This window comes from Magallana gigas, chromosome 3, assembly GCF_963853765.1.
Source record: "Magallana gigas chromosome 3, xbMagGiga1.1, whole genome shotgun sequence".
NCBI classification, from domain to species: Eukaryota; Metazoa; Mollusca; class Bivalvia; order Ostreida; family Ostreidae; genus Magallana; species Magallana gigas.
Window position 1 is genome coordinate 37,104,947 of NC_088855.1, and position 138,265 is coordinate 37,243,211.

At 33.9% G+C, this 138,265-nt stretch overlaps 6 protein-coding genes and 1 long non-coding RNA gene across 14 annotated transcripts; 4 read left to right on the plus strand and 3 right to left on the minus strand.

Moving 5' to 3' along the window:
• Positions 1–22,415: 22,415 nt before the first annotated feature.
• On the plus strand, positions 22,416–61,766 carry LOC105318117 (speract receptor). Its single transcript, XM_066079538.1, has 3 exons — positions 22,416–22,826; positions 56,282–58,886; positions 59,114–61,766. The coding sequence occupies exons 1-3, from the start codon at positions 22,522–22,524 to the stop codon at positions 59,546–59,548; spliced, it is 3,345 nt and encodes a 1,114-aa protein (XP_065935610.1). The 5' UTR covers positions 22,416–22,521; the 3' UTR covers positions 59,549–61,766.
• A 9,667-nt stretch (positions 61,767–71,433) lies between these two features.
• LOC105318104 (EF-hand domain-containing protein D2) lies at positions 71,434–78,512 on the plus strand. The gene is made up of 4 exons (XM_011415037.4): positions 71,434–71,718; positions 73,324–73,471; positions 74,151–74,288; positions 76,804–78,512. The coding sequence occupies exons 1-4, from the start codon at positions 71,558–71,560 to the stop codon at positions 76,945–76,947; spliced, it is 591 nt and encodes a 196-aa protein (XP_011413339.2). The 5' UTR covers positions 71,434–71,557; the 3' UTR covers positions 76,948–78,512.
• Positions 78,513–80,154: 1,642 nt separating this feature from the next.
• Positions 80,155–84,099, minus strand: LOC105325966 (cdc42 homolog). Its single transcript, XM_034480077.2, has 4 exons — positions 83,939–84,099; positions 82,688–82,988; positions 82,276–82,473; positions 80,155–81,497 (listed from the first exon to the last, which is right to left on the minus strand). The coding sequence occupies exons 2-4, from the start codon at positions 82,973–82,975 to the stop codon at positions 81,408–81,410; spliced, it is 576 nt and encodes a 191-aa protein (XP_034335968.1). The 5' UTR covers positions 82,976–82,988; positions 83,939–84,099; the 3' UTR covers positions 80,155–81,407.
• Positions 84,100–88,015: 3,916 nt separating this feature from the next.
• LOC105318101 (serine-rich adhesin for platelets) lies at positions 88,016–111,484 on the minus strand. Its single transcript, XM_034480076.2, has 28 exons — positions 111,301–111,484; positions 111,133–111,209; positions 109,690–109,893; positions 109,224–109,444; positions 108,767–108,891; positions 107,101–107,248; positions 106,974–107,017; positions 106,822–106,862; positions 106,598–106,698; positions 106,164–106,248; positions 105,881–105,994; positions 105,578–105,779; positions 105,313–105,405; positions 105,013–105,105; positions 104,715–104,835; positions 104,362–104,509; positions 104,081–104,183; positions 103,923–103,986; positions 103,747–103,829; positions 98,063–98,249; positions 97,735–97,847; positions 94,172–94,322; positions 91,672–93,924; positions 90,934–91,076; positions 90,481–90,586; positions 89,848–90,167; positions 89,262–89,333; positions 88,016–88,764 (listed from the first exon to the last, which is right to left on the minus strand). Exons 1-28 carry the CDS (start codon positions 111,433–111,435, stop codon positions 88,642–88,644), a joined length of 5,670 nt encoding a protein of 1,889 aa, XP_034335967.2. The 5' UTR covers positions 111,436–111,484; the 3' UTR covers positions 88,016–88,641.
• Positions 111,485–114,675: 3,191 nt separating this feature from the next.
• LOC105337973 (thymidine kinase 2, mitochondrial) lies at positions 114,676–120,042 on the plus strand. The gene is made up of 10 exons (XM_034480078.2): positions 114,676–114,816; positions 114,931–114,989; positions 116,822–116,899; positions 117,168–117,221; positions 117,355–117,441; positions 117,662–117,741; positions 118,221–118,309; positions 118,534–118,613; positions 119,214–119,294; positions 119,508–120,042. Exons 1-10 carry the CDS (start codon positions 114,789–114,791, stop codon positions 119,595–119,597), a joined length of 726 nt encoding a protein of 241 aa, XP_034335969.2. The 5' UTR covers positions 114,676–114,788; the 3' UTR covers positions 119,598–120,042.
• A 1,714-nt stretch (positions 120,043–121,756) lies between these two features.
• Positions 121,757–131,869, plus strand: LOC105318098 (polyhomeotic-like protein 2). Of its 8 annotated transcripts, none has more exons than XM_034480079.2 (16): positions 121,757–121,843; positions 122,461–122,548; positions 122,745–123,287; positions 123,597–123,739; positions 123,930–124,131; positions 124,228–124,271; positions 124,348–124,450; positions 124,997–125,188; positions 126,530–126,766; positions 126,933–127,144; positions 127,260–127,454; positions 127,871–128,000; positions 129,215–129,364; positions 129,472–129,578; positions 129,894–130,076; positions 130,780–131,869. In XM_034480079.2, exons 2-16 carry the CDS (start codon positions 122,470–122,472, stop codon positions 130,975–130,977), a joined length of 2,718 nt encoding a protein of 905 aa, XP_034335970.2. In that variant the 5' UTR covers positions 121,757–121,843; positions 122,461–122,469; the 3' UTR covers positions 130,978–131,869. The 8 variants fall into 8 exon arrangements, with proteins under 8 accessions (XP_034335970.2, XP_034335973.2, XP_065935611.1 ...); XM_034480082.2 differs by having other exon boundaries at positions 122,745–123,269; XM_066079539.1 differs by having other exon boundaries at positions 121,793–121,816.
• A 2,163-nt stretch (positions 131,870–134,032) lies between these two features.
• LOC105335469 (uncharacterized) lies at positions 134,033–135,824 on the minus strand. Its single transcript, XR_901305.4, has 3 exons — positions 135,525–135,824; positions 134,751–134,931; positions 134,033–134,642 (listed from the first exon to the last, which is right to left on the minus strand). It is a non-coding gene; the product is annotated as an uncharacterized lncRNA (long non-coding RNA).
• Between the last annotated feature and the right edge of the window lie 2,441 nt (positions 135,825–138,265).

A 138,265-nucleotide genomic window follows, 5' to 3' on the forward strand; every position in this document is an offset into this window, starting at 1 on the left:
GATTTGTTACTTTCCTACAAGGACATTTTTGTGGGTCCGGACGGGAAATTTGGTAGAACCAAGATAGTTAAACATAAGATAGATACAGGAGATAATAAACCCATCAAAATTCCCCCTCGTAGATTACCTTATGCACAGAGGGAAATAGTTGAAAAAGAAATACAGAAAATGTTAGATAACAACATCATAGAGCCCAGTGAGAGTCCATGGTCTGCCCCTTTACTATTAGTGGAAAAGAAAGATAAAACTTGGAGATTCTGTGTAGATTACAGACAATTAAACAAGATCACTAAAAAGGATGCTTATCCTTTACCTAGAATAGACGAGTCTCTAGATGCTTTGGCAGGTGCTTCATGGTTCAGTACTTTAGACCTTGTCTCAGGTTATTGGCAGTGTGAAATGGAAGAGGAAGATAAACCTAAGACTGCATTCACTTCACATATGGGTCTATTTCAATTTCAAGTTTTACCCTTTGGAATTTCAAATGCCCCTAGTTGTTATGAAAGACTAATGGAATTAGTTTTACGAGGTCTTAGATGGGAGAAATGTCTTTGTTATCTTGATGACATCATTGTTTTTGGATCCAGTTTTGAACAAGCAGTTGAAAATCTGAAAATAGTTTTTGACAAATTGAGATCAGCAAATCTAACACTTAAACCATCTAAATGTGACTTGTTTCAGCGAAAGGTTTCTTTCTTAGGCCATGTTGTTTCGGCACAAGGGATTCAATGTGATCCCGATAAAATTAGCAGTATTGAATCTTGGCCAGTTCCTTGTAATGCTACAGAGGTTCGTAGTTTCTTAGGTCTTGCAGGCTACTATAGGCGGTTCATTCCAGATTTTTCAACTATTGCTAGTCCACTTACATATTTGACTAGAAAAAGAATAAAATTTTTGTGGACCCCTATACATCAAACAGCTTTTGACAAACTAAAAGAACTTCTCATTTCAGCTCCCATTTTGGCATATCCAGATAATCAGTCTGAATTCATTTTAGATACTGATGCCAGTAACACTGGTATAGGTGCCGTCTTGTCTCAAATACAAAATGGGGAAGAAAGAGTAGTAGCATATGCTAGTCGTACCTTAAATAAGCACCAAGTTAAGTACTGTACAACATACAAAGAACTTCTAGCTGTGATAACATTTATCAGACAGTACAGACATTTTCTGTGGGGTAGGCACTTTACTGTTAGGACTGACCATGCGTCCTTAGTCTGGTTGAAAAATTTTAAAAACCCTGAAGGAATGTTAGCACGATGGCTCTCCATATTAGAAACATATGATTTCAGTATAGTACACAGACCAGGGAGGTTACATTGCAATGCAGACAGTTTATCACGTAGACCTGCTAGCTACTGCAAGCGACATGATTGTCCTGACTGTCATGTAGAGAATCATACTTGTGAAGGGGCACTATCAACAAACAAGGATCCTCATGTTGAATCCGATACAGTGAGAGTGGCTCCTCTAAGGACTTCTAATGAGTCCGTCAGTTCAGATTCTGATCATGATGACACAGCAAATTGGTTGCATACTTGGTCCCATGACGAATTAGAAAAAATGCAGCAGTCTGAATCTGCGATTAAACAAATGGTTAGACTTAAACAAACATTCAATGCAAAACCACCCCGTCATATTGTACTAAATGCATCTCAAGAACTAAAGACATTATGGGGACTATGGGAGTCTTTGATACTAATAGACAACTTATTGTACTATAAGTGGAATACATCACATAATGAAGTCTTACTGTTAGTAGCTCCCAGAGAAGTCAGATCTGTAATATTTCAGCAATTACATGAAAATAGAACAGCAGGACATTTAGGTAGAGAACGTACCCTTAGATCTATCAAACGCAGAGTTTATTGGCCAGGCATGTCATCAGACGTCAGACGATGGTGTAAGGAGTGTGACATATGTGCTAGGGCTAAAACAGGTCCAGGGTTAGGTAGATCTTCTCTTTGCCAGTCTGTCACAGGTGCACCATTGGATAGAATAGGAATTGACATAGTAGGACCTCTCCCAGTAACAAATGATGGCAATGAGTATATCATAGTTTTGTGTGATTACTTTACAAAGTGGGTTGAGGCTTATGCAGTTCCTGATCACCAGGCATTAACAGTAGGTGACAAAGTTGTCAATGAATTCATTTGTACGTTTGGCGTACCTAAGCAAATTCATACCGACCAAGGTCGCGAGTTTGAATCAGAGCTGTTCTCTGTTTTATGTAAAAAGCTAGGAATAGAGAAAACAAGGACTACGCCTTACAGGCCACAGTCCGACGGACTAGTCGAAAGATTTAACAGAACTTTACAACAAATGTTGACCAGCTATGCCAATGACAATAGAAATAATTGGGATGAAAATTTACCATTTGTTCTTATGGCTTATAGGTCTTCAATTCAAGACAGTACTGGGTGTTCTCCCAATTTACTAATGTTTGGTAGAGAAAATAATAGTCCCATTGATCTTATCATAGGTAATCCTCCAGGTACCCCTAATCCCATCTGTCCTGTAGTGTATGTAGAATGGTTAAGGAATACGTTAGAAAATACACATGAGTTTGTCCAAGAAAATCTCAAACAGGCAGCGACAAAACAGAAAAAGTACTATGACAGGGGTTTAAAACCTAGAACTTTTAAAGAAGGTGACTTTGTGTGGAGGTGGTATCCCCCTACAGCAGGTATTAAATTAGGATTAGGGTGGATAGGTCCCTACAAAGTTATTACAAAAATCACAGATGTGACCTATAGAATTAAGAAAACACCTGAAAGTTCATGCATTACAGTACATGTAGATCATTTAAGACTATATGAAGGAGTTGTACCACCATTAGGTTGGGTACCAGAGGTTATCCCCCTTGAAGAATCAATGTCAGATAATGGTATTGCCCCAGTAGAAACTGAATCCAGTGAGGATGAAGAAGTTTTATCACATTTTAATGTAGAACCCAGCCCAGTTATAAAAAGGTCCAGAGCTGGAAGGACAATTAAGCCCAGGGATATCTATTCACCCTGAATCAATCTCTTTTATTTTTTTTATTTTATTATTTTATATACTTTGATATGTAGTAAACATGTGTGGATGTGAAATCTGATATGATTGATAACAATTAATGACTCAGTTTTCTAGATTTATGTGGAAGTAAAATACTTTATATTCAGTTAAAATTATCTTCTTTACTTCTTAAAATTTAATGCTTCTCTTGAGCTCCATTTTGTTTTAAGTTTCAAACCTTATAGCTGATTCTAACTTTTGAGGATATAGTCGATGAGAGTTGTTTTATTTTTTTTAAAACACCGTAGTTGACCATAGGAGAAATATCTATAAGTTAGAACAGTACATTCTGTCTTTTAATTTTATCTAACTTCAGATTTAGAGATAATTATTCATTGATAGAAACTACATGGTATTTGTGGTTCAGTAGATGAACATTTTATGAATTATCTTTTCTGAGTTAGATTTTCATATAATAAATTAGATATTTTGTTGATGTTTAATGAGAAAGAGATTAAATACTGGCCATATTTAAATCTCAGTATATAGAGACTATCAGTTTAGATTAACGGTAGTCATGGAGTTAAAATCACATATATCTAATTTATATACATAAATATCTTTAAGCAGCCTAATAAATTAATGACTTGTAGCATATGGAGTTACGGGAAATGCATAAAATATGAATATAAACAATTTATTTAATTTTTGTCTTTTAAATTATTTTGGTAGCTTTCAGCCATGGAGGACGTTTTGGATCTAGAGGTCTCAGAGAAAGAAATGCAATTTCTTGATGAGGAGGGAGATGAGTTCCCGGAAGAAGGGATGATTTGTCCCGTTCCGGCCTGTACCAATGGGAAACACCTCTTTAAGAAGTACAATAATTACATTGCTCACTTCGACAGGTTTCATAAGAAGAATATCTTCATCTATAGTTGTCCTATTTGTAAGGTTAAGGACGCAAGGAAATCAGAAATAACCAGACATTTCAAACGTATCCATCCTACTCATGAAACACCTGCATTAATCGGGAAACTGACGAACAACATTAAATTCATAGATCCAGGAACGTTTAAGAAGCCCAGGAAGAGGATCCACCGAGAAGAGCGGGAACGAGCTCAGCAACTAAGGAGACAAAACTTGCCATCGCAGCCTTTGTTTGAATTGTCGGACAATCATAACCCTAGGGACCAAAGATATCCAAAAGGCGGATTCCTTCATAAATGAACTGTGAAATTTATAATATGTCTCAAAATTGTCTTTTGTTATATTTTGTGTACAAAAATTATAATTTTTGTTTTTAAGGAGGGAGGAATGTAACAATTTTGATTTTCCTGAAGATATATTTGCTTTAATTTAACCCTAACTTCATTTCTATTACATACCGTTTAGTCTGTATTACCGTTTAAGTCCTGTAAGCTTTATAATTCGATGTTTGACCATGGTCCTGTAATATTCCCTATTTATTTTGATTTCACCGCCATGTTGTCATTCTTCCCGAACGTATTATATTACCTGCAATTTCATTGGTCGAGACCGATAATCTCAGCTTATAGGATTATAGAATTAATTATAGAGTTTTATTGGTCCGCTAGGTATATATATAGGGCCACCCGGCAGATTTGAGTTCACTCTGCTAGGGTCAAGAACTTAGGTTCGTTTCCTTTTCTCTCTTCTCAAGAACTTCGTGTTCGTTTCCTTTAGTATAGGCTAGGGCATTCTTTAACTATGTAATTATATTTGATAATGTAGCCTTAGTAGAGTCACTTGGTTGATTCAGGGTCGAATTAGATATCCCTTACATATAGATAATCTGATCCAATGTTGTCTGTCGTATAGTTCAGTACGTGTTACTATTTTTATACTTGGTAATCCCCGTGCTCATTATTGACCTTTGTCCTTCTCTAAAAAGTATGGCCACCCACTAGTGCAATAAATACATATTTTCATTCCTCCCTCATAAATTATCTCTATTATTAAATTTTTGCAATATAATTTATTTTCATATTTCTAGTAATTTATTTTGAGAATATTTACACTCCTCCTGTTATATTTGTGGAAAATATACTTGTTATTTGTTATCAATTATTTAAAGTCACATTTCTTTGGTGATAATAAATTATTGAAACTTTTCAATTCTTTTAATTTATATAACAAGGTGTTGAACATAATCTGGAAATCAATACAGAACCTGGGAAAACCTTTAAACAGTAGAATTTGGGGCGTTATTATTATTTCTTTATATAAGAATTATTGAGAACTGTATCAGTTGATAAAATTTGAACTTAGAAGAATATAGAGTTCTTTAACAGTCCCATAATCCTCTGTTTCCGGTTACACAATATTAAATGAAGTCAATGTTAGGCTATGCTGGCCTTTTTCTCTCCCAGTCTTATTTGTATTTTATTATTACTGCAAAATTCGAAAAATATATATATATAAAAAAGGCATTGTTTGGTCCGCCTCGCAAAAAGAAAATCGTTAATATCAAGCAAGATGTGTACCTTTCGTACCTTGTCATGGTTTAAGAGATGTTAGAAAACATTTCTCCTGGATTGCATAACTAACATCAGGTATTTTATCAGAACACAATTATTTACTTTGAAGTTTAACAACATGTACATGGCGGAATGCACACATTTATATAAATCTAACATGATAATAGAGTTTCAGAAGTTAATTTCGTCGTTAATTGAATTGTAGAAGATTACAGATGAGATCTCAAATTTTAACTAACGCTTAGTTAGGTGACACGAGATCTTGAAATGACAGTTTTTCGCGAATCTTTGTTCTTCGATAATTAATTTTACGGCTTGTCCTTTTGCTTTGTTATTGATTTCCATCAGCAAATCTGGCCGTACGCCCTGTTACTTAACTAATATATTTTAGCATTAATGATATAGATGTGTCAACGTGTAGAGGTCCGTGTTTTGTATCGAGTATGATTATAAAAATTAATAAGAACCTTGTAGTTCGGTTCAATAACCTCAGATACTAAACCAATCTTATTATATCGAACTTTCAGGTTTTCTTAATAATACCCTCGAAGGTATGAGAATTACAGTCATTTGGAGTATTCCGAATCACATTTTACAATTTGGTTGCAAAATACATGTCGGTAAAAATCATTTATTACTAGTTGTTTGGTATCAACAAAAGGTAATTGTGTCAGTTCTGCCACAAAATATTTCTATCTTTGAAGTACCGACTTTGAAAGGGTCTTTTCTGACACCATCACTTTTGTAGACAGCGTATATATTGCTAATAGTAATGAATGTTGGGTTGTTTCATTTGTTGATATTTTTGTTCATTGCATAGCAATACTTCAGACTTCCAAAAACACTTAACACGAAATGATTCGAAAACTTTAGATGACTGTATAGACACAAAGGAGTTTGATTTAGATACATATTAAAGATACATTAAACTATCAGTTTTGTCTTGCAAGATGCAGTATTAAAGAAAAGAACATAATGCAATAATGAATTAATGTAAAAAAACCAAAAATTACGAAGCAAGTTTCAAAACCACAGAGAAGCTTGCTATGGTTCGAAAATAGTAAATATAATTTCTGCAACATGTCTTTTTTAAATAGATTCTGGTTGGTTTCACTTTCCTTCCACGAATAACCGTGATAAAAGTAAAAGAGAGGGTATACTGAAGAAAGAGACCGCGTTGTGATGATGACAATCTCAAAGGGCCCCGGTTAAATGATGATCATAAGGAAAAGCATTCCAGAGATCACTGCTTTAACCTTAACTTATGACTTAATATTAGTTTTTCAGTTGGCTTGCATAGAACAATAGTTCAAGTTCTTTCCAAACCCCTTACCTACAGGCATTCTTTGTTTTGTCTGAGCAAGATTAAGCCAGTGGAAAAAAGTGGAAAAGGATTTAGAGCCAAAACCTTGAATTTAAGAGATCTGCTACGATCTTCACATTTGGCATAGAAACTAAGTTAAATGTCACTGCAAATTCTGTATCCAAAAGCTGTTTATGTGAAGTATGAGCCAGATAGAGCTACGTGGAGATAATATATGCTCTGGACAAAGTTTATTTTAACGTGGTCTGAATTGACCATTTACCTAAAAACTTTGTTCGAGGTCACTACACACCCTTTGACCAAATGCACTCTGTGGGTGAAGTATGAGCCAGATTGGCCCAAGAGGAGAAAATATATGACCCGGACAAGAATTTTATATTATAAGGTATATAAATGTTGTAAAATCAATCAAGCATTTGCACCGACTGAATAATAACCAAGATTTGGCCTCGTTTTAAAGATTTTTTTTCTCTCCCGTATCCTTCATTTTCTACATTATAGATTTGCTGAGAAACAATTTATATCTTGCAAAATAATCGATAGATATGAGTCTAATAAATTTTTACAATATCTTTTCTCCAATAAAAGTAACTGAAAGTTATTAAAATTTACCATGGCTCTTCCTGTTCTATTTTTATTGCATAACCATGTCTTAAATAAGCACCGGATGAAAACACTGCATGATATTATCATTTTACGACAACGCGATGTGATCAAGTGAGTGAGATGCTTTTTTTTAAAACCGGTACCTTAACAATATCTTTAATAAAATCCTAAATATCCTTTCAATCGATTCAGCTTGAGTTTGAATAAAATCAAACCAACTGTTTTATTCTCCGAACACATCATTATTTCACTCTTACTGCTACGCTTGAAAACGGCAGTGAAAGACTTCAAATACTCTCCCCCATGTAGAGGGCCATTTAGCAACAAGGTTCTTTATCGTGCTGGGGCCTACCATAATACGGAGAACAATTCAAGAGATTAAAAGTGACTAAATAGTATTAAACTGTCCAACCTGTATTTTTTGCGAGAATGCAGAGATCTTTCACTTTGTTCGTCTCTATAACTTCTGATTTATGGAGGGTAATCGTGTTCAAAAATCCAGAAATGTAAACTTGTAAATCTGAATATGCAATCGTGTTGGTGTGTGAGCCTGAGTATAAAAGTGTGTAATTCTGATCGTGTAACCTATAAAACTCGGGTATAAATACATGTAAGATTTGACTCAGTTCCTTCGTATGATGTACATTTTGCAGCTTTATTGTTTTCATTAGTTAATTAAATCTTCAACTTTGCACACTTTCAATCCGTAGTTTCTGAATATGTATCTTCAGAATCGGTAATAGCACATCTGACATGATACAAATTGAAAGTCTACAAGTTTGTCAAATTTTGACATGACCTTATATGGCAACTGCCTTGCTGCGGAAAAAGGCATGCCGTAATCGCCGGAATGGACGAAAATAAACATAATATTCAGCTAAACTGTTGCATTAAGCTTTTTTTAATAAACGACACTTTTTCTATCGAACATACCCGTGTTATTTTTAGAAAAATTGTTGAGGTATGATTGAAACTGAACCAAACAGGAAGAGGTTCATGCATATGTATTAAAAAATCGTTGCCAATGTGATGAATGCGCTAATTTCTGTAATATAATTCTCATGGTATTATACGATAAGGGTTTAAAAAAAGCCCTATATCTTATTTCTCTAAAATAATTTGACATGTAATTTTAACTGGAATATACGTTAATTTGTACTCTTTTCTAGAAATGAGACGGATCAAGAAATTTGAATTCCTGATGGGGGCCGGGTGAATATATTTTGAGTGGCATGGGGTTCGGAGACTGCCGTGAGGTCCCATATAGCACCATTGCTTCTGAGTTCAAGAATTTTGAGAGAAGTGTTAGCCGGGTTCTTGAAATGAAAAATCCGGTTATTGAAATGGTGAAAATGGCGGGCAGGCGCGCTGGCGGGTGGCGGGTGGTGAAATTGAGGCGCCGGCGGGGTTTGCTTATTTATATTTAAGTATTCAATCCTATCAAATTATTCCTCAAATCAGAGGTATATAATTTGCTAGGATTTTGATTTGTGATAATTTATGAAAAAACATCAGCTGTAAAACTAAGTCATTTTTGGCAAAAATATTGCATATAGAGAACCCCATTTCTCGCGATAAGTAGTGTTCATCAATTCCGGGTTGGCAAATGGATTATTGATACTGTTCACACAAAAGAAAACCCGGTTTGCTGTCACATTGACAGCTTTTCTCTTTGTTATTTTTCTGAATTAGTTAGAATTAAAGGACTTTCAAAGATTTGGTAATTTTTCGCGAAAAATGTATATAACAAAACATGTATGAAAACTTTTTTAAAATATCAAAATGATTTTGTTATGCAAGTGCAAGATAAATAATAAAACAATCTAAAACTGTTATAAAAGAAGTGTTATAATTATTAATTAAAACACAAAGTTTTTTAAAAAATTGAAATACTAGTATGTTTATGTTTTTGTAATTATATTTTTTTTTCAGAAATTTGATTTCTAAAATTAAGGAACGGAGTAAGTCAGAAGATTTTGATCGTTTATGAACTGGTAGAGTTTTAATTATAAAATATTTGAAAATATACTCTACTTTTGACGATAATTTTACAAAATTAAGTAGCTGCTTTATGGTAAACAGTTCATGTTCACAAGTGGCTATAAAGCTGTATTATAATAGCTCTCCGGAAAATTTCTATCAACCAACTTCATTAATTGAACCGACATTCAGGACGTCATACTCATATCCCGTAATCATTGCTTGAAATAAAAAAAAATGCCAAGTTTCACCTGCATGATAGGCTTTTTTCCTTTATATTGCTGACAATGTAAAATGAAACGTTTTTTTTAAAAATAATTTATACACATTTTAATTTCACGACAGTTAAACTTTAATCTTTAAATTTTTTTATTTATTTTTTTAAAAGGGGGGGGGGGTGTGCGTCGCTCCTTATGTATAACTTTGCAACTCGGTTATTTAATTGACCAGCTGGCCGCCCCCGTGTAATTTTTTTCGCCGGGGGATTGGGGAAGGGGCTTATCTCAACTTTGTGGTAGCGATAAGGATACGTTTGGAGATATTTTCTTTATTCAGCCAAGCTCTATACTTTAACAATTTGTTGCTTGTCCTCTAATAAAAATGCGTGTACATCTATATATGTACATGTATATTCAAACAAAGTCTTTAAATGGATTTTTTTTTCCAGTTCTAAGACGATACCTGAAGCCGATCGAATTTTTCACTCGCATCATTTATACTTTCCCAGTCTAAAATATACACAAAGCTTTCCGAAAAATCATACTTCCTAAGAAAGGTTGTTATCCAAAGATACGTGTAATATGATTATAGGCCTGCCTAATATTTTTTCTTTATTTATTCCGTCCCCATTCAGGCGAGTACGGCATGCCTTTACCTGCAGCTAGCCTTTTCTATCGGTGACGTCACTATGTCCATATATGGTCATGTCAAAATTCGACAAACTTGTAGACTTTACATGTGTCGATTTGTAACATGCCAGCCGTGCTATTTCAGAAAACGGAGATACAAATACAGAGACTACAGATGAAAAGTTTGTATTATAGTGGCAAGTTACCTGTAGATAACAAACAGCATTTCACACCTGCAATTGTGCACCTGTAACGTTAGGAAAAATTAAATTGAAGGTCTGCGGGGTCAACTCTAAAGTATTTATGCCTGAGTTTTATAGGTTATACGATCAAAATTACACTCATTCATACTCGGGCTCACACACCAACACGATTGCATATTGGGATGTACAAGTTTACAGGTCTGGATTTTTGAACACGATTACCCTCCATACTGATTGGCATTCAGAAGTTGGAGTTCTATTCGCTTTTTGCTATTCACTATTCGAAAAGCGAATAGAATTCTGTGGTCGGTTCGCTATTCAAATTACCGTAAACATGCTAATGAACGTAAATTCAAAATTTCATATAAACTTCCCTTTTTAATTGAAAAAAATAGTTTCATAGTAAAAATTATTACTTGCTCACCTAACCTGAACATTGACATAATGAACACGGCCAGTAAGAGGCTTAGCTAGCCTGGCAAAAATACGACATTTCGTATGATACAGTTATAATGGGATATCTTTCAAGGGGCTGGCTAACACCCTGTATCCCATATTTGGGCCTTCATATTTGGTGAGGATGGGGCCCCGGGGAAGCCCAGTCGACCCTCAAAAGGAATTGGGTTTACACGGCCATTAACAGGCCTAGCTAGCCTGGCGAAAATTGGAAATTTGGTATAATACAATTATAATGGGATATCTTTCGAGGGACTGGCTAACACCCTTTGTTTTCCCTTGGACTGAAATGTCACATTTTCATTGGTTTAAACATAGCACGTGATTGCCTCATATATCTCTATATTTGTTCTGTGAGAAATAATATTAGGCAATATGGCCGTCATTGGTCGACGCTTCGCTTACTCATTTCGACATTTCATAGTATTTAATACATAAACTGCATGTCGTAAGTTCTTAAAGTATTTGGAGTTGTTGCCCTTTGAAATTCTTTAAAATTAGAGTAGTTGCCCTTAGAATATTGACGTCACATTGTTTTGTCTGGAGCAGAACAAAATGACAGCGTCGAAATTTGCTCAAATCTCTGCAGAGGAAAGGGGGAAAACATTTGAAACTGAATAGCAACAAAACATTGTAAGTAAACATGGGTGAAGCAAAGATTTTGAAAGAGTATTTGAAAGGTGAGATTGAAAATTTTGAAGAGTTTAAATGAGTTAAATTGGACGAGATGTAAGGCATCTTGTACATGGCTTTGCGTAGAGATCATCGCTATTTGTGAATAAATATGTCGCTTGATAGTCCTCGAGAAAACAAAACACTTATTAGGTTAGTTACTGACTCACTACGGAAATATATTGGGTTGATCAATCTCATAGAAGGCTCGGCTTCGCCTCGCCATCTATGAGATTGATCAACCCAATATATTTCCGTAGTGAGCCAGTAACTAACCTAATAAGTAATAGTATCCCATATTTGGGCCTTCATATTTGGTGGGGATGGGGCCCCGGGGAAGCCCAGTCTCTTGTGTTTGTGGGGATTAATAATTAATCGAAAATAAATCATATACACCTTTTTTTACTCGATGCTTTGTATTTCATTTATATGTCTTTTTATTTCTTATTTGTTTGCTTAAATTCGAAATGTTCATTCATATTAAACTTTAGGTTGAAAAAGAAGAGTTATTTTTCTATGTGGAGGAAATGTTAAGCAGATACTGGTCGTATTTCTGTTTTATTTTTCAGCGGATTTTTATATTTGTTTAAACTGGTTTAAATGTAGGGGAGACAAGGTCTGAAGGTCAGGACTCATTTCAGATATTGCAGAATAAATAATGTACAACTTTTATAAAACATTTACTTAAATAGCCAGGGTCGATCTTAAAAGTTTTTGAAGATTTGTCCCTTATTCGCTGTTTTTTATATACGTATACTCTCCAATCCCCGGCAATTCCCATAAACTACGACAGGATTTGCAGCTATAGCCATGTAAATATTCAACAATTGATTTGAAATCATACACGTTCCCTCCGAGTGAGATTTCATGTTCTGACACCCCCCCCCCCCTCCCCTTTCCATTATGAAATCGAAAGTGAAAATTAAGGTCACAGTTTCCGCATCTAAAGTGTCGCATGTCAATAATATAGACATAAGCTCTTCTATCTACAGAATAAATAAAATAGATATTCTAGGAATTTATACCCCTCAAATACCAAACGAAACCTCACGTTTACCCTTTTGTCTTTCCTGCGAAACCGTCCCATGCCATCAATATGCTATCCTAATAAACAAAATATCCGTTTGTTGACATGACAGTCGAGCTCGGTTTCAATATTTATAAAAAAAACCACAAACGCACAAGACACAGAATTGCTTAATATTGTTTATTTCTTAATCTCACTATGCATCAGATCCAAAAAGTTTATAAGCAGCAATGGCCCCCATCCCCAACCCCACCCCACCCCAACACCTGAAATATGCCTTTCCTACGACCAGTTATTCACCGATTTACAACATTTTCTGTAAAGGAGGCGGTGTGTATACGACATTAAGTCAATTAACATTATATATGATTTTTTTATAGATACCAGAGAAAAACTAACTGTACCTAGAATGGGCAACTATATGCATTTATCTAGAGTGAGGGGGTCGGACACCCCCCCCCCCCCACCCTACCCGGCAAACAAAATAAAAAAAAATTCCAGCCCCCTTCTTTTGGGTTAAGTTTTCTTGATCTAGAAGGCATCTCTCTCTCTCTCTCTCTCTCTCTCTCTCTCTCTCTCTCTCTCTCTCTCTCTCTCTCTCTCTCTCTCTCTCTCTCTCTCTCTCTCTCTCCATGTCTCTCTCTCTCTCTCTAAATCCGCATCCATGTAGATGATAGAAATTTCGCGCTACGCCAGAACAAATGTTCCCACTCTTTATCGACATGCAAAATTGTGATAGTTTTAGAGAACTGAACCTGTGTTCCGGCAGCAAAATTAAAATTTCTTTGGTGATTCATTCGGGATATGAAGGTAGCGACATTGCACGAAAAATACACAACCCGCTTATGTAAATTTTTCCTGCAATGATCGCTACCTTCATAACCCGCATGAATCATCAAAGAAAGCATTTTATTGTTTATATTCACATCTTTCTTTAACTAATTATTAAACTGATTATGAATAGTTAGTCAAATTCACTAAATTACTGTTTATGTACAAAAGTACGTTAGCTAAAAGAAACAGCCAAATCGTCTCATGTGAGACTTTGAGTCTGGCATCGTCATGATTATTTCGTGCAGTCTGGGATTTTACTAAGGTCGCTGTAGGTTCAGACCAATCGATAAACAGGGCGTGTCAATTTCAGTCCTATCACCATCAGCCGCTGTAGATTTCGATCAATCGATAAATAGGGCGTGTAGATTTCATTCTGGCTGTTTCTGTAGAGCTATGAATTAACTATAAGTTTCCGTAAGAAATAGAGGAAATTATGCATGGTAGATGTAAATATATAGAAATGACGCGAATTCTACGGCGAACCGTACGCGCATAATATTCGTTGTGTTACGCGTTGCCAAGTGTGTTGTAAACGCTGAGGGTATTATAACGGATAACAAACTGCGTCCAATGACGTGAATTCCACGGCGAACCGCACGCGCATAATTTACGCGCATGTAACAATTTGTTGTGTTACCCGTTGCTAAGTGTGTTGCTAACGCTGAGGTTAATAGAACGGATTATCAACTGCGTCTAAACCAATCAGATTTCAGTATTTAACATGAAAGTATAATAAAGCAAATTGTTACATGCGCGTAAATTATGCGCGTACGGTTCGCCGTGGAATTCACGTCATTTCTATATAAAATCAGTAAAAAAAATCTCTAAAATTAAGACATTCAGTATAATAAAATAAATAGTGCCTGTTTGGGAGGATAACAGTTGAAATTGACACCCCTCGAAAACCATTGTCAACCTCCGCTTCGCGTCGGTTGACAATGGTTTCCTCAGGGTGTCAATTTCAACTGTTACCCTCCCAAACAGGCACTATTTATATATTACTACATTGTACGTGGCACCGTTTTTCGGTTATGCTATAAGACACGCCCATTTCGTGTCACTCATGTTTTGTGAGGTTACTGGGTTTTAGGGTTCAATATTGATTCGTTATGTTATCACAGACAGACAGTTGAAAATGTAAATATGTTAAAATACATACAAAATTGAAATAATTCATCAAGTGTTGAAAAATGTATCATTGTCTCTGAAATACAAACTGATCATGAGGCAATGTCCATCAAATACATTCTATGTGAAGGGAAAGCTTTCGTCTCGGCAACTACCAGGTTTAATTTCATACTCGTGCTTATACCTATTTGATTGGTAGATAGTAAGTTTCGATTTGGAAAGAAATTTATTAGTTACAGATTTATGATATTTAAAACAAAAGAAAGTTTCCCGCGATTCAGCGGTATAAGAGCACAAACGAAGCATTTCACATTCTGTAAAGAGGGGAACAAGCTTGTTGGAAGTATTTGAATTATTGATAGTATTTCCATTCTTTCTCCTACCAATGAGGGTGACCATCGTTATTTTAATCCTGGTTATCGTGGTGCTTATCGAATGAAAATCATAGACTCCCTTTGGAGGGGACAGCAGTCCATCGTAGATCAACTTCCAGACTGAACCGGGACCCAATTTTATCTTTGTGCACTTATACAGATGTAGATAAAGTGTCTTGTCCAAGGACACAACACACAGCAAGTGGCCACACCGGGGCTTGAACCGTCGACCTTTTTATATTTTCATATAATACTCACTTAATATATAATAAATCATATGGCACATGAATCGTTATGAAATAACCCACTGTGTGAACTCCAGTATATGTATTGAGAGATAAACCAAGTCGAACAAAGACCCGTATTGATTTAAATATTCGTTGAGCTTTGTTCACGGGATTAAAGAACATATTACATAAAATTTTGTTTCGTTATTGATTTTATACACTATAAAAATCAAAAACCTGCTACATGCGTGTAAATGTTATTACATGTTATACCCATAATTATTAACGTCTGATCCTTTAAGAGAGATAGCGCTGACTTTTACTATCTAATTTTAAAAAGTGTTAAGATGACTGTTGTAATAATTGTATGGTATGAATGTCCTTACACATGTATACATTCATAACAATAACTCTTTCTTAAATGTCCATTGATTTCACCAAGTACTACATGGTGACAAATGAAGATATGGATATGTAGGTCACTTCCTATAATAGTTTTCCCATATAGCTATTTACATGATATTCAAGTAGCTATCAACAAATATGTATGTAAGTCATGCAAACCAAATTCCAGTCGATGGTAGACTGGACAGCCGATATTCCAATTATAACTGTATCATACTTATATCTATTGTCGCCAAGATAGCTAGACCTGTTAATGGCCGTGTAAAACCAATTCCTTTTGAGGGTCGACTGGGCGGTCCCGGGGCCCCATTCTCATTAAATATGAAAGTCCAAATATGGGATACAGAGTGTTAGCCAGACCCCCTGAAAGAAATCGTATTTTAACTGTAATATACGAAATGTCGCATTTTCGCCAGGCTAGCTAAGCCTCTTACTGGCTGTGTAAACCCAATTTCTTTTGAGGGTCGACTGGACTGTCCCGGGGACCTATCCTCATAAAAAATGAAGGTCCAAATATGGGATACAGGGTGTTAGCCAGCCCCTTGAAAGAAATCCCATTATAACTGTATTATACGAAATGTCGCATTTTCGCCAGGCTAGCTTAACCGCTTACTGACCGTGTAAACCCAATTCCTTTTGAGGGTCGACTGGGCTGTCCCGGGGCACCATCCTCACCAAATATGAAGGCCAAAATATGGGATACAGGGTTTAGACCAGCCCCTTGAAAGAAATCGTATTTTAACTGTATTATACGAAATGTCGCATTTTCGCCAGGCTAGCTAAGCCTCTTACTGGCTGTGTAAACCCAATTCCTTTTGAGGGTCGACTGGGCTGTCCCGGGGACCCATCCTCACCAAATATGAAGGTCCAAATATGGGACACTATTACTTATTAGGTTAGTTACTGACTCACTACGGAAATATATTGGGTTGATCAATCTCATAGATGGCGAGGCGAAGCCGAGCCGTCTATGAGATTGATCAATCCACTATATTTCCGTAGTGAGTCAGTAACTAACCTAATAAGTGTTTTGTTTTCCCGAGGACTATCAAGCGACATATTTATTCACAAATAGCGATGATCTATGCAAAGTCATGTACAAGATGCCTAACATTTCGTCCAATTTAACTCATTTAAACTCTTTAAAATTTTCAATCTCACCTTTCAAATACTCTTTAAAAATCTTTGCTTCACCCATGTTTACTTACAATGTTTTGTTGCTATTCAATTTTAAATGTTTTCTCCCTTTCCTCAGCAGAGATTTGAGCAAATTTCGACGCTGCCATTTTGTTCTGCTCCAGACACAACAATGTGACGTCAATATTCTAAGGGCAACTACTCTAATTTTAAAGAATTTCAAAGGGCAACTACTCCAAATACTTTAAGAAGTTTATGTATTATTAAATACTATGAAATGTCGAAACGAGTAAGCGAAGCGTTGGCCATATTGCCTAATATTATTTCTCACTGAACAAATATAGAGATATATGAGGCAATCACGTGCTATGTTTAAACCAATGAAAAGGTGACCTTTCAGTCCAAGGGAAAACAAAGGGTGTTAGCGAGCCCCTTGAAAGAAAACCCGTTATAACTGTATCATACGAAATGTTGCATTTTCGCCAGGCTAGCTAAGTCTGTTTATGGCCGTGTAAACCCAATTCCTTTTGAGGGTCGACTGGGCTGTCCCGGGGTCCCATCCTCATAAAATATGAAGGTCTAAATATTGGATACACGGTGTTAGCCAGCCCCTTGAAAGAAATCATATTTTAACTGTATTATACGAAATGTTGTATTTCGCCAGGCTAGCTAAGCCTCTTACTGGCCGTGTAAACCCTATTCCTTTTGAGGGTCGACTGGGCTGTCCCGGGGCCCCATCCTCATAAAATATGAAGGTCTAAATATTGGATACACGGTGTTAGCCAGCCCCTTGAAAGAAATCCCATTATAACTGTATTATACGAAATGTCGCCTTTTCGCCAGGCTAGCTTAACCTCTTACTGACCATGTAAACCCAATTCCATTTGAGGGTCGACTGGGCTGTCCCCGGGCCCCATCCTCTTAAAATATGAAGGTCCAAATATGGGATACAGGGTGTAAGCCAGCCCCATTGAAAGAAATCCCATTATAACTGTATTATACAAAATGTCGCATTTTCGCCAGGCTAGCTAAGCCTCTTGCTGGCTGTGTAAACCAAATTCCTTTTGAGGGTCGACTGGGCTGTCCCAGAGACCCATCCTCATTAAAAATGAAGGTCCAAATATGGGGTACAGGGTGTTAGCCAGGCCCATTGAAAGAAATCGTATTTTAACTGTATTATACGAAATGTCGCATTTTCGCCAGGCTAGCTAGGCCTGTTAATGGCCGTGTAAACCCAATTCCTTTTGAGGGTCGACTGGGCTGTCCCCGGGCCCCATCCTCATTAAATATGATGGTCTAAATATGGGATACAGTGTGTTAGCCAGACCCTTGAAAGAAATCGTATTTTAACTGTATCATACAAAATGTCGCATTTTCGCCAGGCTAGCTAAGCCTCTTACTGGCTGTGTATACCCAATTCCTTTTGAGGGTCGACTGGGCTGTCCCGGGGACCCATCCTCATAAAATACGAAGATCTAAATATTGGAAACACGGTGTTAGCCAGCCCCTTGAAAGAAATCATATTTTAACTGTAATATACGAAATGTTGCATTTCGCCAGGCTAGCTAAGCCTCTTACTGGCCGTGTAAACCCAATTCCTTTTGAGGGTCGACTGGGCTGTCCCGGGACCCCATTCTCTCCTAACATGATGGTCAAAATATAGGATACAGGGTGTTAGCAAGCCCCTTGAAAGAAATCGTATTTTAACTGTATTATACGAAATGTCGCATTTTCCCCAGGCTAGCTTAGCCTCTTACTGGCTGTGTAAACCCAGTTCCTTTTGAGGGTCGACTGGGCTGTTACGGGGCCCCATTCCCACCAAATATGAAGGTCCAAATATTGGATACAGGTTGTTAGCTAGCCCCTTGAAAGAAATCCCATTATAACTGTATTATACGAAATGTCGCATTTTTGCCAGGCTAGCTAAGCCTGTTAATGGGAGTGTAAGCCAAATTCCTTTTGCGGGTCAACTGGGCTGTCCCAGGGCCCCATTCTCACTAAATATGAAGGTCCAAATATGGGATACAGGGTGTTAGCTAGCCCCTTGAAAGAAATCCCATTATAACTGTATTATACGAAATGTCGCATTTTCGCCAGGCTAGCTAAGCCTGTTAATGGGCGTGTAAACCAAAATTCTTTTGCGGGTCGACTGGGCTGTCCCGGGGCCCCATTCTCATGAAACATGAAAGTCCAAATATTGGAAACAGGGTGTAAGCCAGCCCCTTGAAATAAATCCCATTTTAACTGTATTATACGAAATGTCGCCTTTTTGCCAGACTAGCTTAACATTTTACTGACCGTGTAAACTCAATTCCTTTTGAGGGTCGACTGGTCTGTCCCCGGGCCCCATCATCACCAAATATGAAGGTCCAAATATGGGATACAGGGTGTTAGCCAGCCCCATTGAAAGAAATCGTATTTTAACTGTATTATACGAAATGTCGCATTTTCGCCAGGCTAGCATAACCTCTTACTGGCCGTGTAAACCCAATTCCTTTTGAGGGTCGACTGGGCTGTCCCGGGGACCCATCCTCACCAAATATGAAGGCCCAAATATGGGATACAGGGTGTTAGCCAGTCCCTCGAAAGATATCCCGATATAACTGTATCATACGAAATGCTGCATTTTTGCTAGGCTAGCTAAGCCTCTTACTGGCCGTGTAAACCCAATTCCTTTTGAGAGTCGACTGGGCTGTCCCGGGGCCCCATCCTCAACAAATATGAAGGCCCAAATATGGGATACAGGGTGTTAGACAGCCCCTTGAAAGAAATCCCGATATAAATGTATCATACGAAATGTCGCATTTTCGCCAGGCTAGCTAAGCCTCTTACTGGCCGTGTAAACCCAATTCCTTTTGAGGGTCGACTGGGCTGTCCCGGGGCCCCATCCTCACCAAATATGAAGGTCCAAATACGGGATACAGGGCGTTAGCTAGCCCCTTGAAAAAATCCCATTATAACTGTATTATACGAAATGTCGCATTTTCGCCAGGCTAGCTAAGCCTCTTACTGGCCGTGTTCATTATGTCAATGTTAAGGTTAGGTGAGCAAGTAATAATATTTACTATGAAACTATTTTTTTCAATTAAAAAGGGAAGTTTATATGAAATTTTTAATTTACGTTTATTAGCATGTTTACGGTAATTTGAATAGCGAACCGACCACAGAATTCTTTTCGCTATTCGAATAGTGAATAGCGAAAAGCGAATAGAACTCCAACTTCTGAATGCCCTTCTGATTAGTCATTTTTGTTTAAGTTGCCAAAGATTTATTGTATTTCCCTTTCTAAAAGACTCTGAAGTGTCACTTGTAACGTATAACATGCATTGACTAAGGAGTGTAGATAGTCTATACTCAAAGTCGAAATCTAATTAACAAAAATATGATTTTTTTAAATTTAGAAATAAATATGTTGTTTAATAAAAAATTGAATATTAAAGCTTTAAAATTAAAATTCACACGTCGACGGAATATTCTTTTTGTCATTGGTAGTCAATTGGACAATCAAATCCTTTTAAGACTTATTTGTAAAACAATGGTAGTTTCTCTGTCTTTAAGAGCAAATATTTCCTGATATTTGATATATCTATTTTTGATTTCCAACATATGCTTAAAACTGTGTGCAATGCATTTAGATAAAGTAAATATCACTAAATATCACTTACATTAATCTTTTACTGATTGTGAATTACTGTATGCAATGAATGATAATATGTTTACATAAAGGCACAATCGATGTTTGTTGTTGACATTATAATATACCATCCAAGCAAATACAAATATGAAAGACATAGCTTGAGGCAAAATTGAGATGAAGCAATGTAGAACAGTCCTGACATCACTACAAACGAGTCGACATCACGTGCATTCTGAGGCGAGTTCAGCAGAGCGGGTGCCCGCGAACGCTTGTCAAAATTTCCTATATCTGTAACACAAAATTTGGAGAGTGCTCGCGATCGAGCATTCGCTCTGCTGAACACCCCTCGAGCTCTGTTGTGATTTTAATATTCCCATAGACACAATTTAGAGAAAATAGATTGTTTACAATTGTGACTTATGATTTGAACATATTTTTATCGTACAAAAATACAATTGGGATTGGGCACAAGTTCCATAACTTAGACCGCCCTCTCCCAATACAAAGATATAATACAATCTGACTTATATGTTGTTGTTTAGAACAGAGTATCATAATTTAGAATTTATTCAAACTTCCTTGCGGTCCAAGAGACTTGCCAACCCTTAATTAAAATATGCTATTTGATGCTTGTCGCGGTTTTGTCAAAACATTTAATTTATTCCATAATGATTACAATTCATACCACATGCCGATCATTTCTTTAACAAGAATACTTTGTTTCTGTACTGTTTAAACCGACAACTTTACAATTACAGCGCTGTGATCCCGATTCAGATATTAAACGAGACATTAAGGTGACTCCATACTCGTAAAATTCTCTGATGAAAGTTGAGAAACAGAACTGATTTCAATTTAATAGACTTAAATTTCATCAATTATTAGAAAAAATATACACGTCATCACACTTTTTGAGATGTCAGATGAACATGAACTAGAGCATATTTTAGCATTAGAAAACCGTACTTTTTTGGTTAAAAGTAAAATCTTTGTAGGCAGAAACTTGTTTATCTTTTTTAATATTATCGTCAACTGTGTTAGAAAATAAAACTACAAAAATATTTTAAAATTAGTTGCTGGGATTAGAAAAATTATAGCATTTAGACATACAACTAAGAGAAAATTCAGAAAAAGAGTTATTTCCCCTTAGCATTGATAAAATGTATAAATAAAGGTAAATTTAGGATAAAATTAAGCTGAAAAATTGTCTTGAACTTAACAGTACTTCTAATTACATCTATGAAATTATATTCACATATAATAAATAAAACTATCTTGCACAGATTTTAAAGAATTCAAAGTTTTACAATAAAGTATGACATCACAGAACACTGGATCTACTTTAAGACTGACTGTATACAACTGTTAACTAAAGTCTGAATTTGCTTTATAATCCCGGAGCCAGGTCTGTAGCTCCCGGTATATTTACATTGAATAATCTTACCGAGAGATTGAATTTCGGTTTGGAGCGCAATTTTAGTTTTAAGCTTCAAACGCATAAAAATTACGGATTTTGTTGACAAACTGGTAGCCATGGAAAATTACTTTGCCACCGAGTTTTGCAAATAAAGAAAAACAGGTTCACAACATTTTTAAGCTAATCAGTTAAACTACTTTAATTATAAATTTATATTCCTTTTACAACTTGTTTGTAAATCATTGTTAATTGTGGTAATATGAATAGAACAAATGTCTACAGCGATAGATAAACTCTCTACTAGTTTTTGAAACATGAACTTAAAAGGCTTTTTTTTAAAATAAGGCCCTTAATTATGAATAAGTTTTCAACGACTTCAACCCTTTTTAATGAAAATAAATAAGGTATAAATGTAGACATACAAAAGAATGTATGGTCGTAATTTTCTGTGGTTCAGATATCAAAGATACTTATATTCTTTAGAGTAAAAGCATGAGATATTTATTGGCAGTGACTCCAATAAAGGGACCTTGTGAGTGATGGATTCTGAAATCAAAGCAGACTCTAATTATAACAATATTGAACCGTCTCATTGGAGCTGTATAGAATGTAATGATATAAAACTATCAAACCACACGTCTTCTGACTGCGTCAGTCGTCGCGCTTCTCAGGTTGAAACCAAAGTCGAGCACTCTTCGATACCAGTTTTGATCAAACGCATCCATGTAATGATTTAAAATGATTCAAAATGAAATTGAAATATCTGCAATGGATTTTAGTTAACATGGTTGCATTTGTGGTTTCCTATGTCAACATAAGAGGGAAAGGTGCGAGTTTTCCTAGTGAAGTTTACAAGATGTGGATGCCTTCATACAAAGCGTATAGACAACCCTACCAATCTATTTCAATGGATTACGATTCTATTGGAAGTGGAGGTGGACAAAAAGCAATCTCTTTAAATAAAGACATTGAATATGCTGGATCAGATTCTCTGCTATCTGAAGAGACTAAAAAATTGTATCCGGATATGATTGAATTTCCGACCATAGCAGGGTAAGTGTTTGCCTTGCAATCATGCGAAAACTTGTTGTATTACAGTAAGTGTTTGTTTTGTACAAGTGTTTCTAAATGTAGTTAGGCTAACCTTAAATGGATGGCTATGTGATTTGATTATATCTGTCATTTTATCTGAAAATGACAAATGTAATTCTTATAGTTGGCCCTGCAACTATTTCTATCATTAAGAACTAAAATCCGTTCCCCCATTTTTTTTCCGCCTACGCCTGCGCTGAACTGGAGGTATCTTTTTCTAGAAAGAAAGTTCAATATACGTTACTTGACACAATTTTCGAAACCTATATACTAAATTTACAACGGTATCAGAATATCGGTATCAAAAAATCTGTAACCACCGATTTGAATTGAATTCAGGAAATCTGCATCGAGAAATAAATGATTAGAATTCTGTGTATATAGTCAGTTCTTAATCGTGAATACTTCAAGAAAATGCAGTGCAACAAAGTGTAAACAGGCTGAAGTGGTATTAAAGAGATTTGAAATTTTAGATGTGTTCAATTAAATACTCAGAAATTATTAAAAAGTATACCGATATCTCACTTAATTGGGGGAAAATCAGCTATGATTTAAACTTTCTATATTTTGCATGCTTTTAGTGAAAGGAAAATCATATATTTCATTATACTTTCTTGTATGTATTGAAGCTACTGCACTATTAATACCTCTTTTCGGTAAAATCAAGGATATATAATTGTATGTACACGTATTTGAAATGCGTGTGGACAATTAATTGATTAGTAACACTCAGAGCAGTAGTTACGAGGGGACTTTCAATGGCCGTGTCAGCAAATAAGTAAATCAGAGCTGTAAAATCTATTAATGACCAATAAACCTTGTGAACTGGATTGCAGTTCAAACACAGTCTGTCTCTCATCCTCACTTCCCTTCCTCCGACTAAATCATCCTTTCGGTTAATAAAAGCTTCTCTGTTAAATACGACCATTTTCATTATAAATCGATAGACACATTTATATCGTATATTTATAGAAACTATGCTTTTTCGGCCTGTGCGATATTAACCGAAAAATTGCCTACCCGTGTGTAATAAACTCTAGGGGTGTCTTATAAATCACATCCCATATTAGCCCTCAGTCCCTGTAAATCATACATTGTGATATACAGCGACCTCGGGCTAATATATGATACGATATAAAATGTAATAATATATACATAAATAATTTTCATAAGCAGTTCTAAGCAGTTCGAAAATTATATATTTTTCTCAAAACTGTTTGCGCCCATTTTAAATATTTAATAAGATACCAAGAAAAAAAATGCACAACATTAAATTACGTTTTGAGTGAAATTGATTCAACTCATAACGTTAATTTAAGTTATTCGCAAACAATGTTTTTAAGTATTTGAAATTGATCCAACAAAGAAGGAAATGACTTTGCATTTTTTTATTGACATAAATAAATTAATTGATCTTTCCTAGGTTGCCAACCCTGCAAAATGTTCACTCATTAGTCTAGACAAAAGCGGTAACAAGTTCAAGTAAACCGTTTAAAGAAATTCTCACGACTTCTTGAATATTTTAGGCATGTAGTTTTTTTTTATGCAAGACTTTCCGGGGATATGTTGGGTTTATAGACATGGCCATGATGTAAATTATGTATCTAAAACATTTGGACATGAAAAAATCAGAAGCTTTTAACATTCTTTAAACTAAAAAGTTCTCATGCGCAGCTACTCATCTTTTGAAAACCTATTCTAAATGATGGTCTCCAAAAGGCATACATACGAATACATATTGAGGTTGATAAATCTTATTTCGGTTGACTCTGTAGATGCATTTTTTGTACAGGTTTTAATCAGATTCGTTTAAATACTCAATGAAAACGATGAAACCCGTTTACAGCAGTCTAGTGTAAAGAGCATAATAATCTGAATTAAATATTTATTACGGATGACATTCTATAATTAAAAAGGGACAGCTATAACTCAATTCTACCGATTATTATTGTATGTAAATTGTGCATTGATAATGATCGTGATTCTGATCGTAGAGTTTTCTTTCGACATTCATCGAAACAATTAAAACTAATTGCTTTCTCTTTTTGTAACGTATGTTATTGCAAACTTAGGTGAAAGTGCTCTTTAACGGCAAAATTGCTTGTGGACGAGATTAATAACTGCAAATCCATGGATGATTTCAAAAACAGTTGAAAGACATTGGAATTGAGTTTCCAATACAAGATTTGGCATATTGTTATCCATCTTATTTTCCGATCCCTTGCCAACATATGCTGACGTAAGAAATGTTTACTTACAGGTATACATATATGAGATGAATTTGGCTGATATGCAGGAGAGCAAACAAAAAATAAAAACCATTTATTTGTTCGAGTACTAAACATTAACTATTGTAGGATAATCAGGAAATACTTATTTCTGAAAGAGTTTTCCAGGTACCATACGAGGATTCATTTTTGTATTGTGAGACGATGACGTAATCGTCAAAGACTTATTCAACAAAGTGAATAATAGAGATTCTTTTAAATCGATCTCTTCAACAGCCTTGTAAAAAGTCGCTTAAAACCAATGGGATAGAACTCGCTTAGCAACTATAGTAACAGTCGGAGAGTCACAACAATCTTCTATAGATCCTACATTAAAAAAATGATAAGTACGATGGCGCAAATACCAGATTTATTATCGTTAAAATGCAATTTCAAAATTGAAAATTTTTATTATATTCATTAACTGCATTATAAAACCACGTAAACAAGCAGAATTTAAAGTTATAGTCAGGAGTATTTTTTACAAGCTGAAAGGCAATAGCTTCTTTGGTCAATTAAAATAAATCTTTATACTTTTACAGTAATTACAAAACCTTTGTTGGTCTGATTTGTTATGGGAGATACAGTGCAGGCAACGTGGATCCCGTATTTAACAGCGCTATCCCCGCGGTTAATTCTTTTCGCGTTAAACCATCGCGGTTAATTTATCGGTCCTCGTTGCAGCCGCGGCGGTGTGAACTACCTTTAAACAAGGTGATCGGAGATGTGTACCTGTACGCTATTAGACAATAAGACGGCCTTTGAACATCTTTACTAGCCATGTCTAATGATTTGTTTTCCCATTTCAATTAAGATGATTAAGCATTTAATGCAGGTTTTCAAAATTCCTTATAAATATTCTGGAGAAAATCATCTGCACCTGTAACAATTTTTGTGTAACTGTGGATATAGCAATTATTTCAAAGACAATTTTATCATTTTCACTTTTCCCTACTTAATGTAATCTACATGAAGGTGAGGGTAAGAAATGTAAAATAGTTTTTTTATCGATTTCAAATATGTTTTTATTCCATATGAATTTGTAGTATGTTTTACGGCACTGTCCCTCAATGCTCAAGACTAGTCCATGACAAGCACATGCTACACGGTGAATGTTTACTATACGATCAAAGTCATAATACGATACTATGAATGAGACATATATCGTATTTTAAACATTTCGCTTTACCTCCATCAGTTTATGTGTTGGCTCACTTGAGAGGGTCCAATTTTGTAGGATATGGGTACTGAAACAGTCTGTATTTGATTAACTAAATAATGATGCAGTTTTCTACTTATCATCATTCTCTCTTTTCAGGTTTAGCAATTTTTTTTTACCATATTCATGGCTTTAAAAACAAATATCCGCTAGCATTTTAATATTTGGCGCCACATGAAGTTCATGACATAAACAGATACTGCTGTTCGATAACATATGCATGTAGGTCATTTTGCGGATGGTATGAGGAAAAACACGATTCACAAATTATTTTTTCAAATCGGTTTAATTTTTTTTCAAGTTAATCGAGTGTAGTTATACTAAGCATTTAGCAAAAACTTTCCATTATACATGTAATTTAGTATCCATTACTCTTTGGTAAATTATTCATCGCTAATCAGTTTATATCAATTATACAACACAGAAAATAATTTTAGAATATTTGGCAATATACATGTACCGATCAGATACGATATGATTTTGGCATTAATTCTATTGTATTTCATATCAATTACTCTTTTGTTAGTCATGCAGCCATGCATTTGATTTCAATAATGCAAGACATAAAACAGTTTGACCACACTTGGTCTACTGATCATTTTGCCCTAAGTCTATTCACAAGTTCTAGCAACCATTGTTTTAAATATTGATGACAGAATTCAATTCTTATATCCACAGTCATTTATAAATCCTTTTTTTTTTTTAAATATTCCCCCAAATGGTATACATTTTTCATTTCATTTTATTTAATCTCATATTGTATAAAACAACATAGAGAAAATATACAATACATACAATATTAAACAAAAAGCAAGAGTGTATACTGTACACATATACAAGCGCGGGAGTTAACAGTTTTCACAATAAAATGATACAATTGTTACGGTCGCGGGTAAAATTTTCGGATAGACATTTTGTCGGTGATCATGTTGGGTAAAACAATGATACCGGTATTCTTCGGATTATCAGTAGCACGTGTGGTCACGTGTCCTGGGATGAAAGAAGTGTCACACTGATTAGAATCACAAGATATCTCAAATTGGTAAGTATTACTCAAGTCAGGGTTTAAAAGCTGATCGGGATTCATTGCAGGATAGTAATGTTTGACGTCACTATGTTCACTTGCCTGATACTCGAGATCGTCCTCGTGGTCGTAAATGGCGGGAAATGTTGCTAGGGTATCGTCAACTTCAAATACTCTTCATTCGCCGCGTTAGAGAGTAAATGGTCGTTGTATATTACGTAAATTTGAATTCTCCACCATGTTACGGTCGCAGGTTTTGGACATGAGAGTCATGAATATAAAGTCACAAGGACACACGGATTGTAAGTACAAACCCTGCCGTTTTATTAGCAACCGGAAACTGCAATTATTACAAACAGAAAAACCAAAAACGTAGACATATTAGTTCCGGATTTATGGCCTGACCTTACCGACCTGACACCTAATAAACAACACAATACTTAATATGTAGAACCAAATTTCTTGTTCAATTTTTAACATACTGTGTCCAAATATTTTCATAAATGCTTTCTTAACATACTTTTAAAATTGAAATAAAAACAGCATGGCTGGAATATCTAGAGAAGTGGGTAGGGATGAAAAATATAACCTTAAATGGATGATATATACATTTATGTGGCATTAATTCTTTTCGTTGCAGCTGACTGGAAAAAAATAGCAAACTCTTTTTATTTAATTTCAAACCAGTGAGTCGATATTTTGTGCGTCGTACTCTATATTTTGCTCTTTAGGTCAAATTTCACTATAATTTTGTGACTGTTAGAGATTTTATGAATGTTAGAATTTAGAATTTCAGATAAAAGACTGTTTTTAAGGAAAAAAAATGCCCCCCCCCCCCCCCCCATTCAACTGCCCCGTTTTATGCATATAGCATTTATTTATATAGACGTATAACACAATATGTCCATTGTTTGAAATTTACTACCAACCTGTCGTGTTGCATATTTACATGTATTCGCATATTTTAAACCAACGTTGTCAAATATAAAGTGTCTGCCCCATGGTTTAACGTGCCCTTCACTTTTCCGCCATGACACTATTAGTCTAAATAACGTGTCCAAATTGTCTGCAACAATTCTAAGTAAGGATGACTTGTTCAATGATTTGTTTAATTTATTCATTCAAACCAAATAAGGGTACAAGAGGATTCGAACATGAACACATGTCTAATTGCAACATTCATAAGAGGGTTATACAGAACAATGATTAGGTACAATTTAAATGTATAATATATACAAGGTGTTCAACAGACAGACAACAAATAGAACACAGACTATCCAACTAAATCATGTATACTGTTAATAAACAAACATTTCTTTTAAACTGTTAAGTTTGCATATGACAAAATTTCACGGATCTTTATAGCATTTACTAACGTACACGATCTAACATTAACTTATTTTCTCTTAAATTCAATAAATAAAATTAAAACCACTTCTTCACTAGCTCAGGGGTTATCTGAGCGCTACTCACTTACTTTTAATAAACAATATATGTGCACAACGCTGGAACCCTTATCAATGATTCGAGGTTTCAATCCGAGATACTCAACCGGCCATTAGACATTAAATCAATTGATTGCATGCTAATAAAGAATTTGTATATGATGCAGATATAAAATAGCCTGCACTGAAGCGGTCGAAGGATGTAGTTAAAACTTGATGGGGCTTTTGTGTCCTTTGCAAGTTTGTTTGAAAAATTTACGGTGTTGTATTAAAATTTCCAGATAATAAAAAGTATCCTTAAAAGCATCATAATAGATACCTTTAAATGTATTCCTTCCTCTTCCTGTTAATTTCATACAGTAAGATCCCTCTTTCCGGATTCTTATATTATCTAAAACTGATGACGTAATACGCAATTTGTAAGGAAAGAATGCTGTTTTGTTTTACATGATTATTTTCAGCCATCCATAGTGCAATATTTGATTAGCTGTCATAACCTGCGTTATTGCATATTGAGTGTAAAAAATTACAAACGTTGATGGTTTAACATTAGAATGGGTGCTTAGAACGGGCATGTTATATCAAAAGATAGCATTTACGTAAAAAAAAAAATTACGTGAAGTTTTGACCCTAACACAAGTTAACTAGATAAGCGTGAATCTTAAACAGATCTAGGTTGTTAAAAGTTTGAACTGAATCATGTCTTGAAGAAATAGGAACAATCGCTATTTTTCACTCCAGTGAGATTGAGAAATTCATTCATTTGCACACCGCAGTGAGAGTTCTAATTTACGGTATTGTTCCACTATCGTATAAACTGCACTGATTAGAATATGAGAAGATGGTTAATGTTGAAACACTTGACGATTCTTTAACATACCAGTTGAGAAATTATTGTTTGACCAGCTCGTTTTTTCTATATCACTGCATTTACTTGATTTACAACCGAGCATATTTCTTTTTCCGATCTTAAATGTTGCGAATAGTCATAGGGTTTGGAAGGAAAAATGAGGGGTAGGGAACCTTCTTCCTCTAATCAATTAAACGATGCACTGGTAATTGACTGCATATTTGGTTAAACCCCACCTCCATCCCCATCTCTGTTCTCAAATATGGTAAATTAGATTCTCTAGTTTTAACAAATCATCATACTATATATATATGAACAAATTAGAAATTCATTTCCAGAATTTGTGATTTATATACATATTTTTTCAAAGTGCGATAAGAGTGTCGATACTAAGAAATGTTGATGTACCTTCATAACGCACTTTGAAATTTTTTTTTCAAAATGGGTTAACTTGGTCCAAAATGGAAGGCACTATGAACATTTTTTTTCAAAGTACGTTGATTTGGTCCTAAATTTAACGCACTTTGAACAAAATTTTCAAAGTGCTTAATTTTTTCAAAGTGCGTTGCCACACTGCATGCATAGATTATTGAATATGATACGAGAATCTCATATTGTAAGTTTTTATATGCTGTTATATAAAATGAAAAAAATTGTTCCAAGTGTTGGTCCGTTGTACCATTAATTTCTTTTTTGTCATAATACATTCTATTGTTTTGCGTCGGTAGCGTGGTTTCTCTTTTCAATGTTTTATTAAACATCTTAATGTTCTTTTATTCTAATTCTACATTCGTGTCTCCTGTGATGAATAATGTTTCCAAAAATAAGGCACTCACTATTTGAATATTCTGGAATAGATTGTTATAAAATTAATGTGATAATTTAAGTAGATGTACATTTTATTTCTGAATAAAGACATGATCACCAAAGAGTTTAAAGTTGGCTCATGTAGAGGATTAAATCAATTTTTGGTTATACCATGGGACACTTTTACATATTTTAATATATTTACCTATTAGTTATTCATGAATCGTATGATGCATGTGAATATTAAGGCAAATAATATTATTTGCTTAGTTAAGCTAACATTGTTATTTTTTAGTATATATGTTGATAAAGTTGCATAAAAATTAAATACATTAATAGAAACTTCGTCCGCCTCTTGACATTTTGAACTTTTTCCACACTTGGAGATACTCGAAACTCTTCCTGTGTAAATTACAAATACACTTAAATTCAAATACACGCAGAAGGTAAATTGACATTTCACTTATCTATTTCAATAGTTGTCAAAAGTGCTATTTGTCTAACACTTTTCTTTCGAAATCGACAATATACAGTTCGAAAGCCAATCGAATATTTAAAAAGAGTGTTCCATTTTTTACATAAAAGCTAAAATGGCAACTTTTTTAAAACAATGTCGGTGCTTGAAGGTTGTTTACGCTATTCATTGGCACCCAGGTCAAACACTAGACCGGCACAGAATGCTTATTTGAACATTTTCTGTCAATACTTGATATGGTGAAACGGCAAGATTCAGAGTGTACACGTGGCCTGGGGCTTGTCTCTTTTTTTTAATTCATTCGTTTGTCAATTTTAAACCATTAGGCTAGATAATCGCTGGCGCATAACAATTATGTAGTTTTATTCGAAATTCATATTCACATACATACAGTGCGAACAATTCACTATAATGAAGTTCCATCTCCAGTTCGGGGTTTGAACTCTCGGTCTTTGATACTCATTCTCCATGCTTTGTGTAACCACTTGGCTATCTTGGTAAGCTAAAGAATTTGCTTTTGATGACGAACAAACTCCAGACGTTACACATAACGCGGTCTTTGAGATTGATATGCAATACACTAAAACGTTTATTTAAGAGGATTATAGTGAGTCACATTGCATTAAGATGCATGTGTGTATATATATATATATATATATATATATATATATATATATATATATATATATATATATATATATATATATATATATATATATATATATATATATATATATATATATATATAGACAAAATACATTGCAATAACTGATAGATTGACAAAAAGATTCCTGATGAGATATTATGGACATGTGTTGCGTCTAAATTTTCCTTCTATTTGTTTTTTCTTCTTTTTAGCATGTTTTCTCAATCTGGCATGTACATTTGTACATTGTATCCATTAATACTATTGTGCCTCACGCCGATTAGTTTGTCAATAAATTTCCAATTTCTCTATCGTGGTGAATTTAAAAAAAACCTCATTAACAATTTTCTATAATCCATGCATTTATCAAAATTCTAAAGAATTCTCAAGATTAAACCGTTTATCCACGTTTTTATAATCTCATATGATTCAGCTATATGTATATTTAAATAGCTTTGGTTTATCCAAAAAAAAAAAAATACGACGTACCAATATAGGTAAATGTGACTACAAAAATACATGTATCTTTGAAGCCCGATTCGAGGAAAGGACGTTGCATATGATTCATCTAAATTAATACCTAATTTACCTAACCAAATTAAATGAGTAAATATTGAAATAGGTCTTTTTTAAACAAACTATAGCGAATCGAACACTCTTTAATATCAATTTGCTGTGAATCCGTTTAGAGAAGTCAATTTTCTATCCATTTGCAATTAGTTGATTAGAATGATTTGCAATCTGCAGTGGATTTCAAGCCGGATAAGCCGTATAGGGAACAATTGTTATTTCGGTTGACATGGCAATGTTATTGACTGTTGATTGTCCGCCAGACATCATCGTGAAAGTCGTGCCGATTTATCACTTGACGGTAGTGTATTATCAGCTTTTGATATGGTTCCTCAGTATTATCACCTGTCATTTACTAAAATAAAACTAACTTTGTTTATTTTAGAAACAATTTCTACAGGTTATATTAATATTTCTCGTTGACACGGGGGGTCATTGAAGTGGGAGGAAGCCGGAGTACTCGGAGAGAACCCAAGTTGTCAAAGCGGGTGAAAGCGAAACCCTATCACAAACAAGCACTGTCAATCGCGGGATCGAACTCGGGTCGCAGCAGGGAGAAGCGAGTACATGGTTCACTACGTTACTTGTACACTTTTTATTATATTTACATCTACCAAGCATAATTTCCCCTATTTCTTACGGAAACTTATAGTTAATTCATAGCTCTATAGAAACAGCCAGACTGAAATCTACACGCCCTATTTATCGATTGGTCGAAATCTACAGGTGCTGAAAGTGACAGGACTGAAATTGACACGCCCTGTTTATCGATTGGTCTGAACCTACAGCGACCTTAGTAAAATCCCGGACTGCACGAAATAATCATGACGATGCCAGACTCAAAGTCTCACAGGAGACGATTTGGCTGTTTTGTTTAGCTAACGTACTTTTGTACATCAACAGTAATTTAGTGAATTTTACTAACTTTTTATGATCAGTTTATTAATTAGTTAAAGAAAGATGTTAATATAAACAATAAAATGCTTTCTTTGATGATTCATGCGGGTTATGAAGGTAGCGATCATTGCAGGAAAAATTTACGTAACCCGTTAACGCGTTAATGTATTTTCAATATGAGGAATGATTAGATACTGCAAAATTAAAATACCATTAAATCTGATAGTTATTTTAAAAATAATTAAAAACAATGTATATTTAACGTAACATCGGTCTGTAACCCTTAAATATTTTAAATACTTGAAATAGGTTGACTTAAACTGGCTAATGCGTGTCAAAACCTCCAAATAGTGTCATTTTTATAACTTTAATGCCTTTTCTTTAATAGAATGGGTCTGAGCTCCATATTTTTGTCATAGTCTTAATGCGGTTTAATGGAATTTAAACCGATTTTAATCAACAAAAAGGTGGAGAGATGACCCACTTCACTTCAAAAATGTCACTTTGTAGCCCAACAATTTAACGTTTTAGAAAATAATACAAGTCCGTAAATTCGTGACCAACGTCACATATAGCAATTAAACAACACAATTTGCTGTGAATAAAATGGCTCAGTGGTTAGAGCACCAGTCATTAGGTAACTTTATAGAACTTGGGTTTTTATATTGTGTGTTCGATACCACCAAAACTTTAGGATATATTTTTTTTTCTTATCGTTTTTTTTTTTAAATATTTCAAACTGAATATAGACAGAAATTACCTTTTTGTAAACTTGTATTATAACATATCAAATATATTTAATTGAAAAAAAAATGTTTAATTTGAAATTGTATTTTAAGACTAAACCAATGGGCAGCTGCGCCATCTTATTCGCCCATCTTCTTTTGAAATAATATTGCATCAAAATTAAATCTTCATAAAACATAATACAGATGATGTCCACCACATTTAGAACCAATTTAACAAGGCCTTGGACTTTCGGTCAGATGTAACCATCTATTTCTTGCGTCAAAACAAGCTAAAAAAGACGCTGGTTTCAAGTGAAATATACACCGATTGCGTAGTCTTAGTACGATTCTTACATATGTTTTGTGTTGATTTAAACAATTTCCCAATTGATTCACGCGGAATAAGAAGTTGTACAGTACCGATCAGACCCAACCTAACACCAGAGTAAACCCCAACTAAACCCCGGGTTTACTTTCTGGGTTTACTTTGGGTTTACTTTATGAAAATTTGGGTCCACTCGGGGTTTACTTTGGGTTTACTCGGGGTTTACTTTGGGTTCACTCAAGAACTGCTTTTGGAGTCAACTATACGCACTGAAATGTGAAGCAGACCTGTATTTTATTTTATCATCCTACTGCCTGTGATTTCTGTCCCTTGTATATTCCGAATACACATGTAGCGTCTGCTTTCAGGGTATACTTCTGATCGGGGTTTACTCTCTGTGTCCACTCTGGGTTTACTTGGGGTTTACTCTGGGTTTACTCTGGGTCCACTCTAGTAAACCCAGAGTAAACCCAGAAAGTAAACCCAGGGTTTAGTTGGTGTTTACTTTATGTTAGGTTGTGTCTGATAGGTACTGTATATTTCAGAAAAAAAATATATAGACCGCGTAATGTTGCTTTTTTTCTTCATTGATCGTTACCTTCATAACTTGCATGAATCATTAAAAAAGCATCTTGCTTATTGTTAATGTACATCAGTACATTAGATAAAAAATTAGGCAAGTCGTCTTATTTGGGAAAATGATCTGATATCATCATGATTATATCATGCAGTCCGTGATTTTTTCTAGTTTTTTATTTCCAACTGATATTCAAGAAATCTTAGTAAGTAATAATGTAGACTTTAAATATTGTTAACACGATCTGAACGTTATGAACTCAGATTGTGACCCTGTCCTTTAAGGAAGGGTGCGACTATTCAGTTGTTATTCAGCAGAAACGTCGTTTCATGCCGTCTTTCAAGCATATTAAAGACTTATTAAATGCCTTCGTTTGATCGATTCGTAATTGAAGCCCATTCTTCTCCGTGGAGTACAAACAAGCAATCTTTAATAGCTCTAATAGCTGGGCAATAAAATGAATGAACAGCAAATGATATTAGTTAGTTGTCATTTGCATGGCAATTATGTCTGGTTGATTCTTAGTTGTGATTTGCGTTTTATTTGTTTATCAATAACAAATAGCTAAGTATTACGGATTGTTTTGATGTTTACAACAATGTAAGATACAAGAATATAGACGGCATGGAAAAATAATTCAATAGCATACGCACATGAATTAACTGATATCCTGATATTTTTTCTCATCTTTAATTCGTGGGGTATAAAATCGTTGTGTGAATGAGTTGATTTAAAAAATAGGGTATCATTTTTTGGATGTATATCGGGATATAAATACGGGTTGGTCACATGATCAAATCCCATAAAGCCCGAAGGGCTTAATGGAAGATTTGATCACGTACCAACCCGTATTTATATCCTGATATACATCCAAAAATGATACCTTATTTCTTATATTTACATTTGTTGCAAATTATGACAATAACAATGCTCCATACTTTCTCTTTTGTGATGACCAAGAAAGCCGCTTCGATAAAGATGACGTAACAAAAAATAGTACAACAATGTTGCAAGCATTTGATTATCATGATAAATAAATATGACACTACTTTTGACAAGACATCACTATTTTTATTGTAATGAAGGCAAACAGAAAAGAAAATGCACTTGTACAATTGAAAAAAAAGATTGAGGCTTGGTGGAGTAGTACCACTTCTGTTAAAGTCGCAGAGCGGTTAAAATTTGAAAACAAAGCGATTGAAAGTTGAGTTAGAGTCTACTTAGGCATTTTCAGGGGAAACTGAATCGCAGAATCAGATTCAAGAGCATAATGATTTCCTCCTTGGGTTTGCAATTTTTATCGAGGCTTGTAAAAAAGTCAGAAATGAATTTTAACTGAATTAACTCCTTTGGCAAATTGCGATTGTAATTTTCAAGAACGCTTCGTTACGCGCTTCGTTACGATGTCGATCCATAAACATTATTCTGTTTACAAGACCTAACATTTTTTCCAATCCCTCGCAAATAATGTTATATTTTTTAAGAAAATGAATGATAAAACTTCGTATAACAAAATTCAGATACGTTTATTTTTTATGCCTAAATTATGTTTTCATTACGATATCTAGGCCTAATTGGTATGTTTCAGCACAAGTCGGTTAGTCTGAGCACAAAGAAAAAGTAGTGACCTAAATTATTCATGCGCTACTTTGACCTCTTGACCAATAATGATGTTATGCAGGAATAACAGCGGACTGTGCAAACAGTGTTATATAAGGGAAAACATTTGCAAGTGTAAATATAAAGTGTTATCTTTTTATTAATTATAGTCGAGTACGTTGGATGAAAACCAGCCGAACCGTTTGTCCAACATTTTTGTGAGCAAAATACAGACTAATGGTTTTAATTAAGCAATTCATTAATAAAGCTATCGGAACACTTTCAGCGGTAACCAGCACAATATACATAATTGAATAATGTTATAATATTCTAACTAATTAATACATTTAGTAAGATATTTGTTTCGCACAATAAAAAGATGTCTGCTGTCTCAAGAACTTTAAATCGCTATGAATTTATAATTTGTTGCAAAACTTCATGACTGGGTTTTTTTTTTAAATCTTGATATTTTCTTCTCACCTGTATTGAATGAAAGTGTATTTGAATTTTTTGTCTTTGTTTATTAGCTTGCAGGATATATTAACAGAATCTAGAAATAACCCAGCAGAATTGTTTAGTTCAAGCTAATGTTGATGTTGTCAGTGTAACCCAGACCGTCCCAAATTGAGATTCTTTTATTGTTTAACATCCATTTTGAGAAGACGAATTGAATTTCTTTGAGCAAAAGTACATTGTGCCCAAGCATCGATTGAAGAAACTAAAGATAAGAAGCCCATATAATATGATTATGCCATGTTTGTAAATATGTACAAGATCTTAACATGCATGGATTGTCTACACTCAACTTCCCACCACATTGGACGAGTCCCACAAACCCTGAATAATATTGATATTGACCAAAAAAAGAAATAACGGAAACAGTATGTGCTCAATCTGATTTTTAAAAATAGACAGTTAGTGGGGGTAAAGTGGTTCAATCGATGAGATTTTATATAGAAAGGGTAAAATCAAAGTGAAGTTTAGTGCTTTGTGAATTTTAAATTGTAAAGACAACTTGTAAAGTAAATAAAACTTTCTATCAGGTTGATATTTTTTTCTTGAAATATGAGTGTTCTCAATGCCTTTTTGAGAAAAATATAAATTTATTCAATGATTTGTTTAATTTTAGAATAGATGATTTCCTTACATAAGTACAAAATAAAAAAGGCATGAAATTTTGAGAAAAATGCTATCCTTTTTTTAAAATTTTTATTTTAACAGGGTTCGGGATCTTTGAATCTGTTTTATCCTCAAAGCTATGTAAAGTCCGAACCAAAAACTTCATGCAAACGCCTTAATTCAAATATACCCTGTCTTACTTTCTATATGCCAAGCTGGTCATTTTATAGTTTATATGGTATGCAGATGATGGAATACTGCATATGACCGTAAAAATATGATATTTAAGTATCTAGTGATTCTATTTTCAACTACGTTTCAATTTTCATATAAGTTGTCATATTTGGCTAGGTCGACATTTAACAAAGCATATTGATGATGTCTAAGAATAGATTGGGATTGCTTTGTTTGATGGATATGTTTATGAATAATCAATACAGTCGCACGCTTTATAAAAAAAGCTCAAATATAAATGCATCTATTGTATTAATTTTGGCTGATTTTAGTTACAAACTTGTATATCAATTATCGAGACAGAAACTGTGGTCATGTTGCGAATGATACGAACCGTGATATACAATGTATATGCATGTGGTTTTAAAAGGCACACGCATGTCCCTAAGCAATCTATTCAGCCACGAGCTTTGCATGCTTATGTAATAATCTGAATTGCATAACTGACTAACGGGTCCCGTATACAAAAAAAAATGGTAACAGAGCATCAGAATAATTTATGCCAACGGCGAAAAAAAAACATTACGCTAGTGTCAATTTTCGTGGGTATTTTTTTGGCTCGCTACACTTTGAATATCGATTTATTCCGGTACATTACTGTACATAGTTCAACAATATATCTTGTTCATAAGAGTGTACGAGTATGTTCCCACTCTTTATTATGGCATATGCAGAAAGCATCGCAAAAGTACATATTTGGGTTTTCTCCCTTTTAAAAAAAAAATTATACGGGTTCAACTGTAACGCTGTCACAAAAGTACATGTAAATATAAGATTCTTTATTGACAATGTTTTTATCTGTACTTGTATTACGGGGCGCTCTCTCCCGTACAGGACTCATACTGGGCCAACCCTCAAATTATTCCCTTGTTTGACCCAGCCTCATGAAACCTTTAACCAACCATTAAGCGTTAAGACTCTTATCTAGACTTTGTATGGAATATACTTTTACTTGAATTGGTATGCATCAGCATCCAAAGTTCAAACTGACGATAGATTACAAATTAATCATATACAGTTAACAGTGGAATAACACAATGAAGGATTAACACAACTCCTACATTTAAGTTAAAGATTCCACCTTGAAGGTTGGTTCTTCCAGCATTTAAGTTTGAAAACCCAAGATAAAAGTTGGTTTTCAACCTAAGCGTTGGAAATTCCAAGATTTCATTTGGAAATTCCAAATATAAATTTAGTGAATCCACCTTAAACTTTGAAATTAAAGTTAAAGATTCCAACTTTAAAATTGTGTTCTCCAAAATTAAAGTATAAAACTCCAACTTTAAAGTTGATCTTTCAATTTTAAAGTTCGGATTTTAAAAATCAAAGTTAAAAATTCCAACTTGAAATTTGGCTTGAAGTTGGAAATTTCAACTTTCAAGTTGGATAGTACATCCTATATTAAGGGTGAAATTTCCTAATTTATAGTTGGAAATTCATAGATTTAAGTCAAAAATTCTAAGTGTAAAGTTTGGAACCTATAAGAGTAAATGTCTTTAAAGTTGGAAGTTTAAATTTTAAATTCCAAGACTGAAGATGGGAATTCCCAATTTTAAATTTAAAAGTTTAAGATTTAAGATTTAAGTTTTAAAAAAACCCAGTAAATTACATTCTTGAATATGCAAGTAAAGATAAGTTAATACATTCTTACTGATCAATCAATCAATGCAGTGGACTGCCAGGTATCGATGAATCGAATAATTTAATAGGACCAATCATAGTAAAGGTCAATGGTTAAATCTATCAATTCGTCAATAAGTGTGCAACCCGATCAATTCATGGGTCACGTGTGTATTTGGTATACCCAAGATTATTTTGGCACACAATGCCCCAATGGAAAATAAATTGTCTAAAACATGTCAAATATTTTTTTCTAAAGAAGATGGGGGAATAAGATAAAATAAAATGCCTTGAAGTTCTATAAAATGACTGTATTTGCAGGTTTGATACGTACACGCCTGTTTGAGTCAACATATTCCAAGAAATGAAAATCTTATAGGTTAAAAATCAATGATATGTAAACTGTATATTGTTTTAGATAATTTTAAAAAAAATATCAGATTTATTGATATTTTAATTTTTCAGTAGCTTGTCCGACCGTGTAGGGGCATTTTACACGCCTTATCAACCCATCGACTTTTAAAACGAGTACAGTTTAATGATTAAGGTAGATTTTACTCAATTCTACAACGGATTGGGCTCACTAAAAAGAACAAAGAACTAGATCAAACAGTTTCTTTCCTCTCAATCTACAATACATTTACCCAGTAAAAATATTCAATAGTACAGAAAAGATACGTAACCATCAAACTTAAGATTGTTTAACCACGTGCTCTAATACCCCCACATGACTATTTACGTCAAAGTATTAATTATTTTTTAAACAATAATTGATTCATTTTGAAAATACAATATTTTGTTTCCACAATTGCTAAGTTTTGAGAAAAAACAAATATACTTTATCCATCTACTGCATATGACGTGGAACATCCGATAATCTAATATTTGTAAATTATAAGGCAATATTTACTTTCAAAAATTTTAATTTGCACTTTTTTCATTTTAAAATTTATTGAATTTAGAAAATAATTTAACAACTCTCACTACAAAACGCAATACAATATATGATTAAAGAAAACAAATGACTATGTATGTCCCCTTTAGCTATTTCATCATAAATAATAAAACGTCTTAGATATTCAATCCTCCTTTAATTTAACATGTCTTGCACAGAGCATCACCATTTGATCGCCATGGTAAGGCTGCCTGAAAGTGAAAATTGTAACAGTAAATATTTTACCTAAACAACGTATAATTAATAATTCTAACTGACTGCATCGTTCGCTGTTATCCCAATAACATTATGAAAAGAAATGCTTTCTTTCTGCTATGTAAAGAATATTATTAGTGTTAGTAATTATATAGATTACAGGGCCGATGTTTTAAAATTGTTTACTAAGTCTGCAAGGTGTTCTGTGAGCATTGATCTCTATTTGGGCCATTGATTGGTACTCAGATAACGGCTTCAACTTTACTTTTAATATTATTTGCTGGTAACAAACAAGGGTTCATTTTTATATGCAAGAACATTTGGACCCTAGCTCTATAGGAAGGAACCCTGAGGACAAACTATGAACCTAACGGTCAACGGTGGTAAACAAAGTAAAGTGAAACCGAGTTCAAATTTCATTATATGAGTTTACATTGACATGATAATACATGATATAATGATCCGGTATTTGGTTTTATCGATACAACTATGGTGCTCTATCAATGCAGTATTTATTCGAGGAAAAGGTGCTAGTTTTCCTTATGAAGTGTACAAGCGTTGGCAACCTGCTTATGTTCTTAATAGAAAGCAATATGTGGCTCTTGATATGAATTATGACGCTGTTGGAAGTAGTACGGGAAGAGCCGCTATTTTTGCTAACATTAATATAGAATATGCTGGATCGGATTCCACTATGTCGGATACGGAGAGAAACACATATACAGATCTTGTGGAATTCCCAACAATGGCGGGGTGAGTACCACCGGAACACAAACTCATACAAAAACGAGAGACGTACGGTCAATTCAGTTGGACATTAAAATTTTTCAATTTGTGTTTACATCTCCATATACCATTTTTTTTGGAAGTACCATTTTTTTGGAAGTAAGGTCTTTTTTCCCTAAAAAGTAAAAAAAAATACAATTGTAAATGATGATGATGATGATGATGATGATGATATTTTTATCGGCTCTTACTGATTTAACTTTCTTCATCCATATATATATTCAAAGGATAGTTTTCGTAAAAGTAGCTAGGGTATCATGGAACTGATAACTTTTCATTTAAAATAGTAATTAAAATAAGATAAATGTTTTCATAGCTCTAAATGCATATCATTTTTTAAATTTAATTTACAAAATGATTTTTACTTGAAATCTTGAATACTAAATCAATTAAAATACATAACATAGGGGTCTTGTTGAATGAAAAATGTCCTCAGTTCACATGATGTATTTTACTCTTGCTTAAAAGAAATGGACATTTAATCAGCAAAATGAATTATTTTTTTCTATAAATGCTTGTAATATTTGCTTTATAAAGAGGTGAGAAAGTGCATACTCTAACGTTAACAATCGCTTCTAATACTGGGGAAAGAACATTTGCGAAATTGAAACAATTTAAACAAACCGAGTCCCTTTGGAAGCTAAAGCACTACAAGATTAAATGGTATTCATTTGTCAACAGATAAGCCCATTAACAGTCATCAAAGATTCGGAAAAACCATGCTTGAATCAAGCTGTTAAAACATTTCGTATCTAGGAAAGCAAAGTAGTATCAATATTCCTACGCAACGTTTTTCTTAGTTACCAGGTTCCTTCGATAGAGAAGTCTCTTAGGGTTACTTTTCATAAAAAATGTCAAAGTTTAAGCTTTATAGCTGATATCATTAACAATTGTGTTCTAAAATTGTTGCTTTCCTTGGTCCCTTGCGGAAATTAATGGATAGAAGTTTGCTTCTAAGGAAATTAAAGTTAATGCTATTGTGCGTAGTAATGCTAAGCATATCTTTTAAAATCTATATTACTGAGTTTTAAATTATGAATATTTAGCCATGAAAACGTTCTCAGATATTTTATTTTGGATGGAATCTAGATACACTGCATAGTCATCGTTTATCATAAATCTTCGCATAAACGGACTCTTTAAAAGACTTAACACTAATCAAGCAAGAAATAGAATTTCAATGATAAACAATCAATAACTCTTCACAATGGTTGTGCAGTGTTAAAAGGAATTTTTCAACCAAAAAATGTAGGCCCTTACATGTATCATCAAAAATAATTATTAAAAGCTGTTATGATCTTGGGTAAGAATGAGTAATTCTTTATTTTTTTTTTTTAAGATAGATATTTGTATTTGAAATAAGGAAAATATGTTCACTTTCACAGATATAAAACGTTCTCTCAGAATCCCCAGACAATATTGTCTTTTTTTAGAGTTCTCTATTTCACAAAACATTAATGTATTTACCTCTATTGAACTGTTGTAATCCGTATAACTTTAGAGTTCTCTATTTCACAAAACATTAATGTATTTACCTTTATTGAACTGTTGTAATCCGTATACTTGCACAAATCACATTAAGGTGACTAGATGGTCAGCAAATTAACAACCAGATTTACCAACAAATTTTGGATATAGTACTTAAAGGACCTAGGAAAGGTTCGAGCTAATAATTTGGAGTTTTATTTTCCCATTTTTATCATTTAGAATGGTTATTATGGTTTTTTTAATACTTTAATTGCTAATGCTTTTTTCAAAAATTGAAAGTCAAATTTTGAGTTACAAGCAAGATATGGAGTTTGAAATTCTTTGTTTTGATTTTTCTGTATTTATGAACAAATTAAAATCAGTTTAGCCACGAATTATCTTGTCAAAAAATGGCAATTTCTTAGTTTACATTATTTGTAAACAAATATAAAATCGGGCTTTGTTTATATAACAATGAATTCTTAACTCTGAATCTCTCATATTTAACTTGACCTCAACCATTTAAATTTGGGTCAAACATTTAAAATGCACAAGTGAATTATTTCATACATAAAAATAATAATAATAAAATATTGATCTCAAATCGTGTCTTAATCTATTTAACACCATATAAACACCATAATTTTTAGTTTTGAAATTCAAAATTTCCTATACATTTATGCAAAGCTCTCCTTTTAAAGGAAATCGATATAGTCAAAAAATGGCCATGACCATCTAGTCCTCTTAATTCAATTTGTCACGTACAGAATGCTTATTGATTATTCTCTTGAATAATATTAACTTTTTTAACAAACTTTCTTTTATAAAAGGTATATACATGTATACTGTTTAAGCTAGCTCGCGGATTTGCTGACGTCTTATTGGGATATGACATAAGAATCACCGTGTTTTCAAAGTCAAAAATCAAATAACTTCAATGCATCTTTAGCAGTATGAAATGAAATATTAAAGCTCCAGGTGGTGTTACATGACACTTGTCGATATCTTTGTAGATAAAAGTACGATGCATTCAAAATACTTTCACTTGTTCAGAATTTTTTTTAATTTTACAATATTTGACTATAAAAATGTTTTAAAAATTAGGTACCAAAGGACTGTATAATTATGATATGGGCCTGAAATGGTCCCCTAAAATGAACATCATCATTTAACTGTAATTTGTTCAATTATACATGTGATGTTTTAACATAATGTTCATTTTGATTCAACTGCCCACAATTTAGAAATATAACCTTGTAAAGACAACCTTTTCCCGCCATTTTTATATTTTTTTTTAGCATAAAACAACTTGTTTTCAAGCATTTTTTCTTACAGAAAACATAAAGCGCATGCTTGAACAAACAAAATATTTTAATCAGAGATGTATTTAGCCAAGGCTAATAAGTGACAAAAAAATTTTCCTTGTTCAAGCATGCGATCTATATTTCTCATTCATAAAAAATAAGAAAATTGAAATTTTTTGACTGATTTTGATTGAATTATAGGAATAGCGTCACTTCTGATGTCATATACTGACAGTGAGTGCAAAGAAATCAAATAAATATTTGAAAAATATAACCAACATCAACTCTTCTAAAATATAAAATAACATTTTATTTACCAGAAACACTTTTAAAAATGGCGAATTATGGGGGCCAAATTTAACTCATATCATATTTAGTTCTTTATGGGGTAGGAGATTTATAAAATTATACTTAATTTTATTGTTTATTTCAACAGGAAGTATGTCGTGATATGGGGGTGTCCCATACCACCTTAAATGGGTCTGTACACATATTTATCATCAAAAGATTAAAAACCAAATACATGTTACAAACATCGTTTTATTAAACAGGTTTTCCAAAGAAAAAATCCGCTTATTGAAATGGATAGAATGGCGGGAGGGCGGCCGCTAATAAGGGTGCACCTATTGTACGGATAACTCCTCCTACAGTTTTCAAGATAGAAAAATGTTGTTTTGCAGATCAATTGAACATATATCAGAGATGTGCACATTACTTGAATTTTGATTTTTGATAATGTATGAAAAAAATGCTACCTGTTAAATAAGTTATTATCAATATTATTTTGCTGAATATTGCGTATATGGTACTTCATTTCTCTGCATAAGTAGTGTTTATCAATTTAGGCTTTACAGGCTTCGCATACGTTGCATCAGTTTTCGCATACGTTGCACGAGGTCTCGCATTCGTTGCATGGGTTTTAATGCTCGCATCAAGTCTCCTCAAAATAGTTGAAGCCCCTTTCACAATTGGCGCACGACCACTTTACACCACTTTGCAATCGAAATTTTTGAGCTTCGCGCGAGCTCTCGCATACGTTGCACGAGCCCTCGCTTACGCTGCACGAGCTCTCGCATTCGTTGCATACGTTTCACTGGTCGCATCAAGTCTCCTCTGAATAGTGGACATGCACACTATTCACACGCGACCGAACGCGATCCAAATTATCGCAGTGCAACGCACGAACAGTAGTATGAACGTTTTACAACGTTTTGTGTACTCGCAAGAGTGATGCACGATTTTTAAAGGTCGTAAGATGAATCGCAGTTGTTAATGCGCGTATTGTGCGACCATGAGACTGTTGCTCAACATGTCTCATGTTATCTTGCAACGTTTTACTATCATTGCACGACTTATCAGTGTAATATGCCTTGCTTTGCCATTTGAATATATACCATGTATAAGCATCTCTGTTTCAGACCACAATTCAACAATATACATTTATTGCATGATGGTAAGGGAAATATGAAGATTTATTTCTCTAATAAAACCTTTATTTCCCCAGGGCATCGCCCGAAGGAAATTTGTTTTTCTGGGGGGAATAAATCTTCATATTCCCTTAACATTAATGCAATAAACGAACAACATATGATTATACAAAATACGTTGATTTCTAAAAGTTGTTTGATTGTTTGATTTCCTCTGTTACTGTCTCACTTTTCTTTCATAATTTCGAATCATAGATAGTTAAGTTGATTTTGTGAAAATTAAAAGCTTTTTCATTCCTATGAAATCACCCTGCCACGTGACTTTCTAGATCAATCAAAGATAATAGAATAATCATATTGAGGTGTAATAATAAATGCTGCTGCATCTCTGTTTCTTCTTGCGCGGCATGTTCTCTCGCTTTCAACTATGTCTACTGAAAAGCGTCGGAAATGGGCGGTATATATACCCCCTCTGACTCGCACGAGCATTCGTACCATGGAACGCATGATCGCACGTCCAATCGCATTGGCGCACGTTCAATCGCGCGATCATCTGGTCTCTCGCGCGACCCTATCGCATTATCTTCCAACAGTCGCTTTCATTTTATAACAGTCGCATATACACGCAAGATATATCGCAAGATTTAATGCGTTTACGTCGCACAACGCTCGCTTAGATCCTGCGAATTTTGTACGAATACTTTTTTTCAAATGCGATTATTTCGGCAACAGTTTACGAATCATATCTAATTATTTCGGTCGCACGAATATTTTGTCGCTTCTGCTCGTGCGCCAATTGTGAAAGAGGCTTGACATGCACACTACTCAGACGCGACCAAATGCAATCCAAATTATCGCAGTTCAACGCACGAACATTAGTACGAACGTTTTACAACGTTTTGTGTACTCGTACGAGTGATGCACGAGTTTTAAAGGTCGTAAGATTAATCGCTGTTGTTTATGCGTGTGTTTGTGACCATGAGACTGTTGCTCTAAATGTCTCATGTAATCTTGTAACGTTGTACAATCACTGCACGACTTATCGGCCTCAATATGCAATGCTTTGCCACTAGTATATATACCCTGTATGAGCATCTCTGTTTTAGACCATAATTGACAATTGACAATATACATTTATACAATAATGTTCGGGAAATATGAACATTTATTCCCTCAAGAAATATCATTTTCCCGAGGGCTTCGCCCGAGGACAATTTGTTTTTTCTGGGGGAATAATTCTTCATATTTCCTGAACATTAAAGTAATAAACGTTTTATTATACCAAACAACATAATATTGTTTGACTTTTCAATAGCGATAACGTCGTGATTGTTTGATTTACTTTGTTACTGTCTCACTTTTCTTTCATAAATCATAGATAGTTGAGTTTGTTTTGTTAAGCCCCTTTCACAAATGGCGCACGACCCAATTATTCGTGCGACCGAAAAAATTAGATATGAATCGTTATTGTTACCGAAATAATCGCATATGAAAAAAGTATTCGTACGAATTTCGCACGATCTAAGTGAGCGTTGTGCGATGTAAACACATTGAATCTTTCGATGTATCTTGCGTCTGTATGCGACTGTTGTACAATAAAAGCAACTGTTGTGAGAGACTAGGTGATCGGACGATTGAACGTGCGCCATCGTGATTCGACGTACGATTATGCGTTCCATGGTACGAATGATCGTGTGAGTCAGAGGGGGTATATACACCGCCCATATTCAGTAGACATAGTTGTAAGCGAGAAAAGATGAAGATACAGATATGCAGCAGCATTTATTATTATACCTCAATATGATTGTTCTATTATATCTGATTGGTCTAGAAAGTCATGTGACAGGGCGATGTCATAGGAATGAAAAAGCTGATATGAGCATACGATGTAGACAAATATGATTTAATCAAAAATATTTAATCATGATAAATCTCTTTATATCTCAGAACCAACTTAACTATCTATGATTTATGAAAGAAAAGTAAGACAGTTACATGGGAAATCAAACAATCACGACGTTAATGTTGCGACTGTTGAAAAGTCAAACATTATTAGAAATTAACATATTTTATGTAATCATGTGTTGCTTGGTATAATAAAACATTTATTGCATTAATGGTCAAGGAATATGAAGATTTATTCCCCAGAAAAAAACAAATTTCTCTCGGGCGAAGCCCTCTGGAAATATGATTTTTCTCGAGGGAATAAATCTTCATACATGTATTTCCCTCACCATCATGCAATAAGTGTATATTGTAAATTTTGTTCTGAAACAGAGATACTTATACAGAGTATATATACTAGTAGCAAAGCATGGCACATTGAGGCTGATAAGTTGTGCAATGATAGTAAAACGTTGCAAGATTACACGAGACACGTTGAGCAACAGTCTCACGGTCGCAAAACAAACGTATAAACACCAGCGATTTATCTTACGATCTTTATAAATCGTGTATCACTCTTGCGAGTACACAAAACGTTGTAAAACGTTCGTACTAATAATCGTGCGTTGCACTGCGATAATCTGGATCGCGTCCGGTCGCGTCTGAATAGGACATGTCCACTATTCAGCAGAGACTTGATGCAACCAGTAAAACGTATGCTACGAATGCGAGAGCTCGTGCAACCTAAGCGAGGGTTCGTGCAACGTATGCGAGAGCTCGTGCAAAGCTAAAAAAATTCGATCGCAAAGTGGTATAAAGTGGTCGTGCGCCTATTGTGAAAGGGGCTTTATATAGAGATAATCTAAAGCCCCTTTAGAGCGTCGGAAATGGGTGGAATATACCCCTCTGACTCGCACGAGCATTCGTACCATGGAACGCATAATCGCACGTCCAATCGCTTTGGCGCACGTTCAATCGTCCGATCACCTGGTCTCTCGCGCGATCCTATCATATTATCAACAGTTGCTTTCACTGTACAACAGTCGCATACAGACGCAAGATTTAATGCGTTTACATCGCACAACGCTCGCTTAGATCGTGCGAAATTCGTACGAATATTTTTTCATATGCGGTTATTTCGGCAACAGTTTACGATTCATATCTATTTTTTCGGTCGCACGAATATTTTGTCGCTTCTGCTCGTGCACCAATTGCGAAAGGGGCTTAAAGTTGAATTCATATTTAGGCAACTGTATAAAATAAGATTTATGAACGTTTGTTGCTTTTGCAGTTCAAAATTTTACTCTTTTCCTCAAAGATAGATTTACTGAACTGGAAATCAAAATAATTAAAATCTTCCTGCAAGTAATCAAACGCAATTACCAATATGTTATTGAAACAGATTTGTTGCAATTGATTCCGCATTGCTTAAGATTAAGCTAGCACTATGTGTATAGGAAAATGCGTTTTCGTTGTGAGCCAGAAATTTTGGGTTTTGGGGGGGGGGTTTTTCTGTGAGTCATCATGATTTATTCCATACAATACTAAAGCTATATTAGTAGTCGTACGATAATCTATGAAATATCTTTGAAGTTTCTACGGGATACTGAATCTAAGCACATTTATAACCTCTGTTAAATCAGTTAAAACACAATAAATTTAAAATCAAAGACATTTAAATCAACTGTAACTAAGACAAAATAAATTCATGTACAATGATTTGAATATTGATTTTTATCAGACCCCTGCTGTATATTTTTATGGTAAAACAATATATGAATTCTTGTAAGTATATATTATCCTCTGCAAATGAAACTGTAGACATTATCATAACCCATAATTGTACATGGATTTGATATGACATTGGCATCACAATCCAGCCAGCCAAAATAAGCTTGATTACAACGTCACAACACAGCAAAACAAAGCTCTAAACTGCAAGTACATGTATATGTTTACCCATATGTGCCTACAATATAAAGAGTCTTGCACACCTTTGTTTATGCAATGTGTCCTTTCCTTTGATTATGCATGTGTTGTATTAAAGTTTTGTAATTTAAAGAATTCAAAACTATCTGTAACAATCTTGTTAAAGATAGTTTTGAATTCTTTGAATTACAAAACTTTAATATAACCACAAGTATTTAGTATTTTAATATGATGATAAACGGTGTTTATAACACACTTGGCATTTTACCTTAAAACATTACATCTTTCAAATTCATTTCGTCGTTTACAGAATGTTTCAACAAAATGTTACATTGATCCATTCCATGGACATCTAGGTTTTTATTTTTGCACTTTTTAATTATCGTCCTCATAAATCTGAATAAAATGAAATCAAAGCAAATGCATTCACTAAGTATATCAACACTTATTATTAAGGAAATGGTATTATGAATAATTCTATCGCCATTCACACTGCATCTAAAGGCTTTTATACCATTCAAGTGGTTCATGTAAATGAAGGATTATGATTGAAATATGTGTTGTTGAAATATGTTCAATATAGTGTGGAACAATAATCAATCAAGCAAGCGATTGAAGAATAATTGCCGACAGGACATGCCTAATGAAATATTGATGATACAATTTAGATTTTTTATAATCTCTACATAAAGCAGACAGGGATCGAAAGTTTTATAATAGTGTTCATTTGAGTGAAGGTAACATTGGCGCACCGTTAAATGCCAAATATACGTTTATTTTTATTACATTAGCTACGTTTGTGAATATGCAGATTACAGGTCTAATAACTAACAGCAGTTTAAAGCCTTTCAATTAATATTGCTAGAAACAAATAAACTAAAACTGGTGTTTATAACCTCAAACATTCGGTCAATGGACGTAAATATTCATTTTTAAACATTTTAAAAATAATTTCAATGGTAAAAAGAATTTTAAGATAAAAAAAAGTTTGGGGGACGATTTTCAAAAATTTTAATAATTGTTTTCAGTAAGAAAAAATAAAAGCTCCAGGTGGATTCGAACTCATGTGCTTCGGTTCGCAAGGCTGATATTTTAACCACTGAACTATAATTATGATATTTACCTAAAGAAGATGGGGGAATAAGATGGCGCAAATGCCCATTCGGTTTAGTAGTGAAATACAATTTTAAATTTATTTTTCCCCAATTTAATCTATTCAAATATATTACAATACAACTTTTCAAAGGCAAAATTTTTAACTATAGTCAGTTTTTAATATATTTAACATAAAATACGAAAAAAAAATATTGTCGGAAATTTTTGTGGTATCGAACCCGTAACATAAAAACCCTAGATATATAAGTTTAGCTTATGCCAGGTACTCTAACCACTGAGCCATTTCAGACACAACAAAGTGGGCTTTTTAAATATTATGTGTGACTAAGGCCACGAACCACCGGACTTTTCAAAACGTTCAATTGTTGAGATACAAAATGATATTTTTAATGTATAGTGGGTCATCTCTCCACGTTTTTGTTGATTGAAATCGGTTTGTTTCCCAATAGACCTTAATTAGATTATGAGTAAAATATGGAGCACAGACCCACTCTATAAAAGAAGATGCTTTAAAGTTCTAAAAAATGACAGTATTTGCAGCTTTTGATACGTATACGCCTGTTTGAATCAACATATTCCAAGTATTGAACATACCTACAGGTTAAAAATCAATGATTTGTTAAATATATATTGTTTTAAATAATTTTTAAAAAATCCATCGGATTTATTGATACTTTAATTTTTCAGTAGCCTGTCCGACCGCGTATGGGCATTTTACACGCCTTATCCACTCATCTTCTTTATCGATACAAACAATTTAAAAAACATTAAGGGTACCCTACGTAATCAATACTTATCCGTTTTATGATACTACGTCACAAGATGGCGATTTAAAGGGTTTACTAATTGTTTGTATTAAGCAATTTGGTTGAATATCATCATTAGCTACTGGGTTAACCATTTAGCTCAGTTGGTAGAGCGTTGGTGTTCCATATTCTATCATAATACTAAGTATAGTTGTACATTGTCCAAAAAGGTCCCAGGTTTACTCGTACGGTAAAGAGTTCATCCTGATTAATGGCTCCACAGATATCCAACTTGAACAAATTCTTTTCGTCAACATCCGATAAACTCTCAATATTAACCAAGAATCTAGACGGGACTTGTTATATTTTTTGTGCTTAATGTTTAACACCTATAAAAATATTTTTGCAATCTATGTATCATCTTTGCTAGACAAGGGACAAACTCGTTTATTCTTACGTCCCCCTGGATATGAGAATGACCGAATCTGGCCCTTGGCTCATATAGCTAAAACATTTACTGTGGATTATAATCCAAAAGAGTTTTTAGACATATTTAATTTTGTTAGTTCTTTTATCATTTTTCTTATTTACGTTATTTCATCATAAAAGAATAAACTTTAAAAAATGAGACTCGTATTCAAGCTCTCACAGTGAACGTAAATTACTTTTTCTTATTTCTTGGAATACAATAGATATAATAAAAAAAATACGTTTAAACTCAATTTGATTGGTAGATAAAAGATATTAATATTTTTTTGTTTAAGGAGGGGGGGGAGGTCTGTATGTCCTTTTCTGTATTGATTCTTTTACGCATTTTATTATAATGATTCATCTTTAATGATATTGGGGGATTAAACATAGAAATGGGGGGAGGGGGTAATGTTTAATCAATAGGAGGTAATGTGTTACAGATGGAATATTCTGATGTTACTTCATAAGACATATCTGTGTAACAGAATTAATTTGGTTATTTGAAAATAACGAACGCAACGAAAGTAAGCTTTGTGAAGTCCCCTTTTTTTAAAGCAAGTTTTATTATTTCGATTTTAATAAGCCTTAATGATGAATGATTCGAGTGTTTCTCATGTAATAACTGACATACCAACTTAGTGATAAAGAAGCTGATCGAATTTAATGGAGCGCGTTTTTTAAAGTATTTTAAGACATGTCATTATTGTGCGTTTACTTTTATGAAGAAGAAAGCTGGGTCATGGTTCACTCGCATACATCTTAAGAGATCGACGTGCACGCCCGTCTCTCTATTGATTTCTTTGAAGCTTTTTATTATAATAATTTATCTTCAATGATATTTGGTTTGAACAGAAATTTTGATATTAGTAAAAACAGCATGTGTACCTATTCAATATCTTATTGTCTGGAATTGATTGCAGACTGTTTACAAAAAACAAACACAGCCTCCGTTGTCTGTTTGACATTACGCAGACGCTAAATACAGTTCATTGGAACAACAAACACACTCTGCGTGTTACTTTTCAGTCCAGTTTAAGATATTTGAGATCACCTGATAGGAAGTTATAATAAAGAACTATTGATACTTCAGAGCTTGTAACCTGTATCCATTATATCAATTTCAACTAGCTTTCATGTCTACCAAAAAAAAATAAGAACATTATTAATATAATAAATTCTTGAATAATTTTTAATCATAATTTAAAACAACAAGAATTTAATTTACATTGCCAATAACGAAAGTGAGATTTGATATTACACATTAAAACAATAAATTAGGGTTGGAACTTTTGATACATAAAAGCTTGAATCATTTTGATATCCAGATGACACTATATCAAATACCGGCAATAAATGATATTTATGTAGATTTATATTTATATGATTTAATTTTCAAATAATTTAAAGGTTTTGACGTTGAAAGAAAAAAATCGATGCATGTAGAAATTGACGTTAACTTACAGACTTCAAAATATGGCTTGTAATTTCATCCTCGTTGATGTGGTAAAACATGTGTTAGAATACCATAGTAATCAGAAAATTATGTTGTCTTCATTGTAGGTACAACGTATATGGACTGACTTATGCATTTTATACACATGATAATAATATATATTACAAGATCATGTAGTGACAAAGATTATTTTAATTTTTTGTCACTATTGATATAAAGCTAAAGACTCATCAATTAAATCCTATTCTATTTAAATATATCGGTTAACATTTTAATTGGTTGATAAAATAGTGGTATCATAATGGTATTGGTAATCTTTAAGCGATTATTTAGATTTTTTGTCGACTTTTTGAAACCTAATACAAGTATTTGTATCATTAAGAGATACGTGATGTGAATTTGTGATGTGCATTTTGTTTTCTGTGTTTCTTCCTTGTCTGAAAAGAATTAAAAACATATCAATCCTTCTAAATTTTTTTTATCATTAAGAGTGTTTGTCAGAGATGGATAATACTTATGTTTAAGTTCATGGTCGCATAAATGAAAGAATTAAACCGAACTGACCCATATCTGAGTGTTCTTCCATGAACATTGAATACAAGAAAAAAATGAAGATTTTCGAAATCGATAAACTTTGCTTAAAAAGGGCGTATGAAGGATAGGTGCAAGGTACAGATATCAAAGACCGCTATTGCAAAATACAAAAACTTGAATTGAATGACTTTAAAGTAAATTTTATTTCATCTTAAAAAAAATAAGCTGTGTGCAATTCTCTTCAGTATTGAATTATGTTCAACATCAATACACGTTACACCCGAATTGGATATAAAAATTTGAATCTGAATGAACTCTTTTCCCATTCCATCAATGGTAATTGAACCAAAGTTTGTTGTCATTTTACAATAGAAACCAGTGGGCTTTCTCTCTACTTCAAAGTTCAATCGATTCTTGCGTGTTTTTAAAACTTTTTCTGATGATTGGTGTTTTTTTGCATAATCTTTTTAAACTGCAACTAAGTAAATTCATTTCTTTGTGAGAAAAGATAAGTTCATGAAAGATTGATTCACATGTATGAACTTCAAAAGAGACAAGACGGATATTATTGGACGGGGTTGATCACTATCAGCTTTTTTTTCTAATCTCGAGAACAAGTAAGAGATTTCATTATAGTACAATAGTTTGGAGAGTGTTTTCAAGAGACAAATCACATGTATTACCTAAAAGTACTCTCTATTCATTCGTATCTAGAAATGTAAATTAAAAATTTTTTTGATGCATACAAATTTTGAAAAATAAAGAGATAAATTACATGTATATGCATGGAATAACACATTTTTGTAAACTAATAACTTTGTTTGAAGTATAAAACAAATCTCTTACATGTTCTCGAGAATGACAATAGGGTAAGGAATTTGGTAATTTTAGGAGGAGGCTGGTTTTTTACACTTCTGATATTTCTTGATATCTTCTACGTATCGTTAATATGGCAACAAGTTACCATATCGTATCCATAATTGTTTTCTAATTAATGGGTATTATTCAGCGATGCATAACATATGCATATATATTTTACATTATCAAATCCTACCATTAACCATTGACTCACATTTTCAGTACATCACGTGAACGATCTTTCCCAGTAATACACCGGGGTAATGTGGCTTCGATTAAGCAAAGAATGCTTATATTGCGGTCGGCTTCGGCCGATCACAGTTGTGTCCATATGAGGCATGCGGCAAACTTCACTATTTGTGCCCACATTACGCCTCGCACTACTTTGTTTAAAATGCAGTGACAGCTCCAAGTAAATCTTTATTCAATATTTTTATAACTAAGGAACATTATTTTGGTGCATTTGTCTTTGGATTTAAACATGTATACAGTTATATTAAGGATTTAAATAAAGTTTTCCTAAGGTTCGCCAGCTTAACTTAAAGTTAATTCCTTGCTATCTCGGAAAGCAAAAAAAAAAAAAAAAACCACGATTCTTTCTTTTTAATTCGTGTAGTACTATTGGCTTTGTACAATAGTTCATGGTGACAACTAATATCCCATGCCAATCATTCCTTTAAAAGTAATATTTGTTTTTAGGTATCGTCGGTTCTATCACAACACTCCACTCTGCGAATACAAATGATGATAGGGAGTATTCAAGTTGACTGCACAGCCTTGTGTGTTAAAGAACCAAATATATTTATGAAGGGTTAAAGAGATTTTTAACGATACATTTCTTTTTAATGTTTAAGGGTTTGCTTACTAGTATTTGCAAGATGTTGTTTCGTAAACTTAGCTACGAGACCTACTGAGTTGCGACTGTGTGAATTTTAGGCGAAGGTCTTGTTAACGTAAATTAATTTTTTTATTATTTCGCTTTTCCGTCTGCCTTTCATGATGAGAAATTCCTTATTTATCATAGATATAATATCCCGTCTGCCTTAAACGATAAAAGAAACCCTTATTTCATTATAGATACCTCTATAAAATGCCATTTGTTTCAAACGTATTTCCTTTTATTTTTTCTCGTCTCGAATCTGTAGTCCTTTTTGTTGTGTATAAATAAAAATAAAATAACATGATCAATTTTAGGCAAAGCTATTCAAATCCTCTCCATTATTTCCGAGTCGGAAATAATTAATTTGAGACATGAAATCGTTGTCATGCTACTAAGTTAACACGAAAGTTTTTTTTCTTTAAATACTGTAAGCTACGAATTAATGGTAAGCATTTTCAAAGTTTGATTGTGAATCAATACGTTAGGACTTATATAACAATACCGTACCTTTCAAAGTTAATGACTCCAAGAGTTGCTTGCGTGGTAAAATTGTTATCATCATTTGGAGAATGTAATAGAAATGGTACAATGTTTATGCAATGGTGTACTTTGAACACTTTACTTTGAATAAATAATTGAATAATGGTGCATTATCTGTAGGAATACACAAAGGTAAAGGTGAATCTTAAACTTCTGAAATAGCATTCTAAATTTTAGATACCAGTTTCCCATTTTTGAATGTGGTTGTTTCAACATATTTAATCCTAGTGACTCCATTCCGCTTACTTCCACGACAGAATACTTTACAGAATACATTATTCACAAAAGATAATGTTCTAATTATAACTAAAACCTGTAAAGGAGGATATTCTGAATATTAAGGATTATTTCTAATGAAACTATTTTATCAGATGGTCATTAGTATTTGAGATACATTTCATCGGTACTACTAGTATTCCCGTGAACCTGCCTGAAGTACTGCATGTTGATAAACTACTCTGTTTTTCAGGGCCATAGTGATGGGATATAACATTCCGAACTTCGGGACCGGCAAACTAAATCTCTCCATGGAGCAGTTGGTTGGAATATATAACGGAACCATCAGCCGATGGGATGACACCACATTTGCAACTAACAATCCTGCAGGCAATTTCCCTGCGGAAAATATTGTTGTGATTGCGCGTGCTGATAAATCGGGCTCGACGGATCTCTTCACCTTGGCACTTTCTGCCGTGGACCAGAACTGGAACAGTACCTACGGGCATTTTTCACAGGGCGTTAATGACACTGGACATCCGATGTACTGGAATCCTTCCGCGATAACTTACTACGGTATGCAGACTCGCGGTGTCTCTGGTTTACTATTGTCGTTTCAGAACTCCATTGGCTATCTGTCTGTGGCCGACGTGCAGGACGGCATTGTTGAAACCGCTCTCCTTCGTAATGGAGCCGGAGAATATATGTCTCCTACATCAGCAGCTGTACAAAAGTCAATGGATTATTTCGCTTCTCAGAATCCATCAGCATTAACATTTGCTTTGGCAAACAGCGCTGCGTCAGGTTCATATCCAATAGCCGGGTTTACACATTTTATCTTATATAAAACTCTAATGACTGACTGTTCGTCATCAAAAGAACTCGTCCGATACATTGACTGGTTTCTGACGGAGGGCACTCCTAGAGCTGACTGTGAAGATTTAGGATTTGCTCCACTTAGCCCTGATATGACCAGTAGAGTACAAATCAACGTGGTGCAGCAAATAAGTTGTGGAGGTAATAACATGTGGGCCCAAGTAATGGCAGATAAAGAAAGTGAAGGGAAAGTTGTGGATGACTCCTGGATAACTCAGGTGGCGATCGGAGTTCCTATAGGCACAATCGTGGTAGGGGCACTGGGAGGTTATATACTTCTACAGAAATTCAAGTATTGGCGGTTACTTAATAGAGATGATTGGTTAATTCCTATTGAAGATATTGTATTTTATTACGATAATAAAACCAATTCTTCGAACCGAGCTTCATCCATCTTTGGACGATCGGCAAAATCTTTACAGTCGGCTCAATCCGATATGGATCGGAGACAGCTAGACGCTTTGGTGGATAAGGTGTTACAATGGCCAGGGAAGTGGAAAGGCTATGATATCGGTGTCCGGTTGCTAGAGATCCATCAAATGCAGAACTTAACCAAAGAAATGAAACAGGAGATGCTAATACTTCGTGATAAGATATCTCACCCTAATGTGGTTAAGTTCTATGGACTTACGGTCGTAGACAATGAAAAATACTTGATAGGTGAATATTGTCGGAAAGGGTCCTTAGCAGAAGTTTTACAAGATAATAAGATAACAATGACACCTGATTTTAAATTGGCACTGGCTCTAGATGTGTGCCAGGGGATGTGTTTCCTTCATCATCAACATCTTGTTCATGGAAATTTAAAAGGAGCGGTTTGTTTCGTAGATGCGAAGTGGACAGTCAAAGTAGGTGATTGGGAATTCTTGAGACTGTTATCTCTGAACAACGAAAACTACGCAATGACTTCAGGAGAAGTTTATACTGGAAGCTTAACAACTCAAACGACATCATCGAGGGAGTTTTGGGTAGCACCGGAAGTTCTGCGAGCACACTTCAAGTGCAAACTAACACCTGAGTCAGACGTGTTTAGCTTTTCTATTCTGTTGCAAGAAATATACACACAAGAAGAACCTTATAGTGAACACCTTGGAACATCATCAACTAAAGAAGTTGTGCATGCAATTTGCTCTAGTAACTTGCGTCCAAAGATTCAGTTGGATATACCTGTGTCAATTAGACAGATTATGGAGATTGCCTGGACAGACAATCCAAATAGTCGACCGTCGTTCGATCAAATTCTTAAGCTTATGAAGCGGAATAATCCATTGAGAAAGTCTGTGATGGACAGCGTTATCCAGTCAATGGAAGATTACACTCAACATTTAGAAGAATGTGTTGAAGAAAAAACTATAGAATTGGAGTCAACAAAAAAACAAATGGAAACTATGATGTCTAGTATCATGCCGGGAGAGGTAGCCGATGCTATATCGAACGGAAATGCTATTGACCATGACGAAGAGAAAACTATAGGGGTGATTTGTGTGGAAATTACGAAAGAAAACGATTTTAAAGATCTACCTTCGAAACAAAAGGTGCAAAAACTGACAAGCATGTGTAATTATTTGGACCGACTCGTGAGCAAATATTCTGCATTCCGGTACAGTTCGTACGGAACGTCTTTTATGATAATTGTAGGGATGGGGGATATTAACAATAACAACGAATTGAGCGTTGCAATGAAAACTGCTCACATGTGTTTAGATATCCTCACTCATGAAAACATAGAAGAATCAAACTGTAATTCAGATGATATCTGGATGATGTCACTAAGTATAGGGGCCCATATTGGCACTTCAACAACGGGCATTGTGGAAACGGACACACCCCAATTTGTTCTGTTCAGTGACTTACCCGAAGTTGTGCGAAGTTTGGCAAGATCTTCGGACTCTTCAAAAATTCACATTTCCATGGATCTGCGTAAAGCTCTCGTTACATCGAATAGTTTTTCATCTGAAAGATCGGGACTACTTATTGTTAGGGTTAGTATTTTGAATTTCAAATGTCTTTCAGGGAAGAAAATGTAGCTTTTTATGAAACTGATGTAATTCCATTTAAAAAATGTGAAGTTGAAGAGTACATTTGCTCAGTAGTTCATGCTTATATAAGAATATTAGGTTGTTCATTAAAAGAAGTTGAATTAGTGCGTAAATGTAAAGTCGTACAAGCATGTTTACTAATTTCGTTGACAATTTTTCTTTTGTTATAGGGGGCCGAGTATGAAACATTTTGGCTGACCGGAAGAACTAGGAAATTCTCTGACTCCTCGCTGAACAGTATGCTGACGGCTCGAAATACAAAAATCCCCAGTGACACTTCAGGAGAAGAGGAACCGCTTCTCAGTCCCTCGCCGAAAAACCTTGCAATGCCTGCCATGGAGAACGGATATGTGAACGAATCCCGTCCTCCCCCGAGTGACATTACCAAAAAGTCGTCTCTTGCCAACGACGCTCGCTCAAATAAAACTGACAAAAAGATTACTTTCGTGAATGAAAATCGGGCCAAAGAAAATGGCGGTCTTAAAATGGGGAATGGAAAGGCCAAAAATATGTACCAAAGGCGACGGACGAAACAAAGAGCGGATATGCTACCGGAAGTTATGGAAGTGACTGTAGATGTGGAGGATGATTTTGCGGAAGTTTAACGAAATTTTAAATTTTTATTTTTAGTAACATATTTTATCTTCATAGAAGTTCACGTTTATCGAATCGTTTCAAAAGGTGTATGAATTGTCCGTTTCCTCGAGAAAGATGCTGTTGTTGTCTTTTTTTTTTATCTATTTATTTTTTTATTTATCTTGAACATTTCGACGAAATCTAATGTATAAAAAATAACTTCCACCCAGGAGGAAAAAAAACCGTACACATGTATATTTTCTAACAAAAGAGCTTTTGTGAGATAAAGAAATTGTTCTTCAATTCTAGATTGATTAATCAAATCTTTCTAAGCAACGGACATCGTGAAAAATCTACATTAAGGAGCAGGCAATATTTATTACTTTTATAAGACCGGTACAAAACAAAATAAATAAAAGTATCACACATGCCTGTACATATGAATAAAAAACAGTTAATGTCTCATGTTAATGTTTATATAGTATGTTACTGCTGCTGTATCAAAACTATGAAGTACATTGTTCTAAGAATAATGGTCTTAAATTATAACAGTATATTGTACATGTTTAACAAGATGTAGTGAAATCATTTATTTCCATATTAAAGGGATTCCCCTCAATAGTGTAACGTTGTAAATGGACGTAGAGTATTTAAAATTATTCTATGTGAAGGCATGTGTATATTGCTTAAATTCTCGAGTTGATTTTTAATAATGACCAGTAGTTAGAGAGTTAAGTTAATTGCGAAATTTAAGATTAGAATGCTTACTTTTAAATTGTATTTGATCAAACCTGGCCAAATACCCTTTTTCCTTCTTAAATTATCTCTTTTATGATATGTGTAGGACATTTGGTCTTAAAATATAATCATCTGAAGAAATGAATTAAAACCGACTTCAGATAAAGGAATGAGAAACAACACATTTTCACTTTCATTTACATTGTATTTGTGCATCAGAAATGTCGAAAGACGTGTAAAATATAAGCATTTATGTCAAGGAATTTCAATTTTTTCCCAGACCCTTGTGTGGTTTTCTTTTTTTTTTTTACATTTTATCTTTATTGTACACAGCATCACACTGATATAGGTCCGATTGTTTTAGCATGTTTGAAATACATGATAGTAAAATCAAAAGTAGATGAAATATTCACTAAAAGTGATCGTTACCTTCATGCTTTGTCATGTTGTAAATTTTGAATTTACCGGGTGTCAGTAAAAACAAAATTTACAAGTTGTCATATAAATTTTGTATTTACTGCCAACCGGTAAATTCAAAATTTACAACATGACAACTTATTGGGAAAAAAATCATCTGCTGGACAGCAAGTGAAAATGTAATTAAAACAAAGTAAATTAGTAAAATTACCAAACAGGTCAATTCTTTGTATTTAAGATACATGTACATGTTTTGAAATATGTGTTAGAAAACTAAAAAAGATATGCAAACAGTTTCTTACAATGAGGTAAAATTATGACAGTTATAAGAAGAGGGGGAGAATTTTCAAGTTAATGTTTTTCTAAGAGTTGTGATGCTTTATAAGGTTTCTTATTAAATATTTCATATTAAAAGTAATTGAATAAAACACTTAAAAGATTAGCAAAAAATGAATAGCCTTAAAAAGGGACCTTGTAGATCTTTTAGTTTGTTATAGAGAATATGGAAATAGTGGGTTACCTTAAGTAAATGAGCATTTTTTCTCAAACCTCAATTGAAATGGCAATTTATTGTATCCTTTTCTCACATGTTACCAAGTTTATTGCTATATATGAAAGTTTATATAGTGTTTATCCTTTTATCGCACATTTTAACTTTACTTAAATATTGATTGATTTGTCGAAATTTTGAAATTAACATGTAAAATGTGAACACTTTGCATGTTTGTTCAGTATTTTATTTATGATGAAAAATTGCAAGTGTAGGTTCCATGGGTATTTAATGTTAAAATAATATGAGACCCATGCTTTTCTTATATAAAAAAAGTGATTGTTCGATGTTCATTTGTACCAGCCCAATTTTTGCCGTATATTTTGCCTGGTTCCTAATGATGTATTCTAAAATTCACTGAATTAGTTGTTTTGATGGTTGCATTAATATTTGCAATCAATTAGTATGTCTTTATGCCGTCTTTGATTGTATGCGGCCGGAATACTTTATTTTAATTAATAATTTGATTGAACTTTATTTTATGTATGAATTTAGGTTTAATGGTACGTTTTTAAAAAAAAGTTGACATACCATCAATTTTGTTGGAGCAATTAGAAAATATGAATTAAATTATAAATTTGTCATCATTCGTATGTTGTTGTGTTTTTTATGAAACTGTCTGTGTGAATGCGCCCTATTCAGCGATACGGATTTATTATGCTCTTTTTTCATACTGTATCTATTAACTGTGTTGGTGTACATTTTAGTTCTCTGGGATATTTACCGGTACATGCATACACATATGTTTATAGTCATTTCGGAAACTTGACATACACGATAAAATTGTCACTTGCTTCTGACTTCTACTTTCAGAAAAGCAGCAGATAATTATTGATATTGGAAGACATTTGTTATGTGAACGTACATAAACAATATTGTTAAAGCATTATTAGTAACTTCCTTAAAATATTTTTTCCCTAAAGAATACATAACATTTAGATAAAAGAAAAAAGCGTATAGTTTGCACAATTATAACTTATGACGTACCCCATGCATGGAAGTCTTCTCATACGCCAATATTTGAAATTCATGATGTTATAAAAAGAAGGCAATATTACTTAGTGCTTTAAGTTGAATCAAATTTGACCATCTTTTTTTGTAACAGGATTAAGGACTTTATATTTTCTCTCATCATACAGAGTTAAAATTCGATGCAGATCGATGGAAACCCATGGTGCTTTCCATTTAACCGGCATCGCCGGATTTGCCGGTGTTGCCTTTGTCGCCGAATGCTGGAACGCGCGTCGCCGGCGAGCGATTGTGGCAACGCCTTTTATCATTGCCGATTAGGAAACAATATGGCGCATAGGTTACCATATTTTACAAAACTGGATTTCTGCAACTTAAGTTTTTCCAACTATAAAACAAAAAACATCAAAAGTGCAAATAGCCAACTTGTCTGGACCAAAATTTAAGGTAAGTATCAGTTTTAAGCTGCAATCGTCCTCGTTGGAGCATTGATTGTGACGTTGCCAACCATTCCATTAACGTCACCGTTTACCGATAACGTCGCCGGTGTAATGAAGAATAATGACCCCCGTAGAATAATGACCGGGGGTCATTTTTCTACGTAGAATAATGACCCCCCCGGTCATTATTCTACGCAGAAAAATGACCCTCCGGTCATTATTCTACGTAGAAAAATGACCCCTGTGCCTGAAGAATAACTGTCATTTTCATAAAAATGAGCACACTCCACATGAAGAAAAGTGACCCCTGTAGAATAATGACCCCCTTGTAGATTAAAGTTTTTCAGTATATTTTTTTATTATTTGTGAAATAGTCTTTACACAATTTTAATTTTTACTGCTGCAGTTTACCGAAAGTAACAAAAATTATAATTCATATTCAAATAAACTTAAAATGAAAGAAGGGGTAAATCTTGGAAAATAACAATCCTTCCGTTATAACAAGATATTGAGGTATTGCATCGGGGTATGGTTATCATCTTAACAATTACATTTACATATATCTATGGTGTTCCGATAGGGCCACTTCGACCTAAGTTGCAAAGGCGATAGTGCGAAGGCGAAGGAGCAAATGTGCAAAGATGCGACGACGAAGCGCGAAGATGTGATGCCTAAAGTGCAAAGGTGCGAAGGCGAAGGAGCAATACTACTATCCCTCCTTCCCAACTTTGCACTCTGGCCTTCGCATCTTCGCCTTCGCCTTTTTTGATTGCATTCAGCAAGTCTCGGTCGATTACATAGAATTTAATATAGGCACCGTACTCGCCAAGGTTTTCCGATTAATTCATGCTATTATTGGTACGCATGCGCTAGGCCATCGCGCTTACCATGAATGTTTATAAATATTTTAATGTGAACATGTAACATATATGTTTACCAGTGCTGGCTATGCCTAATCATTATATACTCCACATAAAATGTCCGCCACAATGTATACATATGCACTTCCAGACCCCTGTCACTTACCAGCCGTCTGTTTACCGTGGACCAAACACAGTAACATTCTAATTTCATTATGCGACACTCCTCGCTCATGCATGGATCTAGAGGGGGAGAGGGGGTCCGCCCCCCGGAAAATTCAATATTAATCATTTTACGCAGTAAAACGGGAGAGGGAGTCCGGACTCTATCCCCCTGGATAATTTAATTTTATTAATTTTATAAAAAAAAAATTCCAAAATATGCCTCGGACCCTTTAAACGATGGAGAGCTCCGCAATTATAAAACCGAGACGAGGCATCACCTTTATGAGACCACCTTTATCATATTGTATGAAAACCATCCTTTATGATCTTGGATATTCATGGATTATGTTTTAACACAATATCGTATATCATTTGTTAAAAAATTGTATGATAAGCATAAGTTCATATGTTAATCAATACAATAATATAAATTAAATTAAAATTGCATCCTATCATACCTACAATATATATCATGTAAAACCATAAAATACCGTAAAAAATTGTGAGATATGATATTGTAACGTATGATATGACATTGTATTGTGTTATACATTATAATTGTATTTGATCAAATAATAGAATATCATAAAACATAATACAATATAGTATTATATGAATCAATATCATATTGCAATAATACATCATATCATTGAAACATATGATATTATATTGTATAATTAAGCATTGAATCATTATTTTTTGAAAGATGTGGTCTCATAACTGCAACGGTGTGTGCATACAAATAGTATAACGCGCGCTAGCACTCATCGTTGCAGTTATAAAAAAAATAATGAATCAATGCTTATATTTACGTTTTTTAAACATGTATTTCCTTCCCGCAAATATGATTTGTTTTTAAAAAGCTCTGTCTTATTCAACGAGTTATGCGAAATTAACGGAATTGCCTCTGGAACAGCCGAAATATGCTGACAAAAATAGTGCACAGCTTTTAAAATTCTAATAACACAATTTTATTTTTGTAATTTAATGAATTTGCTCTTGGTAAACTAAGAAATTAATCAATTGAATTCATTTAACTGTCAACATATATTTACATCAATGAAATATTTATCAGCGTAAGTATAATAAAAGGTCTTTATCCGGTTTGAAGTCGCGAGAAGAGTCAGTTCCTGTTCTTCGAGAAAAACTAAAGGAATACTAAATGTATTCATACGCACCAAATTTGGTGATTGGGTCTTCTGTGCTGTGCGTAAATATCACTCAAATTAACCAATGCAATTTAATTGAGGGAAAGAAAGTGAATATAAATATTATAGTATGATATTGTATTGTATGATACTGTATCATATTTGATACATAATATGATATTGTATTATATAATACAATATAATTTGATAGAACATTGTTTCATATCAAATGATACAATATCATGGGATAAAGTAAAATATTATATAATGCAATGATATTATACACATTGTATCATATGATACAATAAAATATATTAAAATATCATAAAATACAATTTCGTGTGATATGATAATATATCATATAAACCAATATCATATCATACAATATCGTATGATACGCTTTTTTATAATATTGTATCATAAAAATTAATACTATACATAACAATATCACGATACAATATCATATCATAAAATATAAAAAAAAAATTGATACAATATTTTATCGTATCATATAACGTTTTACAATATAACATGTGGTATTAATATTGCATCCTATTAAACAAAAGTGTTTCAAATCATACAATACTATATCATAGGAATCATGTTACATCATTTAACAACAACAACATCTATCTATCAAGCAGGTTTGAGTGAGGTAGGAGATTTCGCTAGCATCCTTTTTAGCGGAGATCAGGCTCTGCATCTAAAGAAACCTCTACGTTTCATTTATACTATAGTTAAATCAACTATGCAAGCTATCATCTATAAAACATGTGACCTGTTCCAAAAAATTAACCTCATCAAGAATCATAAACCTATGGCTCTGATTCAGCATTCAAGCCTGTCAGGTGCATCAGTATCATAAGACACACCATCCATGCAAGTTTGGTGAAGTACGGACCAGCAGTAACTTAGATATTGCTATTAAAGGGCACATACAACAAAAAAACTTTAACCTGCTCCCAAAACCTAAACCTCCTCCAGCATCTGAAAGTTATAGGAACCAGATTCAGTAGGTCCAGATGCATCATGCATGTAATTTTGGTGAAGAAAGGACAAGTAATAGCTTAGAAACAGGAGCTGCAACTAAAACTTTAACCAGCTCCGGACGCCGACGCCGGGGGTATAGCATATGCTCCCATTGACTTCGTCTCGGTGAGCTAAAAAGGCGAAAGCGCAAAGTTTCGAAGGCGAGAGTGCGAAGTTGCAAAGGCGAAGAAGCAATAGTAGTATCACTTCTTCGCCTTCGCAACTTAGCACTTTCGTCTTCGCATCTTCGCGCTTCGCCGTCGCATCTTCTATATTTTCATATTGTTCATGAATTATACTTGCATTGAGGATTTCCACAGTACAAACTGCTGGGTATACAAGTTCATCACCCAGAATTAATGATGAAACCAAAATTTTGAAAAGTTTACTCCACTGTTAGGCATTATAACCAAGCTGAAATTTGTAGGCACTGACAGCAGCCATTACGCCAGTAGAGGTTAACGGCCAATAAGGAAAATCGTCAAAGTACTGAGAGTACTCGTACAGAAAATATATTTTACTTTATCCTCGGCATACTTTAGTTTAGTTGATATCAAGATGATTAATGCTTCAATAGTTCGTATGAGCATTGGTAACTTTGGATACAATGAAGATCGTGTGATCAAAATCAAGCGGGATATAAACCCCTAACATGGGTCCTAACCTCTTATCAACGCTTTTAGAAACAATCTTTTCTTATTATAATCGATCAGTGTTTATTATCTATTTAGATTTACTATAGTCAGGTGCTCTTCACAAATTTGCTCCAAAAGAATAAAGTCTATTCACGATCACAAAACAACATTACAACAAATGTTTAGAATATTGATGTTCATGTATTACGTAGAAGAAAACAAAACTAACGCAGAATGATTTTTTAAAAAATCACTTTCCCCAAGAAATGTAAATAAGAAGTATTCATATTCCTACGTTACCTGCCCCTTAGTCTTTTTCCATAAAAATATATACATGTATCATTCTTCGATTGACAATTCATTCACCAATGAATATTGCTTCATTATTATCATTATTATATCATTACAACAATTATTCTTTAATGATTATTGTTCGTTACTTATCACACAATATCCTCATTGTGTATGAATTTTTCTTTATTTGCGTCATTTCCCGCCGTATGTCGACGAGAAAAGTAACGTAACTGTTAACAATAACGTTAGAGTGTTTTGCGTGTGCTTGCTTCGAATATGAAAAACTATATACAGCGATTTATTTACAAGTTCGGTGTTTATAACTTCAAAATCAGTTAAACAGAGTGAAAAATTAACTAATTTCAAAGTCATTTCTTGGATACGGGGTAACCAATTTCTATTCATGTTTACGGGGGGGGGGGGGTCATTTTTTTATGGGGGTCATTTTTCTTCATGTTTAACATGAAGAAAAATAACCCCTGGGTCTTTTTTCTTCAGAAAAATCCAATTATTCTTCAGCTAGGGGGGTCATTATTCTACGTAGAAAAATGACCCCCGGTCATTATTCTACGGGGGTCATTATTCTTCATTACACCGGCAAGGCAACGTTATAGGAAAGCGCCCTTAGTTTTGCATACATGTATGTTAACTGACTGTGGGCCAACTCGTTGAATTGTTCTCGTTCTAATGAATAATTCGTGCCTTATTTGTCTTGTCCCTTCACACTTTTGTGTGGCTCCTTGGCTTCACACTTTTTGAAAGAAAATTTTTGTACCTCAAATTTTTATTAGAAATGAGTTTTGCTCTCTTAATGATGGATTGAGAATAAATATTCATGAAAACGAGAAAAAAATCAGCAAGATGGCCAACGTACGGTCAGTGTAAACACACAAAACTGGTAGTGGGTTTCCGATTACACGATGTATATAGCATTTCATATGAAACCTACTTCAATTTCCTAATACGCTGTATATATTTTACATTTTAGCTCTCCTAAACCGAAAACTCGTGTGAGTTTAATGATCACAACTTGTCTATTGTCTGTCATTGGAGTCGTAGCTGTTTTAGTAAACTTAATTTTATCATCTTCTCCAAAACTGGACCAATTAAAGATAAATCGGATGGTCGACCTAAGTCGCAGCCATATTAACGTAGCGTTGTTTTTACAAAACATTGACGGATCCAGAAGGGGGGTTCCGGGAGTTGGAACACCCCCCCCCCCCCGTCTCTGGAACACGTTATTTTTTTTTAATCTTAAAGAGGCCGACTTTAGTTTTCATTGCGCGTGTTTTTGCGCATTCTAGTATAATACAGTGCATTTATACTTCTTATGATTTTTTTTTCGATATCATTTATAAAAATGAACACAGTAAACAAAATACATATAAATATATTTAGATTTTATAAGGACAATTTTATTTTTAAACGATTTTTGCGTTGTACGGTACGGGACTGTTGCCATTGTGTTTTTCTGACGTTATGATTAAATGAAGCTTTGTAGGAGTACATTATAAGAAATAACATAAAAGAAAAAGTAAAAATCGTACGCCGTTGAAATTTCATATATAGAACAAATGCTATCCTCGAGGGTATTTTTCTTATTCTTTTTTAATAAATCCATAATACCAATCTTCATTTATAATACTCCAAATGTATAGCAAAATTTGGTGCATTTTAACGTTATGAGATTATTTTATATTTGAGATATTAGATATTATTAGATATTTGAGAGCCATGCAGTCGTTAAGTTTTCAGAAAGATACAGAGTTTACTATTCTTTGTCATGTAAATAAAGCTCGTGTCCTGTTTTTGTTCACTGGGTCCAATATACATATACCAATAAAAAATCTTTTTCAAGCTGATTTGTCTATCTTCATATTCATTTTAAGCATAAATAAACAGTTTCTAGTGTTTTACACATTCATTTAAGGTTTTAAATTGGAATTTTTACTTCAACTTTCACAATGTAAACAAAAGCCGTGTTTACATAGCAAAAAATTGTAAGCCATGTAACTCGCTTGTAGTTCAACAAATGACACTCAAATTTTGGTTGCCTATAAAAAATGCATCATTGAAGCGTTGTATTAAGCAAATCTCTATTGATATTCTATTGAAGTAAAGTATACTTCTTCAGCATTCGGTGGGTTTTTTCTTTGAGAAAACATGTGGAAAGTTTTTTATTATTATCCACTATAGTTTTTTTTTCCATTATTTCTTAAGAAAATCGATTGTTCATCATACATTAATAGTTTTAAACTGACAAGCCAGAAATTTACGCGATCGAGTGAAACGACGTTCGCGTATAAGTACACTGTCCTTTCTGATATATTTCATTTTATCAAATAAAATATACAACATGACTTGTCAAATACAAATTTTGATTATCAATAATCTAAATTTTTGTAAAGGACAACACGCATTCGTTTTACATTTAACAAAATCTTTTAAGTGTATTGTTTGGCTTACTAAATGTAGGCTATAATTTAAGTGGCTATAATAGATAAGTATATTTTGTATAATATCTTCTTTGCATTTTTTGTGTTGCCTTTGCATGGATTATTTTTTGATCGATCAAACTAAAGCTACATTAAAAGCACGACTTTTGCTGACTGAAACGGACTGACCCCACGGACAGACCTAGCACCAAATGACTGCAGATACATGTACTATTTACCTTTATATATGCAGAAATTAGCTGGTCCTTCTGTGTTAAGTTATGATCGACAAAATTAATGATTTGCGTAATTCTGATAACTCTAAATGATTCAGAGGCAGATGTAAATATAAACAATAAAATGCTTTCTTTTGTTTTCCATACGGACTTTGAAGGTGCGTGGCAGCATTACGATTTTTTTTTAAATTCGGCAATGCCAACTATCTTCAAGAAGATTTTTTGAGATTTTCGCTAAATATTCCCATGTAAAACTTGGTCCCCTCCATTGTGGCCCCACCCAATCCCCCGGGGGGGGGGAGGGGCATAATTTAAACAAACTTGGATCTACACTACCTGAGGATGCTTCCACACAAATTTGAGCTTTTCTGGCCCAATAGTTTTGGAGAAACAACTCTGAATATGAAATTACATCTGCACTAGTGCCGAATGATGTAGGGCACCATTTAAAGGGGCATGGTCACGATTTTGGTCAAAAATTATTTTTCCAATTTTAATATTAACAAAGCTTTAGAAAGGCATTTTTAATTTTAGTGTCATTTAATGACTTTTAGGCAAGTTACAGAGCTTGAAATTCTTTGCTATGTAAACAAATCGTTTGTTTGCAATTTGAACATTTAAGTAAAAATTTCTAAAAATAAACCTAAAGCATATGTGTTAAACGTTAGGAACTGTTTATCTATGCTTAAAATAAAAAAAAAAGATAGACAAATAAGCTGGAAAAAGATTTTTACTGGTATATGTAACCTATGTAAACAAAAACAGGGCACAAGCCTTGTTTACATGGCAAAGAATTGTGAGCCCTGTATCTTGCTTATAACTCTACGAATGACTCTCAAATTTTATTTGACCATTAGAAATGCATTTCTAAAGCATTGTAAAAAAAATTAAAAATTAAAAAAAGAATTTGACCAAAGTCTTGACCATGCCCCTTTTGAGAGACCACATCAAGTTTCTGGGGACGGCAATTGCTTGTACAAGTTGTATTACACCTGTACCATCTATTTTGTAGATAAATTTTCCCAACTCTTTTTTTTTTATATCCTATCATTTAGATCTTCATTTAACATGTCAAAATTTTGATAAACTATCATTGAAACTTCAAAGGGATATAAAAAAAAATACCAAAAAATTTCATTACTATTACAGCTTCTCGGAATTTGTCTGAATATTTATTTTCTAATGTGATCTTTTGGCACAGTCGCGCATTTTTTTATAACTGGAAACTTGTTATATAATGCTAGAAATTATGCAAATCAGCTTTTAAAAGACTTGTTAATTAAGGCTAGAAATTATGCAAATCATCGTTAACAAACCCAAAATGCTCGATCAAAAATTGGTAAATTTTCATAATGTATGTGCACTCTGATGTTTAAAAAGATATTGACGAGATAATTGTTTGTTGAACTTTACCTACAGGAAGTGTTCTAAAAATCTCGTTTTTTGATGAATAAAAGGTTAAATTGGTATTGGACACCTCCATATTATGATGTACTTCCTATCGAAATAAACAATAAAATCAAGTTAAATTTTATAAAAAAAAACAAAACAAAACAAAACGATTTCTTTCCTATTTACACTGTTACCGAACCGGTAGTGCAATGGTTAGTGTGTTAACTTCAAATGTAAGTCATGAGTTCGAATCCCGTAATTGGGGCTTTTATAATTTTTCTTTTAAAAATATGTTTTGCCATTTAAATTAATTCTAAACCGGTGAAAGTATCCGTTTATAATTGTTCTCCCCTCTACTCATGTTTTCATCTGGACTCTCTCTCTCTCTCTCTCTCTCTCTCTCTCTCTCTCTCTCTCTCTCTCTCTCTCTCTCTCTCTCTCACACATATTTCCACACTTGCTTTAATTACACTGCAGTCATTGATATACCTGTGTAAAGATGCCCCCCCCCCCTTTTGTTTTCATCTGGAATGATAGACTTACGTTACATGTATATATGTGCTGACTTCGCAAAATACATGATCCGCCTACCACCACGTGACCCGGAAGCAGTGTGTTTTATTTTGAGGAAGTGAAACTCGTGTTCTGCTAGTGCTAGGGAAGATCGGGGGATATTTTCCTAAACTAATTTATTGCACCAATTTAACACTCTGTTCACTTCGCATCAACGATGGCAACTGACGAACTCTCCAAAAAATTAAACAGACGAAATGAAATCAACGAAGGGGGTGAAGCCTCTGAATTGCCGTCTATGAATGTGTGGAACCCCTACACAGAATTCAAAGAGTTTTCTCGTAAACAAATCCAGGATTTCCAGAAGACCTTTAACAAGTGAGTAATTGAAATGTAAAACATCTGTCATGTTTTTTTTTTGTTTTTCAATTTAATCTTTTTTGTGTTTTATGGGGTCTGAGGTCAAAGCCTGCTGGAGTTGATGACAGGATTTCCTGATCACACTACACATGCTACACTTCCATATAATCTGAAGTTAAACATGTGTACACTGACATAAAGTATGCCAATATACATTGTTTGACCAAAAGCCATATTAACAATTCTTCTATGATTTATTAAAAATATTCTCTCTCTTCTTTTTTTTAAAAGTTTAATCTCTTTATCAACATCATTCATCATCATAATTAAACTAAAAATAAAGAGGTTATTTTCATTTTTAATATAGATAGTGTCTGATTAGAAAATAGGAAGAGCTAGGAAATAGTATAAAAATATATTTCCGTTTTATGCAATGTTATTTTTTACAATTGCACTTTATTTTTTTGGCTCTTTAGTCATTGACAATGCTGAAATACATCTAATATTATAATTAAGTTTGTTTTCCCCAGAGAGATGCATAAACTTTCAGACAACATAATCAGTTTTTTCCCAATTGCAATATAATTGAAAAACTTGACATGCTTAAAACCTGATTTCTGGGAGAGCCTGCTCCAAGCCTTGTGATGAAAGAAAAACAATTTATTTTCATGAAAGAAACAGGTGTCTCCCTAATGGTTGACAATTTAATCCCCCCAAAGTCATAAATCAGTTTAATGCTTATTTTGACCCTATCTTAGCCCCCCTTTAGATGTGAAACCGTGACTTGCCTTGAGAGAGGGACTACAAAGCCTTTTATAACTTAAAAGTTGGCTATCTCTGTTGGGACAACATGTAAGATATTATTAGAAACAGCTCAACTATAGTCTGTCCCAAGTGATTGCTTCCATCACTTTTTGATGATTTTTTATAAAAATACACATACCTGTGAAAGAAGTACTGTTGAAATAGTTGGAAGGGAATATATCCAAGATATCTCCATTAACAAATTATCCCTTTTCTCTCATAAAAGTTTACAGAAACAAAAACAAAATTCTTACAGAGATTTATAATGGGAAATGTTTACATCTTTTCTCCTTTCGGAAGTACTTGGGACACCTCGTGTAATTTTTCAACGTTATCATCTATGATCTGGGCTTATTAATGGCTGGTGCGATGCAAAATCCCCGTAAACATTCTATTTTGGGATGTGTATTGAAACCTGAAGCGGTAGAGGGGGCATTTCAAAATAGATAATCTGGACATTTTTCATATTAGTGGATGAGCGTAGTTTGAGCACAAAGGTATTTATTATTATCAAAATATCAAGCGAAAAGTGGTGGAAGCAAAATCTCGGGACAGAGTATAACAATATTGGATTTTTTGGTAATGAAAATGAGTTTTTACCCAATGCCTGTCTTAAATAAAGTTTTTCAATGAATATAACCATAAGAAAACTTGAAATGTGTTTGTATGTTCAGGTATTGTAGTTTTATACAGTACCGGTAATAAATTGATATATAAGGAAACTATATTTTCTAAACTTGACCTCTTTTAAAATATTGAGTACCTGAAAAATGATTTCATTTCTTAGAACAATAAACAAATTGTGTTTTAAAATTGTAGGTATGATGTTACAAAGGATAAGTTCATTGACTTTAACGAGCTGAAGCTAATGATGGAGAAAATTGGAGCCCCACAGACACACCTGTCTCTAAAGGCTATGATCAAGGAAGTTGACGAAGACCATGACGATAAAATCAACTTCAGGGAAGTAAGTTACCAACCATGACCAATGTTTGCATTACCTGTGTAGAGAAAATGAATACATGTAGTATTACATCTTTACACGAATTTTCATTGTGTTATGCAAGTGGCAAGACATGTAAATATTTAGACTTTTTAAAATAATTTCAATAGTTCAACCCCCCATCTGATTTCACTTTATAAGGTTACAAATTCTTTCTTTTTTTTTTTTAAGAAAAGTCTGGCTTGGTTTATATCTTCATATAGTAAATCAGATTTACACGCTGCTATTTAATTATTAGCTGTTAATTAAATTACAATATTTGTTCAACAATTTGGTTAATGTTTCCAAGCTCCTTACATATAAATGTGTCACCAAGTCTTAAGTATCACTGAACCTGTCGCCTGCTGGAGTGGCTTTAAATCAAGTTGCACTTTATTCATTTGCACAAATTTTATGCTGCAATTATCCAAAGTGTAAATATGAGTGATCAAAATAGAACATTCTAGACGGTGATTCTGGTGATGTTCCATTATTACCGCAAAGAAATGATCAAAGTTTTTGTAATCTAAATATCCAATACAGGTTTTCTGATTATCCTATTATCTGTATGGCTGACTGACATGCTATATTGCCAATTCAAAAATAAATGTTTGAAACATATGATGTAACATAAATTAAATATCATTATTCTTTTTTTTTTCAGTTCCTGTTGATTTTCCGTAAAGCCAATGCCGGCGAATTAGAGGCAGGAAGTGGTCTGATGGACCTGTTTGAAAACATGACGGAAATCGATGTGGAGAAAGAGGGTGTCAAAGGAGCCAAGAACTTCTTTCAAGCTAAAGTGAGTTATAAAGACAATTAGAGTCACTTCCTGTTGTTCGCTTTGTATAGCATAAAGGGATTAAACTTTATCCACGTTTGTGTGCCAGACTTAACTTTATCGGTAATAGTCTTCATTATCATGCAGCACTGTTAAGGTTACAGAGCCGCATCTAAAAATATGTTCAATATGTGAATTATTTTCAGTGGTAAATTAAATAAGAGGGGCCTCTCATGTGGAGATCTATACCACTTCAACAAGGCTTTGTTGAGTTTTTTTAGGGGATTCATGTGCATTTTTACTTTTTTGGGTGGTTTTATTTTTTTTTTGGGGGGGGGGGGGGTCTTTTTAGGGAGAAGAGAATGTCTTGTTTTAAAGGTTCATATCTTTACTAAGGCCAATCAAAAATGATAATGACTTGCTAGAGATATAAAATATTATTTTACATTGAAAAAAAAAATACATGTAAACATCACAAATATCATTAAATATTCTTTACACTTGTCCTCAAGAGCTTATTTCAAAACTGTATAAGTATAAATTGGGTTGATTATGAAAATGTCATAATCAGATAAGTACAGCTGATACAGGGAGTTCAGTAAACAATAGGATTTAGAAAAGTTTACTTCCTTGATTCATATTTCCAGTGACACAGTACACAGGAAGGGTAGGGTCCAAAGGCTGTTCAACTCACGCTGTTGACCTCATCTTGACCTAAGATCTATCTTCCATGAAAAGAACAAAGATTTTGTGAACAAGTTTAATTTTCTGAAATTTTTGTTGAATTTAAGGCAGAAAAAGACCAGACTTTGATGCGACAGAGAAGTTAATTAGATCAAGGAGTTGATTTGATCAAATTACATGTATTATAATGTATTATCCAATGGGGGAAGTTTCTAACATTTGTGATTATAAATAAAAAAATTTATGTACAAACTTGACTTAACTAAATTACCAAATGTAATACGAAATATATCAAAAAAGGCAGTTTAGCATCTGCAATGGTGAAGTCTTATGCCTGTATTTAAAGTCACATTCAATTTCTTTCAATATGATTTGCAGTCAAGGGCATTTTGCTAAATCTATTACTAGTTTAACACTACCGTATACTGGGCATTTTCTGCGCCTCAAAATATTTGCGGTTTAGACCCTCAAAAGTATCAAAATATATTCTGTCTTTCCAATTTCTGCGATTATATTAGACCGCAAAAATAAAGATACAACGTATTAAAACATGAACATTGTATCAAACTTTAACTACCTCTATTATGCGTGTTTGGGACTCTGCTGGGGGTATTACCGCTAATACCATGTGTAATGAGGGTGTTGTTCTCGGTGATAATTTCCCATTACATAATTCACCACCTGTTGACACTTTAGATGCTGTAATTGTTGTGTGGTCAATGTTTATCTAACAAAGTTTGGTAAAGAAAAAATGAATTTCATATGTCAAGCAATTGAAATACATTATCTACATTATCCATATGTGCAGATCGAACACGTTTATTTATTTACCTGAATTTTTTTAATATATCATTTTTTGAGTGTGTATTTTTAAGATACATGATTGTATATATACTAGAAAAGACGTCCCTGGTAACATATATAGTAAGTGGGGATTTTAGGAACTGTTCCACCCAGAGATGATGTTACGAGTAAATTAGGGGTAATTAAAATACTTCATTCATTCATTCAGAATACGACCCTGCTGAGACCAGTAGATACAGTGATTATCGCAATTTGTGAATAATTTAGTAAATTCTTTAAGAATAGTTTAGGATTTTAATTTCTGCCGATTTTTCATACCCACAAAATACCGCAGAAAATAAACAACCGCAGAACTTACCCATTATATGGTATTCTTGACTGTCTTAGTCAATAAAGTAGAGAAAATTTCCTTCTGTTGGAATATCTTTGTGGTAAAGTCAGGTATATGACATTTCTACTAGCTCTGGGGGTAGAGTCGATCGGTAGAGGGATGGATGTGCACGCAAGAGGAACCAGGTTCAAATCCCAGTAGAGGCAATATATGAGCCTGACATTGGGGCCTGGGTATTCTCTGGAAGGTGAAAGAGATTGTCTCCAGTACTTTGCCTCACAGGTGTTGGCATTCTGGAAGAGTCAAGGACTACTCCTTCCTAGAAGGGGACAATGTGGTATATAGGGTCAGGTACATGTATATAGCATTCCTACTAGCTGTGGCTACTGAGTTATAATTCTTTAGTTCAGTAGAGTGCTGGATTTACATGTTAGAGGCCCTGGGTTCAAACTCATGCAGAGGCAATATGTCTGGATTACATCTATAACATAGTTAATAGTGAGAAAAATAATGATTTTTGAAGCTAGGAAAAATAGGTAAAGCTGAAATGTAAAATACAAATGCAAAATGTAAATTTTGTGTTGCTTTTGTATGCATTTGCAACAATATAAGAACATGTACTATGATTATATACTGAACTTTCATCTGGTTTTACGGTTGTTTTTCAAGAGTACATTTTTGTTGAAATTAAACTCTTTGACATTTTGACTTCCCTAGATTGAGCAGCAATCTGCCAGCAAAAAGTTTGAGGAGGAAATTAAGAATGAACAAGAAGAAAAGAGGAAAGAACTAGAGGAGAAGAAAGAGAGACAAAAGGCATTCAAGGAGAAGGCTAACTTTTTCAAACAGGCAGCTAGTTAAAGAGGAGGATTTTAAAGTGAGCATACATGTGCATAGGTTTAAGCAATGGATGCATGAAAGCAGTTTTTATGTAATGGTTAACGTGAAATGAAGCATTATACTATCAGATTGGAATTTTTAAGCACCATTTTTTTTTCATTAAATTTGTGAAACAAAAGTTTTGCTGTTTAACAAAATCAAGAACTGATTTTAGCATTTAAATTGAAATATGTACATTGTATTTTTGTTTGCCGGTATTGTTGGACTTTATTATTGTTAGGGGGATTTTGTGGTCTTTTAACATTGAAGTTGAAATTTTTTTCATTTGCACTTGTCTTCCGCTTGATATTGAAACTTTTCTATAATTTGAATGTAGAGAATGTAGATTAGTACCTTAAGTTTAAAATTGTCACCTCAGGAACCTGTTAGCAACAACATATTTTTTGTTTTGGGGTAAATTTGCAATAAATTGTTATTTTTTGTTAAAAGTTAATGTTTATAAATATTCTATGTGTAGTTGATAGTGCAAGATTGTTTTTTTTTCTTCCTTTTTTCTTTGTCTTTTCTTTTGTTTGGTATTGGAGTGCAATCTTGTTAATGATCTGAATTTGTTTTCTGATTTTGAGTTATTCCTAGTCCTTGAAATAATTTTTTTTATTATATATTTTTTTTCCATTTTAATGCTCGTACTAACATTGTATACTTTGCACAAGATCTGATTTAGTTTTTAATTTGAACAAAACCTATCTGTGTTATTTGATTTTTTTATGGCAGAGGTTTATTTTTTCACTCGCCTTGTAAATGATGTTTAGTATTTGTACCTGAAGATCAGTATGAAATTGTGCAACCATAACTAACGGTACTGCAATATATACGTGTAAGTAGAAAAAATTAAAATCTCACAAGTGCATTCATAAGTATGATTTACAAACCAATCACTGCACTCTCTGTATCTGAAAGTTAATAACTTGGTCATATATATTTCAGAATCATTTTCTTACTCAAACGGTTAATGTAAGTTTGGGACCATGTTTAACTGTATAGAAATTGGTTTCCAATGCAAGACTTTTGCATTTAAAAACAAAATTAGTAGTACATGTATAACCAGTAAAAAAAAACAGTGCAATGACCTTTGATATTGCAAATCTTTTGTTGGATTAGACATCACATTATCCTCAGAAAAGGGTTTTAATGTTGCAAAATGTCAAATGCAATTTACACTTGAACAGGGTGAGGTGCATAATTTTATTGTAAATTCCATTATTATCCAACTTGTGTTCACCAGTATTAATTAATAGTCTTAAAAATCCATTACAGTTGAATTTCTCTCGTGTAAAATAACCCCTTATTATTGTTGATATGGTGCTTGGCTTAATTTTTTTGTATGATTTATTGTATATTCCCCACCCTTTTATCAAGTACTAATCTTTTTGTGTGGTTTCAGATGTTTATGTAATACTTGGATATATGTGTCTTGTGTTAGTGTACACAGGTAGAAGTAATGTTTTTATATGTTTGTAACTCTAGTTGCAATCGCTTCTTTTTTATATGTTTTTATTGTACAAAAATAAATATTCATATCATGTGATGGGTTTTAATTTATTTTATATGAACATAAAAATCTTGTTCTTTTCCTTTTCTATCTTTAATATATGTACTGGTACATGCATTTATTATAAGATTGCATTTGATAAGTGAAAGTCTGCATCAGGTCAACGGAGCGGATCAAATCTCTTGACTTGGGAAGATGTGGAAAAGGAAGCAAAACTTGTAGTACAATTACAAAAAAATGCATTTACTGAAGGGAGAAAAATCAAAAGTAATTATGGAGTAACAAAAAAATTAGAGAGTTATCTTTCTTCCTGCACTGTTTAAATAGGTTTTTTAATTTACAGGGAGGGGCTCTCTTTAATGTGAATCTTTAAATAAAATTTAATGGCAGTACCAAGTTTACAGATCAAATGCACTGGAACTGTTACATAAAGTAGAGGGGATAATCAAAAATGGCCTCAACTCACCAAATATACCCAATTTTCATCAAACAATATCCTGTCACTCCTTAGTACAAACAATATATACATTATTCATGTTTGAAACCAGATGATATTTGACAAACTCTTCATTGCATGTTAAAACAACAATCACTGTGGAAAGTGATTTTCTTTTGTGCATTGTGAAAGCCTCGCCATATCCTATACACTTGCCCTGTGATGTTTATTTTCCCTCTTCCTGACATATCCAATAAAAGTTATGTACTGGTAAATAGTTTATATGTATATATATACAGATTGGTATATCTCTGGTTGTTACTAATAATTGTAGAATGACTTTCTCGCCCATAGAACAATTCCTGGAACTTGAATTTAATATTTTTCAATGCAAGGTTTGCAACCATCTTTACTCAAATTCGTAGAATTATTACAAACTTTATTAAACACCATTGATGACAGACTCCAGTTGCTGGATTGCTGGGTCTTCTTATCATTGATTTAGAAACATAACTGAGGATTAAAATATAAAACAGTCTAATTAAAACCTCCCCTTCTCCTAAATTGGTCTGGGTCCCTGGTGAGTGGAATGAGAAGGGGGATGATTTTAATTAGACTGAATTTAAAATGGCTGCGACTTTCTTCAGCATTTTCATTAACATCCTTGTATAATATAAATATTCAAAGTCCTTCCTTATCACTCCTACACTGTTTCCTGAAACAATAATAATCAAGCTGATTTCTATCAAGATGCAAGACTTGATGGATATACAATTATTGTTCACTTTCATAATAGGGTCAAGATATATAAAAGATTATAAAATCAATAGTTTTCTGACTAATTATGAATGGAAAAGCATTCTTTCTTTTTCTTTTTTTTAAATTCTGCTTGCATCACGAAGAAACTACTTTAAAAAACAAAAAATTTAATTTAAAAAATTCAAGATGGTAAAGACTTAAATAAAAATTTGATGTGTTGTAACACCCGGTGTTCTTTTCAATAGATTTGGCTAAAAATTCTAAATAACAACACTAAATAACACACAAGACAGCAAGAATTCACCCATCATCTCTCACTTTTCAAACTTTTAGATAAAAAGTTTTCGCAAAATGCTGTCATGTGGGTTTTGGGGAGTTAAAATATTGACATAACCAATATATTGCAGTATTCTATCCTCTACCTAAAGTAAACGATACACAAATTTTGTGATGCATACAAAAATAAACAAAACTGCCAGTACTGACTCTTTATATTTATTTCAGTATAGTGAAAATAAAAATGGTGTTGTTTAGACAAGATACATGACAAAAGACATGCAGGTACATAATACAATAAGTAAATAAACCAAAGGTCACATCGTCACAACTTCAAGTCACCACAAGCAGTGGTTACATAGACAAACAGAAAGTCCGCAACTGTCTATCATTGCATATCAAAATTGACAGAAACCAAAATATCAGATATTCACCAGAAAACTGAACAAATGTCATAAAAAACAACTGAAAAATAAAAGAATGGGAGAAAGATGAAGTATTATATAGAAAATCCTTTGTAACCACTGACTGTGTCCTGTAAAGCTGATTATAGCACACTCACACACACACATGCACACATCCTTAGACTTCCTAAATAATAGATAAAACAAAAAGAGTCCATTTATACGACACAATTAAAACTATAAAGTCCTAGTCTTAATCATAAAGCCTGTACAATTATCTACATTTACAATACATCTTTTTTTTTTAAAACAGTATCATGAATTAATAACATACAATGAAGCAAAGACTTTTTAAAAATAATTTAGATTATACTTCCCAGTGAATTCAGTATTAGTGTCCTCCAATAACATTTACCGTATATCTTTGTGGAAATTTGTATAACTTTAATGAATTCTTACAAATTAAAAAGTATAACAAAAAATACTTGTCACAAATTGGAATCTCTAATTTTTATCAAGACCTTGTTTTGCAATGGATAATTATTATTTAAGTTTTTTTTACTCATTCATGGCCTATATCATAGAAATTTATAGTTATACCACAATATATTCCAATCCTGGTGCTTTTACATCTTGGGTAAGCAATACATGACTTCCTCAGATCAACATCATCAATACCAAATTTTGGCACCCAAAAATAATAAATAAAAGGGGAAAGTTGGTCAACTATTTACATTCATAAATCACAAGATTATTGGACCCTAATGGGATAAGAAGACCATAGCACTGTGCTAGGGGTTTCTCTGAGAAAACTCTTGCCTTTTCCCCACACATAATCATCAAACAAACTTTCCATTCACTAGAGAATATGTTAAAAATAATTCTCTCTATTTGAACCTGAAAACTTCCATCTGTGAAAATGCTTTTAATATCCAAACATATAAAATGGTTTCAATTTTTCCCCCAATAATTTTTTACGACTTCTTCACAGGTGATCAGCAGAAGTCCCTAAAAGCATCCAAAGTTGACACAGGAAATGAATGGAGTTCGGAGATTACAACAAGACACACTTCTTTTTCTTGGGCGGTTCTGGGGGCTCCAAAGCAGCAAGAATTGCTTCATCGAATACATTCTTTAAACCTTTCTGCAAGACAGAAGGAAAAACATATTTAATCCCAAATGCAATATGTTGTGTCTCTTTCATATGTGTAATACTTATAGATGTAATGACATACATATGAGTTTATCAATATTTATAAAAAAAATTTTTAATATATGTGGCTCTATAGAATACAGTATGCATTAGGGATGGGACGATCCAACGATTAACGGTGCATCACGGTATTTATTTTGACGATATTTGGATCTATACATTTACCATTAATACAATAATACCTAAGCGAACGTTTTTTTTATTATTCAAAAATATCCGAGCTTCATATATCCGCTATATTTAGTCCGCGCGCTTAAGATGAAAGTACAATGATGGCGGAAAACCTTGTAAAGTTGTCAAAACTGTTATGAAGCTGAATCTGCAGTGTGGAAAATGTTTGGATTACTTGTTTATGAAAAAGTAATGTATACGAGACTAAAGTACTTTGTAAATTGTGCAACGCTCATTTTAAATATAATAAAACAACTTTGGACATGCAGTAATACATGGACAGATTGAATGAATTTTAAACCCTTATTCATGTTTTCATTTAGTTGCAATGTATCAGGGTATGTATCGTATCGCATCTCAGGTATCGTGGTATGTACCGAATTGGCTAAGTATAGTATCGTCCCAGCCCTAGTATGCATGGTTCTGAATCCATTCAACCGAATTTGCAAAGCTGCCTATGATATCAATAATTGCTTAATTACATGATTTTTCCAAACTCTTCACTTTCATAGGGGAAAAAATTGAAAAATACACCAACCTGTGTTAATGCTGAACATTCAACATATTTTACAGCCTTCAGTTCTCTTGCCAGTTTTTCTCCTTGTTCAAATGTGATAGGTTTTTGTTTGTTCTTGGCTAACTTTTCTATTGTTGTTGCATCATCCCGTAAATCTACCTGTGTTCCGACTAGTAAGAAAGGGGTCTTCTGACAATGGTGTGTTATTTCGGGAACCCACTATATTAAAAGAAAAAACATTAATTTCAACATGAATTAAATAGGAAACACTAATCATATCTAATCTTATATACATATTCAATTTAACAGAATATTTGAAGTTTACCTTTCCTTGAGCCAAAAAGACTTCCAAAATACCAAAACAAAATACAACATGTATAAGGTGTATAATGTTTTTCATGAATTCATAATTGACAGAATTAGCAAAAATTACCTTTTCTCGGACGTTTTCAAAAGAAGCTGGCGATACTACGGAGAAGCAAACTAGAAAGACATCAGTCTGTGGGTAGCTAAGGGGTCGTAACCTGTCGTAGTCTTCCTGACCTGCTGTGTCAAACAGACCTAACGTATAGGGTTCTCCCCCAATCATCACCGTCACAGCATAGTTATCAAACACAGTTGGAACATACTCTGAGGGGAACTTATTTGTGGTGTAGGAGATCAGTAGACATGTTTTACCGACAGCTCCATCACCTACTACCACACATTTTATTGTCTGCATGGTTAGCTAGAGACTGAAACAGAGAAAAAATGTTTAGGTATATCAAAATGTTGCAATGCATTTTAAAAATACCTCTACATGGTAAGTATTGTTAACTGAGCTACTGCACATTTGTAGGGCAAAATGACACAATTTGGTGAAATTTACATCATATAATTATCTACTGACTAAAACTGGGGCAAAATTTTTCAATTTGCCACACAAGAGTAGAAGGGTCAATTCCAAACTGGCAATCAGAATTAAAATAGGAAATATTAATATAACATGTGTATTTGGATTTATCAACTGAAAAGAAATAAATAAACATGCACAGTATTATCTACACCACTTAAACTACTGAAAATAATACTATATGACAATGAATAAAACAACAATATTAATCATTTTAATGTCTTAAATTTTATAACTGGATTAAATTTATGGAACATTTTATCTAATTGGCAGATGAGTAACAAGGTTAAACTGACACTCCCATTTTGGTTCAAAGCTTTGCTTTCACGTTCCCTTTTAATTTTATGAAATCTAAAGTGACAATTTCCATAAAAAACAAAGAGTTAAACTGTTTAGAATTGGTAAATTAAGACAATATTCCTCTGATTCATTGAAATTATAGATTATATTACTAGAATTACCAGTTCTTTTACCCTTTTACTAATCTGAAGCTTTAATCAGTGTTAATTTCAGTGATTCTGTGGAGTGGAAGTCAATATATTCAAAAATAACCCCTTTCAATGATAAACTGATGATCAAAAGGTGGCAAGCAAAGCGTACCAGGGCAATATATGCCATCATATACACGGCAATATGTACAAAAATAAGAATGGCTAATTCACAGGGGCGACTTCCGCCATTTTGCTATTGTGGGCCAACTTCTTAGAAAAGTAAGTACGGTTCGAGAGTCTCAGATGAGTGAACGATATGTGTTACAAGAACCTTAAAAATAAAATGAAATGTTTTGATTACCTTCGTTACTTTGGTTAAATATATTTCGTGATTTTCTCTCAGCCTGCAGTTTCCGGGGTGTACGAACGGAAGTAACTTCTCACGCGCAAGCGCATTAAATTCCACACGCTAAATATAGAAACGTGCGCCTGTACGCATTTCAGCTTAGTGATTGGCAGTTGTCGTGGGCTCTTTAATTTATACACCAATCTAAATATAGGAGTATTATAAATAGACCAAATATTAGAAATAAACAGAAATATATAAAGATGTATTCTTGTTCAAAGAAAATACATAATACTGTTAAAGATATATAAACAACAGATTCTTATAATTAAAATCAATCTCTTAACTTTATATATATATATTTTGTTCTGCCTTCAATAAATAAAAGGTGTATATATATATATATATATATATATATATATATATATATATATATATATATATATATATATATATATATATCAAACACTAATTGCACGGGTGTTTGGTACTACACTGATGTGCTAAAACCCGATCAATATGACACGATTTGCATAATTCAGTAATCAGTATATTTTCCTCAGGCAATTTAGTATAGTATAAAACTAAAGCATGTGCAATTTTTTATCGTAGGAACTGATTTGCTCATGCAAATTCTGCACAGTTGTTGTAAATCTGCACCTCAGTGGTCAGGGCTAAATGCTTTTGCATATGTTTTGTCACAACACCAAAAAGATTTCCGCTGAAGACGCTGCATGACCGGTAGATGGCGATAACCACCTTCTTAGCATGCAAGCGACGGCTCTTGAAGTCTTCCAGTCTCTGGGGCTGGGACCAAAGTATCTTCCAACTTTTAAGAAAGGGTATATATTATATGAGTCAAATTTCGCCCACACAATTCGCAATTTTTCAAAGTTATTCAGGTACATCAAAATGTTATGTTAGTTTTAGAATAGTTGATATAACACAAGTTTTTACTGACTTATCTGTTTGATTAATTTGCATTCGCCGTCACTACAGTATATGTCGTCAGAAGTATTTTTGTAATTCAATCAAAATCAGTCAAATATATAATGACATTTTTCTTTCCTTTTTTTTAATGGAAAATATAGAGCGACGCATTGAACAAAAACAAAAACGTTATTTATATAAGCCAGTCTTCGATAAATACATCTTTGATGAAAATATTTTGTTTGATCAAGCAATCGCTCAATGCTTTCGGGGAAAAACTGCTTAAAAACAAGCCGTTTTCTGCTAAAAATGCGACAATGGCGGGAAATTTGAGGTTGACCCTTTGATACTAAATTTCAAAATTGTGGGCATTTGGTTCAAAAAAAAAATTACATGTATATGCATATATCGGAACCGGGGGGGGGGGCTAGGGGGAGGGGGCGTACCCCCCCCCCCTTCCCCACTTTTTTTTGCAAAGTTAGACCTATCTATTAGGCACATAGCATCAGAGAGGGTTCAGCCCCCCCCCCTTTTTGTCGCATCAAACAGAATTGCTCCTAAATTAACCTTGAAAAGATTAAAATATTGAGAAGTTGGAGTCATAGGTAAACTAGCCCCCCCCCCCCTCCTCCCCCACGGATTAGGATGTTCATGATTTAGGGAATTAGGTGTTTTTTTTTAATTATTTTGCTTGTTAAGATTTCTGAGGATTAGTCTAGCCCCCCCCCCCCCCCCCCCACACTTTCAATTTGCTATAGTCATTTCCCATCTTCATTCAAAAATTCTCATAGCGGTCTTTTATAATCCGGTCTTCATGAAAGTACGGTTCTCTCGTACCAATCGGTGGATCGGACTTTTCCTCTAGTTTCCTCGATTCGAGAACATACAAAAGCTAGCTCTATACCTAAGTAGTAAAGAAAAATAGGCTTTTTGTGTGAAAATCCAATGGGCGTCGGAACCGGGGGGGGGGGTGTCTTTACAAAGTTATACCTAAACAACAGGCACATAGCATCGGGGAGGGGCCAGCCCCCTCCACCTTTTCTTGCAGAAAACATAATTGTTCCTAAATTTACTTTAAAAAAAGGAAATATATTAATATTGATAATGAAAATTGGAGTCCTGAAAAGATTAAAATATTGAGAAGTTGGAGTCATAGGTAAACTAGCCCCCCCCCCCCCCCCCTCCTCCCTCACGGATTAGGATGTTCATGATTTAGGGAATTAGATGTTTTTTTAAATTATTTTGCTTGTTAAGATTTCTGAGGATTAGTCTAGCCCCCCCCCCCCCCCCCCCCACACACACTTTCAATTTGCTATAGTCATTTCCCATCTTCATTCAAAAATTCTCATAGCGGTCTTTTATAATCCGGTCTTCATGAAAGTACGGTTCTCTCGTACCAATCGGTGGATCGGACTTTTCCTCTAGTTTCCTCGATTCGAGAACATACAAAAGCTAGCTCTATACCTAAGTAGTAAAGAAAAATAGGCTTTTTGTGTGAAAATCCAATGGGCGTCGGAACCGGGGGGGGGGGTGTCTTTACAAAGTTATACCTAAACAACAGGCACATAGCATCGGGGAGGGGCCAGCCCCCTCCACCTTTTCTTGCAGAAAACATAATTGTTCCTAAATTTACTTTAAAAAAAGGAAATATATTAATATTGATAATGAAAATTGGAGTCATAGGTATACTAGCGCCCCCCCCCCCCCCCCACCGGATTAGGAATTTAATGATTTGGGATTATTGATTTTTTTTTTATAGGTTAGATTTTTTTTTTGGAGTTATAGGTATACAACTCCACCAACCCCCCCCCCCCCCCCTCCCTCCCCGGGAATTAGGTTTTTTTTTGGCATGCCAAGATTTCTGATGATCAGTATACCCACCCCCTCCCACCCCATTCAATTTGCTTCCAACGCCACTGAATCCACAAGCCTGAAGTGGTCCAACTTCTTACTATATTCTCGTCTGAACGTTTGGCAAATTAACTTTCACTTATGTGTGCAAATTTGCTCATGTGTAAATTTGCACAAATAAGCAAAATTTCGTCGTATGAAAGGAGTATTACATCGCAAAGAACTACGGGTGAGTTAATTATTTGCTCTAAAAAATAGGTTTTCCGTCATAAATCAACTACACATCGTTCAATGACCTTGCGTACATAGGCGATACGCACTGCGCGTGATGCGGGATCTAGTTTGCTCATGATTCTATATCCGGATAGTGAATTTATGCATGCTTACAATATTGTGTATACTAAAATAATGCCAAAAATGATATTCAAATTATTGCAATACATGTATTATGCTAGTTTTCAGCCCAACTGAAGTGTTAAGAATTCGCAATGCCGTACCAAATATATATATATTCTATTCTATTATCAGTCCTCCCTAGATCTATATATAATTATATACACCGAGTTTTGTTAGCTCTAGCAAAATTAACGAGCTTTTTTTTCGAACACGGTATATGTAATTCGTTTATAACATTTTTCAAAGGTCTTTTTTTTTGTACCTCAAATGTCAAGCGCGGATCTAAGGGCGGGTCAGGACCCCCATCTGAAAAAAATTAAACTTGTTCAATTCCCACAGTAAAAAGTAAAATTACCGAAAATATGCCTAGAAAACCCCCTGGCACACAATTATCTCTCAACCCCCCCCCCCCCCCCATCGGAAAAACTTTCTTGATCTTGATTTTCTTGAGTCTACCAGTTAGTTTTTATCTTGAATGCAATAAATAAACTGGATCTTTTAAAAGATAAAATTAAAATTTTCCAAACCTTTTTGTATTAATAATCACCGACATGTAAAGTGACATTAAGGGAAAAATATCATGGCTTAATTCCTTAATTGACCATTTGACACAATACGTGCATGTACCACGACGGCAAATGACAAATTCTATCTGTGTACATACACAGATTGGTCTACGCGATCTCTACATATATACACATACAATTTTATTAAAGATATTGACTTGGCTCAAATTAAAACCAAGATGCATTTTTATATTGCTCATATGTATAGCTACCGCTCAGCGACATTTTCATTGAAATCGGCTCTCAGACTGTTCATAATTGGTCTCTCTCTCTCTCTCTCTCTCTCTCTCTCTCTCTCTATTTTAGTTGTTTTCTGATAAGATCAGAATAAACAAACAGAAATCTCATATGAATTGCAAGAGAACATTTAATACTGATGTTGGATGTAAACTTCTGTTACAGAACAAAACAAAATCATAAAATCATTTATAATGACAGAAGCAAAAAAAAATTAACAACCATTAAAATATGCATGCCACGATTATTAATATTCACTTCATTATCACTTATAGAATTCAACCCAAATATCAACCAGATTGTGGAGTTAGAGTACATCTAAGTGTGTCTCTTTAGATTGCTTAACAAAATAATTCTGCATTCAATTGCTGCTTCTTTGACAAGAAAGTATTCATTTGAATATAATGTCTCCACATATTGGATATTTGTCAATAATTTTTGTCTATTTTATTGTCTGGTTTTATATGCTCTCCTTAATTTATACTTCCAAATACTGCAAATTATTTACAAATCTGTATCTAATCAAATATGTCAAGTTTCTTTCTCTAGTATTTCCTTTCAAACCATTTTCTAGTGGATTCAATTTCACTTCTTTCTTTCTTATTTTCACTATTTCTATATCCTTATTGTCCATAATTTTCAATTTTTTCCATCTTTTTTACACTTATCTAATAATAATGATCTAATAATATGATCTAATATTGGTAAACTCGCTAAGTCTGTTTTTCTCTCTATGGCTCACTGCCGCTTATTTTTGCGCTGCTTTTTCTTCTTGTCCAGTCTTTTGATTGTCCGCTCTAGCCCCTTCTGTTCCTGTTCTATCTGGGTTGCAATGTCTTTTAGAGCTCTATGGTGCTGTTCCTACAATTGAAAAAAGCAAGAATTATAAAATATTTTGAAAAATAATAAATTACTTCAAATACTAAAAATGTGAAATGTACTTTAGTTTATACATGTATACAGGTATAAATAATCTTGTTATATATTTATCAAATTATCGAATTCTTATCAAATTTTCAGGTTCTGCGAATTTTGTTGTCCTGCTGGTACACCGTGAATGGGTTCGAAAAACGATACATTTTGCGTACTGCCAGTACGTATCGCATGTATGATGTATCTATCGGAAAAATGAAGGTTACTGTAAAATCATTTGATTTGTGAAGGCATTATTTGTGAATATTCATTTTTCAACAAAATATTCTTGGGGGTAGAAATTTCATAAATCTGCTTGGATATGTTATGAATAAAGACTGTGTTTTATTATTTGTGCTGGGCATCTCAACTGTAGAAGGTACCCATACAATCCATGAAAATTATTCCCCTTCCCTCCCCCTAACCTGAATTCTAATTATACTTACCAAGTCCTCCCTGGCCTGTGTCTGTTCTCGTTCTCGGGCCTCCACTTTCTCTCTAGCTTTAGTCTGCTGCTCCTGTTAATACGTGTACATGATAAAATATAAACAACCCTTGACTAAGTACGATTTTTTAGAAAAGAAAAATTCAATAATTCTAAACAAATCTGAAGTGAAAAACTAACTGAAAAATCAGTATTTCATTGTTTGACATGAATTATGATAAAAAGTCCTCAAAAAATCACTACAACAACATTATGTTTGGTCGCTTTCAATCTTAATCTCATTAACTGGTGTTCAGGTGCAGTCTTCTATGCAAAAGCAATTCAAAACATCTCTTTGGTATGTTAAAATAAGTTTCATTGGTAACAACTCTTTGTTTTCTAATATTGATACTGTGAAGTTGAGACAAGCAATCAAGTTTGTTATTGACTTCCATCATTGCTATTTTAGATCTACATAAACTGATAACCATCAAAAGTCCCATGATTTTTAGTAACCTAATAAAATATGCTTCTCATTAGGTTTTTCATTGACATGACTGCATACTGGTATTGTACAAATTATTCACAACTCAAATTCACAAGAATACCTGTCTTCGAAGACATTCTTCATGTGAATAATAGCGTGGACATTTGACCCACTTCCTGGTATGACCAATCTCTCCGCAGTTTCCACACTTGGACTTGGACAGAGCCTCTGACTGAGTCCCCATAACAGGCTTCTCGTCTTCCACCTGGTCCACTGAACTGGATGATGGATACTGGCTGGTTGTTGGGTAATGGCTAGATGATGGATACTGGCTAGAGGAAGAGCCAGCGGTGGACGATTTGCTGGGCCAAGGGGATGAGTTTGAAGACGATGGAGCCCAAAACTTTCTATTTCCATCTTCATTACTTTCAGTCTTTACTTCTGTGAGGAATGGAATATTGGTGATAAAAAGAAAGTTTGAATACACTTGGAATATACAATGTACATTTACTGCAACTATGCATTATTTCTCTTAAATTCATGTGGATCAATAATTATTTTAATAAAAATTTTATAGACCAGTTTCAGTTTTGCCAACATTCTCAAGTCAGTGATACTACATAGAAAGTTAATTTCATTGATTAAAGTCTTCTTAGTTAAGCAGTCTGGCCCTGCCATCACCAACTTTCCTCAAGTCAAAACTTTGGTGACGGCAAGGCCAGAGCTCTTTTAATATACAATCATTTCATCTTACCAGACATCTGGGGTGATCTGCCAAATGCAGAAGTGTTGCTTTTTAAACTGGTTCCACATTTGTCTCTCAAGAATTTTTCACTCTGTTCTCTCCTTATTTGTTGAAGCTTTAATTGGAGAAACAAAGATTCAATAACCCTTGTACATATATTGCTCATGTCAGAATTTGTTAACGTTGTAAATAAATAATTTGTTTGCATAAAACATTTAAAGTTTTGACTAACAATGTTAAGAGACAACTGAGAGATATATGAGAAAAAAAAACCATATTCATATAGTCTTCAATAGATAAGAATGTATTAAATTACATTGGGTATGCTTAGGGACATGTCATACCTTAAAAGGACCAACCATCCTTTCAAATATTAAGAATGTACTGATTGTGTTCTATGTCCACACCACCTGTTCTATTTTGAAAATTTACATCATAGCATATACAGAAAATGAGTAAAACCTGTGATGAGGATTTTTCTCTGGAAAACTTATCTTCTTTGAATAAATCTTTCCGCCATGATTCATGCCTTGGATTTTTTGCACTTGGAGGGCTATCATTTATGAGAAGACCTTTCCTTTTTGTTGCAGATGAAACTTTTATTCCTGCAAAATATTGCCTCTTTGAAACTTGATATAGTCCATAATTGTAAAAATAATCTACTAGTATAATTGGCCAAATATAAAAATAAATGTATTGGTTCTCAGACACTGCCACAATACGTAATATTCCTCTGCATCAAATTTAATGCAATACATGTACACGTATTAAAAAGGGGAATGTTTCAACAAACCAGTGCTACTGGCTGTCTCCATACTGTAAATTGTTCCAGACTATCAATGTATCATAGACTGACAAACCTGTACTACAGGTTACTTTATCTATACCTTGGGTACTACCTATTACCAGATACCGACTTTCATCCATAAATTAAAGCTTTAAGTTGTGCCTATCTAAGCCTGACACAATGATACATACTTTTAGATTCCATGACCTACTGTGGTCTTATAAATTTTCATGGATTTGTTATTCATGAAATTAGATTAAATGTTCATTGAAGTGCAAAAATTAATAACATATTATATTGACAGGATCATTGGCCAATAATTTACCAGTATGTAGTCTTAAAACTCTGATTTTTACTAAATCCACAAAAATTGATGCCCAAGAATATTCGTGAAACAACAGTATGTTCTGAACCTTTTGATGTGTAGTTGTCCTCGGATTCCAGAAGTTGGCGTGCCAGGTCTTCATCCATCTGAATCTGTCGACTCCTCTCTTCCCTATTCTCCTCCACAAAATCCTCTACACAACACTCATCTCCAAGTCCCTTCTGATTCCAGATTGCTGTCAGTTTGCCACTGCTTCTTGGATTATTAAATTCCTTATTCAGTTGTTTTGCAATTTCTTCGTCATGCAATAACAGGTGTTTATTTCCTTTCGGTCCAGGACTGTTTATTTCTTCATGCAAACTTTGAGCGATTACAGCGTCTAAGTCGTCAAATTTCTCTGTGTATTCACATGTAGTCTCTAATGGTTTTTTAGGGCTGACAACTTCTTGTTTGATAGATCTTGTCTCAATTTTGGAAAGATTGCTTTGTTTAGAAAGTTCATATTCTTCATCAAGTTCTCTCTGTAAACGTCTTGCATATTCTTCATCATCAATCAATTTCTTTTTGTGGATACCTCCACTTGACTCACTTGTTTTATCAATGTGTTCAATTTTTATATTAATGTTTATGCTTGATGTGGATCCCTGACTTAAACTTATTCCTTTGACAATATTTGATGTAGAGTTATCCCCCATTTTGCTAGGTGTCACCACCTTCACTGTTATTTGATCAGTTTTCCTGGGAGAATTTTGCATCCAGCTGTACTGAGGCAATTCTTCCTGGCTATCTTCTAACGTTTGGCTGTCCATGACAATTTCTTCATTTGTTATGGAACTAGCTATTTTTTCTTGTTTAATTTTAACAGGCTTATATACCAGATCCTCTCTAGGTTGTGATGAACACAAAGTGGTAGATTTTGTACTTACTGACGGGGTTTTATCTGATAAAACAGTATCTGGACTACTGGGAGATAAAGGTGGAAGAACTAGATTGTCACAGTACTCATCTTCATAGTCATCAGAGCAAGCATTGCTGTATGGGCCAAGATTGGTATTCTCTTTGTCTAACTGATCTTTGATATCATCCTTTAAACTTTTCTTCTTGAGAAATGACTGTGTAAGTTTGGGAGTTTTTGATGCAGACTTCTGACTGCGGGTTGGAGAGGGTGGGATAATATCGGAATCTTCATTTCCAACATTCACAGATTCAACAGCCTCTGTATTTATGCCTGTATTTGCAACACTGACTTTGTCATTCCTATTTGCAGGACTGATCTGGAAAGGTTCAGGTTCAAGTGTTGAGTCATAGGACTGTAAAGAAGTGGAAATGATATCTGCCTCCAAAACAGTTTCAGGTACAACCATACAAGCTCCGTCCTTTATACCAGTCTTTTGTACGTTAACTTCACTCTGAGAGTCTGGTACCAAACAATCTGCAGTTTCAAACTCAGTTTCCTTCACTTTACCTGGATCACTTTGTGTGACAGCTTGACCCATATCCTCTTCTTGTGAATCATTTAAAACGATACAGTCTGATGGTTTGTTCCCCAAATTCTTTCCATCTTTTTGAAGATTTATTTCATTAGTAGATCTTTTTGATTCCAAATGATCATCAAGAAGATCTTGCGAGTCCTTTATCTCAATCACATCCTCCGCCCTTGTTGGTACACCTGCAACTTTCTCACTTGGTATGGCACTGTTATCATTTGGTTGTAAGCTTAGTTGTAATGCTAATTCCAGTTCTTTGTCACTTTCATCAATGTCTCTTGAGACAGGACTTCCTAGAGATTTTTTAATGGACGGATTATTCACACTTTCATTTGACTGTTCAGCAGATGACTTTCTCTTTATCAAATGCTGATCTTCTTGTAGACTTAATTCAAGGGCACGCTTTAGATCTTCATCATCACTGTTTCCTAGATTCTGTTTGCTTTCACTTATATTTACATTGGTTTCCCTGTCTTTGCTCTTGGGAATTTCAGATGCCTCCTTACCCAAACTTGATAAAGGTGGCTTTTTCATTTTCAATTGTTTAAAATGATCACAATCAGTATTTTTATTTGGATTATCTTCTTTTACAGTGGCTGTTTTCTTGCTCAACTCCAAAACATATTGAAATTCCTCCTGACTGTCCATGTTTAAGTTTGGCTCAAGGGGAATCAAAGTGTTCTCTGTGCCTACAGAATCAGAAGCACTAACATCTACAGAATTATCTGCTTCTCTATTAAACACTGGCACATCCTCAGGCTCCTTGCTTTTTGATGGATCCACAAGACTTAGCTTTATGGCAAGCTCCAGCTCTTCCTCCTCTTTGGATTTTGTTGCTGTTGAGGACTTTTTTCCTGGTGAGAGAAAGATCCATGTCTATATTTCTTACAAATCAAAGTACATGTATTAAAAATTTTAATTTGTGTCTGATCTACCATCATGATGTATTGCTTCCCAAATATAAAGAAAAAAAATCATTTTTTTACAAATGTAGATTCAAACATTAATTCCACTTTGAAAGTCATAGACATAAAAAATTTCACTAAATAGACATGTAAATATGTAAAAACTGCCTACAGATAACATGTGATATTTTTATACCTGACATGTGTCTCCCTCTGACCCCTCGTTTAGAACCTGAGGGTGGTGATCTGCTGCTTGTTGACTGTGGTGTAGTTGGTGGTGATTTCTCTGGGGAAAGTAATGCTCTGTTTTCTTGTTCAGCCACCTCTCGACTACTCAAAGCAAGAGCCTATAGAAATGTGTAAAAAAAAAATCAGTGTTCCTATCAATTATCGCAAATCTTACATGAAAGTATTCGCTACGACCGATGTAGCATTGCGTTGAGTGATGACACTTTCTAATCGGTGTGTATTTCAATTGTGATTTGAAATAAAGATTCTGATTGGTGCATTTATATAGACCCGCCCATTTATCAAATGCATGTTGAGAACATGATGCTAACACGTCGAAAGATATGTCGGAGAAAGAAAACATCTCATAAAGTTGTACTAGCAAGTTAAAAATTTACGTACAGAGTTATTTAATAACAAACGGGGAGATGTTCACGTACATGTGTAAAATATTAATGAAAAGAAAAAGAAAAAGTTCCCTAAAAGCAGGGATCAGCACATATAGATTATCAGTCACAGAATAAGATTGTACTTCGCTTATCGAATAATCGCCAGAAAGTGAAAAAAAATCGCCAGAAACTGTTTAGTGAACAAATAAATTTTACGTTACCGTTAATAATGTACCATATACTGTATATATTGAAAATCGCATGAGTTTAACTGTTTTTCCTCATAAAAAACTTGTTGCAAAATGTAGATCCACGGGAAAATTCGGGTTGACACGCCGTTAATTCCATTAGACGTTTTACAGCATATGTCTTCACTGTTTTATTTACAATAAATATGTATTGAAATCTTTGAAACATCGTCAACAGCTCCGCAAAATGAAGAAGTGTGGTTTGTTTATATTCATTGAAAACTGTAAAATGGCGACTCGATCTGCACGTGAATTATACAATCCGAGGTCGATTAGCGTGTCAGTGTCAACATCAGAAGTAAATATTGTGTGATTAATATCGAAGAACATATAATAAAATGAATGTTTATACAGACTAAGTGAGTTACAAAATAACGTTGATCACAGATCAGTCCAAAATTGAACACGTTTACATGCCGTAAAATTCAATTTTTTGGTATGTTTGAAAACACATGCACACTTGTAGTTCTAATTGTGTCATATTAATCAGTCAAAGTTCAACAAAATGCAATATAGGCTATGTAACATTTATTGTCAGTATCTGTTGTGAATTCTTTGGAATAAGCTACAACAAAATAAATATAGCCTCATCTTAAATTGATGCGTTTAACAGCTAAAAGGATTTGAATTTTTCGATGAAGTATGTATTATATTTAAAAATGAATTGGGGATTGAACCTGTCTTAACAGCGTGTTTTTGACAATTGTTTACACAAAAAAAGAAGATGCGATTATTGTGAGAACTCTTAGTCAATTATTGCAGAAACGACACAAATACCACGTCAGCAGGTATGGGTGGGCGGGTACTAAAACGGCCAATGAAAATGCTTCTTTATATAACTGGAACTCGCAATCCCGATAGTGTCGTCACTCAACGCATCAGTTTATCACTCGCAGCGAATACACCCGTGTAAGATTTGCGATAACATGGAAATAACCTTTTCAGCTTACTACAAAACTGCACTGAACATTTTTATTGCAAACAAATGGTATGTTCATTTACAATTAATAAAATAATCTATCTCCCTATTTCAGATTTTCCATTTTTAAGGAGAATAAATTATCTCGGCTGTTTTGTATTTTTTACACCTCCAAACAAGGAAGAGTTTGATGCACCTAACAGCAAGTAGAAATGACAAGAAATGAAACTAATTATTTTACTGAAGGCACTGGGTTTCTAATGTACCAAATTCCATGTGATTATTTTGTAAATTTAGTACATTTGAAGATGATACTGGCTAATTGGACAACTTATTAAAAAATATCATATGGGCATAGATGTATGAACAAGTATATACAGGTATGATAATCATAATTTATTTATATAAACACCAATGCACTGCATATCCTAGATGAAAATTCAAAAAAGACGCTCCCCAAAACAGCAGATTTGTTAATATAGCTACATGTTTCATGTAACATTCTGGCTCATGTAACAATAATTCTTCCTTAAAACAAGAGGCCCAGGGTCCACATCGCTCACCTGAGCAACAATTGCCGTAATTCTGATCAAATTAGCATAACAGTATCAAAATATCTTGACAACTAAGTACAGTAAAAAATTGAAAATCTGCCAATTTTTATCCACCTCTTTATTTTTGGTAAATACCAAGCCCCTTTTGTTGTTGTACCTGTAAGAAGATTTTTCTCTATTCCTATATAGCCCCCCCCCCCCCCCACCCATTTTGTGGCACCACTTTTCGTTATGGGATCAGGGTTTCATTAAACTTAAATCTGCATAACCTGTGCTTTCACACTAAGTACTGAGTTTAGGACCGAAAACTTTCCCAGAATATTTTTAAAGATTTTCTCTATATATTCCTATGTAAACATCCAAACCGCCATCACGGCCCCGCCCTACCACTAGATACTGTGCTTTTGCAAACTTGAATTTACATAGTTACCCAAGGATGCCTCTACACAAGTTTAAGCTTTTCTGGTCAAATACTTTTAATAGTCTTAAAAAAGAAGATTTTTAAAGATTTTCTCTATATATTCCTATGTAAAACTTGATCTTCCAATTGTGGCCCCACCCTACCCCCAGGGACTATGATTTGAACAAACTTGAATCTACACTACCTGAGGATGCTTCCACTCAAATTTGAGCTTTTCTGGCCTAATAGTTTTTAGAAAAAGATTTTTAAAGATTTTCTCTATATATAAAAATTAATCCCCCATTGTAGCCCCAACCTACCCCCAGGGGCCATGATTTGAACAAACTTGAATCTACAATACCTAAGGATGCTTCCATTATAATTTGGGCTTTCCTGGTCTAATAGTTTTTGAGAAGAAGATTTTTAAAGATTTTCTCCATATATTCCTATGTAAAAATCCATTCCCCCATTGTGGCCCCACCATACCACCAGGGACTATGATTTGAACAAATTTGAATCTACACTATCTGAGGATGCTTCCATTATAATTTGAGCTTTTCAGGCCTGATAGTTTTTGAGAAGAAGATTTTTAAAGATTTTCTCTATATATTCCTATGTAAAACTTGATCCCCCTCTTGTGGCCCCTCCCTACCCCCAGGGACCATGATTTGAACAAACTTGAATCTACACTACCTGAGGATGCCTCCACACAAGTTTAAGCTTTTCAGGCCGAATAGTTTTTGAGAAGAAGATTTTTGAGAAATACCAACAAATTTTCAATATTTCTCAATTATCTCCCCTTTAAAGAGGGCGTGGCCCTTCATTTGAAGAAACTTGAATCCCCTTCACCTAGTGGTGCTTTGTGCTAAATTTGGTTGAAATCTGCCCAGCAGTTCTTGAGAAGAAGATGAAAACATGAAAAGTTTACAACAACGACGACGACGACTACGACAACCAACGGACAAATTGTGATCAGAAAAGCTCACTTGAGCGTTTGGCTCAGGTGAGCTAAAAAACATACCTGCTGTATCATAAAGTTTTCGGTCTGGGAATCTGGAGCAAACACAAGGTCGGATTTAACTGGATCACTCCCGGGTTCTGATGTAGAGGGATTCCTTGTAGTGTGTTCAGGAGCTGCAGGTGGAGAACAAGGGGAACATCAAACAGAACTATTGTAACATCAAACTCACAAGTACATGTACTTATTTTTATTTTGGAAGATTGTAATGCAATTCATTTTATGAAACAAACTTGTGCAGTCAGTACGTATACATGTAGTGATGTAGAATGCAAGCATTCAAAGCTTTTATAATTTTGCGCTAATCATGATGTAAAATATGTAAACTGACCACCCCCTAGTATATATCCTTTGGTTTTCTCGATGTTTTCCAATCCCCTGGTCCTTGGGTTAGGAGGATCCTGTCCCTGCCTCCTCCTGTTTTCTGCCTGACCCCCAGACCTCCAGTCTACCTCACCCTGGATTCTTTGTCTGTCCTCTGCCTTCTCAGTTCTTACAATGTACACTCCCAACATAAACTGAGTAACAAACAAAATGATACATGTATTATGAATGTAAAAAATTCAAAATGACATTACCAGTAAGTACATAAGTAAGTATACTTTTATGGGAGTATATGTACATACACCAAATGTTTATCTACAAAGGTCTAAAGTAATACAGAGCATGTGCATTACTATTACACATGCTTTCTTAAATTACACAGAGCATAATATACAGAACTGTCCAAAAGAATTATACATCCACATGACATCTTTTGGATAAGTGCCATTTTGTTTCTTTATGTGACCTTGACCTTGGTCAAGGATCTCAGATCAGGGGCACGACACACCATTAGGTCACAGAAACCTTTGTGCCAAACATGAGTCTGATGTTTATTCTCAGAAAAGCTATGAGCCCCAATTGAGAGCTGGGTATGAATAGACAGATGGAGAGATGGACAGACAGACGGACATGGTGATTCAGATATAATGTACATGAATAACAACCCATCTTTAAAGAAAACAAAACCCATTATGCAAAACCAACTTTTTTCATCATTCAATATTGCAGAGTGAGGGTGCTTGTTCTCTCTCTCTCCTTTCTCTCTCTCTCTCATTGGAAGATACCATCAATAAACTTTCATTTTTGGTAGACCGTGTGTTTCTACAAGTCACTGTAGCATAGGATGATGAGTTTAATCATTTGTAGAAAATATTTACTGGTATACATATTTCTTTTATAACTAATTACAGGGATGTTAAAGATGTTATAACAGAGATACTCAGAAACAGTTTTGTGTATAACAAGGGCACCGCTAAGCGGAGCATCCCCTCGCGACATGAGTTATTGTGTGTAGGGATGCATTATTTAGCAATAAATAGTTATGATAATGAGAAGACCACATTCTACTAACCCTCCATTACTGCAAAAACTACATTTTCTTTACCTGTACTAGATCTAAATCCAAAAAATATCAAGTTGTTGATTTGAACTGCTTACTTTCACTTTGGTTTCAAAGAAGTGAAGCGGAAGATTGATAACTCTTACTCAGAAATTTTGATTGATAACTCGTATACAAAATTGATTATGACATTGATTTAATGAAATAATAATTTGTAATAGTATTAATGGTTTGGAAAGGCACATGCATTTTTTATTTGTTATTTTACAGAAGTGTGCAATCTATGATAAATATTTTTTAGTTTTGAACGAATTTTGTCATAATGTGTGCCCCCCTCCTTTACAATGGTGTAATTTTATCTAAGTTTTTGCATAAAAATTTGACCAATTAATATGACATTGCATTTGTTTTAATCTTTTACAATGATGCATATTTGTGCAAAGGTTGAGGAAATTCTATTGGAAGGTTTTTTATTAATTTACTAGAAAATTGAAATGGAGTGCACACACACACATACATACATACATACATACACACATACATACACGCATACACACATACGAACACACACACGCACGGTAGCGATGCTATATCCCCTTCGCAACAAGTTGCGCGAGGGGATAAAAATCCATTCATTATATGATTATTGATCATCGTAAGATGGATTTCTTTTATCATATAAGGCAACTATAATACAGAATGTGTGTATTTTAAGATTTGTAGATTTACAAAAGTCATGCAGTTATCAAAATGCACCTGAAATAAACAACATCCTCTTTTAATGCTTCAATGTCAACAAAATACGGTGATTAAACTGTATTTTTCAAATAAGGTGTTTTAATAGTTTTGAGTTACAATAAAGGGGAATTTAAATCTTTTTCTTTGTATGAGATGCGAGGAAAACATTACAAAAGTTGTATATGACAAGTTGTATAGCCAGGTCAACCAGCCTTAAGAGGCAGATTCTCCCACTTATTTTGAAAGATTAATAGGTATGCAATTTGAAGAAAAAAGATTTTTGTCAAACACACACCAAAACTTGCCTTGTTTGTTTCTCACTAAACTACTCCCTTGATAAGACAAGCTTGTTGACACAATACTAGATCTCTGAATTTTATAAATAACTTCCTCATGTTCTACATGTCAACTGTGCTATTCAATCACTGATAATGCACACTCTTGAAACCCAAGACTTACTGTAATCTGCTCTTTTACAGTTTACAGCTAGTCAACGTAACAATGACAAAATCAACATCAAAACAGAATTCCAGAAATGCTTGACATACTGACACTGGTACATGTACCTTTTTTTCAAGAAATGAATCTACTCTTTACTCTAAAATACATTAATATATATTTAAATGGTTCTCTGATTGAGGATATTAAACAACTTAAGAATTTTTGCTTTAATATTTGGACTAAATCGGAATCCTTAAATAAATCTTGGGAGAGTGCCTCATACCCTAAACATCAGTCTTTGCAAGTGAAATCAATTTTGTAACTCAACTGTCTTACTTTCATAATGCAATGACAAACAAGAGGCCCATGGGGCACATTGCTCACCTGAGCAACAATGGGCGTTCAAAAGATATTGTGCCATATGGTCCCTCGGTAGAATAACAAAAAATAAATATTGTAAAGTATTCGAATTTTACACTTATCTCTGCATACACGTAATCTTTGACATTGTACCTTCATGAAATACTATTTTTTACCAGAATAAGAAAATCCTACACAAGATATAAAAGTAAACATTTGGTAGGGGTACACTGTCAAGTTGTTAACTTCCAATTCCCTATATTTTTGTTCTGCCCCCCCCCCCTTTGTAAAGCGATTAAAATATATGAGAGCATATAGGTACATTTTTTTCATCAACTACTTACTAGTTATTGTATTTTTAAAAAAAAAATATAATAGTTATTGTATTTTATTTAAAAAATCCGACATGTATAGATGTGAAGAAGAAAATTGTACCTCAATGTGCTCAATTCCTCAAATTAAAAACATTCAAAAATTTAATTTGTCTTCTCCATTACAATTAAATGACTGTTATTTACCTCACGTACAAACCAGGATAATTTTCCCCTGTGATATTTTCTTAGGAATAGCGATAATTACTTTATCCCCGCAACAGAAATGTGTCAGAACAATGGAAACTGTTTTAAAGATGTCGTTTTTATTTACTCGTGTCTGAAAAACTATCAAAATTGATGTAGATTTCACATTATTTATTGTATAAAGAGGGGGCCCCAGAGAGTAGGTATATACAGAATATCATTCTTTTATTTTTTTTGTACAAGTATTTAACATACTCTAATTCATATAGAATTTCTAATGTTCAACCAAAATTTCAGCGTCAATTGTAGAATTATAAGCAAGATACATGCAGAGCTCACAGTTCGCCTAGGTTTGAGTCATATTTTGTTCACATGAGTTTATTACATTTAGCTTAAGATTTTTAACTTGGTATTTCCTATTCAGCATTTAAAATGGAAAAAAAAATGGCCTAAGATTTTCAATTCTTTTATTCACTCAAGACCATGCAGTTCACTGGTATTTGAGGTTCAAAATCAGTTTATACAAATGTACACAAACACAGTCAAGGATCACATGTACAGTAGGAGTAATAATGACGAAAAAAGGTTAAGTTTACAATACAATAAGTTATTAAAGTTGGTTTCTAAAAGAACAGACTTTGAAAATTTTCTTAATTTTAAAATATTGACAAATATTTTACTTTTTTAATCTTTAGTTTTTAAGATCTGTGTACAAACATAGAATTATGAGCAAATCTCTGTATCTTGCTTATAATTCGAAGCTTAACACTCAAATATGGTTAGTAAATAGAAATTTTAAACAATTAAACACAAGAAACATGCACTATAACAAATAAAGAACACAATTTATTTTTTCGAAATGAATCATATATATACATGTATATACCTACATATTTCCGTCAGTGATATCAAACCCTATTTAAACTGAATAAACTCGCGAAAATGCCGAGCATCTCAACAAAACCTATTGCAATAATCTACCATTACGCAAAAGATAATGCCGAATTACCGATAGAATGAATTGTATTTCAGTACTTTTTTGATACATCACATTTTGCTTAATTTGCACAGGTAAACAGTTAACTGTTTGATTTACCGAAGTCTCTGTTTGATTTGATACGTAAAAATCACGAAATACAGATGATAGTTCCCAGGTTACAAAGCATAAATAATGAAAACGAAACGAAAATTAGAACAAGCTCACACTAACGTCATGTGTGAAAACTGTCAACACATTGAAATATTTAGCCTCAATTTACTTCACAAAATCGGCACCAATATATTTTGCATGTTTCAAAAATTTCCCTTCATACGCGAACTGTTGCACAACAAGCAAATTCATCAGTCAGATCGGCCCTTTTTCGTATAATGTCATGGCTGCTTTAAACAAAGAACCTCGAATACAAGTCTTGGTAAAAATGGGTATGCAAACCCGGGCCGTGGCAAAATAAAAGCCAGGGCAGATCGGCAATCGTCAATTCCAAATACGCATTATTTTGCAGCAATATTTACGGTGAATACAAATATACTGGTCCATCAAATATCCTGAAATTTTAATGAGATTGGCAGATTAATAACTGCCAATCTTTTGTTTTGCCAAGGCCAAGTCTTGCCTACCCATTTTACCGGATGCCGAACCCGAAGCTATTAAACTGATTGAAACACGCCTTTCCTTTATTATTATTTTCGTAATAACTCGGATTTGAAACAGAATTAGCCCTTAATTTTTGCAATTTATATTTTCCTACCCATAAGGATAATTTATGCTAAACTATTTTGAATTAGACTCAGTAGTTCGTGAGAAGAAGATTTTTAAAAATGCACCCCCCTTTTTCTACAGTTTCAAGGTTTTCTCTGCTTTGAATACAGATCGGACTTTTATTTCTGCAATTTATATTTGCCCTCCCATAAGGATGCTTTGTGCCAAATTTGGTTGAAATTGGATAAGCGGTTTTAGAGAAGAAGATCAAAATGTAAAAAGTTTACAGACGGACGGACTGACGGACGACAGACAAAAGGTGATCAGAAAAGCTCACTTGAGCTTTCAGCTCAGGTGAGCTAAAAATATGAGAAGGAGGTGCTGAAATTTACAATTTGCACTGCCTTCCATATGCAGATGCAATTTACCAAATTATTAACAATAAGTAAGTACTGTAAAAGTGGTTATTTACGCGTGGGGGAAATTTACACCAGTTACGCCGTAAGCTGAAAACTGCATAAATTACCCCAATGCGTATGGAAAATATTAAACACTTTAGAGTGGTAATCACGTATCTGCGTATTTAATACCCATATGTATTGTTTGACAATAGAAAATGCGTACTTAATAAATAACAGCATAAATAACCACTTTTACAGTATTATCTGAGAGAAGGTTCAAATGGTTGGTTATAATTAAACAATGATTGGATCATCAAAACAGATAACAATTATTTACAAAATGACTCAGTATAAAAGAATACAGATAATATAGTAGTACCCTGTACATTTATTTCAAAGTACAGCTCAATTATTACAGGGTACTTTTAAAATAGAATGTTGCATTGTCAAACATGTCAGTCATTGAAACCTCACCTGAATCTTGAGCTGCCACCATGACATGACATCGTAATGCAGCATGTTATGTAACTGTGCATTGAGGGTTGCATTTACAATACCTTCAATAGATTAAAAATTTCAATTGCATATAATCATTGCACCAGAAATTTTTTCTACCCAAATGATGTGTTTAATAGTATACATGTACATACCAGATATTCTGTTAGGATTTCCACAGGCTTCATTAATGCATCTGTTTAGCATTGTTTGTCTGCCCTGTGTGTAAAATTGTTTGGTTTTAAAAGACAATTTGGAGATTACCAGAGGCCACTATAACAACCTTAATTAAGAATGCACAAAATTGTGTTACCTTATTGTATGCCTCCAGATCATGAATGTTGAGAACATGTCTCTCTGCAGCTCCCAGATCTTTCTTGAATGAGTCGATCAGTGAAATTTCATTGATACTGTCCCTGGTCAATTTTGAAACAAGAAATTTAATTCCAGAACAATGTACAACAAAATCTAATCATATCTTCCTGTGCAAGAACTACAACTGTAAATGCTTTTAAAAGTGAACAAGTTAAAGGTTCAAATATGTTACCTGAACATGTTCATATTTCCATTTTGATGAATAATAATCTCCTTTACCTGAAGATTCCGTCAATGAACTGCTCTGCCTCCCAGGTCTTCCAGTCTGTCTGTCTGAAGTCTGTCCTTGTCAGTGTGGGGCACCTGCTCTGTCCACTGGTCCGCTTCATGAACTCAGCATAGGTCATTCCCTGTCCACTCAGCTGACCTAAAAACATTACTGTGTCATTACATTCAGACTTGTACATGCAAGTACATAAATCAATCTTTATAGTTATTCTAAATCAATATTTGCATGTAAATTGAAGAAGTTTGTTGTAAAAATAACTTTCCTTTCCTTTTTACATGTAAAAATCTCAATAAATTTTTAAACCAAAATTTGTATATAAATTCAAGCTGCAATTTCTCTTTACCTTCCCTTTGTGCCTCAGAAGCTAAAGCAGTGGCCCATAACAGCCATATTGCCGACTTATACCAAGAGGCTGTATAATTAACATAGAATCCATTGTCCAAGAAGATTTTCTCCAATAAATCCTTAAAATAAATTAATAAGATTGAAAATCATGCCTAAAAATTTCTTTGCAAATGTATATGATGCAATCTGAATTCTCTTTCCCTACATACAGAGACCTGTAACATAGACAACTTACAGCAACAAATTAATTATTTCTGATGGACAAACAAATCATAATGATATATCAAAACTTGTACCTTAAGGTTCTTCTGCTGTTCAGCTGATGGTTTGTACCTCCCACTGTTGATAGAACCCTCCATAAGGTAAAAGCACTGATCAATCCCACTGTGCTATATGAATACAAAATATCACTGTCAGCTCAAAAATAGTTATCAAATATCATTTATATGTACATACATGTACATGTACATTGTTCATGCCATTTATTGTATATTAACTATCATACAGGACTCTCAATTTTCTATACATGTAATGACATAAAATTGCATCTACAATTGGAATCTTCTATAATCTAGCTTCAATGGTAGCAATCATACCAGCATATGGTTAACTTGCTTCTGAAATCTTTTTGTCCTGACACTGTCCTTAAAATCTTCCCAACTCTTTCTCTCAACAAGAAAGGGTAACACCTACAATACAAAGAACAAACATGTAAAATAGGAACATGTACCAAGACACATAATCTCACTCCAAACTCTGCTTCATTTGATAGTTGAATTAAAATATGCAGTCTCAGAGTATAATTCTTTGTAAAGCTAGTTACATCTTATTTATGTTCACATGTTTTCAATGTAGGTGTACCTTCTCTTGGGTAGGCTGTTGCTGGGTGTACCTGAGGGTGGGGCTAGCCATTGGTGGGGTCAGGATCCATAGATAGTCCCCAGCCCCCAACTGACGAAACTGAACATCGACCCCTCTCTCTGTAGCTATCTGGTGAAATCTGTCCTTGTCTCTCTCCTGTTCATCAATGATGAGGCACACTTTCCTTGTCCCACAAACAGTGCTGCAATTGTCCATTTAACAGCAAACATCTAATTTATGCCTTATTTTGAATTCAACATGTTCATTAGATCAGGGCAATCAATCAATATGGGACTAACATACTTAATAGACTGTGGAATGTGAGGCACATTGTTCAGCTTCAGAAACCTCTGCACACTCTGCTGGAACTCGTACAACTGGCCGGCCAGCTCCTCCCCCTGCTCTGTCAAAGCGTACCTGGAAATACACATTTTACCTAGTTCAACAAAGACATTTTGTTTTACAGTTATGCTGTATTAAAGCTTATGGCAACACACATTCACATATATATTATACACTGTAGTATTATAGAAGATGTTTTTCTCCCAAAACAGACATAAACAAATTTTGGCTGTATCCCACTTACGTAGGGTTTCTGGAATCTTCTCTCTGTACGAGGCCTTTGGCCATCAGAATCTTTTCCATACAGTCAAAGCCACCACAATACTGGCCTGTACAATTATTCATAGAATATTACTTTAAGTAACATCTTCAATTCTTTTAGTGAGCAAAATTATAGAAAATGAATATTGTAACATTTTTAAAATATTGTTCAAACATTATGAGTAGATAATTCTATGGACTTTTATATCAAGTAACCTGCAGCTGTTAATATAGACATAAAATTATGTTTAAAGAAAATATGTACAAAAATGATAGGAAAAGTCAGCAAATATATTTGATAGGTTTTTACAATTAACATGTATTTCTGTTAATTTTAAGGTATCTTAAATAAAAAGGAAAATAGTTTGTAGTAGTCCCTACATAGCACTGTTGACAAGATGACCATGTGAGCCTCACCTGTCTGTTTATCTTGCAGGTCTGTGTCAGTCAGAGGCTGGGCGCGGAGTTTGATCTGGTCCTCAGTCATACTTAAGACTGGTCTCCTCTCTGTCAGGCCACTACAAAGAGGCGTGGATACAGATACATTATAATGTTACACATGTATTACAATAACAAGCACTTTTTTTAAGATTGCTGTTCAAAGTTATGATAAATAAATAAAATTGGGTTCAAATGTTTACCTGTATAACCCAAGCAAAATTGAGAATGGAGCTTTGAATGCCTGAAATGTCAATCGATAGGTTTATAAACAGGTCATTTTCTATGACAGCAAAAACGTGAACTACATGTAAAACCTTTAGTACTTTTTCCTAATTTTGAAAGACAGACTTACATGAGGAATATAAGGTTTGGACACTTTTGGAGCACTGGTTACATCTTCAACAGAAAGAAATACAAAATGATGTAAGAAAAGAATTTCTCATCAAGTTCTTCGTTAAAATTTCTGTTAAGGTTTATACCTTGCACATTATGCCTTCTCCTCGCAGCCCCAGCATGGATCAGCTGAGAGCATGGCATACACAGATTGAGTCCTTGTCCCCCCTGGGCATTCTGACAATCCCCACAATACAGTTCTGCCAGTGTACTCTCACAGTCATCACATGTAACCTGAAACATTGTTAAACATGTTTAAATAAAAGAATAAGTGAACAAACCATTACTTGACATTGCAACACATAATAAATGATTAAACACCAAGTAATTCGATAAAAGGGCATAATTCCAGAAAATCATAACAACAAAACTTCCTGCAAAAACACACATCTTAACAGCAACATTATTCTTAATTCAGAAGGGGCGAAATTTCCAGGAAAATAAGGGAATCGGAATTTCCTGCTTATAACCACATCTACACTTTGTGTCCTAAACACCCAAAGTGTTTCTTGACATTCCCTGCAGTTGTATAAGAGAAGCTGCGGTAGCAAAAAACTAGATTTGTTGCATGGGATATAATACATGTAAGTGGTGATCTAGTGGGTTCTTATTTTGCTCCAGTCTAAAACCACTCATAAACCCAAATTCCCTTCATGCCATAAAATCTTGTTAAAAACTACATACTGTCAATCCCACTTCAAAAAATAACTGGAAGATACAGTCTCACCTGCTGTACGGCCACCTTTAATCAGTGGCCACTTGCCATGAGCAGACAGTTTCAATCCCGCCCCTTTAGTTTTTCACTATATTTTAACTGATTTAAGCGGCCACCTGACTAACGCGGCCAGCAGCCAGTGTTTTAAGGTCCCGTGGTTTTAACAGGCCTGTTTTCAACAGCCATTCTGTCTGTTTTGTCACATGACTTCTGACTATGGCATGTGTATCGAAAGAAGCCAAACTTCGGCAGCTGATAATGAGAGAATTACAAATAATTGAGTTTGTAATTTGAAGTGTGCTGAGATTTAATGAGATGATTGATAATAACACCTGTTTTGTGTTGTTTATATATCTTATATACTTCATTACAAAGTTATCAAATGGCCATGAAGTCTTTCACTTAACAGCTTGACATGTACAGCAATTTGCCGATACATGTAATATGCACCTTTTTTCTAGAGAATTAATGGGGTGCTTATTATACATGTATATCGCAATGGAATTTTGGCACCTTTTTAAAGAGGAAAAACATTGACCATCGTAGTTCAGTATATTGCCTTTGTACGGAAACGCTACTTCTGTTTGTTTACCTCATTTAATCAATGGAAAATTATTATTTAGGCGTATTTAGCAGAAAATGTTTTGCTATCAATCCCTTGATAGATAAATTGAATTTAAACGGCCATTTAAAATTAGTATAAACTGTTTATTCAGCAATCCGAGCTGTGCATTCACCTTTTCTGTGTTCGCCGCCATTATAGATGCTATTAATAAATCTGTGCAATAGAGCCAAAATGAATATACTCTGTGTTTTTCCTTCATTAATTTGAAACCTGGAATAAGAGGCCACCTGTCTTAAGCGGCCAGTTTGTCATTGTGCCACAAGTGACCTCTTAAAACAGGTGCGACTGTTATGATAATGAAAAGAATGCTGAACATTAGTTTTCCTGCAAAACTGTTTATGTTTGACTCATTTAAACATAAAAGTAAACTGAGTTTGTGATAAAGATGTTAAATATATCATTTCATACTAACTTTTCCCCTGTTGGCTACACCAGTATTCCTGGTTTGTTTTGCTCTGTCCTCAGCTCTATCAACACTCTTTCCTTTCCGTTTTCTCCCAATCTCTCTTGGCTGGTCTTCTTCATTATCATTATCATCTGCACAAATCATAAAATACACAGTAAGTTTCTATCTTTTGCAATGCAAAGATCAATTTTAGTACCAGTATTAATACCAAGAAATTTTCACCAAGACGTTTTAAAAGTAAGTTTTGTATGTACTGTATAACATCTTCAAATTCAACTGTTTAGTATTTCATGAATAAATTCAATTGTTACAAAAATGTAACCAAATACACAAGTCTCCATCCCTACATCCAATCATAAACAGCTCTGTGTCTTTTAACATCATAAATGGCTCATCGCATAGTATTTGGTAAATGAATTAAAATTTGATGTTCCATTTCATACAAAGAAATCATTGAATGAACCTAAGTTTCTGAATCCAAGTTTCACTGCATATCTGTTAATGAAGGCCCCTAGAGGGTCACTACTGCGGCCAACATCCAGCTCTTGGTAATCTGTGAACATCTCTCCCAAATGGCGCTGAGTATAATAGGGGTTCATTGCAGCTCCTTTCTTTTTTAGATTGTTAATATATGCCACAAAATCATCTAAGGTTGGAAAATGGGGTGGCTGGCTCTTGAATTCACTATAATAAATGTACAGGTATATAATTCATATGATAAATGTAATTAACATATCAAAAATTTGCACAAATTAAAACAAAACATAATAAATGTTAATCTAGAAATATTTAAGACAAAAAAATTTGGGAAGAAAGTGCTCAGAGACCATAAATTGTTTTCTTCTGAATCAAATGCATTTTTTATCAATCATTCATTTGTCATACTACAAATAATATGTGTCACTGAATAAATCTACATTGTAGCATACTTTTTGCTGTTAAACAGAACAGAGAGAAGTGTCCTTTTCCGTGCCAATGACTTGTTTGTCCAGTTTTGAATATCCGGGTTATCAGGGTTTTTCCTCTTTTCCTCCTCTGCCTCACAGTGTTTGATGAAGAGACAAACAGCCCAGAATGGATTTGATGTAGTCTCAAGAATTGTTCCATCTTCCAAATTGTAATGTGCAACTGACCTTTAAAATTTGTTTGCAATTTATAACTTGCGAATACCCATTATTGCCGAAAAATACACAAGTTTTCTCTATTACTCTCTTCATGTAAGCTGTCCTGTAAAAATTTGTAGGCAAATCTCTGCACCGTTCATTTATTTAATTTGAGGAATAATTTTTATTCTATTCTCATCAATATCGAATTCCTTCTGGTTAAAATTAAATCCTGTCCATGACCTTCGATTTACAGGAAGTTTGAGTACCCATTATTGCGGCTCAAATCTTTTCGTAATTTTTCAGAAATTATTTGGTAAAAAGGACAAATTTTTAAAAGAATCTAACAATATAAGATAAAATGTAAGAATGTAACATAAAAAATTATATCATCAATGCAATTCAATCATATTATAAGCAATATTCTTTTCGATGTCCCTGCGGCCATATGCACACAAAAGGAGGAACATGTGCTTCACATGTTTCGGGACAAATGATTAAAAATTCAAGAATTGCATTGTTTATTTATTAAAAGCTTTTAAAAATTAATTTTTAGTGTGTCCAGTAAAAGAAATCATGTGTGTGAAATTTAATAGCAACGCCTCTGATTTACACCGCAGGTGCGTGTGGATAAATCTTTGATCCGCCTCAGGTTGCAAACAAAATGGCGTCTTAAAAGCAAGCAGACGCTCGGTTCTCTTTCTTAAATATTGTGAAGTAGAAATGGTATCTTGCTTATTTTTGTCAAATATCATAACACGGAGGTAAATATTCTTTGAAAATTGGGCTTAAGCAAAAAAAGCCCTGCCATCAAAGTGGATTACAAGTCAAACATTCAGTGACATGTGTCATCGCACGGATACAATTGAGATAAGTTTTCATAGGCTTATCTTTTTTAAGGTGAGTTCCGAGATGTTTGAAGTAAATTTTCTTCATTTCCAACTCTTATAGTGTCTCAAAAATTCTATTATTCATTTATTTTGGTTTGTAGCTAAAAACAACGAATAGATAGCAGAAATCTTGCTGTTTTTATAACAATCGTCAATAATGGGTACTCGGCTACTCACATGTTATGGAGATATATTATTGCTTGTAAAAGTTGAAATTCAGTTTAATTTTTAAGTGCGAATTCACGAAATTTATGACTGAAAACTTTACTTTCAGACTGGTATATAACCTGTGTTTAGCTAAAGCTAGGTTTATGCTATGATCAGTTTATAAATACACATAAACAAAAAATATTAGTAGACACTGAACAGGGTGTGTTACCTATCATCCGCCAGTCTTTCGTTATTCAAGTATAAGTCATCAATTTTCGCATTATTTCCCGACTGTCGTCTGGCCTCCTAAAACATGAAAGTGACATGTGCTTCTTGTTTGTAAACAATACAACTTCCGGTGTAAAACTTGCAGACTTTTTTGCAAGTGCATACAAACCTCTTTGATGTCACCGATCTTGGTTCCTGCAAAGTTTTCGATACGGACATTGATAAAATTATATAGCTTCGAAGCGGGATTATATCGCTGTTTGTTGCGAACATAAATTGTTACGCTGCGCTTTCTTCTGTTCATCTTCGTCCATCTCTCGCATCCCCGGATTCAACTAATGACGTAAAAGCGCGCTTTCATTTGATTGGCTAGTACCAAATACCGTAAATCATCTAATATATAAAACTTTTCAGTAGTGCGCGGATCAGGAGGGATGGGCTCATGGGGTCATGAATTATATTTACACCAAAAAAAAACTGTTTCGAAAATGGGCATCACCGGACAAAATTTTCATTCGGATCCCCTGAAAAAATTCTCAATCGGCGGCATAGGTGTACATATATCACGTACACATGTAGCCTACATGGCTAACGTTATATACGTCCGCTTTTATCATTTGAACCACTTGATATCTGCTGTCCTGGTTTTATTTTCTTGCCTCAACCTTAACGTTACCCTTATAGATTTCTCAAAATTTTAAAAATAGCTTCAAATTAAATTCAAATGAAAAAGTGTTTGGTTAACTAAAAATACTTAATTCTTTAACTTTATTAATATTAATAATTAATTAATAATATTTGGGGTATTTTAAAAAAGAATTATTTGATATATTTCATCAATTCTAACTCCCAGTGTACTCTTGGAAAACAAAATTTGATTGGTTTTAATTATAGTAGATATGCATACTTGAACAAAAGGTGGGGGGGGGGGGGTAAAATTCAATGTTATTTTTTAAATAAAGTTTATCAATAAAAAATTTTAATGTAGAATAATGCGTTTCCGTTTAATCCAATATGACCTTTCATAACTCGGCTTGTTGCAATATTCAACCATGTTGATCGGGGAAGTTTCGCCGGCGTACGGCACGGTACGCCGATTTCGCCGTTTTATAAAGACCGGCGTGGTGTTCGCCGTTGTTTTTTGGGGTTTTTTATTTTGGGGGGGGGGGGGATTGATAAAGTATATCGGAAAACTTATTGTAAGTGATGTAATGATATGAAAAGTATAGATATTTGTTAATAATTCAGTATGTTTATTAACTGAATGAAATTATAGTCATCACAACGTCATGATATAACGTTTAATTCATGATCTATACTACCGTGATGTTAAAAAAACTGCTGAAAGAATCTGTATATCGTGGTACTTTTAATAAAATTACATTAATTGCTACGGATTTATAAATTATCTGTTTTTTATTTCAATTTATGTATAAGAGTACTAGCAATGCCGATAAAGAAAACTTTGTGACTTTTGGACTTAAATTGTTACACCCTTTATCATGGTTATACCAATGGTTGTGACAATGAACATTCTCCATTTTTGTTTTTACGCCTGTATACTTCAGCTGCCATTTCGCCTTTTTACGCCAGCCATATAACAGGCCGCATTCCGATATGGGACAAATTAGTCCGCCGTTTGTGTAGCCCGTTGTGTTATAGGATATCGATTTTTTCGAGGCGGACCAAAGACCAGGTACTTTTCATGTCGATTGCATTGCAAAATTCCCGTCGATCGACTTAAATTTCCTATTTTTGGTTTGTAATGAGACCTGAAGCGGCAGAGTGGGCATTTTAAAACCGAAAATCTAGACTTTATTCCTTCTAGTGGATGAGCGTAGTCTACAGGCGTGAGCATCGTTTAACTTTTTAAAAATAGAGGGAGGGGGGCAGACTCATCAAAAAATGATGACAAGCGAAAAAAAAGAAGAAGGATATTTACAACTTTTCAAAAATCGTGAAAATCAAAATCCTAATCCGTGATTGGGGGAGGGGGGGGGGGGGGCAGAGCGTACTGAACTGTATATATAACTTCTAATTGTTCACATGCTCACCAACATGTGGGGGGGGGGGGGCTCCACGTTTGTTCACTTTTTTATATAGTCAATATAAGAAAAAGGTTTGCTGCGAGGAAAAAGTAGGGGGGGGGGGGGTAGTGACCAGGGATGGGGTAATTGAAAAAAGAATTTGTAATTGAGTGTAATTAATTACATTTTTCAAAGTAATTGAAAGTAATTGGTAATTGAGTCTGTCTTCAATTACAAGTAATTGAATGTATTTAAATACATTCCAAAAATATTGTGTATTTTCAATTACTTTTCAATTACATCTCAATTACTTTTCTCCAAGTTTAAGATATAATAAAGGTGTCTTATAATGATAAATAGATTTTATACATGTTTGGCATGGACTTTTGTTTAAACAATAATTAAATGTCCCATAATGTTTCATATGTTTATACAGTATGACATACTGCCCAGAGCAATAGGTAAAGATCTAATTTTGTGGAGGTGTGAACTCCTCCAATACCCAAGAACCCCAATTGATTTTAAACTGAACTGAACTGATTAGACTCAAGGGAATCAAAATATCTCATTCTTGTGAATTATAGCAATTATTATTTATATACTGATATGCTGTACTGCCAAAAGTTGTACTTTCTCAATAAACATAGTTTTAATATGTGAATAAAAATGAATTCACTATAGAGAAAATATTATTCAGAACCAAAAATGAACTCAATGGTACTTAATGAATTTAATGTTAAAGAAAATTTTCAAGAAATCTGATCTGAACTGAACTATACAAACTTTAAAAAAATAACCGTACATAAAGCCCTGTATATCTTAATGTTGTTCATATATGTTTATGTTCTCAAGATTTAAAAAAAATAAAACTAAAGTAATTGAAATGTAATTAATTACATTTATCAAAGTAATTGAGAGTAATTAATTACATTTTAAAAAATCAATGTAATTGTAATTGCAAGTAATTGATAAAATTGTCAATGTATTTGAAAGTAATTAATTACTTTTCAAAGTAATTGACCCCAACTCTGGGGGGTACAGGCCCCCTGCCCCCCCCCCCCCCCCCCCTCCCCAGATGCCACGTGCCATTTAGATTCTAATCCTGATTTGCAAAAATATGGGGCGGGTTGGCGGATTTTATTTATAAATATAAAAAATGTGAAAATATTTGAAAACTGCCAATTTAAGAAAGGGAGGTGTTTTTAAAAATAACAAAAAGTTCCTTTTGCATAACTGCACGCATATTAACCCCCTAGGACCGTACGTTAGCACAAAGTTCTATATCTATGCCTATTAAATATACTCTTCTTTTTTTCATTCTAGCAGATGAAAGTAGTTTAGGCACAAAAATATAATTATTGATAATCGAAATATTAAGCAAAATGTGGTGGAAGCTTAACTGGGACATAGTATACTTATGTATATCATGTGTGTCAGATATGAAAACCCTTTAGCGTGTTTAATTAAAACCGTTAGCATGTTCCGTTATTTGAATATTTACGGTATTTTCTTGGTATACTCAGCGGAGTGAAAAATAGAAAGGATTTGATTGGTTAATAGCATTTGAGCGGTATATGCGAAAAAAATTTGCGCCAAACAGCACACACTCAACAACACGTCGGAACCAAAGATGTTAGGATTCGGTGATTTCGACACTGGTAAACCATCACGATTTTGATTTTCACTACACTTTTGTAAACTGCACGTTTCGTATTTCTACATCAGTGGCTACTGTATAATATTTTCTATGTTGAATTGTTGATGTTTTGTAGAAAATGTTGATCCTCAAGTTAGAACTCCGAAAAAGAAGAGGAGTAAAAGAATACCGACTGTAAGCATGCATGGGTCATTATGTCAAATGATATAAATAAAATGTCGATATATTGGTACTAAAATCTTAAAATCTTGCACTGTAATTTTAACAGTTATAATCAGATGAGATTATTATATAACTGTATAACAGCCTACATGTAGCTGTGTAAAACATGCAGTTGCATTAATCTCAGCGAGATTCGTCGAGACTGAAAATTTTGGACGGACGTCTCTTCCCGTCAAAATTTTTCAGTCTCGACAAATCTCGCTGAGATTACAGTTACATAGGATATAATTTATTCCAGTGCCCCTTATAAATTGGGATAAATTTGATAGCCCATAACTTGATCGATTTAACATACTCATGCAGCTTGAAGCTATTTCAAGTAAATATGTAGCTACATTGTAGTTTGATAGAAATCTTAATTAACGAGGCCGGGTCTAATTTTTTCTGCCCTAGATTTTTTAATGAAATTTTTTACATAAATTTCTACTGATATAATTATTGTTTTAAGGAAAAAAAATCAGACATTTACCACACCGTTTGTTCAAGGGGTCATCTCAAAGTTTGTTTATCTTAAACATGGGACCCTATGGGATTTTGCCTGAAATGTATCAATTTTGCACGTTTTTTACATTTTTTTAAAACTTCTGCCCTAGGGATTTCTTTTTCTGTTCTACATATATTAAAGTTATTGCTTAAAGACATCAAATGGTCAAATAAAAAAACCCTTTTACCTCCTGGTTTGATCCAGGGGTCTTATCAAAGTTATTTTTTGCATGCCTAATTTCCCAGTTTGCCAGATAATGGCTATTTTTTTATTTGACAAAGACGGAAATGGTAATCTTTAAGGTATTATTAAAACATTCAGACACATTTCAGTAATAAATAAATATATAACATCGCATATTAAGGGTTATTAATATAAAATACATGGTTACTGTCTTGAAATATAGAAATTAAGCTATATTTAGGCGGATAAAGAAAACGTGACAGAGGGCTAGGCTTGCTGAACCCTCTTCACGTATTCGAACCGAGCCCAAATATAGCTTATACTTCGAGACTTTTATGTTTATTCCACAATATAATATCAATTTTACGCATCAATCGAGCTAATTTCAACAAATTTTGCTGAATATCTGCAGTTGAAACTATTACGCCATGGCGTCAACAAAGCAAAAATATGACATCACAATACCAATGAAACGCTGCGCGAAAGCGTGCGTACTCGTTCTGTACTCGGCCTTGTTAAGCTTGATAAAAATGATAAAGCCATGCATGTACATATAGCTATTAATCAAGATATGATACGTACAAGAGCTATGTACATAATTATATACAGTATTGTGTTGTAACTTGTGAGAAATATGAATGACTGACTATAGGTATTTGGTATTTGATCCTGGCCGTGCCCCCTGGATCTCTAGCCAGGTGTGTTTAACCAATAACCAACTAAGCTATCTGGATCCTGCAATCAAACTGGTCTGAATGTCACCTACTACCCCCCCCCCCCCCCCCCCCCCCCCCCCCCCCCCCCCCCCCCGTAAAAAAAAAAACACCCAAAAAACCTTAAATCCTAAATGATCTTTGCCCTGTGGGAACACCATGCAGGCCGGGCTACATGTAGGTACCGGTATACTTTCCTATGGCAGGTCTTAGGAGTTATCCCTGTCAGTTCCAAGGTTGGTTACAGCACCAATGTAACCAGTTTATATATACGTATTTTTATTTTATTCTTATGTACAGGCTTTTTTAATACTATGATAACATACCATGGTATTTTTTATTTATAATGATATATTCAGACACTGTTAAGGATATTTAATACTTTTTTTAATTTTAATATTTAGATTGTTGTTGAGGGAAACATTGGAAGTGGAAAATCAACGTTTTTACAGTATTTCCAAAACTTTTCAAACGTAATTGAGGTGAGATATTTGTTTTGAATTAATTTTTGTCAAATTATTAATATAAACATAATATATATGTTAATAAAGTACAAAAAATGTTAGATAATATTCAGTAATTATATAACATAGATCTGCAAAAGGTTTTAAAGTTGTGAAAGGTGTAGAGAGTCGTATACATTGTATATAGTCGAATATTTACTGGTGGCCTGTCTTAGTACTAGTACAATGAATATTTATAAAAACCATTTCTTTTTATAAATGCATATGTGTTGGACATATTGTACAGATGGTTCCTGAACCAGTTCACAAATGGAAAGATGTTGATGGATACAATACGTTGGTAAGTTTTTGTACATTTCCAAGTTTGAGTTTTAAGGTAATCAAGTGCAAAAAATATCATGTGATATGAAATTCTATATTTTACATTATTTATGCCATTCAAGCACATTACTGATGCAGTTTTTTTTTATTAGGATATGATGTATAAAGATGCCTCTAGATGGAGCCTGGCCTTCCAGTCTTATGTACAGCTAACCATGGCAGAGGGCCATAAGCACAAGGTCAGCACTGGAATTGGAAATATTAATATCCTTTTATATATGCATCGTATGAAATAAATTACATGTACAAAAGCATGAAATGTTGATAAGATCTTTTTGTTAGCTAGCACAGCAAACTTAACATCAGTACAACCTGTGCACTAATTTTATATGTAAATGTGTACCTACTGGTTCTTCCTATACTCGCATACTTAAAGTAATTTTTTTTTGTGTCTGACAGGCAAAAAACGCCAAACTCAAAATGATGGAAAGGTCAATCTTCAGTGCAAGAAACTGTTTTGTGGAGAACCTGTACCAGAGGTATATTTCAGAATAATCAAAGATTTGTGAAATTATAACATTTCGATTTGTTGGAACCAATATTCCTTTCAAATCATAAAGAAGCCAATTTTAAATGTTGCTATCATAGTAAAAAAAAAACAAAAAAACACACAACAACCTTGTAACTAATGATTCCTGAGAATTAAAATGCTAATACATGTATATACAAAGTTCAGTTAAGATGCAGATAAGTTACTGTAGTATCCATGAAACTGAATTCACAAACATTGAGCCATCACAAAGGAATTATGACTCCACAGCATTTAGATTTTATTATAAAAGTGTGTTATAGATGACCTGGTTGGATGATTTATAATGTCTCCTTTAAGAAGTTCAAGCTGATATTATTTTGACTTGAAAATTACAAAAGGATATCAATAATGCAATAAGTCAGTTTCTCTTTCTAGAAATGTTGTGTTTGATTTTTAAAAAAGAACAAGTATCTGTATTTGTTGCAGTAAGCTGATGCCAGAGGTAGACTATGCAGTGTTATCAGAGTTCTATGACTTCATATTGCAACAAGAAAACACAAAGATTGATATCATTGGTAAAGTTTTCTTTTACATGCATATTTTGTGTATTAAAATTATCAGTATTTCTTTGGTAAAATTATTTCTTGCTATCCTTTTAACTAATAACTTGAATATTTCTTCAATTTAACTGAAACATTAAGTTGGTTTTTTTTTCCCACATATATGAAATGGAAAAAAGTATGAATCAGTTACGAGAGATTAAGATTATTGCATTTGTTTCCTACCTGTAAATTTACAGTGTATTTGAGAGCTGATCCTTTGACATGTCAACAAAGAATAAAGAAAAGAGATCGTATGGAAGAAAAATCTGTTCCCATTGTAAGTTCATGTACATATAGTGGATGAAGTCCTTATTGAAATATTAGAACCATTTTAACAAGACCTTGGACTTTCATTAGGATGTAGCTATCTAATTCTTGCGTCAAAACAAGTTAAAAATGATGCGGTTTCAAGCAAAATGTGCACCGATTACGTAGTCTTGGCTCAAAAGCCAGACAAATCTTGTTGATTTCAGAGAACCATGGCTGAGTAGCCAACAATGAAATAGACATGCCTACATCACATTGGTGTTTAACACAACTACCCTAAGTCCAAGCTCTTGTTAAAATGGTTCTATTGCTGAAATCTTCACTTTATGAAGAACTTTTCGAAATTTTGACAGGAAACACAAGTGTATAAATAGTGCAAAATGTATTTTAAAGGATCTGATTCATAAAACATTGTAAATGAATCAATCAAGTGCACATTAAATAAAGAAATACAATTTACATATAAATGTATTATTATTTAATGATTTGCCTGTGAAGACATGGTTTATTTATATGTGTTTGTAGGCACATACATGTATACAATAAGAAGTACTATATGAACATTGCAAACAGACGCTGTACAGTATTAATTGTCAGTCTTGTCTTATAGGAATACCTGCAATCACTTCATGATCTCCATGAAAACTGGCTGACACACCAGACCAAATTCAAAACTCCAGCTCCTGTTTATGTAAGTCAATAAAAAATCTTTTTAAACCCAGAACTTTCCCACAACTATACATGTATTATCATGCGTCATTGATCCAGTAAAGAGTATTGTTAAAATGTCTTTAAAATTATAAGCCTGGAAAAGTTGTAATAATTCCTTTGGACAAGAAAATTCTTAAAGTCTAATTTACTGTACATGTAGTCATTACTCCTATGACTGTTTTCTTTTAAACAGGTGATTGATGCCAATGAAGACATTTCTAATCTCTCTGTAAAGTTTGATCAGTTCAGGGACTTCATTTTCTCAAAGTACTCTGTAGTGTGATGCCATGGTAACCGTCCACTCTCAGGACTACCAACTAGTATTATACATTAGTGATCCCCATAACATTCACTCGCTTCTTGCAGTGTTGATGTGAAGTCAAAAAGCAACTGAAAATATGATCCATCTATTCCAATGCTATTTCTAACAGCTGAAATAGTCTTTCATTGTATGTACATGTATTTAATACATATGTGTTCATAAAAAAATATATAAAATTGATCGTTTTACAATTAATGAATAGTACCATTACATTTATACATGTATGTTGCTGTACATGATTTTATTGATTACACTGTGGACTTGTACTTGTTCTTTTATTAATCGTGTATGTATATCATTAGTTTTATTTATTTAATTCATAAGATTTTATGCACTTTTTTTTTAAGATAGTGCCTAGATATTTAAATCTATGTGTGATTTCTTTAAATAAAATCTGACATAATGTATACTGTCATGAAATTTGTCTCAAAACCAGAGGAAACCATAACATTGTGAAACTTTTAAAGGAAGTGTATTTCAAATCAGATGGCAAGACATGCTATTAATGGTGTGAATAAGGCCAAAGGAAATGTCATGTTGGAAATTTTGAATTTACCGGGTGGCAGTAAATGACAGAAACATGAGATTTGTAGTGCACAGATGAATCTGCCAAGTTTTTTGCAACTAATATACATGTGCAGATATTGTGAATCTGCTTCAATAGCTACTAGTGTATAAGCAAGTCCCAACCACCGTTCATTTTACGTGAACAAACTTATTTTAATTGTGTTGTTTTGGTATATGTCTGTTTACCCACCAGAAAAGGCTGTCTTCCTTTATTCAATTCTTCCTCTGAGATGTTAAATACTTTATTGCTGCTATAGGAAATTCAGACAACGTACTCGTTACACATCATTGACATGATAATCAGTGTTAGGAATCTATCTATCAATCAAGACATTTTGCCAATAAACTAAAAAAAAAATGCATGAACCAGAGTAACTACATACACATTTGGTATTTCAACATAAGAGATATGATGTCTGTAAACTATAATTGAATTTTACCTGATAAGTAATTATTGTGAAGTGAATTAAAAACCTTGCAGTTTGATAAACCAACCCAAAATAGCAAAAATGAGAGTGTGGTGGATACGCTTTGGCGGATCCAAGTCAGTGCATGGGAATTTGCATCAGAGTAAAAAGTGAATTTTTGCGATATAACGCGGAACTTAATTACAAATATTGTCATTTCATACAAGAACTCCTATGAAGAACAATTAGAGAAAAATAAACATATTTAATTATAAATAAAACAAAAAATCTTATTATATAATGATGTAAACGAATCAGATTAAGCTTCATACAAATTAATATAAATTCAAACGTAAGAAATCTTTAAAATCTTCGTACTCATTTTCAAAGATCATAATGCATTGCGCTTCTCACATTCTCATGGGTGATGTATTATATAAAATGAGTCGTCATCATCTTTGTATTATAACAATTTTAGTTCAAATTAAAAGTTTTATTTAATATCATAGTAGAATTGAAAGGATGTCATTGTTCAAAACGTTATAATATATATATTATATTGCCGCAACATAGATTAACGTCTAGTTCAATATCGGGAAAATAAGTCGAACTGTGAATTGAAATAAGTTCAATCTATACATTTTTAAGCTATTGTTCAAATCTAAATGACGTAAATTCGTCCTTTAAATTTATGACATATGTCATTTGAAAATTAGTACTAAGATTTTAAGGATTTCCGACGGTTGAATTTACATGTATATTAATTTCAAAAGAAAAATAATGAATGCCTGTTCGAACACAGGGTCGGCGAACAAATGCAAAATGATGTTCTACTATCTACTACATCTACTATTTTTGCATTTAAGACGCTTCACACACCCGGGAAAAGTTCTGCATAGAAACCCATTTAATATTCTGTATGGTTGAAATATCTCGATTTCTAGCATGTGTTCGACTTGACAATGACTGAAAAAAAATCATCGACTTCTTATTTTACAGCTACTCATGAAAATAAAAGTCCCTGCGATATCGAACTCGGGACCTGTGGGCACCTTATGTCGGCAGTACTGTCATAAGAAGAAGCTCATGGTCTTAACGCCGGATTTTACACGGAATTGGTTTTCTCTTTTACAAACCCGATGAGTTCCGAGAGAAACAATGGCGGATTGTCTATTGTGCTTTGAGCAAGAGATGAATCTTCTCTAAGTGTGTCGCTTTATCTTTTTATTACAGGTATATCTGCTTAATGATGACAATTTAAAGATTTACTGCATAGTTGCGTAAATGGTTTGTCTCAGATTTATGGGTAATAAAACCAGATTTTGCAGAGCTTTGTTGTAAGGTGCATAATAAATTAACCCAGTTTATTTTTTTTAGTGTAGTTGGACTGTGTATTAAATACAATTATAGTTGTCAATTGTATATAGTTTAAAAGTATGTCACACTTTTAAATTTTTATTTGGGCTTAAAGAAAGATACTGAAACTTGAGCGTTTGATTTAATAGTCCTATTGACATCTGAACAACCGGATAATATTGTGTAAAGCAGGTGTATAGAGACATTGAATGGGATATTTCATGACATAAGAGTTAGACAATAATTTTGTTATTTTGCTGTTAAAGCTGTACTCATTTAATATAACTGTGTGTGATTGTTGTAAGTTTCCTATGTTTTGTGATTAAAAGGTCTCATATATATTTAAGTGCCAGATTTTGGGTTGATCTATGACCGACATCTGCTTCATGATATTAGGAGTTGTTCCTCTACTGAGTATCTCTGTAATATTTTTTGTTTGTTTTGTAAACATTAATTGAGTGAATTTGAACTTAATAACTCTAATGTCTCTGTAGGTATTAGCCATGGCAGACCAATCCCAGCAGGCAGGTGCACAGAATCAGCAATCTAGTGCAACCCCACCTCAGCCTGTACAGCAGCAAGGTAGGAACTCTTGATTTGTGCAATATTTTCAGAAAAGGAGGAGTTAATACTTGTGTAAAAATAGATTTGATGACTTTGATACACAATGTATGTTTATTTCATTAAATTCTGACACATTGATATATGTTATTTATTTCTTTTAAAAAAGTTGTTAATATTTTTCTAATGCATGACATTTCTTATATCTATATGATAGGAAGCAACCAACAGCAAACAAACACACAACAACAACAACAACAAACAGTGGCACCAATTCAACAGCAACCAGCACAGCAACAGCACACAGCCCAGCAACAGCAGGTGCAGCCACAGCAAGCAACACTACAGCAAGTTCAACAACAGCAGGCCGCTCACTCAGCTTTACAGCAACAGCACCAGCAACAACACCAGCAATCAGCAGTAACAAATGCGATCAACATCACGCCACAGAATGCTGCTGCCATATTTTCTGCTAACAATTCAATGATGACAGTCTCCAACCCAATGGTTGCAAATGCCATGACAGCTAATGCTCTGGCGGGGAATGCAATGGCAGGGGCTACACTACAGGGTGGGATACCATCCCAGGGCATTAATGCCAATGCCATGACTGTCAATGCTGCTAACTTGAGAAGTGCCATACCACAGGTGCAAGTCATCCCTCAAATGCAGGGCACACCTTACATGCAATACCCCTTCAACCAACAGCAAATCATGCTACAGAATGCTGCTGCAATGCAGGGTAACTTGAATTATTACAGTATGTGGCTTACAGAATTTTTTATTGTTCTAATCAATTTTATATTATCATAATCATAGTAAATTTTAACAATTATTCACAGTTCATGCTAAAGAAAAGCATAATAGTGAGGTATAACTTGTCAATTATATGATTTTAGTATTAAACATGCATTGCATCTAAACTTGGAAGTTTTATTAAACAAGTTTTTACTGACTGAATTTTGGAATTATTCACATTCTCACAAAGAAAATGAAAACTATGAAGAAAATCTATAATATTTTATCAAAGCATTGACTTGTTAAAGTTATCATTGTCTTATTATTACAGCAGCCATGCAAGCAAATGCAATGAATATGAACATCAGTCCACAGTTAAACATGGCAAATATGAACATGGCTGCCATGATGCAGCAACAGAGAATGGGGGTCAATGCTGGGCTTATGTCACCAGGTCCAGCCACAGGCTCTCAGGTAAGGCCTCTTTCTTACTGATTTAATGCATGTACAGGTAGTCTTTAGGACTGTTCAATTATGCTAGTAAGATCTATGATGATAGTGTTTGATAATAAGTGCAAGTTTTTAGTGATGCTTGTGCCTAATTTGTCTCAATACATGTTGTGAAATCATGATTTTTTCAGATTTTAGGGTTTTTTTCTTCCAGAATTCAGGAATAACATTTACCCCATTGCAAGCCCAGGTTTCTGCAACTGTCACTTCTACAACCAATGCGAAAGCTCTGTCTGTCAGTAAAGGGCAGACAACTCCCTGCACTCCCACACAGCAGGCCTCTGCTACAGCTCTTATTGGAGGCAAGCCAATCATGCCCACTCAACCCAACATTGCAGCACAGCCACTTGTTCTTAGTAAGAGTCTATTAAAATTGATTCTTAAACATTTTTCATGATCAAAATTACTTAATTGCACTCTTTAATATGATGTTTTTTCTATGTATTTTGTAGGTGTTTTGCCAAATCAATTGACAAGTTCTGGAGGATTTGTCGGTGTAAGTATTTGGACAGTAGGTCTTGTGGATTGTTCATTTTTGTCACATAAATGTGTCTGTTTGGTTGTCATTTTAGTCCAAAGGACAGTCTATCGCTCTGAGTCAAGGTACCCCAGCACAACTCATCAGTACACAGGCTCCTATACGATTCAGCCAGCCACAGCTTGTGTCCAGTACAGGTGTGTTCTAAATTAATTTTACCTGTACACATCTTAATATATTTACATTTTCAGCTGTCTTTTTCTGTGATAACAATACGAATCAATTTTGAAGCCTATAGCCCAATAACTTCATAAAAGATGAGCGACACAAAATGGGCGTGTCTTATAGCATAACTGAAAAATGGCATTGGCTGCACTGAGTAGTAATATATAGCATTTGCTTCATGAAACAATATTGGTTTTAAAATGTTGTTTTAAAGTGTACGAATTGGAAATAATGTAAATATAAGTAATAAGAAGTCATTCTTTGAATATTATGAGGTGATAATTTCAGTCAGAGCGTGTCAAATCTATCATTAAGCCTTTTGGGCTTTATTTGATTTGACCACTCCCGACCAAAATTATTACCTCATAATAATCAAAGAATGATTCCTAATTCCTTAAAAACTGTTGTTGTCAATAGATGATTTCTACCTCTTTATCCAATATTCAAAGAGATATTTGAAAACTGAATGGTCGATACACTGTATTTATATGCTAATTTGCATGATACTTAACTTCTAGGCCAGATAAACATCCAGTCTCAGCCCATTATGACAAACCAGTCCATTCTACAAGCCATGGCTACACAACTTCAGCATGGGGCCATTCCATTGGGCCATCAGCCTTTACAGCTATCAGCATCTGGCCAATCACCAACCATTTTACCTGGACAACCGGTTTATATCAGGACGACCCAGATTCAGGGACAACAAGGTAGGAAGCCTGAAAAGTTTTCTGTTGCTTCCAGCGCTCTGTTCATTTACTTGCTTATTAACATACAGAATATGATCCAGAAATTTTTGTTTTCTTCATATCTATCGATGTAAAATTGATGTAAATGTAATATTTTATGAAAGATTCATGTGTTGCATCAAAACCATTTTTCCTGCATTTTTGGATATCTAATGAGCTGTAAATTTTAACAACAGCAATCAATGAATCTGCAATGTTTTTTTTATAGTAAAGCATGATTTTTTTTTTTAATTCAAAGAACAATTATAGCAAGTCAAATGTAACAGGCTTGTCAGAGCTTAACTGCAGGTCTGTAGCTCCCAGTAGGAAAAAATATTGATGGATGACCTGGGCGCTACAGTTCTGTAAGTGTTAAAAAAATGCAATTTACAGCACACAAAAAATTGTGATACTTTTGGACTGATTAACCATATATCCACACATATTCTGTTGGAAAAAATTGTTCTATTAAATTCTCTTCAGGGAATTTACTACTGATATATTCACTTCACTTGCCTCAGACTTTCTCTTAAACATGCTAACTGACCTCGGAAATTGAAGTACCGGTATGTTCAATTCTCATACTTATGAAGAGTCGCCATTTTTACATGTAAACAAACTACACCACTGCACTTCACAGAGGTGGTGATGGTGTTTAAAAGAATATTAGAGGGAAGTCAAGTGACAGTATTTGTGGTTAAATGTACGAGACATTTTTTTTCAATAAAATAGGTGTACAGAACGTGTTTGAATATAGGATTTACAAGTCGAAAACTAGCACAATTTTTTTGTGCACCATAAATTGCAACTTTATAACACTAAAGGGACTTTAGCGCCCAGGTCATCCATAAAAAAATTTTCAGACCGGGAGCTACAGACCTGCACCTAGTCAGAACTTACAAGGGCCAAACTTTTTTCCCTAGGACTCTTTTATCTCCCAAATCTTAGTCATGCTCAAAACATTTCATCACTAGACTTAAAATGTTTTAGAGGCCTCATTTAATGGCAAGTGCTAAACTGAAACTGCTGTAATCCAAATTCGAAAGAAAATTTTGATTTGAAAAATACAACACATAAGAAACATGTAAATCCCTATTTCATAATATACACAAATATAACTTTTAAGGGAAAGAGCACAATTTAGATTCTAATGAGTAAGGGAAAAAATCTTAAACTAAGAGAGAAAAGTTTGGCCAGTTCTGTCAGTAGATGTTGTGTGATGTTTGATGGGCATGCTTGAGTGAGTGTACCTGTACTCCCCTTGGTGTTGTGATGTGTCAGTAGTACAAGTCAGTCTGGTTTTAAAAGAGAGTTTGATTGAAGGTGTACTGGCAGCCCAGGGGGTACAGATTGTTGGGACCCCTGTTAAAAACTCCTCGCAAAATAATGTTGCAGGGGTCCAGATCAACAAACAGACCAATCAGGGTCAGTCTGTTTACCCAATCAAAGCGGTCACTGCCCGAGTCAATCCCACCACTGTCAGCAAGCCTAAGACTGCAGCGGTGTCAGGTGCACCTAAAAACCCAAAAGGACGGCCTAGAACTGTCAACAGGATTGTAGGTAAAGGTACCTTTTTTTCTGTTTGTTAATAGTTTGTAAAATTTATGTTTGTATATTTTCCCTATGATTTTTTTTACAGATACATGCTTTGATTGAAGGTTTAGGGTTTAAAAGTATTTCAAACATGTACTGAGACATTTTTTTCATGTTAATGCATTTATCTCAGGTGCCATGACAGCTTCAGCTTCAACCAATACTGTAGCTTCAGCACTATCCCAGTCTAAAGCAGCCAGTCAGTCAAAACCTGCCACCCCTACACCAAATTCATTGACTGTTCCCAGTCAGAACCAAAGCAAGTCTGACAGTGAAATGGAATCTACCAAAAAAACTGCTGTTGGAGATAAAACAGAGAAGATCAGTCCTGTCAAAGCAATTAAGGTATGTTATAATGAGAAAAATTCAAAGGAGAAATATTGAAAAAATATTGTATACAATGTTTCAAGACACATGGTAAATGAAATCTCTGAGTTAATCAATGTTTTATCTTTTACAGCAAGAAAAGGCCTCAGGCGGTGTTACAGCTAAGTTGTCTGCCACTGAAAAGATGGATGTTGCAGAGCTGAAGATAGAGAATGGAAAACAAGAGACTCCCTCAGTGGTAGAGAAACAGAAAGCCATTGTAAAGCCTCACATCCTGACCCATGTCATAGAGGGCTTTGTCATACAGGAGGGGCCAGAACCCTTCCCTGTAAGTGGTTGAGATAAAATAATATGTTTATAAATGTGTATGTTGTCTACATTTCGATCTTTGTAGTATACGCAGATACCCCTGTGCTGTATGTTTTACTTGTTTAATAGTACTAATGAAATTCACATTGATCAAATTTTATTCTTTGAGAATTTGAAAAGGTATGGAATTATATCTATCTAGGTATTTATTATAGACATACACACACACACACTTACATATTATTCAATGAATTTTAAATCCTAGGTTCTTACGCAATAGAATAATGGTAATCTATTAATTAATCATAATTGCATAGGTACCTGTAAATGAAATTTTACATTAACATATTTGTCTGAAACCATGAATGTCTAGACATTTTTATAATTTAAAAAAGTTAATTTTTGAAATGGTGATTGTTTTAACTTTCTGAAAAGGTCCAAAGATCTTCACTGCTGACAGAGTTTATCCCACCAAAGGCCAGTCAGGGACTAGATAGAGTGGATGAAGACTCGGACATAGAGAGTGCTGGTCCCTCAGAGGTTGTGCCAAAGAAGGAAGTCACAGGTATTATTTTGCAATGTTCTCTCTGTGACTTACCCTTTCTATATACCTTTTGTTGCACATAACAAGTGTTTACTTTTAAAAGTTTGGATTACTGGGTAATTTAATACCGTATTTCACGGAATTTAGGTCGATACGGTTTATTGGGCGAAGGAGGCCGTTTTTAGCCATAATATAAAAAAAAGTATAAATAGGTCGACTTCGAAGAATTGGTCGAAAAATTACCGCTAGTTCTAATGAATAAATGGTTTAAACCAATAACGTTATCATATAGTAGCCTTTAATCTTATTTCACAGTTTTAAACAAAAGGGAAATAAAATGTATTTCTTGAAAACATCGTAAGAAAATGTCTGAAATTGCGTCAAAATTTTCAAACCAAATAATTCAGTACAGCCGGTTTTAATTTAAGATCGTTTTTTATTACTTCCCTGCCATGTGTACAAACTGGTGTTAACCGGGGGATAGTTACCTAGCCTGGAGGCATGACTACGGTAGCACATGCCACCCTGTGTCTCTATGTGACTTTTTACTGTGTATATACACACGAGTCAACCTCTGATCTTATTGAAGCCTGCAGGCATGAGTAGCACGTGCCGAGAGTTCAACTGTGTATAAACAAAGTCAGCGCTACCCAGACTGATTTCAGAGACACCTGGCTAAAATTTCATCGAAAGTTTTATGTTGAATATACAGAAAAAAACTTGTTCATGTATTCTATTATGAAATCAAATTGGTTTTTTTTTATTTCTACCCGACGATATTTCCCCCCGTAATTACCCTTTGTACAGTTCTCATTTTACTTTTACCACGCGAAATCGATTTCCTGTTTATCGTAAGCACACGATCAAAATGCATGACAGCATTTAATGATTCAGTCAGTGATCTAAGTAAGAAATGTAAGAAGAAATAAATCTATTTACATTTAATTTTGTTTAAATGATAAATTACTACAGTATATTGATTAAAATCCATACGATTTTTACACAGAAATTCAAGCAGTATTATAGTAAACACTCATGATTTTATTGAAGGGTTGCATAAATTTTTGCAAAATTCCAACCAAAAAAACCAAAAAAAACATAAATTGGGCGAAGCGATGAATAGGGCGAGGTCCACATGTCAGGGGAAAAAAGTATCGACCTAAATTCCGTGAAATAATTGTAATTTTAAATACCCAGGAATGTTTTAAATAATTTGCCCTTATTTTTTTGCTTAGAACCGGAGTTTTTCTCTAAATGTGAATTCTGTGGAACAGAGGAACAGGCTTCTAGATTCAAGAGATCAAAGAGATTCTGTACCATGGCATGTGCTAAGCGGTACAACAGAGCACACAGAACCTCCGTGTTCAAAACCAGAGGAAAACATAGTAAGATCAAAATATCTATAGTGCTTTACTTTGTAAATGTTCCATGTACAAAAATTGTCAAATGTGAGGCAGTTCTGTATGTGAGTGAATTCTTCTTTTCAATGTAGTGGGCATTGGAAGAGGGATGATAATGAAGAAAGGCTCGCCTATCAACTTGAAGAAAGGCCTTAAAGGTCCAGGAAGAGGAGGAAAGCTGCCTTATGGTGAAAACCGAGTCAGTAAAATTAGGAAATAATATTGAAAGCACACCATTTTTTGTAATAACTATTACCTTAGTTCATTTTTTACATGGGGGGAAAGGTTCTAGAAATATTAAAAAATAGCTAAATTGTTGACTTTTATTTTTGTTTGACCTGGTTTCAATGAGATAGATCATTCTTGTTACATAAAATGCTAAAACCAAATTGGTAGTTAGGTAAATTTATGGGCCAAATGGATTCCATTATTAATTAAATTTTCACACATTGAGCCACCAACAACAATGATGATTACTCAGTAAAGTACATAATTAGATGCACCTGATTTGTAGGAATTTTCTGGAGGTGATAATGAGGACACTGAGCCGATGGAGGAGGGAGAACCTCACAGTACCTCCAACACCTCAACCTCCAATGATAGCTCTTCTGCCCCTGAGTCTCCGGCCACTCTCGGGGATCCAGCTGATAATGCTATGGAGTCTGACACCCCCATCACCCACCCTGGAAAGTGGACGGTAAGACTCAATAGTCCAATTTTACTGCACTCAATGAAGTCTGATCCTCAGCAAAATTTGATACCTCTAAAATATCTGGAAATTATTGTTAATATGATAGAATTGACTTTATTTTTTGAAAATTTATAATAATTTATTGTCTTTATATAAAGTTGGATAAATATGAATGTTTTTGACTTTGCTAGAGATACCGTGGAAACATTAAAATTTTTGAGAGCCAATTTTAGTTAATTGGGTTTGTTTTGCTTATTTGTGGTGATGTAATTTCGTGGATGCCGCTTTTTAAGTTTCGGTAAGAAAGATAACTCTTTCAAATATTTTTTTGTCAAGGATGTAAATTTATGGAGGAGGGGCAACTACAAATACCACGAAAATTAAGCCACAATAAATTCTAATGATTTCACAGTATTTGAATAAAAATGCGCTCTTGTTTGCATAACAAAAGAGTTCACAAATCTACATTTTTAGTAAACTTTTCAAAGCATATCCACTGGACAAACATGCTACATGTATTACTTTCTGTAATGCCTGTATGTGTTTGTTAATAATTTACCAGATTTCAATTTATATGTTTAATGAATGAAGAGAAGACACCATCTTAAGGATGATAATAATTCTTTAAGCTGAGGATTTGAAAACTTTGTGAAATTTGTAAATGTAGTTTCCTGTACATGTGTACATTTATTTGTGTTGTTAAATGCAGGTTACAGAGGTATATGAATTCATCAAGTCTATGCCAGGCTGTTCCCCCTATGCCGATGAGTTCAAGTCACAGGAGATTGATGGACAAGCTCTGATGCTGCTGAAAGAGGACCACTTAATGACCACCATGAACATGAAACTCGGGCCTGCTCTCAAAATCTGTGCAAAAATTAACGCTTTCAGGGGGGATCTTAGTTAGAGGTGCAGCGTAAAAAATTGTATGGACATTTGTATGGACTTTTTAAAATCAAAGAAAGGTTTTATTTATAGTCAGATTTTTTAATACCATGACATCAGATCTTAACTGGGTTTTTTATCTTCAAGACAAATCCACCTAAACACCTGTTATCTTTTGGTTGCTGATTGTGTATAACTTTTGTCTGAAAGCATGTTATTGTTTTTATCATTGACAAATGTGTGATGTTTCTTTGTGTGTATACTACATGCCAATATTTACTACATGCCAATATTTACTACATGCCAGTATTTACATGTACTGTGAATACCGGTACATGACCTACGTTTATTCATTTACTGGTATTTACCATGTAAACGACTTTAATCATGAACAGTTAATCAGTAAACAATATGAAAATGTTAGCTTTTAATGATCTCAATCTGACATATCTTAGAGTCAATCATATTAAAACTGGGCATGTGTTTCTAGAACTCAACTAATGTTTATGCTTGTAGTCAAATTGGTGCAGACTAATATTTGAAATGTTTTACGAAGTAAATGTACAATTTATAAATAGATTTTTTAAGGATGCTGCCTGGATTGCCATTTCTTTATAAACACACATACAAAGATTAAGATTTTTTTATGGTGCTTTTTTATATTTTAGCTTTATAGGTCACAATTTAATTATGTTATCATGTGATGAACTCTTTTGTTTCTGAAGGTTTTTAAAAGTTTTTTGAACTTTGAGTCTGTGTTGTTATGGTATTTAAATATTGTGGTTTAAACATTTTTGTAAAGAACTTAAATGCTGTATTTAAAACACCAGAATGGAAACTTCATGTTTTGAATTTTCTCCCAACTCTTCACTTGGTTCATTCTATATCCAAATTAAAGGATTAAAAAAATTATAGATTTTAGACTTTTCTTTTCCCTTGTATACCTCATATAAAGATGCATGTAATTAAGAATTAAAAAGTCTGTTAATCTCCATCACTGCAAGCCAAGGTCAATCAGTACGATCCTCTACCATTGGACTGTGGGTAGGATAGAGCTATGCAGTCTCCAGACCATAGCTTGAGATGAAAGTATATCTCTTCAAAAATCTATGATTCTCAGCAACTAATGGTATGGTACATGGATTGACCAAAAGTGGCTTGATGAAGACTGAATGTGAAAAAGATGGGCGGATAAGGCATGTAAAATACCCATACATAGACGGATAAGATAATTTTAAATTAAAATATCAACAAATCTGATGAATTTTTAAAACACAATTCACAACAATGTATATTTTATGTAACATTGATTTGTATCCCTTAAATATGTTCAATACTTGAAGTATGTTTATTTAAATTGGTGAATGCGTATTAAAACCCCCCAATAATTTCATTTTAGCTCACCTGAGCTGAAAACTTCAGTGAGCCTTTCTGATCACATTTTGTCTGTCGTCTGTCTGTCCGTCTGTCCGTAAACTTTTTACATTTTCAACATCTCCTCAAGAACTAAGTACTGAGCCAATGTCAACCAAACTTGGCACAAAGCACTCGTAGGCAAACGGGATTCAAAGCTGTTAAAATTAAGTACCACACTTTTTTTCAAGGGAAGATAATTAAGAATTGTTGAAATTTTTTGAGAAATTTTCAAAAATCTTTTTTTTCAAGAACCATTCAGCCAGGAAGCTGAAACTGGTGTGGAAGCATCCTCAGGTAGTTAAGATTCAAAGTTGTGAAAATCATGACCCCCAGGGATAGGGCGGGACCACAATTGGGGGTGGGGGGTAAAATTTTTACATAGGAATATGTACGAAAGTAAATCTTGTTCACAGAAACTAATCTGCCAGAAAAAGCTGAAACTTTTGTGGAAGCATCCTCAGGTAGTGTAGATTCAGAGTTGTGAAAATCGTGTTCCCTGGGGGTAGATGGGGACACAATGGGGATCGATGTTTGACATTATTGAGTAAATCTTTAAAAATCTTCCTCTAAGGAACTAATCAGCCAGATCATTCTTTATAATTGTTTAGACTTTGGCCCATGGACGATTCTTAGGCCCCACAAGGGGTTCAGAGTTTGATGTAGGTTTTCAGCCCATATATAAACAATTATTTAGGATTTTTTTGAGAATGCAATACTCAACATTTGATATGACTATAAAATCATCCTTTTATAAAAGGGACTAATGATTATAAACATAAGAATATCCAGGGGGAAAATTAGATTTTATTTATACAGGATCTACATGTATTATTATACATTAGCCAGATAGTTCGTATTATGACTCCATTAAGCTGATTTTATCATACCTTGTGTTCCTCAGGTGAGCGATGTGGCCCATGGGCCTCTTGTGAAGAACTTCGATGCCCTTTCTTTTATAGAGTGGATCTGTGCTCTATATCTTTGTCATGGTCTAAATAATGTTTAATGGAAAACAAACCGATTTCAATCAACAAAAATGTGGAGAGATGACCAACTATACATCAATCATATAATTTTGTTTCTTAACAATTAAACGATTTAGACAAATAATACAAGTCCGAACATTCGTGGCCACAGTCATATATTACATTGAATCAGCTCACTCTGTTGTGATTAAGCACCATACATTAGGTAAATTTATAGAACTCGGCTTATGGGGTCGATACCCCAAAACTTCAGGCAATTATTTTTATTTATCGTTTGTTGAAATATTCAAACTTGAATATAGTGAGAAATTGTGCTTTTGCAAACTTGTATTTTAACATTATCAAATAGATTTAATTGAAAAAAAAAATCAATTTGAAATTGTATTTTACAACTTAACCTAATAGGCATTTACGCGCTATCTTATTCGATACATATACATGTATAAGGAACGTGACTGTCATTGGTTAAAACCAGAGGTCATAACATGATCCGATCCAAGGACGGCTGTTGGAGATCGAAGTCAAAATTGGTCCACCAACGGTATTTATTCATGTCTCATATACATACCATGCCCCTCCTACAATGCCACAATAGGCAACAGGAATAGCTATGAAAAACCCATGAAATTGTTTTAAAGTAAGAGAAAAATCCAAATACCTCGAAGAATGTTTTATTAATCGCACATGTATAGAGACAAAAACGCAGAGGGCATATATTAAATCTAATAAATATGGAATGCTGCTCTTGAATCTCACTATAAATATTCAAAGCATTTCTTCTTGAAATATGGTTCCAATGGTGAAGGGCGGATTTAATTTCATGATCCACTCGTCTTTAAGCGATGAAATCATATTCAAGGTGAGATACAGAATATTGCTGCATTCTTTTTTAACAAACCATTTGTCTTTGATAAAGTATCATGTCAACACAAGCTTTATGTTTATTGCCAGTTTTTTGCTAAAACAATAGTCAATGCTAAAAAAAACTAACTTCCCACATATGCAAATCTTCTAACCACATGATTGGTTTTTTTGCAAATTGTCCAGGAATCCCTTTTTAATGGATGACCTTCTTATCATATCTGCACTCGATGATACTCAAACACACCAAGAGGGCAATAGTTTGTGTTTCACATTCAAAAGTATAATGGAATCGAAAACGAGTGTATTACGTGTAAAAATATGAAATCATATGCACAGTAAAAATATCTCGTTAACTGTTTGCATGCAACTCACTGGAACCAAAAGTTGCTCGTTCCATCACAATTAAAAGCGACTCTCGTTCCTGAAAAAAAAAGAACATAAAAAGAAAATAACTTGATTTCTCACCACCATTTTGAATTCAAATCATGGTATTTGATTGGATGTTTTAAATGATCACGTGGTTACTTACTTTTGTCAAGGATCAACCATATTTCTAGAACGTCCACACAAGTTTACAATCCAGGCAGGGCAACATTTGATTGCAATGTTTAGAAAGCAGTACCCCATGGCGTATCCATCCCTCGGACAAGACTCCATGCACGGGCAAAAGAACGTGAAAGGACACATGGCCATCTGTCGCGGGTTTTGACCTGTAGAGAGAACCAACCAACTTGAGTGAACGTTGTTTCTAGTAATTCTTAAGAACTACCTATCTCTTAAAGTTTTGATGATTGAAGTTTATACTTCAAAGCTTACCCGACGTCATTACGATAAAATCATTGAGACTGAAAGATAATTATTTGCCCCAATGCGAATTATGAAAGTCTTTCTTTATATTTAACATTTGATGCTGAAGAAAAGTTAAATTGTTTACATGTTCTTGATTCAACAGAGAAACAGTCCTGTTCTTTGTAATAGCAGGAACATTTCCTTTATATCATCCCAAAAGCGTTGCGTAGCACTACAGGTTTTCGGACTCGCACAGATTAGAAGATCGACCAAACACAATCATTTTTCATAATTAGATTGGAAGTAATTCTTAGTACAATGTAATTCAATTATGTGTATCAGTACTTCACACAAAACAATAGATGTACTCAAAAACTGTGTAAACTATGTTCAATGAAAAGACAAACGTATGCAAATCGCGGTATCTATATTTGCTAGTTTGAAAAAATATATATATTATATATTAAATGATTCTTAAGAAAATGGTATAAATCAAATAAAACGTTTATCCTACCATTGGAAAAATATTGGATTCCAGACAGCATAAGCAAAGCATAGAGACAGAATACAATGTGGAGTTTCATATCCGATGTGTAGTCCTTTCCTCGTGTTGTTCCGTGGCTCTTTTGGTTCTGTCCAGAAGAAGGCCTAACTGTCATGACTCAGCCAAAGCCTGTAAAGCCTTGGACATTCTACGTAGTCAGTGGTACCAGCCGGTCAGCACGGGATGTGGTCAAATGAACGTTTTATGTAACCATGTCTGAGTGCAGATTTATGGAGGATATTGTCAGTAAATATTATTTTTGTCCTGTAACAAATCTCTGATATTCTTTGCGGACAACTCTAACCAAATTGTGTCCACCAGACTAAGCCAAAATTTTGTAAAAAAAAATAAGAAGAAGAACACTTTTGAAAATATATACGGTATATAGCTGTTGGTTAGTTGTAATTGGGCTCAAGAAGAGAACAAAAACTGATAATTTTAGTCATAATATCAATAACATAATCTATAGACGGTTTCCAGGATCAAAGTCAATGCGTTTAGTAAAATTAAATTGTGTACATATGTCAAATAAATGCAACTAGGGTGAAAGAAAAAAATGTGACTGTCATGGTTATAAGTACAGATTGAATATGAATATTGAATGTTTTGTATGTTGAATTCCGTTATGTGCATTGTCCGAAACTAAAAGTAAACACTCGCTCGTAGCACTGGTCGTGGCAAATTCTCTTCAATTTCCTCGGTTTCATGAATAAGTTCATGTCTTATTCCGATTTAGTCCTTTACACCTTTGTGATGGAAAACTCACCAATTGCATGAATATTGAAACGGGTCCACAAGCTCAAGCATTTTTTATACCTTCAACTTATTTGATACCTCCAAAAACTAAAGAATTAATTCGCCTTATTATTGGTAGATTAGAATTCATGGATACAGTATGACACTAAGTAATTTTCAGCTGTAGTAATTAGAGACTGACCATGGGTTCCTAGGATAACACACTTGTTTTCGCAGCAGTTGTATTTGAATTTTTATTGTACAACTTACTTTTAATATGGAATCAATATCATGCGCTGTCCAAAAATATGACATCTTTACTGGTATCCTTAAAAGTGTTTCCCCCAATATTTCTTACCTGTTTTGAATTTGGCAAATCGGTTGCCCTCTGCCCAATCAAAATGAAAATATCTCTATTATGGTAAATCCATTTTATTCTTGAGTATCTTTGTTCGCAATGACTAGAAAGTTTGGTATCTGAAAGGCCATATGGCGAAGAGAGAGAGAGAGAGAGAGAGAGAGAGAGAGAGAGAGAGAGAGAGAGAGAGAGAGATTGTCGTCGCGTTTATGCCTTTTCGCCATCTTTTATTTGCTCAATCACCCTGTACAGAAATGCCGTTGCATCTTTTTCCAGTACATCAATAGAGATAGGTTCTTATTTTAAAGGTACCACCGTTTATTCACGTTTGCATGGCAGTCTGCATGAAAGTTTTACTTTGTATGTATATAATCATAATGATTTAACGAAATTCGATCTATGAGCTGAATTTTGTCAAACAACGAGCTTCTGAACGGATTTAAGGTGGCTCTTTACACCCACAGTTTATTCCAATTTTCAATAGAAGACCACAACATATATACCTATCAAATATTAAAGTGATGATAGGGATACTCTAGGTATTTTAAAAGAATTTTTAAATGTTTTTTCGTGTTTTTGTAAAATTATTTTTTAAAAGATAGCTATTAACAAATTAAGAGAAATTTTTTTGTCATATGATGGATATTTCCTTCGGACACATAAAAAAAATATAACACTTCTTAACATTAAAAAATGTTATTATTGCAATTTTTTTTAGTATTTCCCCAAAACATAATTTTTCATATTTTCTTACTCTGTTGACAAATCATCTGTAAAAGTTGCTTGATGTTATAAGAATATGTATTTTGATAACTGTGACATAAAAAATTGAATGAAAATCATTGCAAATAAACACAAAAAATATTTTAAATTTTATTTGGTATGGAAGTTCCTCAGGTAAGGGTTATCGTTCCTAAGTTCCAAGGCCCAAACATGTTGGGGACTTTTCATTTCTAAGTTGAAGAAAATTTCCTAAATATAATGTTGGAATGATAAATACATACGTATTTCATTATATAGACATGTAAAAGTGAATATATTCGCTTTAATAAAAAAAACTAAGTCAACTAAATAAAGGGGAAAATTGACTAGGCTAATAGGATTTATGTATCCCAACATTAGAGAAATTCAAAGCAACCCTCCCATCCCCGTAAGGTGGTAAGGAACATCTTTCGATATTAATGTGCATTAAAGTATATCATAATTGAAACACTTTCACTGGTTTAGCATTTTCTTTCACAATATTCAACCAAAAAATACGTTTTAGAAAATTTTGGAAAGTTAAAAAATTTATGGTTCTCAACGGGAATCGAACTCATGACCTACAAGTTTGTAGTGAACCCACTAACCCTCTGCGCTACGGCGTAACATAAAGATGATGGCAAAGAAACTATATAAAAAATTATATTTGATTTTATTGTTTATTTAGATAAATAATACCACACAACGTGAAGGTGTCACATACCATATTACTTGTAAGTAATGAATTTTCCAATTATCAAATCAAATCTATTCATTTAACAAATTTTTCAATAGAGTGGTCCCCATACAATTCGCCTCAGTTTAAATCAGCAAGTTCCGGAATTGCATGCTTCCAGATTTACTTGTTTGCGTACTG

Bases quoted from the DNA above. Each gene is read 5' to 3' on its own strand.
- LOC105318117 (XM_066079538.1), top strand. From the start codon at position 22,522: ATGAAATTGAAATATCTGCAATGGATTTTAGTTAACATGGTTGCATTT. The intron at 22,827-56,281 runs GTAAGTGTTTGC...TCTGTTTTTCAG, and splicing joins GAATTTCCGACCATAGCAGG to GGCCATAGTGATGGGATATA. The intron at 58,887-59,113 runs GTTAGTATTTTG...CTTTTGTTATAG, and splicing joins CGGGACTACTTATTGTTAGG to GGGGCCGAGTATGAAACATT.
- LOC105318104 (XM_011415037.4), top strand. From the start codon at position 71,558: ATGGCAACTGACGAACTCTCCAAAAAATTAAACAGACGAAATGAAATC. The intron at 71,719-73,323 runs GTGAGTAATTGA...TTAAAATTGTAG, and splicing joins TTCCAGAAGACCTTTAACAA to GTATGATGTTACAAAGGATA. The intron at 74,289-76,803 runs GTGAGTTATAAA...TGACTTCCCTAG, and splicing joins AGAACTTCTTTCAAGCTAAA to ATTGAGCAGCAATCTGCCAG.
- LOC105325966 (XM_034480077.2), bottom strand. From the start codon at position 82,975: ATGCAGACAATAAAATGTGTGGTAGTAGGTGATGGAGCTGTCGGTAAA. The intron at 82,474-82,687 runs GTAATTTTTGCT...CTTTTAATATAG, and splicing joins TTGAAAACGTCCGAGAAAAG to TGGGTTCCCGAAATAACACA. The intron at 81,498-82,275 runs GTTGGTGTATTT...TCTGTCTTGCAG, and splicing joins AATGTTCAGCATTAACACAG to AAAGGTTTAAAGAATGTATT.
- LOC105318101 (XM_034480076.2), bottom strand. From the start codon at position 111,435: ATGAACAGAAGAAAGCGCAGCGTAACAATTTATGTTCGCAACAAACAG. The intron at 94,323-97,734 runs GTATGTTTTTTA...ACATTTCTATAG, and splicing joins AAAACTTTATGATACAGCAG to GCTCTTGCTTTGAGTAGTCG. The intron at 89,334-89,847 runs GTATTCTTGTGA...ACGTATTAACAG, and splicing joins AAGAATGTCTTCGAAGACAG to GAGCAGCAGACTAAAGCTAG.
- LOC105337973 (XM_034480078.2), top strand. From the start codon at position 114,789: ATGTTAGGATTCGGTGATTTCGACACTG. The intron at 114,990-116,821 runs GTAAGCATGCAT...TTTAATATTTAG, and splicing joins GGAGTAAAAGAATACCGACT to ATTGTTGTTGAGGGAAACAT. The intron at 119,295-119,507 runs GTAAGTCAATAA...TCTTTTAAACAG, and splicing joins AAACTCCAGCTCCTGTTTAT to GTGATTGATGCCAATGAAGA.
- LOC105318098 (XM_034480079.2), top strand. From the start codon at position 122,470: ATGGCAGACCAATCCCAGCAGGCAGGTGCACAGAATCAGCAATCTAGT. The intron at 123,288-123,596 runs GTATGTGGCTTA...TTATTATTACAG, and splicing joins GGGTAACTTGAATTATTACA to CAGCCATGCAAGCAAATGCA. The intron at 123,740-123,929 runs GTAAGGCCTCTT...TTTTTCTTCCAG, and splicing joins GTCCAGCCACAGGCTCTCAG to AATTCAGGAATAACATTTAC.